General features: G+C 39.4%; 1 protein-coding gene and 1 non-coding gene across 5 annotated transcripts; both read right to left on the bottom strand.

Moving 5' to 3' along the window:
- Positions 1-17,570: 17,570 nt before the first annotated feature.
- On the bottom strand, positions 17,571-97,328 carry LOC115767143 (cyclin-dependent kinase 14). Of its 4 annotated transcripts, XR_004018353.1 has the most exons (12): positions 97,203-97,328; positions 86,490-86,567; positions 49,547-49,738; positions 35,595-35,633; positions 28,838-29,055; positions 27,486-27,577; positions 22,718-22,892; positions 22,381-22,642; positions 20,850-21,062; positions 20,567-20,746; positions 17,896-18,164; positions 17,571-17,838 (listed from the first exon to the last, which is right to left on the bottom strand). XR_004018353.1 is itself a non-coding variant. In XM_030711307.1 (11 exons), the coding sequence occupies exons 2-11, from the start codon at positions 86,557-86,559 to the stop codon at positions 18,100-18,102; spliced, it is 1,506 nt and encodes a 501-aa protein (XP_030567167.1). In that variant the 5' UTR covers positions 86,560-86,567; positions 97,203-97,328; the 3' UTR covers positions 17,571-18,099. The 4 variants fall into 4 exon arrangements, 3 of the variants coding, with proteins under 3 accessions (XP_030567167.1, XP_030567168.1, XP_030567169.1); XM_030711307.1 differs by having other exon boundaries at positions 17,571-18,164; XM_030711308.1 differs by lacking the exon at positions 97,203-97,328 and adding an exon at positions 87,033-87,048 and having other exon boundaries at positions 17,571-18,164.
- Positions 28,450-28,515, bottom strand: LOC115767178. The gene has a single exon (XR_004018358.1). It is a non-coding gene; the product is annotated as a U7 small nuclear RNA (small nuclear RNA).
- Positions 97,329-112,435: the final 15,107 nt, after the last annotated feature.

The raw sequence follows: 112,435 nt of genomic DNA, 5'->3' as shown, positions 1-112,435 counted from the left end.
CTGTTTACTCTCTTGTGACTTGAATTGCAATCAATTAATTGTGATTATTGATCTTGGTATATCATTCCCAAATAAGACATTATTTACCCAAATATTCAAAAATGTCACCAAAAGGTTTTGATTTTCGAACTGACCCCGATTTGGGTCATAATATTGATTTTAATATTTTTGATGCCAATCGATAGTACTGATTGTTACGAGTCGAAAATGGTACGTAACAACAAAATCGGACATTATTTGACCGAGATATTCGAAAAAGGTATAACATTCTAAAATCAGACGATATTTACCCGAGATATTCAAAGAAAAGGATCAAAAAAGTTTTGATTTTCGAACCGACCCCGATTTTGAGAAAAAACGTGATGTAACCCCTTGCTTTTTTTGGCCGATTTGGGTCAAAATTTTGATTTTAAAATTTTTGATGCCAGTCGATAGTACTGATTGTTACGAGTCGAAATTGGTATAAAACAACAAAATCGGACATTATTTGACCGAGATATTCGAAAAAATCATCAATAAATGTTGACTTTACAAACGAATCGTTTTTTGGTCAACAACTTTTTTTAGGCCATAGATTTTTAATTTCTTTGAATGCAAATTAAAAGTAGGGATTCGTACGAATCGAAAAAGGTATAACATTCTAAAATCAGACGATATTTACCCGAGATATTCAAAGAAAAGGATCAAAAAAGTTTTGATTTTCGAACCGACCCCGATTTTGAGAAAAAACGTGATGTAACCCCTTGCTTTTTTGGCTGATTTGGGTCAAAATTTTGATTTTAAAATTTTTGATGCCAGTCGATAGTACTGATTGTTACGAGTCGAAAATGGTATAAAACAACAAAATCGGACATTATTTGACCGAGATATTCAATAAAATCATCAATAAAGGTTGACTTTACAAACGAATCGTTTTTTGGTCAACAACTTTTTTTAGGCCATCGATTTTTAATTTCTTTGAATGCAAATTGAAAGTAGGGATTCGTACGAATTGAAAAAGGCATAACATTCTAAAATCTGACGATATTTACCCGAGATATTAAAAAAAAAACTATCAAAAAAGTTTTGATTTTCGAACCGACCTCGATTTTGACAAAAAACGTGATGTAACCCCTTGCTGTTTTGGTCGATTTGGGTCAAAATTCAAATTTTCAATTTTTGAATGCCAATCGATAGTATTGATTCTTACGAGTCAAAAATGGTATACCATTCCAAAATCGGACATTATTTGGCCGAGATATTCAATAAAATCATCAAAAAAGGTTGACTATACAAACATATCGATTTTTGTTCAACAACTTTTGTTAAGCCATCTATTTTTGATTTGTTTGAATGCAAATTGAAAGTAGGGATCCGTACGAATTGAAAAAGGCATAACATTCTAAAATCTGACGATATTTACCCGAGATATTAAAAAAAAACTATCAAAAAAGTTTTGATTTTCGAACCGACCTCGATTTTGACAAAAAACGTGATGTAACCCCTTGCTGTTTTGGTCGATTTGGGTCAAAATTTAAATTTTCAATTTTTGAATGCCAATCGATAGTATTGATTCTTACGAGTCAAAAATGGTATACCATTCCAAAATCGGACATTATTTGGCCGAGATATTCAATAAAATCATCAAAAAAGGTTGACTTGACAAACATATCGATTTTTGTTCAACAACTTTTGTTAAGCCATCTATTTTTGATTTGTTTGAATGCAAATTGAAAGTAGGGATCTGTACGAATTGAAAAAGGCATAACATTCTAAAATCTGACGATATTTACCCGAGATATTCAAAAAAAACTATCAAAAAAGTTTTGATTTTCGAACCGACCTCGATTTTGACAAAAAACGTGATGTAACCCCTTGCTGTTTTGGTCGATTTCGGTCAAAATTTAAATTTTCAATTTTTGAATGCCAATCGATAGTATTGATTCTTACGAGTCAAAAATGGTATACCATTCCAAAATCGGACATTATTTGGCCGAGATATTCAATAAAATCATCAAAAAAGGTTGACTTGACAAACATATCGATTTTTGTTCAACAACTTTTGTTAAGCCATCTATTTTTGATTTGTTTGAATGCAAATTGAAAGTAGGGATCCGTACGAATTGAAAAAGGCATAACATTCTAAAATCTGACGATATTTACCCGAGATATTCTACAAAAACTATCAAAAAAGTTTTGATTTTCGAACCGACCTCGATTTTGACAAAAAACGTGATGTAACCCCTTGCTGTTTTGGTCGATTTGGGTCAAAATTTAGATTTTCAATTGTTGAATGCCAATCGATAGTATTGATCCTTACGAGTCAGAAATAGTATACCATTCCAAAATCGGACATTATTTGGCCGAGATATTCAATAAAATCATCAAAAAAGGTTTACTTTACAAACGTATCTATTTTTGTTCAACAACTTTTTTTAAGCCATCGATTTTTGATTTGTTTGAATGCAAATTGAAAGTAGGGATCCGTACGAATTGAAAAAGGCATAACATTCTAAAATCTGACGATATTTACCCGAGATATTCAAAAAAAACTATCAAAAAAGTTTTGATTTTCGAACCGACCTCGATTTTGACAAAAAACGTGATGTAACCCCTTGCTGTTTTGGTCGATTTGGGTCAAAATTTAGATTTTCAATTTTTGAATGCCAATCGATAGTATTGATCCTTACGAGTCAGAAATGGTATACCATTCCAAAATCGGACATTATTTGGCCGAGATATTCAATAAAATCATCAAAAAAGGTTGACTTGACAAACATATCGATTTTTGTTCAACAACTTTTGTTAAGCCATCTATTTTTGATTTGTTTGAATGCAAATTAAAAGTAGGGATCTGTACGAATTGAAAAAGGTATAACATTTTAAAATCTGACGATATTTACCCGAGATATTCAAAAAAAACTATCAAAAAAGTTTTGATTTTCGAACCGACCTCGATTTTGACAAAAAACGTGATGTAACCCCTTGCTGTTTTGGTCGATTTGGGTCAAAATTTAGATTTTCAATTGTTGAATGCCAATCGATAGTATTGATCCTTACGAGTCAGAAATAGTATACCATTCCAAAATCGGACATTATTTGGCCGAGATATTCAATAAAATCATCAAAAAAGGTTTACTTTACAAACGTATCGGTTTTTGTTCAACAACTTTTTTTAAGCCATCGATTTTTGATTTGTTTAAATGCAAATTGAAAGTAGGGATCCGTACGAATTGAAAAAGGTATAACATTCTAAAATCTGACGATATTTACCCGAGATATTCAAAAATAACTATCAAAAAAGTTATGATTTTCGAACCGACCCCGATTTTGACAAAAAACGTGATGTAACCCCTTGCTGTTTTGGTCGATTTGGGTCAAAATTTAAATTTTCAATTTTTGAATGCCAATCGATAGTATTGATCCTTACGAGTCAGAAATGGTATGCCATTCCAAAATCGGACATTATTTGGCCGAGATATTCAATAAAATCATCAAAAAAGGTTGACTTTACAAACGTATCGATTTTTGTTCAACAACTTTTTTTAAGCCATCGATTTTTGATTTGTTTGAATGCAAATTGAAAGTAGGGATCCGTACGAATTGAAAAAGGTATAACATTCTACGAGTCAGAAATGGTATACCATTCCAAAATCGGACATTATTTGGCCTAGATATTCAATAAAATCATCAAAAAAGGTTGACTTTACAAACGTATCGATTTTTGTTCAACAACTTTTTTTAAGCCATCGATTTTTGATTTGTTTGAATGCAAATTGAAAGTAGGGATCCGTACGAATTGAAAAAGGTATAACATTCTACGAGTCAGAAATGGTATACCATTCCAAAATCGGACATTATTTGGCCTAGATATTCAATAAAATCATCAAAAAAGGTTGACTTTACAAACGTATCGATTTTTGTTCAACAACTTTTTTTAAGCCATCGATTTTTGATTTGTTTGAATGCAAATTGAAAGTAGGGATTCGTACGAATTGAAAAAGGTATAACATTCTAAAATCAGACGATATTTACCCGAGATATTCTACAAAAACTATCAAAAAAGTTTTGATTTTCGAACCGACCCCGATTTTGAGAAAAAACGTGATGTAACCCCTTGCTTTTTTGGCCGATTTGGGTCAAAATTTTGATTTTAAAATTTTTGATGCCAGTCGATAGTACTGATTGTTACGAGTCGAAAATGGTATAAAACAACAAAATCGGACATTATTTGACCGAGATATTCGAAAAAATCATCAATAAAGGTTGACTTTACAAACGATACGTTTTTTGGTCAACAACTTTTTTTAGGCCATCGATTTTTAATTTCTTGGAATGCAAATTGAAAGTAGGGATTCGTACGAATTGAAAAAGGTATAACATTCTAAAATCAGGCGATATTTACCCGAGATATTCTATTTTCACGTGATGTAACCCCTTGCTCTTTTGGCCGATTTGGGTCAAAATTTTGATTTTAAAATTTTTGATGCCAGTCGATAGTACTGATTGTTACGAGTCGAAAATGGTATAAAACAACAAAATCGGACATTATTTGACCGAGATATTCGAAAAAATCATCAATAAAGGTTGACTTTACAAACGATACGTTTTTTGGTAAACTTTTTTTAGGCCATCGATTTTTAATTTCTTTGAATGCAAATTGAAAGTAGGGATTCGTACGAATTGAAAAAGGTATAACATTCTAAAATCAGACGATATTTACCCGAGATATTCTATTTTCACGTGATGTAACCCCTTGCTCTTTTGGCCGATTTGGGTCAAAATTTTGATTTTAAATTTTTGATGCCAGTCGATAGTACTGATTGTTACGAGTCGAAAATGGTATAAAACAACTAAATCGGACATTATTTGACCGAGATATTCGAAAAAATCATCAATAAAGGTTGACTTTACAAACGATACGTTTTTTGGTTAGCAACTTTTTTTAGGCCATCGATTTTTAATTTCTTTGAATGCAAATTGAAAGTAGGGATTCGTACGAATTGAAAAAGGTATAACATTCTAAAATCAGACGATATTTACCCGAGATATTCTACAAAAACTATCAGAAAAGTTTTGATTTTCGAACCGACCCCGATTTTGAGAAAAAACGTGATGTAACCCCTTGCTTTTTTGGCCGATTTGGGTCAAAATTTTGATTTTAAAATTTTTGATGCCAGTCGATAGTACTGATTGTTACGAGTCGAAAATGGTATAAAACAACAAAATCGGACATTATTTGACCGAGATATTCGAAAAAATCATCAATAAAGGTTGACTTTACAAACGATACGTTTTTTGGTCAACAACTTTTTTTAGGCCATCGATTTTTAATTTCTTGGAATGCAAATTGAAAGTAGGGATTCGTACGAATTGAAAAAGGTATAACATTCTAAAATCAGACGATATTTACCCGAGATATTCTACAAAAACTATCAAAAAAGTTTTGATTTTCGAACCGACCCCGATTTTGAGAAAAAACGTGATGTAACCCCTTGCTTTTTTGGCCGATTTGGGTCAATATTTTGATTTTAAAATTTTTGATGCCAGTCGATAGTACTGATTGTTACGAGTCGAAAATGGTATAAAATAACAAAATCGGACATTATTTGACCGAGATATTCGAAAAAATCATCAATAAAGGTTGACTTTACAAACGAATCGTTTTTTGGTCAACAACTTTTTTTAGGCTATCGATTTTTAATTTCTTTGAATGCAAATTGAAAGTAGGGATTCGTACGAATTGAAAAAGGTATAACATTCTAAAATCAGACGATATTTACCCGAGATATTCTACAAAAACTATCAAACAAGTTTTGATTTTCGAACCGACCCCGATTTTGAGAAAAAACGTGATGTAACCCCTTGCTTTTTGGCCGATTTGGGTCAAAATTTTGATTTTAAAATTTTTGATGCCAGTCGATAGTACTGATTGTTACGAGTCGAAAATGGTATAAAACAACAAAATCGGACATTATTTGACCGAGATATTCGAAAAAATCATCAATAAAGGTTGACTTTACAAACGATACGTTTTTTGGTCAACAACTTTTTTTAGGCCATCGATTTTTAATTTCTTGGAATGCAAATTGAAAGTAGGGATTCGTACGAATTGAAAAAGGTATAACATTCTAAAATCAGACGATATTTACCCGAGATATTCTACAAAAACTAGTTTTGATTTTCGAACCGACCCCGATTTTGAGAAAAAACGTGATGTAACCCCTTGCTTTTTGGCCGATTTGGGTCAAAATTTTGATTTTAAAATTTTTGATGCCAGTCGATAGTACTGATTGTTACGAGTCGAAAATGGTATAAAACAACAAAATCGGACATTATTTGACCGAGATATTCGAAAAAATCATCAATAAAGGTTGACTTTACAAACGATACGTTTTTTGGTCAACAACTTTTTTTAGGCCATCGATTTTTAATTTCTTGGAATGCAAATTGAAAGTAGGGATTCGTACGAATTGAAAAAGGTATAACATTCTAAAATCAGGCGATATTTACCCGAGATATTCTATTTTCACGTGATGTAACCCCTTGCTCTTTTGGCCGATTTGGGTCAAAATTTTGATTTTAAAATTTTTGATGCCAGTCGATAGTACTGATTGTTACGAGTCGAAAATGGTATAAAACAACAAAATCGGACATTATTTGACCGAGATATTCGAAAAAATCATCAATAAAGGTTGACTTTACAAACGATACGTTTTTTGGTCAACAACTTTTTTTAGGCCATCGATTTTTAATTTCTTGGAATGCAAATTGAAAGTAGGGATTCGTACGAATTGAAAAAGGTATAACATTCTAAAATCAGACGATATTTACCCGAGATATTCTACAAAAACTAGTTTTGATTTTCGAACCGACCCCGATTTTGAGAAAAAACGTGATGTAACCCCTTGCTTTTTTGGCCGATTTGGGTCAAAATTTTGATTTTAAAATTTTTGATGCCAGTCGATAGTACTGATTGTTACGAGTCGAAAATGGTATAAAACAACAAAATCGAACATTATTTGACGAGATATTCGAAAAAATCATCGATTTTTAATTTCTTTGAATGCAAATTGAAAGTAGGGATTCGTACGAATCGAAAAAGGTATAACATTCTAAAATCAGACGATATTTACCCGAGATATTCTATTTTCACGTGATGTAACCCCTTGCTCTTTTGGCCGATTTGGGTCAAAATTTTGATTTTAAAATTTTTGATGCCAGTCGATAGTACTGATTGTTACGAGTCGAAAATGGTATAAAACAACAAAATCGGACATTATTTGACCGAGATATTCGAAAAAATCATCAATAAAGGTTGACTTTACAAACGATACGTTTTTTGGTCAACAACTTTTTTTAGGCCATCGATTTTTAATTTCTTGGAATGCAAATTGAAAGTAGGGATTCGTACGAATTGAAAAAGGTATAACATTCTAAAATCAGACGATATTTACCCGAGATATTCTACAAAAACTATCAAACAAGTTTTGATTTTCGAACCGACCCCGATTTTGAGAAAAAACGTGATGTAACCCCTTGCTTTTTTGGCCGATTTGGGTCAAAATTTTGATTTTAAAATTTTTGATGCCAGTCGATAGTACTGATTGTTACGAGTCGAAAATGGTATAAAATAACAAAATCGGACATCATTTGACCGAGATATTCGAAAAAATCATCAATAAAGGTTGACTTTACAAACGAATCGTTTTTTGGTCAACAACTTTTTTTAGGCTATCGATTTTTAATTTCTTTGAATGCAAATTGAAAGTAGGGATTCGTACGAATTGAAAAAGGTATAACATTCTAAAATCAGACGATATTTACCCGAGATATTCTACAAAAACTATCAAACAAGTTTTGATTTTCGAACCGACCCCGATTTTGAGAAAAAACGTGATGTAACCCCTTGCTTTTTTGGCCGATTTGGGTCAAAATTTTGATTTTAAAATTTTTGATGCCAGTCGATAGTACTGATTGTTACGAGTCGAAAATGGTATAAAATAACAAAATCGGACATTATTTGACCGAGATATTCGAAAAAATCATCAATAAAGGTTGACTTTACAAACGAATCGTTTTTTGGTCAACAACTTTTTTTAGGCTATCGATTTTTAATTTCTTTGAATGCAAATTGAAAGTAGGGATTCGTACGAATTGAAAAAGGTATAACATTCTAAAATCAGACGATATTTACCCGAGATATTCTACAAAAACTATCAAACAAGTTTTGATATTCGAACCGACCCCGATTTTGAGAAAAAACGTGATGTAACCCCTTGCTTTTTAGCCGATTTGGGTCAAAATTTTGATTTTAAAATTTTTGATGCCAGTCGATAGTACTGATTGTTACGAGTCGAAAATGGTATAAAACAACAAAATCGGACATTATTTGACCGAGATATTCGAAAAAATCATCAATAAACGTTGACTTTACAAACGATACGTTTTTTGGTCAACAACTTTTTTTAGGCTATCGATTTTTAATTTCTTTGAATGCAAATTGAAAGTAGGGATTCGTACGAATCGAAAAAGGTATAACATTCTAAAATCAGACGATATTTACCCGAGATATTCTATTTTCACGTGATGTAACCCCTTGCTCTTTTGGCCGATTTGGGTCAAAATTTTGATTGTTACGAGTCGAAAATGGTATAAAACAACAAAATCGGACATTATTTGACCGAGATATTCGAAAAAATCATCAATAAAGGTTGACTTTACAAACGATACGTTTTTTGGTCAACAACTTTTTTTAGGCCATCGATTTTTAATTTCTTGGAATGCAAATTGAAAGTAGGGATTCGTACGAATTGAAAAAGGTATAACATTCTAAAATCAGACGATATTTACCCGAGATATTCTACAAAAACTAGTTTTGATTTTCGAACCGACCCCGATTTTGAGAAAAAACGTGATGTAACCCCTTGCTTTTTGGCCGATTTGGGTCAAAATTTTGATTTTAAAATTTTTGATGCCAGTCGATAGTACTGATTGTTACGAGTCGAAAATGGTATAAAACAACAAAATCGGACATTATTTGACCGAGATATTCGAAAAAATCATCAATAAAGGTTGACTTTACAAACGATACGTTTTTTGGTCAACAACTTTTTTTAGGCCATCGATTTTTAATTTCTTGGAATGCAAATTGAAAGTAGGGATTCGTACGAATTGAAAAAGGTATAACATTCTAAAATCAGGCGATATTTACCCGAGATATTCTATTTTCACGTGATGTAACCCCTTGCTCTTTTGGCCGATTTGGGTCAAAATTTTGATTTTAAAATTTTTGATGCCAGTCGATAGTACTGATTGTTACGAGTCGAAAATGGTATAAAACAACAAAATCGGACATTATTTGACCGAGATATTCGAAAAAATCATCAATAAAGGTTGACTTTACAAACGATACGTTTTTTGGTCAACAACTTTTTTTAGGCCATCGATTTTTAATTTCTTGGAATGCAAATTGAAAGTAGGGATTCGTACGAATTGAAAAAGGTATAACATTCTAAAATCAGACGATATTTACCCGAGATATTCTACAAAAACTAGTTTTGATTTTCGAACCGACCCCGATTTTGAGAAAAAACGTGATGTAACCCCTTGCTTTTTGGCCGATTTGGGTCAAAATTTTGATTTTAAAATTTTTGATGCCAGTCGATAGTACTGATTGGACATTATTTGACCGAGATATTCGAAAAAATCATCAATAAAGGTTGACTTTACAAACGATACGTTTTTTGGTCAACAACTTTTTTTAGGCCATCGATTTTTAATTTCTTGGAATGCAAATTGAAAGTAGGGATTCGTACGAATTGAAAAAGGTATAACATTCTAAAATCAGACGATATTTACCCGAGATATTCTACAAAAACCATCAAAAAAGTTTTGATATTCGAACCGACCCCGATTTTGAGAAAAAACGTGATGTAACCCTTGCTTTTTTGGCCGATTTGGGTCAAAATTTTGATTTTAAAATTTTTGATGCCAGTCGATAGTACTGATTGTTACGAGTCGAAAATGGTATAAAACAACAAAATCGGACATTATTTGACCGAGATATTCGAAAAAATCATCAATAAACGTTGACTTTACAAACGATACGTTTTTTGGTCAACAACTTTTTTTAGGCTATCGATTTTTAATTTCTTTGAATGCAAATTGAAAGTAGGGATTCGTACGAATCGAAAAAGGTATAACATTCTAAAATCAGACGATATTTACCCGAGATATTCTATTTTCACGTGATGTAACCCCTTGCTCTTTTGGCCGATTTGGGTCAAAATTTTGATTTTAAAATTTTTGATGCCAGTCGATAGTACTGATTGTTACGAGTCGAAAATGGTATAAAACAACAAAATCGGACATTATTTGACCGAGATATTCGAAAAAATCATCAATAAAGGTTGACTTTACAAACGATACGTTTTTTGGTCAACAACTTTTTTTAGGCCATGTCGCTTCAAAACGACATAATCTCGCCATGATCAACGGCGGAGCTATGTCGAAAAAGGACATTTTTTAAATAGCCATAGCTCGGCCAAATCCTTAAGGATATTGAAAGGATATATCGTTTTGAACTCGTGGGGAGCAGGACTATCGATTGGCATTCAAGGATTTTCAGAATTCGACAAAAAATTTCATTGAAATTTATCCTAGGGGGTAAGTCGCAAAATTGGCGAAAATCGAAAAATTCCGGGCTAACTTGGCCATTGGAAGGGCTATCGGGATGTCCTTTGGCCAGTGAATAGTCCTTACCCTCCAATTGAAGAATTAACAACCCAAATGACGAAAGTCCTTTAGACAAAAAAGTTTTAAGGACGATTTTTGTTCAAGAAAATAAGCCATAACTCGACCATATCCTTGCGTATCCTGGCGAGTCATATGTCAAAATAATTGTGTTGGCCAGGACTACCATCTGGCCAAATTTCATTAAGATCGTCCTTGTAGTTTTGAAGATATTTAAGGATTTGTGTTTTCGGGCCATTTCCGTGCGCTCCGGGACTAAAATTTTACAAGTCCAATTTGGAGTCATATGATTCTTAGATGACCCCATATTTTTATGATGTAGATCGATGCAGGGGGTCTATAGGATCCTAACGCACCATGTCCTTTGAAAATCTGCAAGGACATGCCCGAGTTATGGCCTATTTTCCTGTTTTATTGAATTATTTATATGTTTAATTTGAATGTGTTTTTATCATTTCAGACTGCCAAATTAAGGACTAAAAGGACCTCTAAGGACCTACACGAGCGACAAAGCAGATTTTTCCAGGATCGGACCTAATTAAGGCCAGATTTAGTTAATTTAGGTTTAAATAAGCTAAAATTATAAATTATGCTCGTTTTGTATAATTTTAAGAGAAATAATGAAGAAAATTAGCATTAAAAACAGCAATTTTATAAATTGAAACATAAATAAATTTAAAATAAAAGCGAAATTCCCGTTTTTTTATTTAAAAATTCAAAAATCAACGGCTTTAGAAATCCTAGTGCTGGAGTTATGTCGTTTTGGAACGTCATATCTGCATTGCATACCGCTGGCGCTGGAGTTATGTCGTTTTGGAACGTCATATCTCCATTTGCAACTGCTGGCGCTGGAGTTATGTCGTTTTGGAACGTCATATCTCCATCGCACACCGCTGGCGCTGGAGTTATGTCGTTTTGGAACGTCATATCTCCGCGCGAAAAAGTTGCCGAGATTTTTCTTAAAATCTGCCAAAATACCAGGCGAACAGAAATGCCCAGAAGGTCGAAAAAAAATATCTTTAATTGCCGAAAAAATTTCATTGCATACCCAAAAGGGCGCCCTCGAGTCCCAAATTTTAACTAAAATTTCCCAGAAATACCAGGCGAACAGAAATGCACAGGAGGTCAACGTACAATATTTTTACGTCCGAAAAAAATCATTGCATACCCTCACGGGGCGCCCTGGTTGGCGGCTACGCCCCAAATTTGCCCAAGATTCCACTCAAATACCAGGCGAACATAAATGCCCAGAAGGTCGATGAGTGGTTTGAATAAAAATTTTCATTGCATAGCATAAAGGGGCAAAAATGTAACTCAATTAAAATGAGTGCTGTTAATTAGCAGTTAATGTAAAATAAGTGCTGTAAGCCGGCTGTTAAACAACAGCTGCAGCCGCAGCTAATGTAAAAGGGCTCCTGAAAGAAAAATCATACATGTTTTTGGACCATTTCAATGCAAATTTTGCAGGGATCTAATCCTTTAGGTTCCCAAGGATTATATCGATGGTATGGTGTAACCAAGGATAAACTAGTCAACTAGAAACCATGCAGGGGCGGGGCTGCTGCTGGGGCGGCTGTAAAAGAAAAGCATACATAATTTTGAACAATGTTCTTGCGAATTTTGCGAGAACGTTGTCTTTTAGGTTCGCTAGGACTATATCAATGATATGGAATAACCAAGGATATATAGGTCAACTAGGTACCATGAATAGAGATCAGTTACTGATTATATTATGTCCATGTCTTATTATCTCGGGTCAACAATGCCCGAATTAGGAATGTTATACATTTTTGAACTTTAAATAAAATGCCAAATAATATAAGTCTTTCGTACGAATTCAAAAAGTTATTGATTTTACAAATCAAATGTTATTTACCCGAGATATTCCAAAATAATCTTCAAGTAAAATCCAGATTTTGATTTTACTAACGAATCGTTTTTTGGCCACAACTATTTTTAGCCCATCGATTTTTAATTTGTTGAAAAGTTTATTATTAGTAGGGATCCGTACGAATTTAAAAAGGTAGACAATATTTAACCGAGAACAGAAAGAAATCGAAAAATTCTTATTTGCGGACCGACGCCATTTTAGACAAAAGAAGTAACACTAATGCTACTAATACAACTAATACTACTAATACAACTAGTACTTTTAATACAACTAATTCTTCTAATATGTGCAACTAATACGTTTTTTGGACATTAAAAGTTTTTGAAAAATGTGAAGATTCAAATATCTCAGTTAAAAGTAAGTTAGGAAATATTTGAGTACCAATTATATCTACTTGTGAGTTTAATTTTCCAAAACCTTGTCTTTCTTACAGTAAGTCGAATGGGCATTTAAAAATATTGATTTTATTTTAGGGTTTCTACATAATGTCTATCTTCTTTTTTTAATTCTATTTAAATAACTTAAATAAACGGATTTGTAAGAGACGGCACCAGCGAAGAACTGTTCTTCCCGTTTCAATTTGTACTTACCATTCATGCCTATTTATAAACAGAAAGATTTAATTTTATGCGTCATCACAAATATACTTCTATATATATAGTTTGTGCTCACAATAAGTTACCTTTTAGATAATAATGCTTTACAGCTTTCCGGATTATGTCATTTTGTTGTTGCTTGTAGTTGCTGCTAAATTACCAAGCAATTGTTGCTGTCTGTTATGGGTTTTTGAAGGTTTTTACCGGTCATCGTGCACTGTGGAAACCTTTTGCCTTTTGCAGCTGAAATCAAACAGCTGGCGGAGTCGTGCGCAGATGCACCAACTCTGATAGACCTTTAGCGGGCAGAGAAACGATAGACTTTGACTGCAGCCAGGCGGCTGATTGGCCAAGTCGATGACGCAAACTCATGGGCAAAAATAAATCAAACAAAAAATATGAACAATTTATAGTAAAAAAAAAACAAAAAATTTGCTTGATGCCATGCCTCGAGGCTATTTGCCCAAAAAAGAGTTGTGTCATTTGCATAATTACAGCTCAGCTCAGCTCTGAAAGCCTTAATTGTGGGAGATTTGTGAAATATAGCGCAAACTGAATCTCAATGAAGAGCAAAAGTACTTCAATTGTGTCAATTAGTTTGCGCATAAACTATTTTATTTGTCGTCATCAAGTGTTGTTAGTTTTCATTGTTATTTATGCGTTTGGAGACGCAACGACTGAAACATTCATCAATTCAGCGACCGACAGCCTCGCATTCCAAAGTGTGTCAAAGCAGCAGCTGCTTAAATACAGATATATACATATATATATATATACAATGCATATATATATATATATCTGTATATATGTCTATATCCATAGCTAGATATACTTGTTAGCAAGTCCAAGAGCAATTGAAACGTGTAGTTTTCATTTGAGTTTTGTTTGGTTTCTTGCGTTTTATTTAATATTAAATTATTGTACAGGTTGAACTTATTCAAATTGTATTTAGTTATCATTCATTATTCATTTGTATTAAATCATAAACATTCAATTTGGGTTCTTTGTCATTTTGGTTTTGGTTTCGTCTTGTTTTGTTTCGATTTTCTTTTTCGCTACTTAGAAATCAACTACAGATATTTACAAAAAAATTATTTATGTTAATCTCATTTTGTCGCTGCCCCTCGCTGCCGTATGTGGCCCGCGGGGGCTGTGGTGCGAGGCGAGTTTAACCCTTTGCCCTTTCAACTATACAAAAAATGCTTACAGTGTAAACATAAAAACTACACGCGTCTACATTCCGCCGAGAGAACAAAATAAATATATATATATACATACATATATGTATATATATTTATTTATTTGTAATTTCTATCGACTCTTGTTTGCGTCTTGTGGTAATAGATTTGTTATTATTTGTTTATATTTTAATATATTCAATTTTTGTTTTGTTTTGTTTTTAACAAAGGTACGTTAAATATTTACGACAAATTCAATGCATTAAAAATAATTTAGTTATACCTCATTCGACTTGTTTACTTCGAGTTTTGAGTTTCGAGATGCCATTTCATATAGATTTTTACCTTTCGTTCCTGCGGGCTCACTTGAGGCTCACCCTTACCGCTTAGCTACTATTGAATACATCTAGAGACACGTTCAGCTAAAAACATTCTTAGTTATTACCATTTTGTGATTACTTTAGTTAATATACTTTAGCTTAATGCTTCTCTCCAATTTGTGTTTTGTGTGCAATGAAAACAAGATTTACATACACAAAGGTTGCCTATATATATTTATATATATATTTATAACTGATGCCCTGTTGCAGAACTCAATAAGAATTTATCGTTTGATCAATGTGCGATCATCAAAAATAATTGCTAAATAAAAATCGCGCTCATCATTGCGTTTCGTTCGATTTGTTCATTGGCTCTTTGGCTTATAAACTATGGACGTAACCTCGGGATGGGAAAAGTGCGAAAAGTGCATTCCATTGCTCGATACAGTTTCGTGTTTTATAAAAATGTTGCCTGTTCGTGGTTTTTCTTTGTGAAAATGTTGCTTGCTTGCTTTTTTTTTTTTTTTGCTAAATGTTTACTCAATGTGAGCTCGTAATAATCAAAACAAATTACAAACAATACGAAATGTTTATACGATTAAGTGCTGAGAATTTTTTGCAATTTCAATTTCAATTTTCGTTTTCGTTTCGTTTGCGGTTTGCTTTGTAAATTTGTTCGTGCGTGCAATTGTTGTCTTCTATTCATTTTTGATATCAAATACTCTAAACAATTTCGTTTGGCTCAGCATCTAATTTGATTCGTTCTAAAGTGCTTATTTTTCATGTGGTTTACTGTTTACTCTTTTCTCTAGTTTATATTTAAATTGTTTGTTTTTTTTTCTTTTTTTTTTTTAATTTTCTGCATATTCTTGTTTTAGGTTTTGCATACTTTTTTCATAAATCACAGAAAAAGTTTTCTCATTAAATTGTTTTTGTTGTTTTTTTTTTTGCTATTTAGTTTAATGTATTCTTTATTATTTTAATAATCAAGTTTTTCATTTTCTACTACAAAATATAATTTTGTTGTTGTTGCGCTTATAAACGCTGCTAAAACGCGGGCGCTCTAAAACGTCGACCGCCTCGAACAGTTACTGCGCAAAGTTAATGCACAGTACCGGCCAGTGTTGAAAAGCGCGTGTCTGACTTTTAAAATGTTTTTAGAATATTCATTACTTTGACGCTGTCGTAATTTCATTCAAATTTACCCTAAACTCGATTAGTTTATGTTGTTGATATATTTTTTGGTTTTGTTTTTCATCATAAAAGTTGTTGGCCATTGGGCCACAGAGGGCGCCACTGGCAACTCCGTTTTGCTCAAGATTTTGCATTGATTTAAGTTAAGTTTAATTGTTAACATATTTTGCTCTACGTTTATTTTGTTGCTTACACTTCTACACGCCGATATTCATTTTGATTCATTTACCTTTCAAAACCATTTGAAGTGTCTTTGATTTAAGTTTGCACATTTAGTTATTTCTCTCCTGAACTCTAACCTTTGTCCTCTCATCTTTTTCGTGTGTTGCGTAACGTTTCATTAAACATGGAAATGGATTGATTGGATTTCATTTTAACTACGACACTATGTAAAATACTTGGTTAGGTTATTGGTTATTTTTTTTAATGTTAGCTTTAGTTGGTTGACTATTTTATTTAGAATTTATTTGCTGTTGCTGCTAAAAACGTTTTTACTACTACTTTTTCAATTCTAGTTTAATTTGAGTTTAACTATTCATTCGTTTCGATTTGCTTCAAAAATGTTTATTATTGTATGAACTATATGCTCTAGATCTCTTCCGGGTGGAGTTTCTACTCACCCCCTCTCCTGGTGGTGTTTCCATGATTTAGTTTTATATTTTAGGTAACTACTTCAACAGCTTTATCCGGATTTTATTATTATTTTTAGTTTTTAGTTGTATTATTATTTACTAGGAATTCGTTCGATTTCGTATGTTAAATTTTGGGTTCTGGGACAGCAGCGACACTGAAATCATAAAAATATTTTAAAATAGAAAAACATAAATGAAATAAATATGAAACAAGAGCAAACGATACGGTATAAATGATTTAAATTTATTTGTTTTTTGTTTTTTAATTGTTTGCTTTATACATAAATTCATTTATTATTTGTTTTTAATTAATAGTAATTAAAAATGTATCACTTAAACAGCGCGGCAAAATTTTCTTGTTTTTTCCTCTTCTTTAAATGACAAAAGAGCGTTAAAAATAATAATATAGTATATAAATGAAACCATCAAGAGCTGGCTATCGGCGCAAGCCGACAATTCAATACTCTCACAGACATTTGAAACAAATATACGCTATAGTTTATAGTTGTTCGAAGGAAGGAATATGCATACACATTCATATATATATGCTTAATAGGATCTGTTTATGCTTGCGACATCTGCAGACACATGAATCTATGATATTTATTGAATTGTGAGAGAACTATAGTTTGGCATGAGGATTTAGATGATTTCTTTATCGGAACTATAAACTTGTCTTAGGTGGCCCGGGGTCTTGACTCATACCCATAAGGAAATGGTTGTGCTAGTCAGTTGGAAACACAGAGATAAATTGAATGCAACTACTTAAACTGCAATTTATGATTTGCGTGCATACAAGAAATAGACAATTTTCGTCTTGATTTAATATTAATTTCAATTTTGTAACTTTACTTTTGAGAAATCCTATTTAACTTGTCCCTGTAGAAGCAAACACAGCACTATATACTTTTTTTTAGCAACGAAAAACAAACACAAGGAATAATTGGACTTTTTCTTTTTGTATACACAGACAGCAAAACAGAAAAATCCACAATATTTGCTTTTTGCTTAATCAAAAAACTAGAGAAATGAAAACACAAAAAATAGCTCTAGTATAAATTTCATATAAATTTAAAAAAACAAACTTTCGAAAAGTCCGTGCGGAAACAATATTTGACTAAACTGAGTAACCTTATTAATGAAGGCGCTAAGAAGACGACGTTGATAGCTTAAATAACTAAACTAACTAATGCCCAGGCACGAATTTGACTGAAATGCTGCCGCTGTTGCCGCCGCCCCCATTCCCCCTTTTCTGCTTCACACTCCACTCTCACGCCCACTGAAATTTACAATCTGAAATCGAAGTAAGAATTTCACAAATTATGGTACAAAACTTGTTATTTTTCGTACACTTTTCATTATGGCTGCCGATTGTTGTAGTTGTTGTTGTTGTTATTATTTGTTGCTGAGTTGTTTGCTGGGTTGTTTTGTGGGTTGTTTAGTTGCTGGGTGTAGCTGGGTTGTTGTTGTTGTTGGGCTGATATTTGTTGTAGATCGTATTTTGGTCTAACAATAGAAACGTACGCCATCCACTGAGAGGACCTGCTTTAATTTTCATTTATTCTGTCGATTCGGTTCCGTATGCAGCTGCACGCCTTCCACGGTGAAAATTGAGGTTTCTGCGAAGAGTAAATGATATGTGCAATTTATTATTATTATACATTTTTTTTACAATTTTTTTCTTAATTAAAAACTTTAACAGTATGACAACATTTGTTCACTGGATATTATTTAATATACTCGCAGACAGGCAATTTAAATGAAATGCAAATTTCATTTTGCCGAAAGGGTGTATGTGCCACGCCCACCCACTCGCACGTCCAGTGCTATGGAACCCCGGGAAAACCGCAATGCTCACACGCTCAACTGCTGCGGTTTTTGGCTGTGCATTGACCTTATCCGGCTGCTGGGCACCATGATAAATGCCGCACATTAGTTGCGTTTTAATTGATTTTATCTGAAAACTGTTAAAGCTGCAACCGCAACAGGGGCGAATGAGAGGGATAAGGCTAGGGAAGGAGCTTGTTTAATGAACAAACAGCAGTTGAGTCCACCTGTGAGCTCTGATTTCAATTTCGACCAAAATTAGCATATTTACAAGTTTTGTAAATAGCCAAGAGTGCGCCGGATGTTTAGACGGATGTGGGGCTATATACAAATCACAGTTAATCACATTTTAAGCGCACATTAAGCTACCCGGCCATTAAATGGACATTAGTCTAGGCCCCTCCCCGCATATTGGGCTGCATTCATTACCCAGCCAAGGCCTCGAGAGGCTCCTCCTTTGCGCCGGGCCAATGAATGCACTTGGCAAATTGCAACGTTCGATGCGTCGTTTGGTATATTCCGAATTCTGTTTTTCCCAAACAGAAGGCTCCATTGGGCCAAATTATTTCCATTTACAATTGCAAATCGCATGCCGGATTGAACCGAGCGTAATTAATGCAGAAGGCTGCTGAAACTTATTTTGCTTAAGCGATTTTTGCTGAATGCGTTTGCTATGAGGATTCAAGCACAAGATTTACGAGCGCATTGACTAATGGACATTGGAAATTCATAGAGTATCAGGATTAAGTCAATGTATAAACAATATTTTAGTCAAACAATGAATATTAAAAAGATTATATAAATTCCCAATAAACTGATCAGAATAAACAAAATAGTCAAATGGTTGCGATGGCTGGCAACTACTTGATATCCATAGTAAACACAGTTTAAAAGAGTTGGATTAGATGTGATTAGTTGATGTTCGGAAACGCGAAAGGTAAGGAATATTTCAATTATTATAGAGCAATAACACTGGCAACTATTATATACTACTACTATATTTCTAGTTTGCACCTCGTCCCCGGATATACACTTAATGTCTGCCTTTGGCGACTTTGACTTATCTGCCAAGGACTACTATACCCAATATCCTATCCTATACCCAATTAATATCTAATAAAAGCTTTAGTAGTGGAATATGTATATTTAATATATGATACTAAGCCTAACATAAATACTTTGTCGTTTTAAAAGGCTTGGCATCGTCTATTTTAGTTCAATCTTATTAAGGACAAATCTTTGAACTTGTAAGAAAAAATGTATAATTTTGAAATAATCATTTTTAAAATATAAAAAATGACCATTAATAAAAGAATATATATTATGGATCACAAGTGTTTTATTTAACAAAGGGCTTCTTGGACCTCCCTTTCAGGCCTCTACTCTTAAGTGTTATGCTCCAAATATTTTGACTATCTGCAGGCAAATTTGTGGTATGTATTATGGTTCAAATAAAGTCCAGTTTAAATTGAAAAACATATTGCTATAAAGAGCTTCTCTCATGGCTTCTCTCTATATATTATATTTTTAATATACTACAAGGAGCCAAAAGCAAAGTATGAGATTTAACTATGCACAGACTTTTCAGGAGCCTAGCTAAACTTATCTACAATCTCTTCTCTCTTTGCACGTGCCTGCTGCTGTTTTGTCTGCATTTTTTGGGCATATTTAACTGGCTTGGGGCAAATTAACTAGTTGCTCTGAGAGTGTTGCCAGTTGCCACACACAAATGGGTTTTACACTGTTGCGCTTGACAACTTGCGACTTGTTGCAAAAACTTCTTCTTTTTTCTTCGTCCGTCCAGTCGAGGCACACACAAATTAAAACGCAAAAAGTGTAATTAGTATTAACTGTAAACAGTAAAATTGGTAGCTGTGTTAGCCAGGCAAACATTATTTAAGCAGTCAACAGACAGGCAGACAGACAGACAAGAGGCAGTTGCCTGGCCAAGTTTGTCGCACAAACTTAAATGAGTTGTGTAGTTCAATTGGAAGGCGCCCGAGAGCTGGGACGCAAAGGGAGGCCCTGTTTATGGCAACTGCAAGAGTTGAGGACAAACAAAATTTGTTGTGTTGCATTTTAATTGGTTTTCTTTGCCACCGTCAGACAATGCGGTAGGTCCCAAAAATATTGGCTTGTAAATGTTTAATATATTCATTTAATTTGAAATTTAAATTCGATTTAAAATTCCTACCGTCTGGCAATTCGTAGAGTTTCTTTGGCAATTGCGCAAAGTAGGGATGCTGCAGTGCCTCCTCGGCGCCGATGCGCTGCTCGGGATTGAGCTGCAGGAAAGCGTTCGCTATCGTCTCGCCCTCGATAATGTCGTACAGCCGTGGAAAATTGTGACCCAGTTTCCGTGGTCGATAGAAACCTGCACCAATGCATGCCAAATGAAGCCAAATTAGTTTTGCAAAAATAGAAAAATGCAGAGCAGCTGCTTCGTCTGCTGCTGCTGCTGCTAGCCAATTACTCACCCAACTTGTGCGGTTTGTAGCCAGGGAAATGTGTGACGCCCTGCCACGTATCCTCGGTGGGCGTGCCCAGCAATTTGAATATCTTATCCAGCTGATCGTATGTATCACGTATGCCCGGGAATGTTGGCATACCAGTCACCATCTCCACAAATATACAGCCAACGCCCCACATGTCCAGCGAGGTGGAGTACTCTGTGCTGCCCAGCAGTACGTCTATATAAACAGGGACAAGAGAGTTCGTGGTTGCTTCGTTAGGTAAATGCACTTTTTGTTTGAAAATAAATTGCAATTCTAAATAAATAAACAGAGCTGTTACCCAGTCCAGTCCAGTCGCCCTGCTAGCCACATGGAATGACAGCGTGACACACTGACTGACAGCCATACAGAGGTCGCCTTAGCGCTTATCTCGGCTGACCCTTGAAGCAGCGGCTAAACAAAGTTTTGAGCACACACAAAAAACGTGGCACAGGTGGGGCACACAAGCCCAAACCAAAACCCAACCACATCCGCATCCGCACGTTTGCATGCATCCACTTGGCTCTCGGCTGCTGCTGCTGCTCGTCCTGCCACCCGCTGGTCAAGAGTCTGCTTGTCTGCTAAGAAGTGCAGATTAAATTTGTTTAACATGCTTTGACTTGCCCGTTGAGGTCAGTCTGGTGAGCAGCACAAGCAACAGCAGCAGGAGCAGCAGCAACAGCCACTGGCAGCAGGCAGCTGGCAGCCGCTTGAGTTCACACAAACTGTTTATGTCCAGGGAATTGCATATTAAAAAATTAACTTTATTCTCTATGCTACTCTTTTATTCTCTTCCTCTCTCTCAGCATATATCCCTCTAGTGCTTTTTTTCAATTTAGCGCTGCAAATTGATAGGAAATTTGTTCAAGACTAAAAAAGCAATGCAAAATGAATTGTTTACCCATTGGACGTTGTCTATTTAGTCGTATATTAAAATTAATCTGCTTTCAGCTCTGTGCTAAAATTGAAAATGCTTAATGGAAAAACCCCAAACCAATATTAATCTCTTTTTTTCGCATTTTTTTTCCATAAGTAATTATCTATGCGGAAGAAGTTTTTTGTTGAAATCGATTTAAAATTTTCAAGTGCTGTTAAGCAAGCAAATGAGCTAGTTCACATTCAGTGTTGTGTAAAGAAGATTATTGTGTGTTAAACTTACATGAAGTTTAGTTTATTAAGTTTTGTATTTTAGCAAGAGAATTAACCTTCACACTTTGTAATGTTCTTAATAGTTTCTAAAAATTCTTGTAGTGTTGCAAAACTAGCAAATAAATGAGTTCGCTGAGCGTTGCATTACCATGAATATCTAAATTAACATGGAAAATAAAATAAATAAAAAAAATCGATTCATTTACAGTTTTATGAACCGAAATGTTAATTAACTCCAGCAAGAAGATTATCATTCAAATTTCAGAAAGTTCTTAGCAGTATATGAAAGTTTTTACAGTGTTGTAAAACTAACAAATGCACCATTTATTTAACCTTCAACTGGTGTTTATTTAATATTTGGACTCACCTGGTGGACGGTACCATAACGTAACCACTTCATGTGAATACGTGTGGCTGGGCACGCTCTTGGCACGGGCCAGGCCAAAATCGGCAAGCTTCAGTTCGCCACAGTCGCTGATTAGCAGATTCTGTGGCTTAACATCGCGATGGAGGACGCGACGCTTGTGGCAGTAGGAGAGACCGCGCAGGAGCTGGAAAAGGAACAGACGCACATTGCGATGGTCCAGGCCACCCGGATGCTTCTCCATATATTGCGATAGATCGGTATTCTGTCCGGGCAAAACACACATCAGCTTAAGTAGGGCTATTCTCTTGTGGCATCGGCCTTTCAATGCGCTACTCACCACATATTCAAAGACAAAGGTCAGCGTCTCGCGGGTGTGCACGATATCGTGCAGGGTCACAATGTTGCTGTGTTTCAGTTCTTTTAGCAGCGACGCCTCCCGTATGGCCGTGAATGGGGCGCCCTCCTCCTCCTGCAGTCGGATCTCCTTCAGTGCAACACGCTGGTAGGTTAATCTGTGTGTGTGTAAGAACATGGATAAGATATTAATAAAATAAATACACAAGAGTCAAAGCCCACAGCCCAAATGCGACTTGTACAAGCGAACAGATGTCCAGAGACCCTCGCAGGACCCACATTGTCCTTGCCGCAAGTCATGTAGGAGCTGAAGCTGCCGCAGGGGGATTGCGGGTAGTCGGGAGCAGTTGTGCCTGGGCATACATTAAACAGACATAACGAGCCAACAAAAGTACGCACAGAAATGTGCGGCAAACACTTAAATTAGGATAAGGCCAGGCGCAGACACTGACATGGCAGGCACGCCCCCTCCTCCCACTCTCTCCCACTTCTCCCTAAGCCGCACATTTGAAGTGTCAAATTAGGTTAAATTATTTGACACCACCAAGAATTTATGAGACGTCCTTTGGCCCAGCAAATTCTAATTGGAATTGACTCCAACTCCCACTGCGACTCCAGTTGCCGCTCCGCATGGAACCTGGTAGGTTCCATAAAAGCGAGAGAACACGCCAAAATCCCAGCCATAAAGTAGCTGATTTACGCTTTGAGTTGCGTAGTTGAGCAAAGTGCTGGCAAAAATTGAGCAAAGTTTCTGCTTTTTTTTTTCTTTACGGCTCAAGAGCTGCAAAAAGGTCTTTGAATGAACGCCGTGGAGTGCTTGTCTGGTCCACTCGAATGTGTCAAAGCGCGGGCGTTGAGCTCAGACTGAGAGTTAATTCAGTTAGCGAAAGCGTCGCGATTTCAGCTAATTGGCATTTGGATGTTAGGCAACCAAAAACTGTTTCAGTTAAGAGCTGCTCTTAGTCGGTTAATGATGATGATGTCGTGCGTAATGAGCAGCTACTGAATGATAGATAATGTACCTTAAATTAACCCTGCAGCCGGTTGATAGCTAATCAAACTAAAGGCGCTTCGAAATAGACATTGGAAAGAATATAAGTAGGGCTCAGCTAGCTGATGGCACAAAGTTTTCCCTAATTTGTGTAATGGCATATTCAGAAAAATGACTAAAAAGGGAATTTTATTTAGTTCTGTTAGCTAGCTAAGAATTTTATTGTGAGAATACAAGCCAATTTATAGATTAAATATTATTGACTTGGTAAGAGACAGGTTTTAGTTAATACAAGTAGCTAAAAAAATGATATCCCATATTAATACTCAATTTGTGTAATGGCATACAAAGCAATACACTTAACAAGGGACATTCTCTTAGTTCAGATAACTGGCTGAGAATTTCATTAGGGGTATACTAGGAAAACTAATGAAAATACAATTTGATTGTTTAGATAATAGATTTTTATGAAAAGACAATTGCCCAAAACAATAAATTTAATAAAGTATTAGTCATATTCTTTTGAATTCGTAATTTTCAAGTACTTGAAAAATGGTTAGCTATAAGAAACCGTAAAATTTCCCTTAGTTTCTTATCTTCTAAAAAATCTTCCCCATTTGTAATCTAAGGTCTAGCACTTTATTCCAACATAAACCATTTTTATGTGGAATCAAGCATTTACAATACTTTTTGCTTATGTAAATTTAAGGCGCGTTTTTTATATCATCATCAAACTTTGGGCTCTAGTTTGATGCTTTTCGGGTAGATTTCGTTTCGAGATGAGATTGTAGGGCGTGGCACATGCTATACGCCTTCTGGCAGCCGCAACGTTATCAATTAAGCCCTTTATGCGATGGCAAGTGTTGTGAAGCACGCGCTCTTTTATAACCTCCAAAGCGAATGCCATAAAGAGCTTATGTCTTTGCACATCCTGCGACAACATCCTTTCCTGACTGCGATGCCCTGCTCCGTGCGACTTGCGAATTTTCCATGTAACCAGCAGCTGCTGTCGCCGTTGTCGACGAGTGTCTCAGGCAAATTACACGAGCACAACAACAAGGAATACACGAATACACGGCTGTGGTGCTGTGGGTGCAGCTCTGGCTGGGGGTGGGGAACGGGTTCGGGGTTCGAACCCAACCTCAAAGTCCATGAAAAATGTATGAGAAGCTGCTGCTGCTGTTGCTACAAATGCCGCCAGCGTTTGATAATTTCTAACTGGGTCAGCGTGTATGTGTATGGATGGGCGGCTGCTATAACGGGGGCGTGGCAGGCATTCGATAAGGGCACGCAGAGTGCTTGAAGCACTTATGACAGCCATGTGGAAGGATATGCGAAACTTAGTTCACGTTAATGTAAAAATAATACGATTTAGTTAAGCGCCGAAAGTCGTCGAAAGTTTTGCCGTCAAGCAGAAAAGTTTTCTTCATTGGCTGCAGGCAGCCGCCACCAGATGGCGCTTCAGCTGACAGTTGACCCACTAAATGCTAATCAGAATTTAGTTAAAGCCAAAAGTTCAAGCCCAAAGAGAAAAACGAGTACAGAAGTGAAATCATTCATGAAATCTTCAACAATTGACGCACAGCACAGCACAGCAGGCCAAAGCGTAAACTCTGAAGGATGGCCAAAAAGCAGGGCGCATAAATCTTGGCCAAAAGCAGCAGCAGCAGCGGCAGCAAAAACCAAGCCAAGCAAAAGCCAAAAGCGAAGCGCTGACCCAAATCTGCGTACTGCGTATGAAATGCTAATCAGCAGGCCAAGCAGAGCGCACGAATTCAGCTGAAAAGGCAGCTCGCAAGTTGTCAAATTTCCCATTTGCATTTTCCATTTGCCATTTGCCGTTTGCCATTTCCTATTTTCAGCACACTTTTCCTTTTGCCCAGATAAATTAGAGCGAATTAATTGCATTCCGAATAAACAAAGCTAATTGGAACTCATTTCGCATGTGACCCGCTCTGCATGCCTAATGAGAACCAGAAGAAAACCAACTTTTCTTGTTTTTCCCGTAAATGCCCATTGTTAAAGAAGTTCAACAGGATGGGGGAGAGGTTGAAGATGAAGGCGGGCTTGGGGCAGCGGTTGGGGCTGTGCAAATGATTGTCAAATAAATCAGCAAAACAGGCAGCAAACGTGAGTCGCACGAAGACTCGTGGCCAATGCAACTGACAGCACAGGGTATTCATCACCCAAGACACCTCCCCCCGAACCACGCTCCATTCCTCATCGCTCCCTTATATATATATACATATAAGTAGCCTCTGCTGTCAAAAAGGTGACGAAGCTTGTTCTTGTTGCTTTTTTTTTTTTGCTTGGGCTCATTTGTCAAATTATGAGAGACGCAGGCAGCTCAAAATCAGAGCAGGCGCAAATGAGGCGGCATTTGTTAAGGACAACGACAGGGGGAGGGGGCTGGCTCCCTGGGCGGGACTGGGACTGCCAACTCAATTGTGTCAAAGCAAGCAGCAAAGAAAAGGGTTACGCACAGACTTTGAAAAGTGCGTCAAGATCCCAAAAAGCCAGAGAACAATTGTGGACCCAACAAAACGGCATCAACAGCAGGAGCAGCAGCAGCAGCAGGAACTACAACAATTCCAATGAGCTTACAAACATCATTTTTATGCCCTTGGTGAGGGTATTATAATTATTTCATGAAAAGTGTAACAAATTAGATGTCTTTGACCCCATAAAGTACGGTTGAAACTCTCTTGAGTAGGCAGTGTCGCCTTATGGAAAGGTCCATCAACAGTTTTCACTCTTTATGCAGTGAAAACTTTACTCTAAGAGGGGTATCCATCTAATAGTATAGTTTTCACTGCATATATAAACTATCACTCAAACTATTCTAAACCATGCTAGTTGCTCCCTATTCTGTCCGCCCAAGATTTTCCACTGTATATTCTTAATCAGCCTCAACAACCGCGTCGATATTGCGATGCTTGTTAGTCCAACTGTCTGTTGCAAATTGAGCTCTCACTTCACTTCACTTTCACTTCTCTATAGTTCACACTTATCGGCAAGCCCTTAGGCCATTTGCCTACAAGTGTATTTAGTATTCGGCTTGCCGCACTGAGCCGTTCTGGCTTGTTGCTAAGCGTGTTGGCCCTATTGTTGTTTTGCATTGCTGCTGCTGCTGCTGCTGTCCATTGTTGTTGTTTACCCATTTTTTCTTTGAGCCCCGCACCGCTTGCCCAGCGCCTGATTGATAGCCGCATTTGCATGGCAACTGGGAAAGAGGCTGCGCGTCTGCAACTCGGTCTCGGGAACTCGGCCGGGCTCTGTAATGAGTCTGCCAGCAGCTCCATACAAATAGTATATATGTTAGCTAGTTTATAATGGAAGGGGCTGCCTGCAAAAGGCAGCAATGAAAAGGAGAAAAAAATAAATAAATAAGGCAACAAAATGTGCCGGGACAACATTTGTAAATAAATCAAGAGAAAAACTGGAAAGAGGCGACGGCATTGTCACACATTTTTGCCTTAAGAGGCATTTGATTTAGGCGCAGCAGCAAGTGCAGCTCCAACCCGCTTGCTCGGGCGACCATTCGTCAGTTTTGGAGCTCGTCAAAATTCATGGGAGGCTGACAGGGCCCGTAAGTCGACAGCAATAATTTTGCCTAACCCACTGACATGGCAACCCAATTTGAGGACCACAAGGCGGCCCGCTTCGTTGATTTATGGCGCACAGTTGGCTTCCGTCTCCCCACTCTATATATGTATGGGTGTGGGTGTGTGTGTGTGTGTGTGTGTGTGTCTGTACTCACTTGCTAAATCCTTTGTAGACTGTCGCATAGGAGCCTTCACCGAGCGGTTCCAGTTTGACATAGGCCTCCTGCTTGCCAAATGGTGAATCGCCCTGTGTGTGTGACAAAATGTTCTAATTAGCCAAAGGAGTTTTTAAGTTCTTGTTAATTTATAGCATAGTCAATTCGTATCAAGTGAAATTGTTTTAAAGCGATGCCAAAAAGTATGTGCTCAAATATTTTAAAAGCAGCTGCACAGAAGTATGCAGCAGCAAGAGAGAGGGAGAGAGAGAAAAAGCGAATGATTCCCTTTTCAATTAAATTTGATTATTTAATATCCGTTAACTGGCTGGAAAAACTGTCATATGCCTGGCAAGTTTACATGTTATTTTAAATGCAATTTACATTCATTAATTTATCAAATTAAAAATGAAGGTGAACCGACATATTACAAATTCATTTTTAATCAAAAATCAATAATTTTTTAAGTACTTTTATCTCATACTATTATTTTACTGAATAAAAACTCAGATGTAGAAAACTAAGTGAAGTATTTCATATATTAGCATAAAATTTGAACTGTATTTTCCCTAGAAAATAGTTGTATTGGCACCACTGGAATCTGTAAACCCTTGGTAGACCTAGATGTTTTATAGGTTGACTTGAGTTTAGGCAAGATATGGCTGAAACAGTTCATTCTACGGAACCTGCCACGTAACGTAATCAGAATGAAGCTCAGTCGGAAACTGAACAGGTATTACATTTATAGGAAAATACTTGGGCCAGAAAAAGCCGGGCAGCAATAACACATAAAACTAACATTGGAATCTCAGCCGTGCATTAATAAACGAAACAAAAAGTCCCTCTAAGTTTCCTTCCAAACTTCTCCCCCGACCAACATTCCCTACGCCCTGATCTGAGTACTATTTGCACAAATCACAAATATTAACTTAAACCAATTGCTCTTATTATATGTATTTATTTATTCGGAACACTCAATGCCTAAGCAAAGGGTCCCACCAGGACAAATTTCAAAGAGATAAAAATATTTTCAATTCAATTTATCCTTCACTAGAGCGCGGACTAGATGCAAACGCAGCTAAAACCATTTGAGAATTGCAAGCGCGCAACTGTGCGCAGACGGCGCACAGAAGTATGCAGCGATTTAAGCGCTTCAATAGGCAAGTAGCAAACGTACATAGAAACAAAGTTAGCTATAGATATATATTGAGAGCAGCTCTATATAAAGATATATATATATGTATGTATATGTATCTTTATCAAATGACCAGCCATAAAGTAGAGTTAGACAATGTGAGTCCGAAAATTGATTGAAATTGATGCGAGTGGAGAAAATGCTTTGAAGTACTTACACCAAATGCACTGAAACGTTTTCGTCGCGGAAGTGGATCCTGTTTGTTGAGAAACACCTCGGACTTGGGTCTGGGCGGCTTCTTGGGTCGCATGACGACATGCGAGTGGTACTTCATCTCCTCCCTGATATCCTCATCCAGCAGCTTGCTGTCCGACGAGACCGACAATTGCCGCTGTACGCGATCGTGATGGTCGGTGCTGTCCGTGCTGCGCCAGTCTGTAAAACCAAAGGGAGAGAGAGAAGCAAAGCAGAGAAGTGAGCTTAAGTTAAAACAAAAAATGTGCAGCTTAATGAGTTGTACAAGTGCTGAGGAAGACTAGTTAAAATCTAAATTAGTGTCCCGCGCCCACACAGCGCACTGTGAAGTGGCAGCAGCAGAAGGGCGCCAGAACAAAGCGAATGCCGACAAATGGCCAGCTGAAGGACCTTCAAGCAGCGTTGAGTGCTGTTAACTGCGGCCCAAAAAGGATATTCTGGCTGCACTGCATAATGAGCGCTGCCGGGTCGAGTTGCAAGTAGCAAGTTGCAAGTTGCGAATTGCGAGTTGTTAGCAAGTTTCCTCATTAACCTCAAGCGGGGGCGGTGGAAGGCGGGAACACTGCAGCATCATCAATAGCTAGCGCCGTGAGCCTTGAAACCGCTGAATGCAACAACACGGTGGCAACTCGACAAAAAATATGCCATGTTTACACGCACACACACAGACAGACAGACAGACAGGCAGTCGAAACCGAAGCTGAAACCGGAACGAATCGCATCCGGAGAGCTCTGAATAATACAGCAGCAAATATAATAAAAATGTTTCAAAAGAAAAATAGCAACGCCAGCAGGTGGCAAGTGGCAGCTGGCAGATGGCAGCTGGCAACTGGCAGTCAGTTGAAAGTTGGTCTAGGACAAAGTTTTCTTTTTTGTACTGCAATTGTAATTGAGGGCGTGGCTGTCGCTGCCTCCCGCTGGGATGTGTCCAGAGTGCAATACGGCGATCCGGCAGTGGGTCACCTAGTAACCCGGTGATATTCATTGACTTGGGCCGTTACCCAAGCGGCTTTCATTTGCTTTAGCAATTTGTTTGCATTGCCACTGCCACGCCCACGCGTCCCCACACACATACACATACATCAGGTAACACAGGTAGCTGTGCACTTCATTCCCCCCGCTGCCAACTGGGCTTTGCTCTGTTTGTTTGGCTTTCTATTTGAGCACTAATTACATTTTAAATTATGTTTGCTTTTGGCATCGTGTTGGCTTCTGCTGCTGCTGTGGATGCAGTTGCTCCCGTGACTGCTGCTCTGCCATGTGCCAGCTGCAGACACGTGTGAGTGTGCGTGTGTGCGGGCGTGTGTATCTGTGTGGCTTTATTGAAATATTTATATAATATAGTTGTGGCTGGCGGCAGTTGCCAGCGCAGTTTCAGTTGCGCTTCTCGTAAATTGGTTTTGTTACAGCTCAAAACCCACCTCGTGTGCTAGGGGCCACGCAAATGGGCGTGGCAGCAGGGGTATATGTATATTGTCAGTGCACGCGCGTGTGCAACGAGTTGGCAATAACCCAGTCGCAATTCCAATTCAAATGAACATGGCATCAAATACGCTGCGAATAATTTGTTCAATTTTTGTAAATCAATAACAAATACTTTAAAGCTTTAAGAATTGCCGCAATATTCAAAGTAACTATGGTATATATTGTCTGGGTATTTGAAACTTGAGGACATATTTTCCACTTCCTCTTGGCACGCTGTGAAAAACTCTCTTGGGCCACACTTGTTAAACCTCGCCTTTCAATTTCGCAGCCTAAGCTTTTGGGCAAAGCCAAGGAATTGCATTCCAGTTGGATATTTAACCCACATTTGCAGCTTACAGCCCACTTATATATTTATGTATGCACATACATAAATGCCACAGTCAATGGCCTGACCATAATAAAAACAAATATGAGAAGAAACTCCACTTACGAAACTGCGCATTCAAGAATGTCTGTTACCTCCGTCTGGTCCTGTCCAGGGTCCTATATTATTTTCACGCCTGCCCAACACAGAGATATGCGTATAAAAATAACTAACTATTTGGGTAGAGAGTTCTCGACTAGGTGTTACCCTGGAATGAAACTCTGTTGAGTCAAAACTGAATCGATTTTAATATTTGAGGCCATTTCTAAGGCCAAGCTATTTCGATGGAGATGCATAAACTCTAGGAATATGTAAAAACTTTGTCGGATTTGAAATGTCACCAGCTGCCTATTACATCCGTTTTAGCGATATACAGGGTATATAGAAAGGCAAGAAAAACTAAATAAAAGTAAATTTAATATGCGCGCACAAGATGTTCTCTCGAAAAGAGCTTCCTGTTGCCGCTGCCACGCCGCCAGACAGTCAAACAGAATGTTGAGAAATTACTAACATAAAAATTAAAAATTCAACAGCAGCTGATTGTGCGAGGCGGAACAGGAGCCGGAGCAGCAGCAGGAGCAGGAGTAGAAGCAGGAGCAGGAGCAGGAGCAGAAGCTGCAGGAAAAGCGACAGCGGCAGCAAAAACTTTGGGCAAACTTGCCGGCAGCAGGATATCAGGATATGAAACGTTGTCTGCGCGAAACGGACGCTCGTTGAAAGCTAATCCGACTGTGAATCGCATGTGGCACACACACTCGCACACACACACACACGGAGTCTACGGCATATGTACATATTAGAAGAAGCGCACATATTCCATGGCCGTTACATGGCAAATGTTGACGGCGATTAAATGCGCAATATGCGCCATAAATGAGCCAAATAAAAGAAAAGAACCAAGGAAAAGTTCAATAAAAAAAAGAATTGAGTCGAGCATCCTCCAGCTCCTTCAGCTCCTCCTCGTTTAGCGCCTCAAGCGTCGTCGTCCTGGCAGCCGTCTTGGCTACAGCTCAAAAGCAACAACAACAAAAACAATATTGAGTAGAAATAGAAGAAGAGCTGAGAACCATTTGATTTGCAAAAATTGACTGAGCATTGGCAAAGTGGCTGTAAAATTGGAAAAACGACTCACATTTGCCAACACGAGCGGGAGAGATTTTGTCTGTGTGGGCCCGGCCCGCATTTATTTCCTATATTAGAAAGTTCTAAAAATTCGAATACTCGTGATTATTCTGGCTGAGAGCTGCCAACAATGCCAATGGCAATTCGAGCTGGCGAATGTCAAAAGGCCAGCGATAATCATTCGCCAATGATAATAATGTCTGCAAATGTGCTTCGTAATGGAACAGTTGGCAACGCTTGTAGAATGAGCATAGATATTGATTGAGGGGTTTTGCTAAGTGTTTTAACTAGGGCAACGGCTATAACGTTCTAATAACACACTTAAAATCAGTTGAGCTTGCATAATTACATTTAGAAATCGATATTCTTCTGTTACTTAAGCGATCTGGCAACACTAAATTATGTTGCATGTGTGCGTTAAGTTGGCTGCGCCTAAATACTTTGTTAGACCTCTGAGAGTCACACGAGGCAACGAGCAGTTGCTCAGGCCAACTTAGATTGAGATTCTTAGATATCAGTTTTCTTCAACAATATACTTTAAATTTGCCTAGCTAATTTTGCTTATGAATATAGGCAAATATCATGCTTTCTACAGAATGTTTTTTAATACAATAATGGACTAATAAACAAACTTATATTGTATGCTGTACAGAATATGTATGGAAGTATGCGTACCCAAACAATTTCTGAATAACTACGAATAAGATTCTCATCGAGCTGGGAGCTTCTTGAATGAGTTGCACACACAACCTGCTCACTCTTGATGTTGGTCGCTCTAAACCAAACATTGACCTCTTGCCGGACAGCTTAAAATGTACTTTACTTTTAAACAAGTTAGTTATATTTATTTTCGTTATATTTTGTGTGCAACATTGTTAGTCTAAATAAATTTGCAATGAATATTAACAGGAATAGGACTATTAAAGCAAAAAGGTTTATTTCTCAAACAAAATGTTTGAACTTTCGTTGGTTCAGGAACTATCGAATTTCATGTCAGGAACGTAATTTACATTTTGATATTTACTCTCGTGTTTTTGCATAAAATTGGTTACTTTTTCCACTTTTACGGCATTCATAAAGTTATATGGCCAGTTTCGGGGATGCACTCAAACTGAAAGGAGCACACCGAAGGCACCAGCTCTCATAATGCTGCCTCCCGTCTCCCTCGCCCCAACCCCCTTCCGCTTTCTTTGCTGCAGAGTCGCGCTTCTTTTGGAACTCCTTTAACGCCTTTATGCTTAAGTTTTATTACTTTACACACTAAAATCTCTCAGGCGAATAACTTGAAATGCAAACAGAAATCAGAACAGGAAACGGTCCACAAAACAAGAAGTGAAATAAAATGATAAAAAAAAGCACAGAGTGCAGAAAATTCGCGAATAAAATGAAAACAATGAAAATTATGCAAGCGCGTTACAGAGGAAAACAAAAAAAAAATGAGAAAAATAAAAAAAAAGGAAAAATGTGTCATACAAAAAACGGAAATGATAAAAATAGCGGGCGCTAGAGCAGCAGACTGTGGAGGGTAGTTTGCGGCGACGAGGGAGGGGACGAGGGGGTTTGGCAGTGGGAACTGTCGCTGATGTGGCTGCCTCTTGGTGGTCATATAGTTATGCAAATGCTATGCAACGATGTCACGTCCTGCTGTGACTTAAAGCCAGCCAAACACTTGCACGCACACATGCGACCAGGAACAGGAACAGGAACGGGAAGAGGCACAGGAACGAGAACGGGAACGGGAGCAGGAGGACCCCCAAAGCGTGGGCGAGATGGTTGCGTGTATCTTTCCCCAGGGTCTTCACAAAGCACCTTTTTTTTGCGATATGCGACTGCATGCCATATCCCAGCTGTTGGCAGTTGCGGAATACCCGTACTGTTGGCCTTTTGCATTATTGCATATTATTCACAATTTCTGTTTACTACTCGTATTTGTTTTTGGCTTTGCAGCATTATTTATGGGTGTGTGTGTGGGGGTGTGTATACCCTCGGCAACACTATCATAAAAATCACAGCACATTGCTGCTGCTGCTGAGTGGGTCAGCCGCGCCCCCTTACGCCCCAGCCAAAAACCTCATCTATCAGCTGTGCGTCGCACATAAAAAATGATCTGCACATAAAAATTGTCCACTTTTCATTTACATAAATACGAAACGGTCCTCGAATGGGGCCACACCCGCGTAATGCTTGTGTATTTATTTATGTTTGTTGCATTGCCAAAGAGCACTATGAGACATTGTCGTCTTTTGTCCTTAATATACCCTGTACTTGACATGCAAACAAGGTAGGATGCGTAAGCTGACAGGGCAAACTCTTAAGCATAACCTAAAATTGAAATAATGGCGCAGGAAGGTGTGTAGGGGTATATACTAGGCGAGCGTGTACTTCCTGCTTTTTTGCCATCAACTGACATGTGTTTTGCGTGGTATCTGCCAGTCGTGCACTCTTGTTATATGACTGCCTGTTGTTATTATTCATATGCGCGTGTCGCACATTTGCGTAAAAATTTAATAAAGCAAACATTCGCTCAACTCGTTCAAGCAGCAAGCAACCCCTTTACCACCCCCTCCCTCCCCACCCACACTGTCAAAATAAATAAAATTTATACTATATAAGGAGCTGAGGGAGGAGAGGTTTTACCTCTGCAATTCCTTGGCCATATGACAGCGTGGCAGGAAATACAATTTTTGATAAATGCAACAGCACAACGCGTCGACGATGACCATCGACAACGCATTTCAAATTGGGCAACAAGCCCCGCTTTCACCCGTCCCGCGACCACCCCGCCCTGCCCTTGGTCAACAGAGCTGCCGCAAAGTGGGCGGATTTTATCTCTGGCGACATCAAGTGTCCTCCAGGCTGAAACATTTTACGCTGTTTTATTTGTTTGTGCCACGTTTCTTCGACCATTCGCTGTGTTATGTTTGTGATTTATTATTCAGGCCAGAAATTAAATTTTCCCTTTTTTACTGCAGCCGCCACCAGACCCGCCGCCCATTCCCCTCACTCCTCACCCCTCCCATCAACAATGTTGTGTGTTTTTTGGCAGCCCTTTTAGTGTCACAGCCACGCCCACTCCACTTGCTTAGTGCCACAAAATTTATTGTGTTGTTGCTGAATTCAATTACAAAGATGATAACAGACGGCGACCGAGCAAAAAGGCCAATACTGAGGACAAGGCCAAAGCCGAGGCGAAAGCTTCAGCTGAAGCTGGAGACTAGCAACCAGACGACAGACTCTAGACTTCAGACAAGTGCAGTCAATGCCAAAGGGATTTTCAATATTGCATCCTTGAATCTTGCCACATACCCTGCCTCCCCCTCCAACCTTCCTCACTTTAAGCTGTGGCTTAGGGCTGAGGCCGTTTCGGGTTCGCAAATGTCTCAATATGAAAATGATAACCCGCTGCGTTTTATCATTACTTTTGGCTGTCGGCTGCACTCGGCGAGCAAGGACAACGGCAGGGACTCTAACGATGACAATGACAAAGGCAACCTCTAATGCCAAGCTACACAAACAACAACAAGAACAACAGCTAGCAGGGGACACAGGCATGACATCTATTTCAATGACATCTTGAAAGCCATTCGCATAAAATATGATTATTTAAATTGCTGTCAAAGCAAGAGACAAAAATAAAGAAAACTATTAAAAAAGAAAATAGAAAACTCTAGACAATTTCCGCTTACCGCATGCAAAGTTAAATTTAAATCTACACATCTAAGACTAGAAATTTTTGAGTGCATATTACCTTGTGGTTTATTATTATCATTTTTCGCAGATTCTTGTGCTAAAAAAAAGGTAGAAAAAAATGTGCAAATTAAAATTAAAATTCGTTGTAAAAAAGCAAAGTTCAAGCTGAGCGTGATTTTCTGTTTTTGTAAGCAAATAAATGCAAATTTAAGACTAGGTGGCATAAGTAATAGCATATATCTATGTGTGTAAGCGAAAGCGTAGACCTTGAGTAGGCAAAGCAAGTTGAAAGTACGTTTGAGTAAAAATAACAGCAGATTTTAAATAGTTTCTTAAATTACAATAGATTTTAAGTCGATTCGTTAATAAAAATATATATTTTATATGTAACCTGTGAAAATGGATAATGCGTTCGTTTTTCTTTAAGATTTTCTTCAAGCTCTTTTCTTTACCTCATTCTCTTGCTACACTTTTAATCAAACTATCTTCACTTGTTGCTTTTAAAATTCATATTATTATTTTGTATTGTTCTCTATTACTCTTTTTTCTTTTCTTTCTTTCTATCTTCCTTTCGCTATCCGTCAACTTTCCCTACTCTTATTTATCTATGTTCCAGTTAATTATTCTTCTAATTAATTCATCCTTCTTAAGTTTCTGTATTAAATATGTACATGTCATAGCTGATGCATCTCTCACATTCCCCCTTTTTGCCTTTACCCGTATATTTACACCCACTTATGTCCTAACTTACCTCCCCAACATAACAAATTACACTTAATATAATAAGCATTACTTAACAGCATTACCTCAAATCAAGAGAATCGCATAGAGAGGCAATATTGAAAAATGTGATGATAGCATTTATCTCATACAGTTAAGCTTTCTTAAAATGAATTAAAGCTAAGTGTGAGCAGTAAAAATATATATAAATAGCAACAATTCATTAAAGTTGAAGCTTTTCATCAAGGCTATAAGCTGCTCAAAGTTCGCAGTGCATTTGAAGCAAATAAATAACTTTTTCTTGCTACAAGCATTTCCGAAAATACATCGAACAATTGATGTTGTTAAGTCTCCAACTAAATCCGGAGAAAATACATGAAAGCATTGCAAGAATTTAACTAAACACACACAAGTTTTTGTGTCTGTTTTTCGATCTGTAGCTAAAGTAAGTTTTATATGAAAAATAATCCACTCACAGCCAGCTGCATCGTCTATTACACGCTTGTTGACCCACCAGCGAGCAATACTTAAACTTCAACTGCGCCCCCCTTCTCTCACGATATCTAATAGTTTGCTTCGTTTGCTGTTAACTTTGTTGACAAATAAAAGCATAAATCGCGCGTAATAATTGGCCAAAAAGCACATTTAATGGCTTATACTACGTCAAGGACGTGCGAGCAAGGACAATGCCGGCTGCTGCTGTGCAGTGGAAGGCAGCGAATCGTTAAGAGATTTACTCCTTGGTTATATTTCTTTTCGCACGCCCGCACACTCGACTACACTGGAAAGAGGTAGGGTCCAAGACTTGGCTTGTATGTTGTTGTTATTGAATAAGAAATTGACATTTGATTAGAGATTTGAGCGCAGTGCAGTCTCCCTGGTCTCTGGTCCGTGGTCCAAGCCTCTGGCCGGACTGTGGCCTGCGGCTTGTTCTCGCCCCGGCAGCATATCCTTTCGTTCATCACTTCCAATTACCGCTTATTTATTGCTTCATTTTCACTGGCAGGACTCGAGCTCAGCCCTGGGGCAAATTGATTTGTGTGCGTGTGTGTTTGGATTAAGGCGCCGACCGTCTGAGGATTTGTTGCTGTCCCCCAACCGATCCTGAACTGAACTGAACTCTTTCCCAGCCATTACATGTCCTGTAGTGCGATTTATTAAGAGCAGCAAAAAAAAAACAACAACAAGGGAAAAAGGGAAAACTTGCCAGTTGATTGTGTTTAATTACTCAAACCAAAGGACAGCCATGTCGAACATTGATTTTCATTTGCGCTATAATGAAAAGCGTTTCCAATTAGAAAGCAGCAAAAGGGCTGAGCACAACGCTTGTTGTGGCATGCTTTATTGTTGTTGTTATTCTTGTTGTAGTTTTTGTTGTTATTACAGGGCGAAGAAAAAACACGTACAAACAATTTGTGCGACGTGAGCCAAAAAGGCTTTTGGCCCAAAGTGCAAATTTTTAATTGCATGGAGTCTGGGCCACGAGGCAAGGACTCTGGCTATGGCTTTCGCTTTGGTTTCGGCTTTGTTGACAGCAATTTGATTGGTCGCCAGCACATAATTACTCATGCCACATGTTGCACGCGACAAGGCGAGACAATCGAAAAAGCGTTTCAATTATGACTGTTAGCTCGAGTTATATGCGGTCTGGAGTGTGCGCAAATTTCTCGACTCGAGGCAACAAAAATATATAAGTAATTGGCATACCTTAGAATATTTATTATTAAGAGATTGGAGCGATATATCTTGCGCTTCTTTTCTTCTTGTTTATTTTAAAAACATTTAGTATTGACAGACTTTGGGTACAGGGCTTACTTACAATTTCTTGATAATAGTAAACTTTAAGAAATTTTTACAAAATAATAGAAAGACATATTTTAAGCAGACAAACTCGCTTGGGAATGTACAGATCTATGCATGCACATGTCAATTATTAAAGAAGAAACATTGGCAGTTGTTTTTCCCATTTAGAAGATTTACGGAACTGTTAATTTCGATTTCGCACAAAATAAATACGCAGAGTAAAAAAAGAAACAGCACAGATTTTCGAGTGCTGTGAAAATCAGTTGGCAACTGATGAGGCTCAAGCGGCTTTAAGCTGCGACAATGGCACTTTGATGTTTTCGTTTTCTAATTAACAGCCGAGTTACTGCAGAAAAGCCGAAGTAAGCAGCAGAGTAGCAGCAGAGCAGCAGTAAATCCATCAAGTTACTGGCACACAGGCCACATGGACACATACGTTCGCACAGCCACATCCTGTTGAGACATGCAGGCAAACAGAGCGAAGGATATTACTTAACAAATTACATAAAATTACTTTTCTTGTACGAGGCAGGCAAACAAAAGAGGCCACACTGGGCCGAGTGGCGAGCGGGAACTGCGGGGGCGGCGGCAGTACAAGAAATCGCTTAACGATTACAGAGTATACAAAAACAGAGTTGTTGGGCAAAAGACTGACAGGCAGCAGAGATACGTAAGGCTGCTGTCAAGTCGAAAATGTTTACTGCCAAAACGAATAGGCCGGGGCAGGCAGCTAAGGGTTGCGGGTGGTGTAGTTGACGGGCAGGGGGGTTGGGTGAGGGGGGTTGGTTTGCTAAGCTTTTTCCACTTTTCCAACATTCGGTGTTTGCAATGTGCAAACAAAAACAAAACAAAAACCAAACAATTGGCGGCATCATTCATCATGAGCCAAACATATGACAGCATATTCTATATAAAAAGCGTAGCAAAGCGTATGAGTGTGCGTGCAATGTGTGTGTCTGTGTGTAGCCATTTAAATTGGCACAACAAAACGATACAGGAGCAGACAGCCTGGAAGTTTGATGCTAATTAAAAGCGGTGTCTGCTGCCAAAATGTAGACACAGGCTTCGAGGGGTTGGCGCTGGGGGTTTGCATTAGGATCAAGTGACGCCACACAAAGTAATGGATACGCCAAAAAGTTGACGAGCGAACAGTAAGGTTTCCGGTTACATTTAATGAAATGCCAGTAATGAGCACAATATCCAACTAAATGCAGCTAGCAGGCGGGAGAGGGGTGAGCGGGTTTAAGGTGAGCTAAAGCGTGCTGCAAAGTGGCAAACAAAATGCAATTACTTACTAACGGAAAATTAGTGCTGTCATTGTGCATAAATGTTGCACACACACGCACACACACGCGCGCGCACGGGGCGTATGCTTAATTTCCGACTGCGCTTTTCTAACGGTGGCCCGTCCCCTCCCCTGTCACCCACTTGCCCACGCCTGGTGTGCCTGGGCGCGCAAATTATGCTCATCATTGTGACACAATTAGCGTGTGGGGCCAGGCCCAGCACAGAACGCATGAGGAACGCAACTTAACCCTAATGGATGGAGCATATGCCCGGCCACAGAGGGGCGACAACACTACCAGCTGCTGGCGGCAACTCTGCAATTTTCTCATTTTTACTCTACTATGAAAATCATTTCATGCATGCAAAATTAGTTTATGTGCGCAATTTCAAAAGAAAAGCTTAGTTAGGGGGGACAGGGGCAGGGGCAGGGGGCACAGTCAAAGGCGCACGAAAAAACCGCTACAAGAATTTCACACTAAACGTTGCCCCATTATGCAACATTGTTGCGGGTGTGGCTACTACCAAAGTACTAGACAGGTGACGAGGGGGGTGGCGGGGGCGGGCACATAATTGCTAACAGTAACGGTAACGGCAACAGGAAAGCGGAAACAGTAGCTAGGCGCCGCATCCGTTAGTTTGCACAAGCTTTGCGGTTGCCCTTCTTGCCTCCATTTTTTGGCCAACTGCATTTGTCTTGTGACATGGCCCAAGGCCCTGCCGTCAAGACTGCACAACATCTTGTGTCACATTCCGCTCGAGCGACTTCAGTTGCAACAAGAAACTTCTGCATAAGTGACGTCACAATTACGATAGAACAATATAGCTGTCGACTGGAATTGTTTGTAAAGTTGTACATACAACGTCTACTTATAAAAAGACAGGCATTTTAATTAGAAATTAAAAGAAACTTCTTTTAAAGCTCTGTCAGAGTTATGCTTAAGTATAGACTTAATTGTTGTAAGTATCAGTACAATAGACCCTACATACATTCATACATACATACATACATACATACATAAATATATACATACAGTGATACATACATGTACACGCAAAGCAAAAAACTATAAATACAACAACAAAAAACTAACAAACTACTAACTAAGCATGAAAAACCGCAGAGCCTACTTGAATTCTTGAGAATCGAGGAGAAGAGCACTTAGTAGGAATTCGTTGAATAAGCTTGGTCTGCGTTTCGTATTAAAAGGCAAACATGCGTGCATACATATATTCAAAAATACATGTATACACCAACACACACACACACACACACACACACACACACATATATATATATATATATATATATATATAACACTCATATGCCTTCGTAGAAAATACTTGTTTCTTTGTATATCAATTTGTACGTTTGACGAATCTTAAGTAGCCTAAGTTAGTGAATGAAAATCTAATGTTACAAATATTTTATCCTCTTCCTTTTTGAACAAATGAACATTACTTAGGCCATGGTTGATTACATTTTCGACTGCTTTTGGTACAGTTACAGTTATTTGGCATTTATTTATTATCGAAATGTTCTGGCAATTGCACATGTTTTGGCCAAATATTTATCAAAATCACAAACATCAATCTATCTGGCTGCAATTTGTCCGTTCATTATTTGCTTTATAGCCCAGCGGTTATTTGTTACGACGAATCGGAAATTGTACAATAGCCAACAAAATGAATTGATTTCTAATACGTATTGTCGAAGCCACAACACAACACGGATGGTAGGAGTGAGAGTGGGCTGAGCAGGACAAAGGAAAGTTACTTCGCCATGCCCAATCAGCAGGGGCAGAAGGAGCAGCAGAGGCTGGCAACGAAGCACTCGCAGCCAATTCAATTGCATTGCGGATAATACCCAGTGTTGGAAAAGGCAGCAGAAATTCAATTTAGTTGCAACTGATACGATTGCCGCAGCTACTTTCATCACACAATATAAAATAGTAATAAGAAAAGAAAGAGGGCGAGGAATATTAATAAGCAATAAAATAATCCATTCCCTGTTGTTGCAGCTGCCACATCTATCCGCAATATTTTTACAAGCTGCAGCAAAAAAACTCTGCGTTTAAGTAATTGCAAAAAAAAATACTGTACGGGCGCCCTGTGCTGCATTTTTTAATTAACTTCAAAAGGTTTGCTCTATAAACAGAGATGCTGCGCTGCGGATGCTGTCTACTGTCTGCGGCTTGGTTATTGGCCACTGATTTGTGGCAATGGCAAATAAAGCCGCGCTGCAGCCACTCTTCCACTCCTGCAATATATCATCGACTGGGAACAGCGGGAAAAAAAAGACTAGGAAACACGTTGCACGCTTCCGTCAAGCGTTCGTCATAAAAGCAATCGAATGGTCAGGGCGAACGCGAATTGTTTGCCTCCCGGCAACTGGGAACGCACTTTGCACTGGCTGGGTTTCGACTCAAAGAAACAAAAGACAAGTAGACAATTTCAGGACAACGGCGGCACCAGCAATGGCAATAGAATGCAGGCAAGTCCATCAATGAACACCAGGAGTGCGTGCTGGACTCGAAAGAGACATTCGGTTGATGATTGTAAATGAAGAGCGGAGCGCACAGTGGAACAAAATAGTTCATTTTCTTTCACAAATAATCTACATCAATAAGTTATAGAATAAGCTATCGGTACATCGATAGCTTGATCGAATGGTTATCGATTAATTGATCGTATGCATATATCAATTTGACTTGTTTAAGGTTTTGCTTTTTGAGTTGACTGCATTAAAAGGACAAAATGTTGCTATCGGTTCTTAGGTCAGGTATCGATTTTAGGGCCTCATATATGAATGAGCTACCGGTTTCTGCAGTAACTTCCGAAATTGGGGCAACTCTATATAGCCTAGTCAATTTCTAATTTGCTGTCGACTGCTATCGATAACATAGTCATCGATTGGTCTTTCTCAATTAAATGCTCTGCAATCCAACAATTTGAATGCATTCCCAGTATTCCAATAGTTACCCAATCGTTTGTGACTGATTAAGCCATTATTGAGCAGTCCATGAGCTCGTGTTCCATGTTCCGACCGCATACCGCACTCAACTCATGCATAAGCTTCTTCAATGTGCAATCAGGCGCCTAAGTAGAGGGGCCAGTCCATGGTGCTTTGTTCATATGTAAACGACAATCAACTTGAAAAGCAGCACCCAAAATCGTAATGGGAATAATTTGCAGCAATTTCATTCCAAAAGCCTCTTACACAGGCAGACAGGGAGACGCACAGCCACACAACCGCACACACACTCACACTCACACACACATGCGGCTCGTCACGTAAATGACAATCAAAATTTGAAGTAGTCTGCGTAGGCAAAACTGCAGGAAGGAAGCGGAAAGACTGGCCTATGTCCGTGTGTCGAGCTGACCAAATCAAATGCGTGCGCCGCTGCTGTGGCACATGCCCCAAGGCTGTCAGAATCAACACATATATCGAGCATGGGGGCTTATCTGCAGTGGCAGGCGGCATGCGGCAAGAGCAGAGTGAATTGCAATCTCCCTATAGACCAATACAAATACACAGAGTCAACCGCAGGCTGAAGCTGCTTATAATCTAAGCACACACGTGTGTGCGTGACTCTGTGTGTGCAAATATCCTTGTAACACATTCCATACACTTACACACACACACATGCACACACGCACACACGCGTTAGTTACATGGCCCAACCGTCACTTTGTCATATTATGAATCCTAATTCCGTTGGAGGCCGTGACCTGCAGGCCCAGGCTCCCTAGCTGGCATGCCATGCCACGACCACCCCAGGCCCATATTGTATGAGCTCCTGATGACGTTATGGATACTTCAGCTGTCACTCAAAATATGAGAGGAGCTGCGCGTTGATTGCAAGCGACAAGGACTTAAAGACATCAGGACATTGGCACACTTAAAGCTGTGGCAAGCATTTTATTATGTCTTGCGGTTGAATCAGGAGGGGGCAGGGGGCACGAGGGTGTCTGTCTGGAATTTATAATGACAAGCGTGAATTTTCATACTGCGCTACTAGGCAGCGTCGTCGGGGGCGTGGCACTGCCCAGGGGGCATTGTTAGCCCAGCCAGTTGCAATAAAATGCGCGTCAAATTGTCTTGTTGGCTATTAAGAAGGGAGGCGGGGGTTGCTTTACTATTAAAAAGTTTGCAACCCCCGCTGGCCAACAGGAAATACAATTTTTTTGTAGAAAAAAAGGACAACGAGTTGTGCGAGGAGTGAGGTGTTGGGGCTGGGCGGAGCCTTTGGCTTCATAATGAGCTTAGTATGCAAAATGCGACGAATTGTCAAAAAGATTCACTTTTTTTTTTTTCATTTCGGACAGTTTTAGAGTTTTCTTCTGGACTGATGGGGCGACACTTTGGACAATGCTGCGAATTGGCTGCTGCTTCTGGCGAAAAGTAACTTTAAAATTGCTGGGCGTGTGGGCGTGGCAGTTGCTTTCAACTTTGGTTAGTTGTGTGCGGGCAAAGTTTTCAAAGAGAATTGATTACATTAGCGCGGCAGCTAAGGAACTTCGGAGCTTATTATGCTGCAGCAGCTATGAAAATTTATGTATCATGAGCAGTGTTCGCACCACACAGCATTATTCATAATTTATCTATCTGTGCTGACGACAATTTTTGCCGAAATTCAGTTAACAGCGCCAAAAATCAATAGCGTGGAAATATTTTGAGTTTAATAATAAGATTCTTTCAGAGTTGTTTTTTTTTTTTTTATGTTTTCGTTGAGAGGATAATATAGTTATATATAGTTTTTATGGCGGCCTACAAAATGCTAAAGACTGCAAGGGCTTTATATTTTTACATCTATAGATAGATAGACTATTCGATCTCTAAGCGAGGGGAAAAAGTGATCAAGATTGTTACTACATTCATTCTGTTCGATTCCAGCGCACAATAAAATATGATTTCTTTTATTAAATAGCTCTGCGAATCTATAAAATTTAAATTCTTCATTGAATGAATACGCAAGTAGACTTAACTTAACACTAGCAGCTATTTTAATGCGTACTCTATTCTCATGTAGCATGTGATAAGGCATATAGGATTACGCTGAATACCCAACTTTATATACTTTTCACAATTCCAATTTTTTTCCTGTACTTCAAAATTCCCAAAAAAAAAGAAAAAAAACGCCTTTGGCTCTCACCTTTCCACAGTTTCCCTAGCCAATTAGCCAAGTTTTTACATCGATGTACATTGCAAATGCACGAACTCTGCCGCTTTTTGATCTGCTCCAACACAAAAAATAGCCCTTATGCAAATGCTGCGCGACAGCCGTAAAAACGCCCAAAAAAATAAAATGGAAGAAAAATAAACCGCAAATTTTCCATGTCGCTTCATTAGCCAACCGAAAAAGAAAACGAAAAGCCAAAAAAGTCTCACGCGAGATGACATCAAACAAAAATCAGCACAAAAGCAAAGTCCCAGTAAAAACACTTCCCCAACTAAATCATTAAAAACGCTGCCCCCACAACAACATCAAAAAACCGAAAAACAAAACAAAAGAAAAAAAAACCACAATTCAAACCGGAAAAGCGCAAATACGGGAAACACGGAAAAAGGCGACATGTTTTTGCTTCGTTAATAAACTGCAACGAATTTGACAGCGGGTACGCGCTGCGGCTGCAAACCGCAAAGAAGGGCTGTCTAACCGCAAGGCGACAGGACTTCTTTAGCTAGAAACGCCCGCCTAATGGTCGGAAGATACAATAAAAGCCAACATAACTGTCAAAGGGTTTCTCGCCCAGCTACGCAAATGCCGTCCTCCACAAAAGAATCCTCCCCAAACAATGCTGAAAAAAAAAACTGGAAAACAACAACAACAACAAAAAAATCACTTAAAGTATTTTGCCAATAAATTTAAATCACAGACAGGCGACTGGGGAGCAGCAAAGCGCTGCGAAAACAATAGACAAACGGCTCCTGACACGAGGGGTACTCAGGAAGCGCCCTGCGCGTAGGCAGGCAAAAAAATGTAAAGCAAACAATGCGCTGAGGCTGGAAGTCAGAAAAGGGCAATAAACGAACAAAGCGCCGAACAAAGAATACCCTTTGTAGGCTTATTAATTATGATAAGCTGGACTAAGTTTAAGGAAATCATTAAAACTTTTTGGATTATTAAGTGCCAATTTTGAACTTAAAAAGAAAATCCTTTCTACTAAGTTTTCTTTTTTAATAAATTAAAGAAGTCATAGGCTAATTGGTCTTAGAGACATATTATTCTGAGCATTTTTTCTGCAACTTTTTAAGGGCTGGTTTGATTGTATATTTATTTTAATTTAAGGTTTTCACAGAACAAATAAATAATAAAATAAAGCATAAATTTATTGCCGAGCTGTTCAGAATTCAGGCTGGCTTAATAGCGTATAAACAGAGACAGACTAAGATTAACTTATGTGCTATATATAACCATATATATACTATTTACTTAGCTTTACATAAATGAGTACTAAGCCTTTTCTTCAGAATGACTTTAAACAGAATGGATTTCACAGTAAATGTCTGAATCACAATACCTTTTTGTAAGCGTATTAAGAAGAGTAAAAATAAACAGAAGCTGAAGGACTAGCAACGGCGCATCAGAAGCGAAATAAAGCGCTAAAAGGATTTAGTCGCGCGTGCATAAACCTAGGGGGGGGGGGGGAGGGGGGATTGTGGGGTAGGGTTAGGAATTGGGAAATAACTGAGGCAGCTCACGAACTTGGTGTGCCTGGGGGAGGTAAGGGTGACAGGAAATGGAGTCGCAGGAAGTGGCATTTTAATGCGAGTTGCAACCAATTGATGCATGTGGCAAACACCACAATATTGCCACGCACACACGCACACACACACACACAAGAACTCACAGCATAATAATTAAATCGTCGTAATTTTCTGTGTCGCGCATAATTGTTAAACATGATTTACAATTTTGTGGCAACCGGAAGTGCCTCAGCTGTGGGAGTAAAAGCCGTTTGTCAAATGTTTCGCTTGCTTTTATGCGAATTTGGCAAATATGTTTTGTACGCAATTTACAACAATTTTTTTTCTTTAACAGCGCACAACTTTTGTAATGGCCCAACAAATGGCAAACGACTTGGGGCAGCAGCAGAGCGAATTTTAAAGGTCTCCTTTTTTTTGGCAGCGCATAATTTGCGCATATAAACCATAATCTTTGTTTAGGGGCAAAGTCTTTGAGAATAAATTGCGCATATCCTGGGAAATGCCTCAACGCCAGGCGCCGCCCCAACACGTTTCTAATGGCAAACAACAACGTTGTCGAGTTGAAGATAACTTATAAATCATGTAATCAGAACAACGGCAACAACAACAACAAGGGGAACAACAAACCCAGCAGCATGAAAAACTGAAATTGCTTTTGGCTGAAACAGCTAGGCAAGTCGTGGAGATTGGTAGGGGATGTAGGGTGCGGGAAATGGTCTAGTTGAGTGGGTGAATGTGCTTTCAAAGTGTGTAATTTATTGTGCGTTACATAACTTTATGATAAGAGAGAACTGCTTTTGAGGGGTAGATTGAGAAAGTTTATTGATCACAGAATAAAACGAATTGAATTGAAGAGTTGTAGGGAGCAAAAAATAAACTATTAATCATATGTGAATAGAAGAGAAAGTCAGCAAATACATGTTAAATTACATTAGGGAGCTGTAAAGACTTTAAGGTACATTATTGAAGGCGAATTTTATGAGCGAATGCATAGCTGAATTAAATTTAAATTCTATTTAAATCATAAAATAGACTTAAGAGTCTTAAAAGAACAACAGTTTTTTGCATAAATATCTTAATAACAAATAAATCAACTCAATCCTGAGCATTAAAAATATGTCAAAAACTGTACTAAGGGTAACTACAGCTGTCTCAGAAACAAAAAAGAAGCTTTTCCCCAGTTTGACTTGACACGCAACAGGACTTTATTTGCATGCAGCAAAAGTTTCCAGCCACAAGAACCTTTCACACTTTCGTTTCGGGCCAAAGTCGCAGTCAAAACAGGTGAAGCGGGTAATCCTTGCAGTGCACCTCGCAAATGCAATAAGCAAACACGCCACCTGGCGTCGCGAACAAGAGAAGAACAAGAAGAAGATAACAACAGGAGAGTAGCAGGGCGAAAAGGCAAACCGAAGAATTAATACTCTTTTTGCTTGGTTAATCAAGTATTATATAAAAATATCAAAGCTTTCCAAACAAAAACCCCCTTTGGCCATCGTTGCAGCTACATGATCCGATCAGAATTTCATATAAGAGTCTAACTTTCTATGCCAACCTATACATTTTATGGCAGCTATATGACATAGTCATCCGATCTAACCGATTTTGATATATATAATTATTGTCTGCAACAGAAACACAAAGAACCAAGACTGTCCTTTTCAAATAACCAACAGAGAGACGGATAGACTATATTGACTCGACTCCTCGTGTTGATTAGAAATAGAAATGTAATGTGTTGCACATTTCACGACAAGTTGATAACATCCTCTATAAGAGTATACCAAGAGTGATATAGAGGTGCATATATAACTTGGGGCGCCTGTCAAGACCTTGGCAATGCATACAGTTCACGTGCAGCTGCCGGCTGTGGCAGTGGATTGGGTTGAGGTGGGATGGTTTGGGGTGGTATGGGTTGGTCCAAGTGGCAAGTGCTTCAGTGGCAAAGAGAGACAATGGATTTTAAAAGCGAGCGCACAGATAGCTACTCTATGAGGCATGCACAGTTTCCATTTAACTATGAATAATTCCCATTGTTGTAGTTGTTGTTGCTGCTGTTGCTGTGGGGATCTGCTGCTGCTGTTGCTGTTGTGCATTTGCTTGTTAATATTTTCATTTCCGTTGCTTTATGAGCCGATTCCGTAATGCCTAGACGGAGGCAGGCAGGCTGGCACAGAGTCAAAGGAGAGGAGGCAGGCAAACGAGTTGTAGATAAAGTAAGAGATGGCCTGCGAGAGTTGAGTGCCCCGCTTTACAAGAACAATAACAAGAGCAACAGCTTCAAGCACAAGCGCCAGCAGCAGCAACAGCAACAATAACAAATGAGTCCTTTTGCTGCTGCTGCTGCTCATCATCATCATGTGCCTTATCGGTAATGTCAACCAGTCTTCAAGTTTACAAGAAGAAGTGCGAGGGAGTCGGGTCTTGAGACGGTCTGGGCCATGGCTCCATTTCGCCATTGTTTGCATAAAATTGCAATTTACAATTATGACAATAAAATGAAAGGGCAAGACAGAGAGGGTGGTCTTTATGGGCAGAATATGCATTGGCATTCAAGCGTATTAACAAGCACGAAACGATATGATAAGCAATTTAAGCACGCGTTTAAATGACAGAATTACAGATAAAATATGTGTATAAAAAAAAAAGGAAAAATAAAGCAAAAACAGAAACAGAAACGTTGTGAAACGTTGCTAAATGAGTCAAAAATTTGATAAATGACACGGAAGAAAAAATTAAGCAGCAGCAGAAACAGCGCAGCAATAAATTGAGCGCGTGAAATGTTGGCGAGCCGGGGTTATCTATGCCACTGGGGAAATGGCCAGGCCATAATTAGAGACGCGGCTCTGTTCGGCTCGGGCCGATATTAGTTAGAGCGCGGAGGCATAAATTACGCCAGTCAGTGGGGAGCAAAGCGCTCAAAATACTCGTATCATTAAATTAGTTTTGGCGGGGGTGTGTGGTTGAGTGGTAGGAGAGGGTGCAGGGGAGGCTGCTGCTTAAATGAGAGATTATTGCGAAAGCGAGGCAATAAATTGCGTAAATCTTTATGAATGAGTTTGCTTAAAGTTGAGCGCTCAAAAAGATTTCCAGCAAATCGCTTTCGCCAGCAATTCGCCAAAATTCAAAGTGACAGCCAGAAAGTATGCAACATTCTTTTTCGTGGCAAGCAATAAATCTGTTAGAAGCAGTTAGTACCGACAGTTGGGATTTGTTTTAATAATTGAATATTAAGCATGTATATTAGATCATAATTTGTATTATTATTAAAGCTAACTAAATCTTCTATCAATAGAGAAAAGGCCGCTATGAAATGTAAGTAAGGAAATTAATTTATATCCTGTGAATGCAGTTAAAAGTTTATAAGTTTAATACATTTTTATATTCATTTTGTTAATATTTCTCAGCTCAGTTGAGCTCTTAACTTTACTCTACATAACTCTCTATAATGGTTTATTTATCAATAAAATTGTTCAACTTGAACTTACCGCCATATCTGCAATTTGTTTTGTCAGCGGGTATATTGCCATTTGGTTCCAGTCGATCCAGATACTCTTCCGAATTGTAACCATTGAATGGAACTTTATTACCGTGATTATGATGGGCGCCACCGCCGCGATGATGATTATGATGATGGTGATGATGATGTGTGGAATCGTCGCCATCCTCGCGGGAAATAGCTGCAATCGAAATAAAATAAAATACAAATACAAAAATTTAATAAACATTATAAATTCTCGATTACCAATCGCCTTATAACTTTATGCTAATTGGCTTTTATGTAAAATCAATTTTCATAGAAGCACTTAAAACTTGCCCCCAATCAAATTATGATTTTCATATGAACACACTCAATACTAAAGTGGAAATTCCCTGAAGCACGCTTGGCCACATTTCACTTTTGAGAGCTTGGACAAATTCTGGTGCGGAAGTGTGAGCTGGCAGAATGATGGGTCGGTTAGTTGACTGTGGCATGAGTTTGGTTTCAGGCCAATCAACGCCTTTGTGTGTATTTCTAGGCCAAGAGTTCTGGTCCAGGCCATCGTCTGCGGGCAGCGGTCGGGTGCTGGGGCTGCGTTCACAAGTCAATTGACGGGGGTTCTTGTGGGTCCGGGCTTTGACTGCTAATGGCTTCATTTGGAGACCTTGAGGCTGTGCCGCGCCAAAGTTAATGTCAATTTTAAAATTATTTTACAAAATACCAGCCTAAAAGGCTTAAATTCCCAAAGGGTGACACGCAGCTGGGCCCCCGCCCCAGTCAAAAGTCATAGTCACAGCTCGTAAACGGACGCCACATTTGGGGCTCAATTTGAAATGTGTCGAATATGCAAATGAGTTGAGCGGAAAAAATGTAGCTAAGCTTTTATACAAATTTGTATGGAACTAACGCCGGCGCGCCTTCTAATTTCCAAAACGGAAATACAAAAGGCACGAATTGCGCCACAGAGCCAGGGACAACGAGAAAAAACAAGTTGGCCACGATACCTGCGCACAAAAAACCCGTAACAGAGCACCAGCCAACGGAAATTGGCTGGGTATTAGCTTACAGAAGGCAAACATATACATACATGCCGGGGCTCACCACGCTTTGGGCCCGCCTGGAGTTTAGCTCTGCCTCTCGCTGGCAAAGGGTATTACACTTTTGCCATGAAGTATGTGACACACAGAAGTAGACAGAAAAAAAATGTATTAATTTCTGATCAGCATCGACAGGCAAGTCTTTTTACTCGTTCATATAAAAACTGGAAACATTGCATAGATTCCTCCTCTTGTTGCAGCCAGTACATTAGGGTATTTAATCTGCTGCTTGCCGAAGAAAGCCCTGCGCTTTTTTTTTTTTGCCAGAACGGGTTAGCTTTTTGAGCCTGCAATTTGCTAACGATATGCATACAAGTGGATGGCCAGAAGGGTAGCAGAGACAGCAGCTCTGAGAGGGCTCTTACATGTGTGCTATATGCAAATGGCAAGCGCCGAAAGGATTACACGTTTAGAGTTTCGGCTTCCAAAATGGAGGCAGTCAATAAACTGTGATCACGAGTGGCAGGCAGTTGGGAGGTGAGGCAGTTGAGCAGCAGTTGCTGTCTCTTATGAATTATGGCAAGGACGTTGGGTGGGGTGGCACTGTGGGTTTGTACATATTGTACATGTTTAATTAATAGCCATAAGGACTTTAGTCAGGGACGGAGCGGAAACAACCCCCAACGCACACAGACACACGCCCACACACAGATGATGTCAGCACAACATTTGTAGATTGAAGCCGAAACACAAATCACAAAATTACCGCAAATTGTCGCTACAAATAAGCAATTTATTTGCTTATATAACTCATGTAGACACAGACACACACACACACACACATACACTCTTTCTCGCAGACATGTGTGTGCACATCTATTGAGACCACAGAAATGCAATTCCCCTAAATGTGGCACTGCTGGCTTCAACTCCGGCTACAGCGATTTGATTTTTGGGGTTGCCTCGCACGAAAATCTCATAAACTTGTGCAAAAACACGCAGCCAACCCATTGGAGGGGAGCCGGGACCGTGCCGGGTTGCGGTAGGAGGCTGTGAGAGACTTTGGGTGGCTGCAAATGTAATCAATAAAATATGTTCAGCATAAACTACTCGCATGGTTGGAGTAGGAAAAAAGCAATAGCAGACTCTGGGTTAATGGCATCAGACATCAGCTCATGTTCGTAATGTTCTTATGCAAGAGTCAATCCACAAAACTGCGGCACAAAATTACATAAATGTAGTGCTTGCAAAACTGTAGCATACTTTTGTGGGCAGAAGTTTTTAATCGAATTATGAGCTACAAAAGCGTGAGGCTCGCTCGTCGTAGGCTGTTATGAGTTTGTGGAGGTTAAGGGCTCAAATCTTAAGCCCTGGGCAGACAGTTTGATGATACTTTAGAAAAGTGAGTTAAGATTTTCGTTATTTTACACAAGGAAATAAAATTAGTATCGCCTTTTTAACTTAAAAGATGAGCATTTTGCGATATCGGTAAATTTATGTAATGAAATATTATTTTAATATTTATAATATTTTATGTACAGTTCAGTTAAGACGTTTTATATCGCCTATATATTTTCCAGGCGATACTTCAGTCAATACATTTAATAATAAGCCAGGTGAGAGGATTTTCATAGCCATTGCCTTCAATTTTCTCCTTGAGAGACATTAAAAAGGATATCCTAGCTGAAAAATATTTGCATAAATTAAGCAGTTAACAAATATTTAAGTCCACTTAAAAACAAAGCCAATCGAATGCCTAACTGAATTTGACGGCTTTAAATTTGTTGCCTGCTTTTGTTCACCAGCAAATTTAGCTTAGGCAAGCCTAAATTTTTAAAGTTCCCGCCCCTTGACTGATATATTTTGCTGACGAATGAGTGACAGTTGGAGAGAAGAGCAGCAGCAAAGCCAATTGAACAAAGCTCGCAAATTGGGTGCAGACAATGGCAGTTGGGAACACGCTCCGAACAATGACAACAACCGACAGTAAAAGCAAAATTAAATCAAAGTAAAACCGCACAAAGGCAAAAGCAAAAAAATAGAAAGAAAAATCGGCAAATAGAAAACACAAAATGGAAAAATCAAACGAGCAAATGCAATCTACGTAACTGGGCAGTAACTGGACAGTCCGCTTCCGAAGAGCTTCAGAGGCAGCCAGTCGGCAGTTTTAATGCGCTTTAGTCGCCGGCTAAAGCTTTTATTGTTCGCATTTCGGTTCGGGATTCCTTTGGACTTAACGGGTAGTTAACGCAAAGACGACAAAATGCGAGAGTTGAGAGCAATTGAGTGTTGAGCGCCAACATAAGCCAACAGCATTTACATAGATAATGCACAAATGCGCCATAAAAGTGAGTAAACAAGCAGATTGTGATGATATGGTTGGCATTGGCGAGCGTGGAGTACTTATGTGATTAGTTTATCGAATGTGGATTAAAATTGAAGAGTTGCGATTAAAGAGTCTGATATGGTATTAGGGGATAGTGTGCTGCGGGCATAAGCTTTTGCGCTCTCACTTTTACGCTTTTGAGAGCATTTACATTTTTTTTTCTGCTTTATTCTCCATTCGTAAATAATATACTGGCTCTGTTCTCTTGTCTTTACGCTCTTGAGAATCAATTGTAATTTTGCTTTGCACTCGCTCTTGATAGCATATAAATTATTAATTCTTCTTTGTTCTATTCGTAAACGTTCTACTAGTTCTGCTTTGAAAGTACGAAGCAAGCATTAGCTCGTGCTTTCTTATATTTACGCTCTTGAGAGCATACAATAAATTATTCTACTTTGTGCGCTATTCGTAAATGTTTTACTGGCTCTGCTTTAAAAGCCAAACCGTATAAGCGTCATAATATTATATTATACATGCGATAGTCTAGAGAAAGGCATCATATTATGGCTCATTTCTTATAAATACTCATTCTTAAAGTTTTATACATGTTCTTAAATTTTTTAATAAAGAAAAACCTTGCCAAGTCAGCGCTTGTTTCCAATAAAAACCAAATGACCAAATTAAAGTTTTCGCCCCTTCAGCATTCGGTACTTAGTATCTAATCCTAGATAAGAGCTCAGAAAGCGCACATGCCCACAGTAAACGGACGTGTTTCTCTCTCAACTGTAACTAAAAAAGACAATGGCAAAATCAGTTCATCCGCTGAACCCGCAGGCGGTCCGTCGAAATTGTCAATAGTCTGATTCGGGACGAACCGGCGAACCGCTGTCCAGACAAAGCAATTCAATCCCAACTGCGGATCACTGCAGGGCAGAGCCGATGATGATGTGAGCGACACTTGAAATGCTGACAAATAAGTCGCATTAACGAACAGTTGACCAGAACAGAACCGAATGGCGAACAAAGCAAATGCAATTTGCCAAAGGGAGGGAAGTGCAGGCAACGCAGAGACACCAAAAATTAAATGTTAAAACTCATTTGTTGCCGCTGCCGATGTCATGTGGTTGGCATTGTGACGAAAGACAAGGCGATTGCCATGCAATTAAGGCATGCAATTTAATCAATTTATCAATTAAGCAAACGACAAGGACTTTTGATGAAAACAACAGCCAGACTGTCAGACAGACACTCGCCGAATTTATTTTTATACATTTCCCAGCACTACATCAACTCCGACTCCGACTCCAACTACGACTCGACTCACGATTCGCTGGCTTTAAAAGCCAATTTCATTAGCATTTCAAAGTGGTTGCCTGGCTGGTTGCCTTGCCGGCCAGCGTCGGGAGTCAATAATGTTGTTAATTGGCAGCTGAGGTGTGGGGTGCTGGTGGGAGGGCGTACTTTTAGTAGGGGCGTGGCTGCTGGTTGGTCGCGTTGTAAATACGTGTACAACAATATTGCGCCCGGCGGCAATTAACATTTGTAAATATGCATAATTGTTGAGAGAGAAATGTGCAGACCATGAACAGCAAAAAAGAAAACAGAAGCGAACGCCACGCCGAAGCTTAAGTACCCTTTATATAAAGATATAGCATCTTTAGATGATAGCTTATGTATGAATCTGATCTCAGTCAGAGTATGTCATATTTTACATAACCAGAATCAGCGGCAAGAATCAAAGTGTTTTGTCAAACTTGCTTCTAGTACATTGTTTAGTTTTATTTGGAGAGTTAAGATATTCTATCTATTCTATCTTATTATAAATCTAAGCCAAGTTTTAAGAGAGCTCTAACGACAAGAGTATATATACACACTCATGAACATATGAAAATATCTCCGTCAATGCGTTACACCCCTCATGCCAAAAATTATACTACCCTATGCAAGGGCAACAACAAAATACAAAAGTATATAAAAAAGCGGATGAACGGGCTGCAGGCAACGTGCAATGAACCATTGAGAGAAGCAGGAACAGTCAGAAGGGGGCTGGGAAGAGGCGTGTCAATGTATTCAATTGAATCAGCGGTTCAGACAGTGTTTTAACATGGGCGCTTAATTGTTGTTAACCATTTGCATAATTGTAAAGAAAACTGATTACAAAATATAAAGAGAGAAAGGCTTTCAAACTGTAGAGGCTGCTTCAAACTGTCAGTCTGCGTCTCCATATAGATTAAACTAAGTCCGCAGTCACACTCAAACTGTAGCAAGCAGTCGCAGGAGCTGCGAAACTGTTACCAGTTGCCGCGCAACTGTAATTGCTGTCAAACTTTTATAAGCTGCCGCATCGCATGTTAATTTTGCATGTTTGCGCATAGTTTTAAGAACTCCTGAAGTTTTCAGGGCGAACTGACAACAAGTTTTTAATTTAATTAATAGACGCCAGCGAATAGCAAAACCGGAGACAGCAGCAAAAGCATTGAATTACACAAAGTTCGGGGCGGGGCGAGCGTGGGCGGCGGGGCGCCAAATGAAAATGAGCTGCACAAAGGTGTGTGTGTGTGTGTGTGTGTGTGTGTGGGTGTATGCTGTGTGTTTGTATGTGTCTGTGTGTCTGTCTGCAATGGCTTCATGGAACTTATGATTAATTAAAAATAAATTCTGGCTGTGCGGCATATTTGTATTGAAGCTGCCGTCTTTCAATATTTGCCAGACATTGTTCTTCTTCTTTGAGGATTTAAGGATAATGGTGCACATAATAGAACTGTGGAGCCACAAAGAATGCGGCACGTGGCAGCCCAGCAAATTGGTAAATTATAGTGCCTCACATTGTTGCCTCGCCCCTCCCCTCTTCAAAAAACACACAGAATGCGTCCGCAGAATGAGGCCACAACGAAGACAGAGGCTGCCTTGGGACAGGTGGGTAGGGGGCAGGGGGCAGGGGGCAGGGGCATGGTCATATGGTTGCCCTGTGCCACATTTTGAGCTCCAGACAATTTGAGCACTTGGCATAGCTGGGCGAGACAATTAACTTAAATGACTGTAAAAGAGCTGCGACAGTTGAAATTGCTGTGGTAAGTGGTTTTTCCACAGCCAAATGTTCTTGTCACCTTGTCGCACACACACACACACACACACACACACACACACCTTTTTGACTGAAATTGAAAAGTACAACAATTTAGTTGCCAAATGCCACTCGGAGAGCAGGACGCGCCGCAAGCTATGCTATGATTTCTTTCTTTGCTGTTGTCGTTGGGTTTGTTGCCCCGCCCGCAACACAGGGTAAATCACTTCAAAGGCAATGCCAAGTGTAAATCAGTTGAGTCACAGCCGATTTATGCCTTTGTCAGTCAACCAACAGCCAGCCAGGCAGCCAGCCAGCCAGCCCGCGGGTTTCGAGCATTTTCGAGATATTCGACAACTGTAAGTCTTGGCCAAAACAAGTTAACACCACTTTGCTGCCCAGGCGTGTGGGACGACAGGTTGACACCTAGCTGGATGGATATATAGCAACGGGACACTCAATCAGACAGACCTGGCAGGCATTTTGGCAACGGCGCAAGATTGAACGCCAGACAAGGGTTGCAATGCCGGCGACGACAATTGACAATGCAACTGAGCTCCAAATGTAAAGTTGAGGAAATTTAAATATTTTGTAGCTTGGTGAGTGCTCGAACCCTCAACTTCATGTCCATTGCGATGCTTAAGTGCAATGAGTAGCAAATTTTTAAGTTCTTATTCAAGAGAACTCAATTTTGAGCAGTACAATGTCAGAGAAGAAATCACACTTGAAACTGTAAGAAGAAAACCTATAAAAGATATTTTCGTTGTAAATGCAACAAAAAGAATCTTTAAGTAAACTTTACTTTTGCTTCCTTACATTTATATGAATATAAAGCAAATGTTCTGGGTTTTCATAATTCATAAATAACTTCTTATGGATAATAGAAGACTTTTCCAACTCTGTAAGATGTGTTTCTCTAAATTGAAGTTTTTCCTAAGCTAGCCTTAGGACACCACATATTTTTTGCTATATATTTACAGGAGCTACACAGTTTGATGCCCTTTCTTATACCCTGCACATATCGAATATTCATAAAATATGCTTAACTTTAACTAGTTGATAACATTTTATGCTGTGCTCTCCACTTTGATCCTGAGGCTCTGTCGCACACACACACATAAAGGACAAGGGCCCAGCACATGAAATATTCAAGGCAATATTGCGACAGGACAAGCCCGAATTGATGTTCAATTTGAGCGGCTGCCTAAACAGCCACTAAAACGTTTTGCAAAATGATCAAGGAACCCCAAAAAACTTACAATTTTTTATTTTATAAAGAATAAGAATACTTGAGTGGGGGCGAGGGGTCAGCCGGTCCAAAAGGCAAACCTTTTGGCAACAAATCGATAAATATTTGAAGAGGAAAACTGGCGGCCCTGGAGACAGTTGAGATTCGCCGGCAGCTGTCCGAGGTGCCCGAAATCGCATTTAATTTAAAACTCATAAATACGAAATGCGCCGACAGATAATCATAATAAAATTTCAGAGCACAATTTTTTGCTCTTCTTGTTTGGCAACATGAAGCAAATTGCAAATGAGATTTTCGCCCGGGCTATGAAAATGAAAATGGAATTGAAATTGCGATTGCTGGCCGGGGGAAAAAACAAAAAACTTTGCTACGTTTTTGGCTTTTCTCAACTGGGTTGAAAAACAATTTGTATAATTGCATAAAAAATATGATTTTTGCACTCTTTTTTCTCTCGCCTCTCTCGATTTCTGCTGCCAACTCGTTCTCAGTGTGTCAATGACAGTCGACGGCGCCTGTTTTTGACAAACTTCCAAAGCGGAATCAAACGGAAAATGCAAAAATTATTGAAAATTTCAAGTGCAATTGAGTGTCAAATGGGCTTCGCCAGCCGCAAAATCAAGTCCAAAAAGTTGTAAAGCCAACTGAAGCGTGTTAAAGTGTTGTTCCATGAACTCGAGTGAAATGAAGTGGATTTGCTTTTTGGGATGCAGGCCGCAGGGCGCAGGGCGGAGCGGGGCAGCGGTTGCCAAAATAATTAAGAAAATGTTTGCCATTTACTTAGCATTTATCTATACAATTACATATATTTTAGACATAATGACAAACCAAGCAGTTTTGCAAAAGATTTGAAGACTTTTCGCTGACTTTCACAAAACTTTGCAGCATTTTCTATTAATACCCTGTCAGCGTTAGCTGTGTAGGGTATGCTCAGCTTTTAAGAGTTGTATAAATATAAATGTTTACTTTTCCAGACTTAAATCAGTTTTCTAATTGTAAAATCTTATTAAGAATTCTAATAAATATATTCAAAGCTTCTATATTTGACAGGGTATTTCGTAGAGTGTGGACTTTGCACATTGCACGCGCTCTTTGTTGCCCGTTGACATTTACGAGACATTTTACTGAATAGCAAATTGAAAACTGCACAGAAATGAGCAACAGCACGTAGAGAAAGGGAGAGTGAGCGAGAGAGAGAGAGAGAGAGAGAGATAGAGAGAGAGGGGTAGAGACTTGGGGGTTATAGAGAGTGCGAGGTGCAGACAAGTGGATGAGAAATGACAAACTAATTGAGCCTCGGCAGCATTCAGAGGCAGTCGCAGACACGTGCCTGTTGCAGGCAAAACTACTTGAGACATTAGTTATACGTGGCGAGAAAATTCCATGGAGAATGGAGCGAGACGGCGTGAGAGCTGAGAAGGGGAGAAAGCCCCTCTCAAGGCGCATTAGAACGCGTGATTTGTGCTCAAAGAGCGGCCTTTAAAGATGCTTGGCAAACAGCTCGAGTGGAGGCCTTCAAACGAGGCAGGCTGGGAAAAACATTACACAAAGTTCTTCTAATTTATGCATATTTCAATGCAATTCAAGACTAAGTCTCACTCTCTCTCTGTCTCTGTCTGTCCCTCTCTCTTTCTCTCGAGTGCGCTGGCAAACATTTAGCGGCGTTTAATTTTGGCATGCATAATAATGAGCATTGTTGCTCATTATCATTAACCAGGAGACGGCGCGCCTTGAAGTGGCCTCCAGGGTCTGGGCTAATGGCCCGCGGCGCCGCAAGTTTTTCTACTCCTGCTTTTTCTTTTCGTTGTAGACCCGTGGAGTGCGCCCCGCAAATAAAAGCAGCTTCGTGCCCAGCTGAAGTTTGTAAATATGAAGTTTGATAAGTGGGCGGGCCCAAAAGCAAAGACTGCCAACCAGTTGAACTCTTGACTTGGGCGCCAAAGCAGACGTCGCCGAAAAAGTTGCCAGGCGCAGTTCTTCTTTATGAGGGCGCCTCCCAACTTTCGTATGATATGGGAGTTTTGAGTAGCACTCCTTAAAATATAAAAAACTAAATAAAAAGAAGCACTTGGAAATTACTGAGCACAGTGTGTTGGCAGTGCTTGCTGCTAGGAAGTTTTGATGGACTAGCAAAGAAAAGCTGCCCGAAAATCAAGGCAAATTGAGCAAAATGGCAACAGCAGGATTTGTTAAAAGAAATACAAATTCTGAAAAACAAGGAAATTCCATTAATTATATGCTAAGGCCCATATATATTTTGTCTAATACTTTTGCAAAAGTTTTGATAGAGTAAAAAAGATTTCAGGCAGTCAAAAGAGGATGATTTGTGAGCTAGAGAATGGCTTGATTAAGCTGATTAATTTAAATTGAAATTCTTGGCATATGAAAATCAACTTTGAAGACGCATAAAACTAATTTACAAGCAAGAATTGCAAAATACTACAATTTAAACTATGCTGTGCCCAAAAAGTATTATTTTTTCTATGCAAATATTTTTTGTAAGCCAATCAAATACTTATATTTATCCCATATTTATGATATTTGTGTATATATATACTGTAATAAAATATAATCAAATATATATATTTATTATAATTATATGAATATATAATGAAGTCAAGATTTAACAGCTTGGCCCCACTGTGCTGACTCAGGCACGCACAAATAGCCAAGTCGCGGGACGACAAACACTTGTACTCCGGACGGAATTTGGTGGTGCAAGTTGTGGTGGGTTTTTTTGTTTATGTGCACCAAAAGTGGCAATTGGTGCGCGACTGCGGCAAATGTCGTTACGTGCACAAGTTGCGCTTTTAAAATAATTACAAAACCAAAAAAAAAATAGACACTAAAAATGCGCACACACACACATTAAGTGTTTCTGCTGTTCTTTCCAGCAAACGGCAGCAAATAGAAGTGGGAAAAATTCGTTGCATGCTTTTGTGCGCATCGCTTAATGGGTTTGACAAGCACTGGCAGCTGTTACAGAGCAGCCAGCATATTGTCAATAAGTACTTATGCCGGGGCCAAGCGAGTGAGTGTGTGTGTGTTATTATGCGTGTATACACACATAATGACATCAGTTACCGGCTGATAAAAAGAAAAGCAAAAGAAATGCCAGACCCAAAAACGCAGGCAAGTGTATCTAATGCGACCTGCTACATCCGGCTGCAGGCTGCAGGACACTCTCCCGCTGCAGGACCCTCTCCCCTCGCTGTTGCGGCTGCGGCTGCTGCTCCTGTCAATAACTTTATACAAAAATTGCATATAAAGTGTCGCCGGGTCTGAAATCTTTTGGCCAAACAGCAACAAAAGCCAACGAAATTTATTATGCACAGACGATAAAACGTTTTGTGTGTGCGATTATGTGAGTGTGTGTGTGTGTATGTGTGCAAGGCACGCAAAAAATAAGTAGAAGTAAGAAAAAACAACTATCTAAAGCAAGCCGAGGACTAGATACACTTGTCGGTATGCTGCTTGCGGGCTGCCAGGTTTAGTCTAGATATTTTGATAAACAACAAAGTTGTACATACAAGAACCTACTTTTGACCTATTTTTCCTATGAGAGCTATATGATATAGTGTTCCGATCCGACATATATACCGCCTGCAACAGAAAGACGAACCTAAGCAAAGTTTCAAAGCGATAGCTCGAAGTCTAATAGACTAGTTTGCATAGAACCAGACGGATCGGACATGGCTATTACGACTTGCCTGGTCTGATCTGCTCAGAAATATGTATACTACTCATCGTTGACGTCACCTTCTATGCATTACGCACTTCACGTAAAAACTGGAATACCCGCTGCAAGCGTATTAAAGCAGCACAAGCAGCAGCAACAGGAAACAATAGACAAGCCTTGGGGGCAGTGAGGTGTTAAGCCTTTGCTGCTGCTGCTTTATGGGTGGGTGGGCGGCATTAAAATGCCGCAAACGCAAGTTGACACTATTTCTTCAACAACTTGCAGGAAACCAGCATCAGCAGCAGCAGCAGCAGAAGAAGAAGAGCAACAACAACAACAACAACTGCTGGTCGAGTTTTGAGCTGCGTCATCAGGAAGCAGAACTCGGCAGTTCTGCTGTTGTTGCCGTGCCGGGCGTTAATGGGTTAAAAGTGCGCTTAGAGCGTGTATAGATTTCGTAATGTGTTTGCCAGGCTCAACGCCTATCCACGACCCTACCCCACAACTCTGCATGAGTTGCAGTTCGGCTCTGGCCAAAAGAAAAGCGACACCTGAAACGCCATTTTCAAAACAACCGACGCTTTCACTTCCGCCTGCTGAGTTGGCAACTTTGAAGCTCACATTGCTGAGCGTGTGTGCCCGCTGTCCCTGTGTGTGTGTGTCTGTGAGTGTGTGTGGCTTGATTACAAAATACAGTTTAATGTTGATTACACATGCAGCAGGCAGCAGGCACAGGCACAGGCATAAGCACAGGCACAGGCTGTTGCCTTGGCGAGCTGGCTTATAGTATAACAAAGGCTGCCACTCCAGCATTCAACTCGGGTCTCATTACGCACACAATGTTGACACTAAAGCTCGCTAGTTGACTGCCTCCTCGCTCCAGCACTAAGCCACAACCAGCTCAAGTGTGTGTACTTCAAATTCTTTAAAGTTTACCAAACTTGTTTTGGCTAGCACAGCAGCAGCAGCAGCAGACGCCACATGTCCTCCCCATTGCTTAGTTTAAATGCTGAGCAAACAACTCTTTACTGCTGCCAGAAAGAAAAACATCTACCTTTTTTCTTAAAATTTAACTAAAAACAAACTAGTTAAGTGAAGCATCTCACTTAACTACTGAACACTGGCAAAAAGAAGCAGTGGAGCTTGCCCATCTATGAGTTACCCTCAACTCAGCCTCAAGCATTCTAAACTTTCTTCTGCACACACATAAACAAAAGCACACATACATAAACGCACCTCGCAGGCTGCGCCGGCGCTTCTTCTTCAATTAACCTTACTTTATAAGAAATGCATTCTTGCCTAACTTCGGTCTTTATAGTCCGATCTATATGAAACTTTTAGATCTTAAATATGGTACATAGAAATGTGTACATACCATAGCTCAAGGCTGTATATGTTTTTTAGTTCCATTTTGAGCAAAATGTGAAGATGTAGCATACTATAGGAGAGACTGCGTACCGAAAATCAAGTATCTCATCTCTTTTACTTTTCGAGTAAAGCTTAATAAAAAACATTTCAAAATCGATACTTATCGATATTATCAAAATGGGGCAATATAGCGAGGGAATTAATGAGTTTTTAGTATGTGTGGAACCTATTTAAATTATCTAGTTTTTGAGTTTTCTGAGATCGAAGCATTTACCCAGATGTACAGACTGACGCACAGTCGGATCGATTTAGCTGATCAAGAATGTATATACTCGAAGGGGTCAGCAATTCTGCCTGTTGCATACGTTTAAACAATACCAATATGCCTTTTCTACAGATTTCAATAGATTCAGGATCTCGAACCATCTGCTAATTGTAAATACAATTTTGGAGATGAAATTCTGTCTTGTATCTCGGTTTGTAACCCATTGAAATCTTTATAAAGAGAGCTTTAAATCAATTGGGGTTAATGTTCATTGGCAGCCACATTCTTTCCACACGATGACTAAGAGACGCGATTGCGTTAAGCGCTGCGCTGATTGTACAATCGGCCTTAATATGCAAATTTAATAATAAACAATTAGACTAACTGGTAAATATTACATGGAAATGGGGTGCTAATCACTTGCGCCGTAATGGCAAGCGCAATTTACAGTTGTGTGGCTTTTCTCTTTGTTTTTTGTTTTTTTTTGTCTTCCATTTGAACGGTTTTTTGGTTTTCATTTAATTTACGACAAAGTGTGGAAATTATTCGCAGAAATTTGATTTACATGGCGAACGGCAAGCGGCAATTGTCGTGACAATTTTCATCAACACAACAACAATGAACACTCGGAACGTGATGGAGCACTCAAAGCAGTCGCAATCACAATGTTGACGATGACGTTAAAGTTGACAACGACGTAGACGACGATGATGACGAACAATCAACTTTTGTGCATGTGCTAATAGCTAAATTGTATTAACTTGAACGCGCATTTAGCACATTTCTCTGTTGGAGGTGGGGAGGAAAAACAAATCACGCGATCGACTAAGAACTGGAAAAGCAAAAGCTGTTTGAAAAGTGAATGCAAATCGTGACCAAGAATGTGATCGTCGCGACGATTGTAATCCAAAGCCAAGTTAAGTATACGCCGCGTTTGCCGGCGCAAAAGGTGTCAAAACTGAAATTTGATCTGCGTTACGAAAAGCTGTGAATGGGCGCAGGTGAATATGAAACAACATCTGAAACGTATTTATTTACTGATTATATTATTATTTTTATAATTAATTATTAATTAATTTTCTTTATTATCGTGAGCAGCCATTCATTTTCAATTTCTTTGTTTATTTTTAGTTTGGACTTTTTTTTATTTATTTTTATTATTTTTTTATTGAATAAAGTCAGACTTTTTGCTGAATTTAAACCAGCGACTTCTCGTTTGCTAGTTCAACTTGTAGGCACCTAAACAACGTTGAATTGAGGAACGAACAAAGAGTATTAAGGAGCATGAGGGAAGGCATATAAAATATTATATTATACCATATTATTTCAGGTTTTTTGAAGAATTCTCAGATTAAGCAAACCGTATAAAAATGAAATGTATTTGTTGTACATTGTGAGATCTACGATTCATGCACAATATATTTAGTTACAACCTTTAAGCTCTGCGCAAACTGTGCAACTTTTTCCATTGATACTAATAGATAGATTAACATATCTAATAGCACACAGCTGCACATTAGCAGTATTATAGTCTAATGTTTGAAATGAAATTCAATTTGACTTTAAAAAAGGTAAATTCATCTATACAAATACTATTGCAGACAGAGAGTTTTTCTCACTTATCGCCCGAGATTAGCTGACAAATTCAGTTGAGAAAACTTTGGCCAATGTACATATATTCATGTTTAAACTGAACCAGGGTGCAGCCCATCAATCAGGCCACCCATGGGGCAGCAGAAAATTGAATTTCCAGTGCTTTTCCTTTTTCGAGTACAAGAAACACACACACACACACGCACGCAATGTAAACACAAGCAAATTTTGTGCAAATGAAATTGAAAACTTTGGCATCTTTAATGAAAATAAATATGTGCCGCTCCAAGTTCCGGGCTGGTTTGGCCCCGGATTAGCTCGTCAGTCAGAAAGTTGCAACTTTGACAACTTTAATTGGTTTAAAATTAGAAAATGCGCAGGGTGCGCGTCGTCGATAAACAAATGCCAAAAAAACAGAAACCTGAGCTGGGCCCCAGAAATAAAAATACAAGTGTCAAATCAAATACACCAGGCAAATATTGCGTTGGCGACAATTTTCCCGGGAACAACAGGAATAAAACAAAAGAGAGCAGAAGAAAAACGAAGAAAACACAACAGGCACAACTTCAATGGCTGTCATGGGCAACAAAAACGACAACGAGACCTACGAAAATCATAAAAATAAACTCGAGCGCGTTTATCGAGTGCTTAACTCAGGGGTAACTTAGGCGCTGCACTTGGAGCTGGCGGACTTTCTGGGGGGTCTGAGGTCCAGTTGGGGGCAGCTGGTCAAAGAATTTGTGCCTACCGCAAAACGTGTTGGGACTCAAAGCAAAGCGCGGGCTTTACTGTTTTCTCCTTTTTTTTTTTTGTTTTTGTTGGTTTTTTGTCAGACGCATATCGATTGCAGGCCAACCCCTAAAATGCTAAACAACCCCCAAAGGGGGCTGGCAACGTGCGCTGATAAGCAACAGCAGCAGCAGCAGCGGCAGCAGCAACAAAAACAACAGCAACAACAACAACCACAAGAGCTTACATAACATGACTGGAAAATGTTGCAATGCCAACGTGTGGCAGCTTGTGATAGCGTCCAGAGCCTCGCCTCGGCTCGGCTCAACTGGGTGGTTGTGCATATTTTGAATGATGTATGCGCCGCTTTGGGTGGCTTGCCCAGGGTAGTTGGGTAGTTGGGTGGTTGGGTGGTTTGGGTGGTTGTTGCTTGCCTGTGCAGCCATGCAAATTCGGCACGGTGCGTTGCCCCCTGCTCCCTCCCCCACTCACAGCAGCGACGACAACTTCAAGCCGCAACAGTATGCAATATTTTTGGCCAGCACTGTACCGTCCAGAGAGTCCAATGTGGCACGTGTCTGCACTTTGAACGCAAACGAAGCAGCAGCCCGGCTCCATTAGCGGCCAGCATCCCGGGGCTGGAGCTGGAGCTGGAGCAACCCTCGCTAAGCGCCACACGGCGGGTATAGACGGCGCGCAATACTCTTGCCCATTACACCTGAGGCCTTTAGCTAGTCGAGGGGGCGTAAAGTTTTGGCTGCTTTTATTTCTTTTGCATTTTTGGTTACCTACTGCACTTCAAATGCAGCCAACGATGCGTGAAAAGCAGCCAATGAGGCAGTGCTTCAAAAAAAAAAAAAAGAAATAAATATGGTTTGCGAGGGTTAAGGAATTTCCTTAATATGTCAACAGGCACAGAGAGGGAGAGAGAGAGAGAGAGAGAGACATAGAAAAGTGTATGTCAAGCTTGAATCCCTTCTCTTTAGCATATCATACTCTATATCCATACTAAATATCAAAATATATCTAGCATATGTATTTATTCCATTTGTGTGTGTCTATCTTCGATTAACAGATTTTCATTTTACTTATAGGTTTCGAAAAAAGAGGTTCTTGTATTTTAATGCTTCGCCCGATTATAAACAATTGGAATGGCATTTTAGTATTTTAATTCTCTGCCAAATTTAACTTTAACCTAATAAAAAGAACTGAAAACCCTTTATTTATATTTTAAGAACCTTCGTGGTTTTAACCTAACAGCTATTACTTTAGCTCCCTTTGGTTTAATACGCCCACAACTTTTCTTAAAGAGCCCAATTAGTAATCCCCATTTGCTCAAATTTCTGTTGTCTGCTTTAAGAACCTTTCTGTACTTAAATTTCTTTCAGTTTCAGCTTGAATCACTTAAATTCTTTTTTCAAATCGAATCATTAATTTGGTCTTTCGCTGATATCTAGGGGCAAAGTGCCGAAAAAATCGCTTTGTTATCAATGTTTCTGCTTTGATTTTCAGGGCAAGGCGCGTAGCCTCATCTTTCCCGTTGCGCCTCATTATTTTTTATGGTCGCGCCATTATGTTTTTTCTTCTTACATATGCCGCTGTGTTGCGCTGCTACGCCAGTTGCTCTCAAACTGTAAATTGCCATTTAACGCACATTCAAATTGGCATTCAGATCTGCGAAGCGTCGTCGTCATTCGCTAACATTTACCATCATTCTAAGCTGTATACTCAGCCGTGCCACTTCCCCTTCCCCTCCCCATCCCGCGCCCTTAACAAACACAACACCCCTCAGCGATGACAATTCTGCTTGCAACTTGAGTGCCACGCATTGCCTCCTGTCCCATGCCTTGCCCCGTGCTCGGAGTCTCAACAGATTTACATGAGATTTGCATAAATTGAGTGCTTCCTTTGAGGCGGGCATTGCTTTAGAGTTCGAGAGCTTGTCAGTTGCCGCGCGCCCTGTGCCCCGCGGGCCTCAAATGAATTTAAATCTTTTATGCAACAAAAATTGCTGCCGTTTTTCAACAGTTAATGTTTCAATTAGACGCGGCTCGAGCAGTGGCAGGAGTCGCCAGTGATGCGTCGCCTTGACAATTAGTTAAATCGCATGTCAGCCAAGAATTTCATTTAACACAACTCCGAGAAGACGATAGAAAAAACGGCTCAAATAGAACGAGAAAGCGTGTCCGACTAGCAAATACTCTGTGCTTCTTCTACCCTCTCTCATAAAATGTTTGGCAAATGCATTCTTAATCAACTTCGGACTTTGTTGTCCGATCTTTGTCAAATATGGCACACAAGAGTGTGTATATACAATAGGTTAGGCTTGAGTAGAGCCTGTTTTAGACTATAGTAGTTTTTTCCTATTTTGAGTAGAATGTGTAAAGGTATCCAAAAAAAAAAGAAATATATTCTAATCTGTATAAACTATACGAGAGGCTACACACCAAACTCTACCCATCATAATCTAAGGATCTTCGAGCTTAAAAACTTGAAAAACTACATCTTAAAATCGATATTTATCGGTATAAAGACAATAGAAGGATATATCGAAAATAAGAAGATAAACCTATAGTCTTCAGCTTTTCTAGATTGCAAATTTAAGGTCTCTAGCCTTTCTAAAATCTGAGCTAGAAGCGTACTTGTAATTTTAGGCTTAAAAACCAAACCAAACATCCTAAAATCGATTTTTTGCGCAATTATGAAAATGGAAACATTCAAATTTTGAAGTCTAACAAACCGACGGACGGACGAACATGGCTAGATCGACTTTAGCTCTTCGTTCTGATCAAAACTATATATACTGAATGAGTTCTCTTCTATATTCTGCCTGTTACATACATTTACTCAAAAACACGATACCCTTTCACGCACATTTTCAATGGGTTCGGGGTATTGAAATGCACAACAGCAATTGTCGTGGAAATTCGCAATTCTTGCTCCGCTGGGAAACGTCAACGGGTTTTTTGATTTCGATGCGTTGTGAATTTTGTTTGAAGGGTTAACATGATTGCCAGGGTTGTCATTGCATTTGATTTGTACTCCTGGCGGGCGGGCCGGCAGCAACAACAATTTTATTTGACATAATTGGCGCAAAATCAACCGGAAGCGATTACTTCCAGCAGCGGCGATTGCGTGTGTGAACTAGAGCGTGTGTGTGTGTGTTGGGAGGGTGTGCGTGAGTGTGTGTGGGTGCTCTCAAAAGCAATTCAATTTGCGTGGCGTGCTTTTTTTTCTAATTTATTTTTTTTTTTTTAGCAGTCAGTGGTCAAAAGGGCTTTCAACTAAAACTAAAACTAAAACTGTCGCATTGCGTCAGCTTAGCAGAGCACGCGGCACGCAACAGCAGCGCCTGCCACACACACACGCACACACACACACACACACACACACACACACTCACTGCCCCATTTACACCACACCTCACCTTCCGCTGCCCATCACGTCTTGAGTTGTTTGCTGCAAGTTTTTTATTTTTTTTATTTTTTTTTGCTGCCCTTTTGCATTAAAAATGCATGCGAAAAACGCCCCCAGCAAGTTTTTTCTTAGTATTTTGTCAAAGGTGCGTTCGGATTTTAGTGCAGAGAGTTCTTTGCCGCTTTGAAGGCCAAAGCTTTTAGAAAAGTTTTTGGTACCTCACGCCCATTCTTCCCCTCCACGCAGCCACGAACTACAGTTGACAGTTGACACATGCGGGCTTAGACAAGCTGGTCAAAACTGAAGGCGCTGCAAAAGGCACAGCTCAGGCAAGGCAGCTAATCGATATGTGGATGGCATATGCGTACTTATATATATATACACATATGTATATATATATGTGGCAAGATATGCAAAGTCAATTATAGAGCGCAGACGACCACGTGCCGCAGCAAATTGAAATTCCCACGCTGGCATTTCGTAAAATGCACTAAAAAAAGGTCGAAAAAACAGCAAACTATGCAAAATTTATTATTTTAGTAGAAGAACATAAGGAAATAGAAGGTATATTAAATTACCAAGGCCAAAACAACGACGCAGTAAAAATATCTAAGCGCAAAAAATTACACACAAAAATTCGCTGGAAAATGTCAAGATTTTTTTGCTAGGGCAAAAACAACATTTGACATTGTTTGGCTTAAGACATAACTCTAACTGGCAAAAGGCACACAAGGATGTAGAGTGTGTGTGTGTGTGTGTTATGGTGGGGAACGGTGCCGGGCCAGGGGAGGGGGGGGGGGGGTGGGTATTTGTATAAGCCCCAGACAAATCACTGCTGTTGCATAACTAGTGGCAAAAATGAGCTGCATACAAGTCCTGCTTGCATAACAGCAGCAGCAAAAAAAGGAAAACAGAAAGAATGAATAGAAAAACAAAACAAAAATGTGTATGAAATGGGAAATTCTAGTGAAAATCCGAAGACTTTATGCTCTTAGCACATTCAACTTGAATACATTTTAAGAATTTTTAAGGCAATTTTCATTTGAATAAAGTCTTGATTTATAACTTTTGACTAAGACAGAAATGCCCAAAGGCATATTTGTTATTTTATAAATTCTTAAAACTTAAAGAAAACTGTTAAATTAAAAAGAATTTCGTTTGTTGCGTTTCGCATAATATTACACATTAGCTATATGTAGATCTTTCTCAAGTTAAACCAAAATGAAAGGCCAAAGTATTCAAACGTCTTTCTCAAATGATTGACTGACTGATTGATTGACTAACTGATTGATCCACTGACTGACATACTTTTTAGCTGAATTATTTACCAACCGATTGACTGATGGGCTGATTGACAGCCTAATTAACGGACTGACTGATTGACTGACTCAATGATTGACTGGCTGCTTGATTGACTGATTGACCGACGACTGATGCTTGACTTATTGATTGACAGACTGACCGATTGACTAATTTATGGATACCAAAACTGATTGTCTGCTTAATTGATTGACTGACTGACTGAATGATCGATTGATCGACACAATGATTGAGATAGTCAGTCTGATGGATAATCGATTGAATGACTGACAATTGAATGGAAATGAGGTTTCTAGATGCAATTCAATTTGCGGGTCTAGTTAAGAGGAATGAATATTTGTTAAATTCTTTAAAGTTAAATTGAAGCATTGTTATTTCAGAGCCATCTCGAGCATTATACAGCCGTGCCAATTGCTTGGCATAGTGCATATGCCCCTTGGGTCAACAGCAAATACTTGCCGAATGTGCAGCAACAACGCATCAGACGACGCGCAACACTAATGTTGCGCAATCATTGGGGCGAGGCAACATCAGAGTCTGGGATTTATTATTTTTCTTTCCGACTCTAGAGTCTGGAGTGTGTGGCAGCATGCAGTTTGTGCAACATACGCTGACTGCATCCTTTTATACAAATTGTCAACTGCGTGTCCTCTGGGAATAGTTGCCCCAATTGGGTGGCATGCAGCGAGCTCTAAAGCTCAACTGAGCGTATGTGCAATATTTGCGAATGACAATTTACGTTATGTAAGCGAAAATAAAAAGGCGAGCCCTGCCTCGCACGGTAATTGGTAACAACACAAACTTTACAAGTGGCTCGACCAACCCTTCCCCAGCCCACCATTGCGACTTTTGTTTGCTTTTAGCTATTTTTAAGTGGTATTGCCATAGCGCCCAAAAGTCGACTACAACATTTTTGAGCGCGTGTTCTGTTTGCTTTTCATTATTAATGGCTAAGTAAACGGAGCAGCCAGCCAGGACGGACAGACACTCAAAGCCATGAGTCATATGCTTATTTGGCGACAACAACAACAGGAATTAGAAGCAGTAGGCGGCTTGTGGCACACACCTGACGTACTTCTCAGTCGTCTGCATTGAACACAACAATGCCTGCTAGGGACAGCCAACAGCTGTCTAAAGATGGGCTATATACGCTGCCACGCCCACTGGCTTGTCTCTGCCTGCCAGTCGCAGTCGCAGTTTGATTGATGGCCGCCCAGTTTTCTTTATTTTTAACATTATTTGTCTTTTTTTTGGACTGTTGCGGTTCCCCAGGCTCAAGGACGTCACGCGTTCAACTAGCCCGGTTCCATATATATATATATATATATAGATTTTCCTTTATTTTCCTTTTCTGCAAATTACTTGCAGACAAACAACGGAAAGCACTCAGGCAAATGAGTTGCGACTCTCGACCGTTTCGATGCCAAAAACATAGGTGAAATACTTGTCTTTGTGTCTTCAAGACACTCGACACTCGTTGTCAACCAAAGTGACAATCAGTGTTCTTTTTTTGTCGCGGTTCTCAATTTTAATGATAAATCGACCTATAAAAAATGTATAGATATATATCTTGGTGTGGTCTTCGACTAAGTGTGGGATGGGCAGAGCATTGGAGTTGGGTGGGCATGGAAATAGAAACAACAATGTTTACAGCAGAAGAAGCCTTTAGATTGGATATGTTGATAAGGGAAATATCTAAGAACAGGAGAGGATACTCTGTCTAAATATAAAACGTTCTTTCGACACAATAAAAACAATGAGAACGCGAAAACTTGTTTTCCCCTATCTAACTTTGCGTGGACAAAATCTAATCAACACATTTATTATTATTAATAGTTAACATTTAAGCTCGTCAGAGTTCTTGGCTTAATCTGACATGTAAACAAGCTCGCGGCAGCTGAATTTCATTTGTTTCTCATTTGTCAAAGTTTTTTTTCGCACTCACAGCTAGCTAGCTGAATTTTGAAGTGCGCTAAACTTCCTTATAAGCCTAATCCGCAGCAATTTGATTAACTCGCATAATTCACAGCAGTCGAGAGGCCTAAAGCCAAATACAAACGCACTCGTAATGAGCTCATTTGGCAGCCTCAACTTGAAACAAAAATGAAAACAAAAAACTGAGCGAGAAAAAAACAACAAACTTCCTGAAAACTTTTCAGTTTCGAGTAATTCAGAATTTATGACTTCATTGCGAAGAAAAACAAAAAGCCACAAATCATGCAAAACAAAAGCAAAAAACCTCTTAAAAGCCAAATAAAATAAAGATACAACCAAACAAAAAAAAAAATAAGAAGCTAGAGAAAAAAACGCAGCAATAAGCGAATGGGAAACGCAGGTAAAGTAAAAAGCAAAAACTTGTTTATGACTTGCAAATTTTGTGTAAATGCCGAAAAGCGCGCGAGGCTACCTACGAGATACACAGATACAGATACAGATACAGATACAAAGATGGAAAGATACAAAAGACAAAACCCGAGACAAACTAAAAAAGAACTTGTCGAAACAGTCAGTAGGAAAAATGAAGAAACAAATCAACTCTCGAGTGCGCTAAAGTAACTGAGAAAAGTGGAGAAAAGTGACACAGCCGAGAATCTAGCCAAGTGGGCGTGGCAGGTGGCAACTGTCTCCAGGAGCAGAAGCCGCCGCAGAGTAGTTGACAAACGAACTAGAAATCCCGCACTTGAGTAAATAACACGGCCGGAAGTGTAACCACTGGCGAGGATGTTGAAGGGAGGAGGAAGGGGAGGGGGCGGTTGTGTGTGTGTGTGTGTGTGTGAGTGTGGTAAGTAAATGAACTTTAAAATGGATACCCCGGCGGCAAGCAGACGACGCTGCCAACTAATGTAATCAAATCAAAATCACAACGACCCGACAGGCAGCCAAATGCAAGTCAAACTGAGACTCAAGCTCGAGAAGCAGAGCTTGAGAGAGAGAGAGAAAGAGAGAGCGAGGGGGCAGAGAGTGGGGGACAGTGCAATGGACTCGCCGACTCGGGAGAATATTGTCATTGAAATGCAATGCCCGTTGTGAAGCCATCCTGGGCACTCACCTGGCTATGCAAATTCGCGTTGCCGCACTCGTCATAACAATCATGATCATAATAATAATAATAACGATAATAATGATAATAATTTGCAACAAAAGTCAGTCAAGTGGTTTGCGGTCGCTGAATTGCATAGTTTGCGTCCTTGTTGTCTGTGTCAATATTTGCTAGCGCCATCAGCGGACCCTCATCAAAATAACCGACTGCCGCCTCGCCTCCAGCTCCAGCTCCAGCTCCGGCGGCCCATCAAGCTGATGAGTTGGCCTGAAGACAACGCCGACGACGAGAACAAAGCTCATCGATATGCAGCAGCAGCAGCAACAACAGCAGCAGCAGCGCAATCTCCGACCAAAAATTGTGTGTCTCGCTCTCCTTTGGGGCGGCTTGTTGTGGCCAGAAGGCGGCGTAGAGGGCTCTTGTTCACAATACGCGCTTCTCATTTGCATTTGCGCAACATTCAGTCAATCATTTGTTTATTCGCTCGCAAATAAACTGAACACAGCCGGGACCCCGGCCATGGACATAATAAGCGAGCCAACCGCAGAGCTGTGTATGAAGTGATAATTGACTATGGGCTGACCAAATCAGATACATAATCTGTGCTGAGAAGCGGGTAGAGAGGCGCCAATCATAGCAAACACTTCAATTGTGCTGAGAAGTGCTTAGAGAGGCGCTGATCAAATTAGATAGATAACTTATTCTAAGAAGCGCATAGAGAGGCGCTGGACAAAGCAGACACATCATTTGTGCTGAGAAGCGCGTAGAGAGGCGCCAAACATAGCAAACACTTCATTTGTGCTGAGAAGTGCCTAGAGAGGCGCTGACCAAAGTAAAAAGATAATTTATTCTGAGAACCGCATAGGGAGGCGCTGGACAAAGCAGATACATCATTTGTGCTGAGAATCGCGTGGACAGACGCTGAGTCATGAGCTAATTAAAGCTTAAAGAGTGCGCTGGCAGAACATATGGGGGAAGCTAGTTGCAAATGAAGCTGAATCATCAGCTTAGCAGCTTTTACACCGGATTATAAAACCATGCGCCACTTCCATCATTTTTTTTATCATATTTTAATTGGCCACAATGTGGCAGAAAAAACTGCCTGTTGCACTTGACTGTGCTGTTTTTTTTTAGTTCCTTATAAACATCTCCCCTTTGTTCATTTTGCCGGTTAATCCCTTTGGAAAGTTCAAGGACAACATTTTGAATGTCTAATATCATTAACAATTTCAATTTCTAGTGCAATACAAGCAAATGTTTAAGCAAACAAGTTAAATACCTTTTTACCTAGCTAATCGGCTTGAGTTCAATGTTGTTTGTCAAATAATAAATAGAGATTTACATAATGCCTGGCAAATGCAAATTTGTAGAGGTTACAGTTTACGGTTTAGTTAACACTCGTTATGTTTTGGCATTACAACTAAATACGTATATCGCATAGGCAGCAAAAGTTTATATTACTATTTTTCAAATTCCAGCCAGCCCCCCCCCCCCCCCCCCCCCCCCCCCCCCACGGGCAACGAGCCGTAAGGGAAAGGCATTCAAGATAATGGCCAATCTAAATTCTGATGACCATTATTTCCACTTGGATTCGCGCCGGGCATTTCCTCAAACATGTTGGCAAACATTTTCATAATTTTTCGGGCTGACCCTGTGCACTAAAAGCGGGTAGAAAGCATTTTGAATATTGCCCTGAAAACTAAATGGAAAATAATTTTCAATTTGCAGTTGGAGCTGCAGCCACAGTGCCCACTCTTTAACGTGACCTCGCGTTCGAAAGTAGCCGTTTCCGAGTACAAGAAAAACTGCACGAGTTTTTCGCTTTTCCTTCTCATATATTTTTTTTCTTGCTGCGGTTTTCGCAGTTTGTTTGTTGTTGGAGGCGAAGAAAAACTGAGATATACAACGGTAATTGTAGACGTTTGGTATGCGCGGCTCGTGGTTTATTATGGCCAACAGTCTGGCTGTTTGCCATACAAAATGTGGGCGTGGCAGTGCTCATCTTAAGCGCAGAGCAGCCAAGCAAACATTTGCAGCAGTGCAGGAAGCACAGCAAGACAGAACACACACACACACACACACACACACACACACACACACACACACACCAAACACAATAGAATAAAAGCGAGTAATACAAGTCGGAGGCTAATTGAGGAGACTGCTCGACTAGCAGATACCGCGTAACAAGTGTGAAAGTACCTGGACTTCATAGATATAGAGGATTTACCTATAAAATATTGATAAAATATTAAATAAAGCAAATTAGAGGCTATTTTTGAGGGACTGCTCGACTAGCAGATACCGCTTAGCATGTTTGTAAATGGTAAACTAATAAATAATACGAGCAATATGTACGCAGAACTAATAAATTAATTTGCAATCCATTTTTCTAGGATTATTATAAAATTGATCCAAATAAAGTCTCAGCGGGAAAGCGATCATTTGGACGGCAGAAAATTCCAGTCCACCTGCTTGACACAGCCATATTATACCCTGTATTACAGCCGTCTAGGATTACAGAGTAATGCAAAATGGTTGGGGCCTGCTTTAAGAAGCGAGACAATGGCCAACGGCTGTAAATTGTGGAAAAAGGCTAAATAAAAGTAGCCGGAGACAGAGGGCGACGTGAAATATGAGAGGCTGACAAAGCGGCTGTAACAATGGTTACCTGGCCATAACAATGCTTGCCAAACTGTAATTAAAACTGTGCAGCTCAAACTGCAGAGAGACTGCAAAAGGCGGCCCACCCAAGAGTGAAGAGTGTCAAGTGCAAAGACATGTGAAACGAATTGAAGCAAGGCCCAAGTGAAAATGCACGAAACCGTGCTGACTGCCCGGAATATGGGTGGGTGTCATGTCACACAGATAGATATAAAGCGGGGGCGCGGGGTGTGTGCTTTGAGTGCATGACGGAAATCATTTTACGGCATGACAGACAATGTGCCCGCTACAGGGAAAGGGCGGACGGAAGCCATTAACAGGACAGCAGCAGGTGCAGGTGTTGTAGGCACCTCAATACAAATACATATGCGTGCGTGTGTGTGTGTGTGTGTGTCCTCTCACTTAGTTTGTGCTACAAAGTCAACACCTTGAACCATTTAAGGAGGCTAACATAGCCCCAAAGAAGAATCCAACACGGCAGCAGCTCGAAATAATGAAGTGCCACAGGGAGTTGGGGGCGGCAGGTTGGGCAGGCAGGCAAGCAAAAGTCATTAGCGGAAGACGCCTCGCTTGGCACTCCACACACGCACACACACACACGCACACACACACACACGCACACACACATGCACTTACTTCTCGTGTTGTTGGCTGTCAGGAAATGCAGCTGAGTTTTTGCCTTGGGGTCTGCTTGCTACAAATTTTCGTCGTTGTTGTCGTCGTCGTCATGCCCATGTCAAATATTTAACACTTGGTTTGTTTTGCATTTGTTGGCAGCCCCCCTTCCCCTCTCCCTCTGGCCGAGTGCCACATGGAAATTAAATGTTTACGCCTGTTATGGCAGCAAGTGGGCGCACCAATGCGGCAACTGGGAGAGGCTAACCAAATGCCAGTCCAATTTGCCGCCCACACACACACGCACACACACCAGCACACACTCGACATCTATATTATGCCAAAATCCAGAAATCCCAAACTCAGCTTCAGAAAGTCAGAATGCAATCAGCATTCATTCAAGCGCCAAATGCTGTTGCAAATCACGTAGCATAATATTTTGTTGCGCGCATTGACAAGCCAAAGTCGGAAAAGCCTGGAAAATGCTGTGGTAAATGCAAGACCAAATTCGCCCTGTACTAGACAAATGTGTGTGTGTGTGTGTGTGTGTGTGTGTGTGTGTGTGTGTGTGTGTGTGTGTGTGTCTGTGTCTTTTCTATTTATGCATATGAACAGCGACTTTCAAAGTCACGCGCTCAAACACACGGAATGATAATAGACAATCGATGACAATGGGTGGGAGATCGAGAAAAGAAAAAAAACGTGTAGAAAATACTAGACAAGATAAAAAGTTTTGCAAATAAGATAACAAATATACTCTATAAACAATTTTACAATATATTGTTATGATAATTTCTTGTTTTCTTTGATAAATATCTTGCATATTGTCTTCAAACTAGGTTAGATAATTTTCTTTCAAATTGTATTCTATTTCGCTTCAATATCTTCTAGAAATTCTATAAATTGTATTCCACTTCAATATCCACTAGAAATCTAGGGTTATCTAAAGCTCGCAGTATTTTCTTATTGTATTTTAAATCATATTATAATATATGTATTAAATATGTATACTAGTTGTACTTGCTTTCCCCCATAATAGATCATCTTCTCACAAAATCGAATCTTCGGGCTTATTCACATTTATTTTTTGGCTTAAAGAAATGTTTCTTCTAGATCTTATTCACATAGAGTTCTATTAATTTGCATATAATATTATGTTATTATAACAGTATTTTCATTTAACTGTACTTTCAATATTCCAATTTCCATGCCAGCAGCCCAGCCCTATCATGGACACAAACCGAACAATAGTTTTGCAGTACTTCAACCGAAGCAAAGAGTATAACAATAAGACTTCAGTTCTGGTGTGCAGCTGGCGAGTTAGCAACAGAAAGAGATGCAGAGAGAGAGGGGGAGAGGGAGAGCGAGTGGAAGACAGCGAGGGGCACGGAGAGAAGCTGCGACAAGACGAATCACATTTCTATTAAAATGCGAAAAGCCTTTTGTGGTTGTCGCTGTTTACACTCTTTGTTGGCTGCTGCTGCTGTTGCTGTTGCCCCCCTCCCCGCACTCAACAACCGACCAGAACTCCTCCTTATTCGCCTCTGCAGTTGGCCTGTGCCTTGCGCCTTGTTTATGCGCTGTCCGTCTGTCTCTTCGTCTCTCTGTCTGCCTGTTTCGCTGTTTATCGCTCGCTGCTGCTGTTGGCAATGCACTTTGCATGCAAAAAACATAATAATCGGCAAGAGCGAGTGCGAGCGCGGGGGCAGCGGAAGAGCGCATGAGTCTGATCGACAACGCGGCATAAGCCACCGAAAATAAACAATGCAAATGGAAAGAGACATAGATAAACAATAAATAAACAGCAGAAAAGCAATTGAAAACTGCAACGCTGCAGTAAGAGAGTGTGGGGAGAGAGCGCAATGGAGCAAAGGCAGCATGGAAAGCAGCGAAGCCAAGTGAAGAGCAGCGGCAGCAGCAGCAGCTGAGGCAGCGGCAGCGGCAGCGTGTCATTGAACGGCATCAGCAGCAGCATCGCCAGAAGATGCTAGAACAAGTGAGAGCGAGGCGCTCAAGAGGTGAGAGCGAAAGGAGAAGATAGAGTGCGAAGGCTGGCAAAAACGCGAGACAGACTGGCGACGACGTTGACGTCGACGCGCAGACGATGACGCTGAAGAATTTGTTGAAATTGTCGGACGGTTCGCAGCTAATTGTTAAATTGCTCTCAAACTGTGCAGCGAGTGTGGGCAGCCAAAGGGGGTGGTGTGGGGGTAGGGAGATGGAAGGGGCTGACAGAGACGACAGACAAACTAATTCAATTCTGAACGCGTTCCGCTGCGGATTTGCGCTTAAATGTATTTGTAAGTAGTTTTGTTGCAATAAAACACAAGAAATATTGCCGCTAACAACACGAACAGCCCGACAAGACCAAAGCCAAACAGCAAATAGAGTAAAAGCCAACACAAGAAACAAACAAAAAAAAAACAACGGCCAAAACAATAAAAGCAAAAACATTGAAAACTGAATTTTACGATTTACGGTTGAGGCAGTGAATTTCACTTAAAACGCTTTTATTATGGTGAGCTGCCAGCCAGCAAATATAAAAAGCCAAACAGCGCGAGAGTGTGAGTGTGTGTGTCTCTCTCTCTCTCCCGCTCTGTGTGTGTGTGTGTGTGTGTGTGTGACGGTCTGTTAACTGCTCGCATTCAGGGCACGTTCCAGGCAACGTTGACGCTTCGCTTGCCAAATGGGCGCGAGGCAGAAGAAAACTTTGCTTTTTTCTCAAGCACACACACACGCACACACACACGTACTGATGTAATGTGTGTACCTGTAGTGCTGGCTCGTTTGACAACAGCTTAACAGCTACAACTACAACAACAACAAAAACAACAGTACAATGGGCAACACATGCCGTTTAAAAACAAATTATCGAACATGCAGCAGAAGCCTCCGCCTGTCATTCACAATGCCACACGCTAAAATAATAAGTACGTAAAAAGAAAGTAAACAGCAGAGAGCAAGAGAGAAGCAGGGCCAGCAGATAATAGACAATCAGCAAAATGTTTATAGACAGTCAATGATAGTGACAGGGCGAGAGGAGGGGGAGCACATATGTGCATATATATGTAGTTAAATTGACATGCGCCATGGGATATATTTACATGCGAGAACTGAGCGCAGATAACAACAATAAGAAAAGTTTGGGAGGAAGAAGAAGAGGAGAAGTAAATGCAGCTGAGTAAAAGATACTCAATGAAGGGAACTGTTTGGTAACTGTGAAGAGTTCAGATGGAGCGGAATAGACAAATAGCAGGGCAAGGGCTCAGGGGGGATACAGCGGAATTTAAGCGAAGAAACCCCTTATGAAATCTATGACAAAAAAAAAATGCATAAAAAATAAATCTAAAGAGAGTAACGACTGATTCAGTATAGGATAAGTTCAAAAACATATAGAAAGTGAGGAACGATTGATTCTGTACATACAATATATAATATATATAAAAAGTAAGGAACTTCTCATTCTTTACAGGATATATACAGTAGGGAACGATTCAGTCTGTAAAAGATGTATTTATAAGTAAAATATATATGTAGCAAGAAAACTTGATTCTGTACAGGGTATATTAACAGGTTAGGGCCCCCTAAACGTGACAAAAATAGGGCTCAGATTCCAGTCAGAAGATTCTTGTATATATCTGAATTAAATAGCTCAACTTAGTATCTTCTAATTAATAAGATAATTATATAAAAGAAATAATAAAATACATTATTATAACATAGTTCTTTTGAGCAGCTTCTATAACTATATCTCTTCTCGCATCTTAAGGCCATTTCGGATATTTCGTACCTCAAGTTCACTAAGTGCTAGTGCAACATTGCAACAACATCTAGCTGTTAACTAAATTAAATTTAATTACAATCTCGTGACCTTCCGTTTCCCAGATCTACATAGAGTTCAGCTTGTATACATCATGCCTGCATGCCAAGAGTATCTATGTATCTTGTATCTTTGTATCTATTACCTTTGTGAGCACTTATCTTTCGCATGGCTTTCTATCTACACATCTGCTTTAGAAAAAGAAACACACTTCAAAGTTCGCACAGACAACTTGCGTAAATTACTCAAATTTGTAATAAAAACATCGCTCGCACCTCTCGGCTGATATTTATTTCAGCGCTCGCAGCGGGAAGTTGCACAAAAAGCAAAAAACAACCTCCTTTGCTTAATGATTTTTTGGTGCTAAACATTTAAGTTTCATGATTTCCAGCCATGAATCTATACACAAGTACAAGGTTTTCATTTTATGCACTGCGAAAGGTCGTTTGCGTGCGATTACTCATACGCCGCGTGTTACGGATGAAATGAAGGCAGATAAAGGAGGAGCTGCTGCTGCTAAAGAAACTCATATCAATGGGCCGGGCATATTAAGCGGATTTCACTCCGTATATATATATATATATATATATATATATATATATATATATATATATATATATATAGATATGTATATATGTTGAGGGTGTAAAGGTTAAGAGGTGGGAGGGGGAAGCACAGCTGCCTTTTTCTCTATACAAATCAGAGAGCAAATACAATGAAGCCGACACATGATGCGATGCGCGATATCTCTGTGTGTGTGTGTGTGTAAGTGTGTGTATCTGTGTGAGTGTAAGTAAGTGTGTTTGTGTGTGAGTGTGTTGATAGTGGGCGACCTAAACGGAGGCAGTCAATTGAATGGACTCTCGGCTCTGGACACACACAAAAACACATATGCGGGCAGTTTGTGTGCAGAGAAAGAAACAGAGAATGCAGAGAGTAAAAAAGAGGGAGAGAGAAAAAGAGTAGGAAGTGTAAGAGGCCATTAGCTGCTTATCGCGCTTTGAGTAGCTACAGCAAATAGAGGCAACATCAGCAGCAGCAGCTTTCGAGCAGGAGGAGCTGGAGATGGAGCAGAAGCAGGAGCTGGGCCATCAAGTGTAAAGTTATCAAGTGCTGCCCGGGACAGGCGGCAGAGCCGTCGCTGTCAAGGGTTAAAGCCATAGACAACGTCGAGTGTTTGGCCATGGCTCGTGACATAAAATGTTATCAAAAAGGATTATGACAAGCGCACAGACCAAGTGTATCAGTTCCACAAAGAGGCGACTACTACACTGATATACACGTTGATATCGCTGACAGTTCACAAAAAGCAACAGAAACTGCAAAAACAACGCTCCATTAAATATTTACACAACAAAAGTGAAGAATCAACAATCGCATTGATAACTCAAGAGTTGCCTCCGGAGACGGCAGGGCAGGGCATAAGTGTCGCTCGGTTGTCGTCTTTCTGTTGAATAAATTGCACAAATCCGATTTGTTGCAAACTTAAATGTATGTGTCTTGATAGTTGACTGAGGCAATTAGTTTAATAGTTTTATGGAATTTAACAGCTTCATGTCAGCCATTTTTATGGAACTCGCAACTCAACACTTTTCCACACGGCAAGCTCTCAAAGAACCCGTCAACAACAAGCGGAAGAATGAGACTTCTGGAATGTGCCGGTATCATAAAGTTAAAAGTCGGAAAAAGAAAAATGAAAAACAAGACAAAAATAACCTATCTTGGCTGACCGAAGCTCAGATACCCTAACCTATGTAGCCTATAAAAAATATGTTTTGAATTTAAAAAGAAAATCCCATGATATGTAAAATTTCAGAAATTTTCAATTATTTTTTTAACTCTTTCTCTTTTAGCATGAGTTCCAAAATAAAATTTAAAAAAGAACCTTAGATATGTTTTCACTTCATATCTAAGTGTTATCTTTTCCAAGCAAAACATCATTTTTTAAATTTACTGAATTCGTTTTTTCTTTTAGAAATTTTCGAACAGTTTTGGGAAAATGTTGTGGACTGTTGAACATACCGTTTCTAACTAGAATATATGGAAGTTTGTCAAGCTTTGAGAAAGCTTTAATGAGATTGTATCTAAGCCAAATCTATGCCCAGCTGCAAGTAAAAGATTCTAGTTCTTATAGGTATATTGATCCGATTGCTGATGCTGATCAAAAATATATAAACTTTTGAATAGTAGCTTCGCATATTCCCTGACAAAATGAAGACAGCCTCTCTGCCCATTAAAACAGAGTCCAAAGTGAAGTGCAAGAACCCGACGCCCAGAGAGTAAAGAGTACCGAGTCCAGACAACACTTTTGATTCAGGTTCTGGTTATGTTGCGGGAATCGTGAGCGACACTTGATGCGCCCAGCAAATGAACAGCAGAGGAGACGGCGGGGCGGGGCGGGGCGCAGCTCAGCTTAATGCAATTTACTTAATGCCTGACAAACAGTGGCCCCCCATATCCCCGCCCCGCTTTGACGTGTCTGCTTATTAGTTCATAACTTTTATTATTGCCAGCGAATGAAGCAGTTGAGCTTGTCGAGCTTGTACATAATTGGAAAGAAAACCCGTTGAAATTGAAGCAACAGCAACAACAAATGCAACAAGAGCAACATCAACAACAACTAACAGCAATTAACGATAGTTAAACGCAGCACTGACAACAACAACAACAACAACAAAGTTGCAGCAACTCTTGCCAGTGGCTTCTGCAATAGCCTTGACAGAGCAAGAGAGAGAGAAGGAGAGAGCGAGAGCGAGAGTGTGCGCGAAAGAGACAGATGATAGTTGGCAAATGGAAGTTGCTTGCAACTTGTGTGACATTCTTTGCTTTGCAGCAAGTCGCATCCGCAGCTGTTGCTGCAACTGTTCAATAATGCAAAGAAAACATTTAAGTTGCAGCAACTTGGCGACTTGGCTGCAGCTGCCCCTACCCCCAGCCCCCAGCCCCGCCCCCAGCAGCCCCTTTCAGTGCTACAAAATAGTTTCTCAATTGCAAAATTTATGAGCTGCATTCACTGACAAAATCGTGTGGAAAATAACAATGAAATTGCCAAAAACGCAGCTCGGGGAAAAGAACTCGCCTGTTTTGCGCGGGAGCTGCGGCCAGAGTTGCCACGGCGGGAGTTGTCGTTGCATAAAAAGAAATTGCAATTTTCAAATAAATATGTATATACAGACAATTTGTTGGTTTTGTGAGTGACAGACGAACCAAGCTAAACGGCAGTTGGCCAACTTTGCTGCGAGCTAAACTTAAATATAGGTTACCAGGCACTTTGTCATGCAGTTTGCCAGGCACAAAGCGAAACATATTGAATGCTTCAAAAGTTAGCGAGTGAGAGAACTCAGTTTAATGCTTGATTGAGCAGGGAAAAACTTATATATAAAATTGTTGTGTGTAAAGTCGATTAGTTTCATATTTATTTACCAAGATATTTATTTGATATTTTTAACAGCCTTTGATCCCAATTGTAAGCTTGTGATTCCCCTTTAAATATAACCAGCGTATAAATTAAGGGTATATACTTCGGAGTATTTACTTACTGTGAGCTGAAAGATCAGCTTTATATGTCAGCCATATCCCATTAGAGTATTATTAAATCTAGGGCATGCATGAGTCGACTTGCCTGGGGAAAACTGGCCAGTTTTATTGCCCCATTCAAGCAAACTTGAATTTTATTCAAAGCTGGCCCTCCAGCGTATTAGGCAATCAATATCTATTCAGAAATATACGATTTTCGTGCCAAATATGGTCACACTGAACACTAATCTAATGCTGCCCATTATCGTGTCGAATAGCTGAGTAACCCAGTCTCTGTCTCTTTCGATTGCGACCGGGCAACAGCTGTTTGGCTCTTTGATCACATAATGCTCTGCACATAAAGCGGTTTTTTTTTTTTTTTTTTTTTGAAGACAAAGCTAAAACTTGTTTCTGAAACGCGAATATATCGAGAGGAGCAACAAAAACATCGGATTGTGGGCGTTGAGAGACAATTAGCCGCATGCCGCAACCCGAAACGGGTTTGGTGAGTCAACAACTATTCGCTAAACACGGTATCACAGTGGCGCCCCAACCAAGCATGACAGCAAAAAACCAAGCTAGTAAAGGTCGAGGCTGCTCGACTAGGCGATATCCTGCATACAGCTCGGAGCTAAGCCAAGTTCTGATGAAATATTGTATTTTATATTGAATTGATCTTCAAAGTTAAAACTGTTTAATTTGAATTTGCTATTGGGAAATTCTCTAGCTCCTATGTTTCCAGATATATCGATATTTATCGATTTAAAGGAAATGGAATAATTGGAAGAATAATCTATTGAATAAGATCTGTTCCACTTATATTCGCTAGATATGCTACATTTTGATTATGCAGCTTCTATGATCTATGATCTAAGAGAAATATTTCAGAATTCTTGGGTAAAATCGATATATATAGATTTCTAGAAAATGACAGAAGTGAGAGCACGCATTTATAAAGACAAACCTGTTTAATTTTGTCAAATTTGTATTCGTCAGCTTTCAGAGATGTGTTAAAGAAAAAACTTGGAAAAAATCAAAATATATCGATCTAAAAGAACTTGAAGAAATCAAAACGCTTTGCTTTGCGTACAAATTACGAAATGTGTCTGTTGCTAATCTCCGAGATCATACAGACATGCATAGCTTGATCAAAAATATACTACATATTTGGTGGGCGATATTTCCTGCCTGCCCGACATACATTATACCCAGTTCTAATCATTCTCAATGTACACAGGGTACTTAAACAAGAACTATGGAATTTGAAAAAGGCAAATGCACAATGTTCGCCCCACAAAGGCGCCCAAATAGCGCACCGCAGAGTGGATTGCATGGGGGCAACAGGCGTATTAGCGTGCACACTTTGGATTATATACCATTTATTTCATCTTCCGTTTCGGCTGTCTGTCTGGCTGACTGTCTGTCTGCCGCTGGGTCTGTCTCTCCAACTGTCAGTCACAGTCAGTTTCAGCTGCTGCATTCAATTAACATGGACAGCTGACTGGCTGGCCGTGAAGGGGGAGGCTGGGGCTGGGGCTGGGACTGTGGGAGCTGCTGCTCCAGAATGCAGTTCCCAAATGTTTGACCATTAAATGCTTTGGCAAATGACTCAACATTGACAGTTCTGTTGTTTCGCTGCAAACATTTGTTTTCCATTTTTTTTCGCCCTCTCTCTTTTTGCAAACCGAACGCAGTTTTCAGTTTTCAGTGTGACCAGCAGTGTGTTTTTTTTATTGTTTAGTTTGAACCCCTTTGGCATTTATGCCATTGCGTTTCGGTGTGTTTGAATTGTTTTTGACGCAGCGTTGGCAGCTTTGACAGCTCCCTGAATAACTGCGGGCAAATTTCAAAATATTCTCACCGTTTTTTTTCTTTTTGTTTGTGTGTTTTCTATTTTTCTTTTTTTTTAGCCGTAGTCGTAGTCGTCGGTTGTCTAATATTGTCTATTGGTTTTATAAACTTTTATTTTGCGAGTCTATCAAAGCGCTTCACGTGCAGCAAATGTGTTTAACGCAGAAAACTTTTGCAACTAGATTCAAATTTCCACAGTCGGCGAGAACTTTGTCATAACTTTTGCAGCCAGTTTATGGCTTGCTGTGAAGCTAATAAAGTTTTCAAATTGCGTTTGAGTTTTGGCAGTTTCTCATTTGCGTTTAATCTTTGGTGCTTAAAGCGAGCGAAAATTAAGCTAAAAATTCTACAAAAATCGGTAAAAGTAAAGATCAAGCGTAAATATGCTCCAAATAATAATAATACTATATTAAGAATATAAATTGGAATGTCTTATAGCGAAAGACAGTCAGCGCAAAGCTTACGAATGCCACACAAAGAGGAAACGAAAAAGGAATGGCGCTCTTCTGCTACGTTAACTAAGGAAATAACTTCATTGAAATATAAGATATTTATCATTAAAGCGTGCGAATATTGGGCTACAAATTCTACAAAAATCAGAAAAAGAGACGACTCTCTCTTCTTTTCAAACATATCCAAGTGCAGCCAGTGCAACGCTTACGAACGTCACACAAAGCGGAAAGACAAATGCGCTCTTCTAAGCCTAAGATCAGGCTTATTAGCTAAGAAAATAATTGCATTTCCAAGGAGGAAGTACTATTTATAAGGCCAGATGCCTTATAAGCACTATTCGCATCAAGCTAATGCACTTACTGCCAATGTCAAATGGCAAACGATTTGCATAGCTAAGAGCTAAGGCTTTTAATATTGTATCCAAGGTAATCTTTTCATCTGATTTATTAGCTATTCTTCGCTACGCTCAAGTGCTTGGCAAAGCGCAGTTTCTCAACTTTAGCTTGAGAATCATTATTGTGCATGATTCATGCGCGACATTTTCTCATTGCTCAATGCAACGCCCAACTTTATGTAGCCATTGTAAATTTCATATACATATATATATATATATATTTATATATATATATTTATATATATATATCCATTGTACGTCAACTGCACCCACACACTTAACTATATGGTCTGTTGTGCTTCTGTTGTCAGCTATTTTATATATATTTTTATTTTTTTTTCTGTGCTCTGTTTTCTCTTATTTTTCGTAGCCCATTTATGGTTAGCTTTTGTTGCTGATTTATTGTAGTTTAGCTTTTGTTTCCAGTTTTTACTCTCTTTTTTTTTTGGGGAAAAATTAATAAATATTTTGTGGTGGGTGGACAAAGTTGAAAGTGCACTTTTGGCGAAAGAAAAAAAAAAACGTTTACATTTATCGATAACTCGGTACTCACTTAATCTGCCAAAGCTGTGCGATAGCCTCTTTTTGAGCTTCTGCAGGGCGCCGCCTTTTTTCTCGCGCATTGTGACGCCTGAAATGAATCGAGAATGTAAAACATTAATATACATACATAAAAGATTGGTTTAATAAAATTTAAACAGATGTTTATTTATGGAAAGCTGACACAACAAATTAACATAAATCAGTGGAGCGTGGTGTGCCATAATAATAAATAGATAAGTGCGTAGCCCCACGGTTGACCCCAGTCGCGTTAGGCAGGGCTAGGCCTGGGGCGACAACAGCTTCAACGACACGCACAATTCCAAATGAAAAGCCAATTTACATCGTAAAATTCGAATGAAAAACTACTCCAAAATAGAAATGCACTCTCCGCTGATGCGTCTGTGGAGCGCTAAGGGCGGGCCCGGCCCGGGAAGGCGCCTTCTCTAACTTATTGTGGGACGGCAGTTCCTATATATATATGTATATATATGGTATATGGATATTGGGGCACTTATGTGCTCGTAATTGAGTTGTATAATTCCGTTGTTATTACATGCACTGCTTTTATTGTTTTAGTTGTTGTTGACCAGCGCATTTAACAAAGTTATTTCAGCGTCCAGTGAACCATGCAAATTGTGGCAAAGTTTTTACGCCACATATTTATAGGGCTTAGTTGTTGTATCAGCTGTTTTGGCAGTTATATTTGCTGTTCTTGTTGCTGTTTAGCTGCTTTGTTGATTGGCATAATGATTTGGTTAACAAACTGTGCTAGCTGCACAATCAAATTGTTGTTTAGCAAAGTTAACAAAGTTGGTTTTTTATCAACTGCTGCAAAACTATTGAACATATCGAATGTTCCTTTTTTTTCATATTGCATTCGCAACATTTGTTCTTTGTTTTAACTGTTGTGGTTTTTAATATATATTAAAGTTCCCGTCTGGAATTTGAACTCATATGCGTCTAATCTAAACCAAATTTCTATGTGGCTTGGCTTTTTGTGCATTAGCTTCATGTTTTTTTGGCGATATTTATTTATTAAGACTTATGGAATATCGGACTCAACTGATTTTTGTCAAAAGTCATGCAAAAGCTGTGGACTTTGAAGCTCACAGGTCTCTACCAAAGTCCATTGATTGTTCGATTGAGATGCTAATCTTCTTAACCTTCATATATCCAACTTCATTATAAACTTTGAAACAATTTTGTAAGCCTAAGCAATGCGAACTGGTTTTCAGCTTTTTATATATGCTACCTCTCAACTGCATTCCATACAAGTTTGGGCCAGGAAATTGGCACTTGAAAAGTCATTTATCAAACTCTGCCACTTTGAATATGACCACCAAAAACTGACATTGATGAGAATGATGCCACATGATGTTGCATGGCCCCGCGGCAGACTCGTTGACCCATCGACAGTCTGGCACCTTGGCTGGCCCCCACCCATTTAACTGGCGGCCAACAGCCGACACCAGCAATTAAATCTACAAATATTTTCTGTGGAAAATACATATTTTTTTCCAGTACTAAATCATTGGATAAGTATCTCTTCAGTGTCTCGCCATATCTATAGCCCACTGTTATTGTAGCGTCTACTGTTGTTGTTGTTGTTGTCAAAAGCAATTTGGTATAACAACAATGCGAACAAGTCGAGCAAAGCAATTTATGGCATAAATTCATATATATAAATGTATATAGATAGATGCACACGCACACACACACAAATGTATGTAAAACTCGGCACTTCAACTCAATTAAAGGCACACTCTCATAACCATAAGCTCATGTTGCTGTTGTTGTTGACTTTAAAACTACCATCCAAAATCATAAGCCAACCCAACAAATAAGAGTGTTCTCTAGTCGAGAGTGTTCGACTAGGCGATATGCTACTCGGAATTGACTCAATACAAAAAAAAGTACTCGAAATCATCTCGAATAACACAAAGGTTCACTTGTAAATTATATAAAGTTCAGCAAAAAAATCATTAAAATAGGCAAGTCCTACTTGAATTCATGAAAATCGCGTAGAGAGGCGATACAGGACGTACAGGCGGAGGGAGTGAGAGTAAGGCTTAAAGGAACAAAGAAGCCAAGAAAATAGGAGTGAAGAGAGAAAGAACGAGAATACGGGTGATGAGTAAGAGAGAGAAACGGCTTACAAAAAGAAATGGAAAGGGAAGAAGAGAGAACACTATCCGCTACATTCAATAATAATATCAAAATCATATGATCATATCTTGTGCTTATGAAAATCGCATAGAAGGGCGATCCAAATTTTTGAGCGGAAAAATGCACTTAAATAAATAAAGCTTGATTTATATTTAGAAAACACAATAAAACAAAATATAGAATACATTATCTAAATACCTACAGACAAAATGGGGTAACATCTATTCAACCAGCTTTTGTTATACCCGAAATGAGGCAGTTTTAAGGGGCAACGAGTATTGGTATTAACGAGCACAACTTACTAAAAACAACTGCAATTTGAAGCTTTGCTATGTAAGTGCTCGAAAACAGATTATGATCCTTGGGGCTGGGTAAATGCACGAATGTGAGCGCTGTCAACGCGCCCGGTTGCATACAAATTGCAGGCACTGTGCTTGTTGTTGTTGTTGTTGTTATTGTTGCTGGCATCGAATGCAATATGCAAATAGAGAAAACGGCGCCAGGCGAACAGTTTTGTGCATCTGACAAATTGTTTTAAAGCCGCCATTTAGAAGCCAGACGCCCAATTTCGAGTTTCAACAATTGCATTTGGCATTACATTAAATGGGGCTGGCAGTTGTAGTCGTTGTTTTTAAAAGCCCATTAAAGTTGTTTGAGATGCACAAAAGTTTGCTTTTTTCCCTCTGCTGTTGTTGTTGTTGTGCAAATAAAAGGCAAACAAGCGAAATGAGTCGCAACTCGCTCGCTGCAAGTGGAAGAAGAAGTTGCATCAACGAGAAACTTATTTAATTAAGACTGCAAAAGGCGCTGCAAACTTTGAGCAGATGCTTCAATTGCAGTTGTCGCTGCTGCTGCTGCCTCTGCTTGTTGCATTAATGAGTGAAGCACACACACACACACAGAGACACACACTCGCACACACACCCTTGCCTCGCATCAAAATCAAACTTTGCTATTGGCATCAATGTCAAAGGCAGACAAATTTCTGTTGACAGTTTGTCGAGTTCAATACCCACCCTTCCCCTACCCCACCCCACCCTTCACGACCTCCCACTTGTGCTTGTGGGCGTGGCATGCCGAAAATAACAGAGACACGCGAACACAACATAATTCGCACCACTTTTGTCAACCAATTAGCGCCAGACAAAAGCGCCAATTGACCATAATCAAATGCCTGGTCCGTTATATGCGAGTATTTACTGTTGGCCAACAAACAAAAAGAGCTGCACGCGAATTAATTACAAGTTTACGGAAATGAAAAGTGCTTCAAGTCATATGATTATTTGCGACTAGACATGACTTTTAGGCATTTCGAATGAATACAATTAAGTTTTTCCCAGTCGAAGTTCGGGGTACGAAGCGCAGGATGAATCATTGTCTTATTTTTCGAACAATTCTTCCCTTAGAGCTATAGAACATAGTACACTGCGATATTAATAAGACTTAGCTTCCTATCGCAGATATATGATATAGTGTTCCGATCCGGCAGATTCCGATATATTTACTGCCTGCAACAGAAAGACGGACCTATGCTAGGTTTCAAGACGATTTCTAACTGAGGAACTAGTTCGCATAGAAACAGACAGACAGATCAAACGCGGCTGTTGATGCTGATCTAGAATATATATATATTTTATGGGGTCGGAGATGTCTTCTTCTATGCGTCGCACATTTCATGACAAAATTATAATAGAGCCTACAAGGGTATACAAATTAATTTGAAGCAAATTTGCAGAAAGAAAGCAAAGAGCAAATACTCTATAGTATATGAAAAGAACTAGTCTATGAGAAAAGTTCATATGGCAAAGAATTGTTCTAGAAAGTGTAAAGTATTTGATATATGCTCGTATTATATATATCTCAATCTTTTCTTACACAATCCCTATATATATATGAAAGTGTCTCATCATGATATTCGCTTTGTTATCTAAAAAATGCGTTCGTTTATTGTTAATAAACGATTAAAATATTAACAACATTATAATCTGTAGTCCCTGAACTTATAACATATAAATGTATTTATTTTATATTTATCAGCTGTGAGTCAAGTTGATAAAAGTTGTGAAATGAATAATATTGTGAATAATATTGTGACTAAGTCAATGTGAGCTGAATGGGCTTAACAATTTTTGATTTAGTCTGTTCAATTAGGTATATTTAACGAAATGTCAAAAACCATATGAAAAGTCGAGCAGGCATTCTCGAAAAATTGAGGCAGGCAGCGAAATTTATTATACAGCAACAAAGTGACATGAAATGAAATTCTGAGCACTTTTCAAATATCTTGTTAATGACGTAATTACCTCACTAAGCAAGCAAAGGGGGGGGGGGGGGGGGGGGGGTAGGGGAAAGGGGCAGCTGGTGACATGTTGCCGTGTGGCGTGCCACACGACGTATACGTGACATTTTGGCCATGCCATGCAAGCGCACGCTCGTTGCTCATGCAGCAGCCGTTCCCCTACCCCTGCCCCCCTCCCCCTCCCGCCATCAACCGCATCCCACAAGCACACACCCCCTGCGTGCTGATGCGTCTGTCTGTCTGTATGTTTGTGGGCGCCTGGCCAAGTGAAAATCCGTTGCATGAGAAAATAGATTTTGTGTAGAAAATGTTCATGCGAAATATTTTGACACTTGGCGACAGCAGCTGACTAATTGCGAGAGTCTGGAGAGCGGCCTTTCTCTCTCTCTCTTTCTCTCACTCTCTCTCTCTCATTCTTGGCCAAAAATAGCGCATTGGCCAAAGGTTTAAAGTGCAGGCCGGCGGACAGCTGACGGAACCGATGCCCCGCCCGGAATGATTGAATGGCTTATAAATGACGTGAACAATTTGCCCGTTGGCGACAACTCTGGCAGCCGCACGAAAATAGCAGAGTTGACGCCCGGTCAGATACGCAACACGCTTTTGCAACACTGGCTGACGGCACGTGCATTTTTGAAGGCGCTGCCGAAAATCGATGCGTCTGCTGCCACGACCCTTGGCACCTGGCCGAACTGTCAGGTGAACTGTCAATGGACGCGAACAAAGGCTGGATGCTGGATGCAGGATACAGGATAATTGATAAGCCTGCGGCATGTAAGCAGCTGTCCAACGGGGATTGATAAATGTCAATGCACACATCCACACACACACACACACAGGCACACACACAACACACACACACACAGCCAAACACAATCGCATTAAAATTCAATAAAATGCAAAAATAATTAATGACAAATTTTGTACAATAATTTGCATAAGCCTTTCCAGGCGCATTAAATGGTTGTGCGTGTGTGTTTATTATGCAATATTAATTAAATCGCATTTACAAGCAATTCCATGAAAATAGAAAATATTAAATGCGCACAAATATAAAGCAAAGCCAAAGCTGCATTTTTGCGTATTAAACAAGCGAGTGAAAGGTTAAATCTGGCCAAGGTTAAAAAAATTTAGCAAATATATGAAATTAAATAAATTTGTAACAAAAACTCAGAATTCAATAAGAAATAAGAACAAAAGCATGTTAATCATAATAAAAATAAATGGAGCTGTACATTTAAAAATGTTATCAAATAAAATATTTTTATAATTGCCGCAAATATATTAAAAAAAAAACTCAAATTAATAAAAAATAAATATTTTACACGTTAATCATAATAACAAATCGAAAGAAAAATAAGTTTAAATCGAGGATTATGTCCAAGCAAAAAAATGTGTAAAAAACTCAGAATTGCTAAAAAAAAAAATGTATTAAAAATTATGTAATAAAAATGCAAAAAATGTGACTTGGCTGACAACAAATCAAATTAAAGTAATGTTAGTAATACTTTATGGTTTATTCATATTTTTAATTAAATCCGAGTTTATAATTATGTTACATTAAAAAATACATTTTTTAAATATATTTTTTATTTATTAAATACAATAATTTTATGCATTATCAGAAACAATAATTATTATGTTAAATGATAAAGCGGAAAATCCTTATTAATTTCAATCTTGTATAACTTTTCAAGAAAAATACAACATTCACCTCTTCCAATTAAAGCATCAATTATTATTCCTGCTAGTTCTGACTATCGAGGTTTTACTGTGCCATTAAAGAGTCCGCGCCAAGCACAATCTTATCAATCAACGCTGCCATTCGCACCCCTTCACAAGTCGTAAAATGAAGAGACCGTGAAGAGAAATATTTCAAAAATCTATCCAAAAGACATTAAGCCAAATAAACAGATTGAAGAGCTCAGCGGAACGGAAGCGGGGGGCTGAGCCAATGCCAAATCATTTAGCATCTAGATTTAGCAAAATGATTTTTGTTTTATGCAAAACACGTTTGTACAAAGTACAAGTTTTATTAGCATATAGAACTATTTTTTATCGCTGCAAAGAAATCGCATCAAATTATCGTCAGGCGATTGAGAAATGGCAGCCCGTGAAATTGGGGCGTGTGCGATAAGGCAGGACAAGGTCTCATTCCCGCAAGAATACAAGAAAGAAAAAAAACACACACATCAAATTAGTCAACCAGTTGCATGTGAGGCGGCCCGAGCCACGCCCCGTTTTCTGTTTTTGCTTTTTTATGGTATTGCCCACCTGTTTTAATAGTCGTCGCACACGACAGACAGCCAAGTTTTTGGCCAAATTGCGTGCCTGTTGGCCGTTAATCAAGTTGCCAAATCGCCAAATACGAGGCGAAACTTAATTAAAATTTACAAAAAATAAAACAATAACAATAACAATAATAATAATAGTAATATATGTAACAGCAACTGGCAAAATCCTAATTACTTTCAGCCATAGTTGACTTTCTAATTGATTTAGCCATCAATATATGGACAGCCTTACACAATCCGAAAAAAAACTAAAACAAAAGCTAAAGCCAAGCAAATAAATAAACAACAAAACGTCTCGGGTTCTGTATGCGTAATTTGCCGAAGGCGGCTTTAACTAATTACAGCCAGTCGACTTCTAATTAAACTGTATTCAGCCAGTTGTAGCAAAAGCAAAACTAAACTAAACAAGTTCCTGTGTCGCCCAATAAATCAAGCTCAAATCGCACAGGCGAGGGTCGAACAAAACGTTTACGAACGGGAGATTGAAAGAGAGCTAAAAAGTAAAGAAGTAAGAGATTCGAAAACAGTTAAACCTTTACGAATGCAACACAAAGAAGAATACGAACTAACGGTAAACTAGGAGTACGATTTTCTGAGAGTGCAGCCAGTAGAACGTTGACGAAGATCACAGTAAATATGCGAGAGAGTGGTAAGAACAAGCACAATAAAATGTTTACGAATGCGACACAAAAAAGAACTGAAGCATTAGACAGCGAACGATTTTTGTGAAAGTGCAGCCAGTAAAACGTTTACGAATGCAGCACAAAGAGGAATGCAAATATATGTTTATTTGCATATGTACAATCAGGCACGTGTGGAAAAGGAAAGATAATGAAAGAGGGAAAGAAAAGTTGTGTTGGAGACAACAAGCACGAAAGTCAACTGTTACGCTTGACGAATTTAACAACATCTCATTTGTACAAAAGAAACATAAATAACTGCGACAGTGAGAGAGAAAGTGTCAAGTGATGCCAGCTTATGTCACAATATACAATTACTGAAAGGAAAGAAATGTTTTAAGTGTCACGCATATTTCTTTACATCAACTGAAAGCAAATTGAATACATTTCAGAGCAACTTCTTGAACGCACCTCGCAGTCAGCTTCGCCAGTTCCTAGTCGGATAATTGTAATGAATTCTGATTACAATGTTTGCTGTCTGCTTTGATAACGGAAGTGTTTTTGGTATTATGTTCTCGCCAGACGTATTTACGTATATTATGTATTCTGCTTATCGTACGCATACATAAAGCTGATTAAACAACTGATTTAACAGCTGATTAGGGCAGCGCACTTTGCATGTGCTTTGCCCCGCAACAGAGTAGAGAAAAGACTGAGATGCCAGCTCAACTCTGACGAGGTGCTGGCTTTGGGTCAATGTTCTAATAAAAAGTTCAATTTAACTTGAATTAATTTCAATTGCACACAACAACAATAAAAACAACAACAACAAGGGGAAGAAGTGCCATTAAAATTGAGCGTTCGGTTCGAAGTCTTTAAGCCGGTTCCAGCACAGATGAGAGTTATGGCAACAAAGGGAGGGGCAGAGCGAGAGGGATAGTGTGTGAGAGAGAGAGAGAGGGAGAGATTGCTGCAGGCTTATTGCCAATTCGTGCATAAAATATTTATTCCAATTGCAGCATAATATTTGTATTTTTCTTATTTTTTTTTGTTTTCAATTAAATGCAGTTTCGTTTCCAGTTTGTTTCATTCCATTCCATTCCGTTGCGCTGAAATATTTCATCTGGTTTTTTTTCAACTGTCGACGTGTCAAAATATTTGCGCTTAATTTAAATAAAGTTTACTTTGATGCATGACGTTTGCCTGCGCCCTCTGCCCCTCTGGCCCTCCCCCTCTGTCTGCCATTTAATATTTGTTCAGCATTTTAAATAGGCTTTTACGCATATTTTACAATATTTATTTGGGCGCATGCATTTATGTTTTCTTTATGGAAAAATAAAACACACATTTCACGCTCTGGCAGAAACAAAATCTTTTGATGTTGGAATTTTCGGGCATTAAACTGTTAACAATTAAATAGTTCAAGAGATTTGTGTCCACTTTTCGAGAAACTAATGAGCCCTTGTCAGGCAATATAATTGAATATTATTGTGCATTGATTAAATTATTTTTAAAATATTTATGCTATAATTAAGGATTATAAAGATTTTGTGGCTTAGGGAAAATCTGTGAAAATTAGGCTTTTGCTATAAATTTAAGTATGGAAATTTGTACAAAAATTTCCTTTATTTATTTTAGATATTTTACTTAAAAAGTCTTTGGCTGTGTTTAATCAAAAATAGCTCAAAATCCATCAATATGAATAATATTTTAATAACATGTTCTCAATTCTTGATTTTTTATTCAAAAATTTACTCAAAAAGTGCGCTCGGCATAAAATATTATTACGGAAAAAACTTGCAATAAATATCTTTAAATACTTTCAATTATTTATGATTATTTTTGTTTTAAGTTTAATGAATACACTTTCATAATGCCGGGCTCAAAATAAAGAGAAATTCGCAAAATAATTTGCATTTTTTAATTTAAATCTCGCACGATTAAGCATATTCAACATTCAAGTTAATTACGCCGGAATAAATCGCAATTTAATAGGAAAAAGAAAAAAAGCTCGCATAAAGCAGAGTAAAGTTTACTTTAACAAAAAACAATAAATGTTCGCCAACTATTTATTTTATAACAATTAGAGGCAATGAAATTTTGAGAAAACTTTTCCATGCACAATAAACACACTTCTCGCACCCTTCGGAAAATAAACAAAATGTTTGTTTATTGTAAGCGAAAAGCAGAAAAAAAAAAGTGAAAAGAAATCAAAAGAGGAAAATTATTGCTAAAAATAAAACTTGAAGGGGATCGGAATCGGGAATTCTATAAACCGAAAATCTATAAATAAAAATATCAAATTATATTTAATACTTGTCTAAACAAATCGCTGCCTCGAGTCGGGCATCAAGTTTAATTATTGTTTACATAAAACATTCCACATTTCTCCAGCTTTTTTTTTTTTATTTATTTATTTTTTTTTATATTTTTGTTGCGGCTGTAAATCAAGCGTAAATATAATTAAGCAAAACAAACAGCCAAAGTGTTGTGAGTTGCGAGTTCATCTTGAGATGATTTTCATGCACTTTTCCAACACTCAAAGCGGGTCTTATAAACTTGACGTGGAATATGTAACGCGCAGAAGAAGAAGACACTGGATCGAAGCACCTCCATAGAATATATACTATAAATCGAAAAGTTAGTTTGAAAAAAAGCTCTTGTGTATGTCTTTTTATAGTAAGACTTTTCTTCAAAGAAGAACTTACTTTATTTATATATATATATATATACTAAAATTTATATATATCTTGATCCAATTTGAGATTGATTCATTATGCATTATCTTAATCCCATAAATATTCGAGAAAACAGTCGAAAAATAGCTTCTTTTTATTAAAGTTATTTTCAGGACACTCTGGTTAGGGTATTTAAACTTCGACATGCTCACATGAGAGCCTTTCTATATTGTCATACTTTTGTAAAGGGTTTCAAATAAAGGGTTTAATTTGTATGTCAAACTCTTTCCTCCTCTTCTCTCTATATATCTTCTTCCTCTTCTTATATATATGCATAATTCTAACCACATCGGACGAATCTATATCATATATCTGCCATAGAAAAGAACAGTCGAAAATTGGAAAAACCTTGCTGTTTATCAAGCTATATATATAAAGCAAATCTTATCAAGATCGCATGATCATGATCAAGATCATATAGCTCCATAGGAAGAATCGGTCTAATAAAGAGTTTTTGTATAAACTATTCCGTTTCAACATTTACTTCTCTTTCATTTCCATTTGCATTTTCTCAAGACAAATCTCTGCAAGGGTATTTAATCTTCGGCTAGCCGAAAAAAATAAAGATCTTAACTTAATTTTGAGTAAAAACTTGTGAATACGCACCACCGCCAAAATTGTTGTTGTTCAGCTTCGTGGGTTGATTTATTAATTCGGCAATTTTGAGGCCGTTTTTTTTCTCAAAGCTGTCGTTAAAAATTTAATCTTATTTTTTTAGCAGCTATTCAACTGCTTTTTGTTGATTGTTTTTTTTTTTTGTGCTTTTCTTTGTTTTTTCTCAAACACTTTTGTTTATGGCAAACATTTTGCTGCTGCGTTGATTATTATTTGCTAAAAGTTAATAATTCTGCACACTTTATGGCACTTTTTTTACTATACATATATATGTGTGTGTATATATATGTGTGTGTGTATATATGGCATATATATATTGGATTTATGCTGTGTTATCGGCCGATTTGTGAAGGCTCAAAGTCTCAAACGAGGTCAAACTTTTATCTGCGAGACGAAACAACAATAAATATTGCGACCACAGACAACAACAACAACAACAACAACAAAAGACAACAAAAGACAACCCCAAGTGGCAAGTTTGTGTTGTTTTTGTTTGGGGTGGTTGTTGTTGCTGTTAAGGGTGCTTTCTTTTAGCCGTTATAATCTCCCGATGTGCTTAGCAGCTCATCAAATCAAATAGCAACAAAAGCGTTAAAAAACGTAAGACATAAAAAAATCGGAACGCTGCACTAACAACACACGAGGTTAAGAGTTCAACTTGAAAGCAAACACTTTGACATTTAACTTGAAACGAAGACGAAGACGACGACGTCAACAGCGACGTTGACAGCGACGCGCGCGTTGTTAAAGGCAATTTCTGTTACGCTATTTTCATGGGATAAACCAAAGTCGTAGCCGAATGTCGTTGTCGTTGCCGTTGCCGGTGCGGGAGCTGCACAACCTGCCGCGTTGAGTTTCGCACACGAAATGAGGTCAACAAGATACTACGTTACGTTACGTTTTTACGTTTCGGCAAGCAAAGCCCAACATGAAAGTAGCGCAAGGGCGCCACCTGCTTTGGGGTGGCTGGCAATTGCAGCACAGGCAAAGAACGAACGAGAGAGACCGAGAGAGAGAGCGCGTGCCTTCGTGAGTGCTCTCTTACGTTCCACACACGCCACGCCGGCTTGGCGTGCGTGCGTGTCTGCCTGCGTAACACACTCGACGGCGGCGCTCTCTCACGCTCGCTCTTCGATGGAATTCCTTTTCTCTTTCTGTTGCGCCCGGGCAAGCGTAGCGTCTTTTTAGCGGCTTTGATTATTACGTCGTACAAACACAATGTTGATTACATATTGGTCGAGTAGGTCGTGTAACTAGCTTGTCGGCAAGGCGGAGAGAAAGAGAGAGGGAGCGGGGGGGGGGGGGGGTGTCTATAATGTTGTTATACTTCTGGGTCAAAGGCACGTCGTAAAAAGTAGAAACTCAATTGATAAGCCATAAAATGCGCCCGCTCGCCAAGCTGCGTTATGTTGCACACAGTTTGACAGGCACTACGCAAGTATTTGCGTCACAAGCCGCATGCAAATTGCATGCGAGCCAACTTTTCAGCCGCCAGATAAGAATCTAGATAACGCTTTTTACTAACTGGGTCAAATCTGGGCTGTTTTTTTTTTTGTACTAAAATCTAAAGATGAACTTTTTTTCTTTGAACTTGTTCTTCGCTAGCTTTGAACTAGTTCGCAGATTTTGTTCAATCTTTCCTCTGCGAACTTTTTAATTTATCTTTTGAGCAATTTGTTTAAACTATAAGCAACATTTTTTATAGGAATATTTATTATTTTGCTTAAAATGTTTTTTATTTTTTATATTTTCATTCACAGTCAACTTATTCTTTCACAATTTGAACTGGAACTAGTTCAAGTTTTATTCTTTCTTTAATCTCACAAAGAATTTCACTTTATTAAAGGAACTTTTTAAACTATTTGCGAAAACTTTTGATGTTCAGTTTATAAAATTATTTACAACAATTTCTGTTCATTTTTTTAATGTTTTATTATTAATCAATTTTTTTAATAATTTCTTCCTATTCGTTGAAATTGTTCTTGAATATTTAATTAAATATTAATGGATCACGCTTTATGAAAGAAACCTATGATAAGTTTTTAAAACCAGATTTATGAAAGAAACTTGCAAAATTTCTCAATTTATTCAAGAAGTTTCATTTAATAATTTATTAATTCTTTTTAAACATAATTAAATTGAATTTGTTTCAAAAACTTATGTTTCTTTTGTAAATCTTTTTTTAAGAACTTATCATAAGTTTCTTTCGTAAATATTCAATGCAACTATAACGCAAAATGTCTCAAAATATTCTGGATAAATCAAATTGAGATCTCTGCACGTAATACTTATTATATTATTTTCAAAATTTTTAAATAAAAAATATTAATTTAAGCTTCAATTAAGCTGGATTTTGGTTAAGAGAAGCATTTTTTTTTTTTAGGTTAATTCCGATCACATGTGTGATTAACCCATTCGCATAAATTGAAAAAAGCAAAAACAACGGTAAAGATATTGACAAAAAGTTTTTTTTTTAAAAAAAAAAGCGGCCTTCAATTTGAGTTTGTTTTTTTCGAACGCGTTTTCGAGTTGTGCAAAAAGTCGCGTTTATAATAAAACATTAGGCGAGGGTATGACAAGTGGAGGGGGAAGGGGAGGGGGGGGGGGGGCTAGGCTTTGGCGTAGTTTCTAATTGGAGCTGCCGCTTGGCCGGCTGCACAAATAAACAAACACAAGAAAATAAATACAAAATAAATAAAACACACACGCGCGAACACAAAAAGCAAATAAATTAAACAAATAAATAAATAAAAAAATTGTAGAGCGCACAAAATTATTAAAAACGATTGTTATTGTTGTTGCTGCTGTTGTTATTTAGTGTTGATTTATGATGCTGCGGCAAATGCGAACGGAAGCGCTTCGCCAAAGCACGTAACTAAATATTATGACGTACACTGTGGCACACAGCGGTTTTGGAGCCACTTGTCTACTCGAGAGCGAGCGAGAGAGAGCGAATCAGTGGCGATTGTGTGCGTGTGTGTGTTGGCTAACGTCACAGAGCTGCAGAGCGCGACGCGTCAGACACGGCAAGCGTTCAATTGTGAACTGAGCAACGGGCAGCGTCGGCGAACGGAACAACAGTTGCAGCGACGCGTTGCGACGTCAGCAACTGGCTTGCATTGGCCGGCGCTGTCGCTGCTGCTGTCGGTGCTGCTGCTGCTGTGGTGAGTTTTGAGCGTACTATGAAAGTATTTCATTCAGTAAGCGCAGCCGGCAAAGGTTTTTGTTGCTTTTTGTGTGCTATTTAAACAGCTGCGCAGCTTCGCTTACTTACGTCACTGCAGCGCTGGCAGTGCAGTCGCCAGTGGCAGCAGCAGCGGCAGCAAAAAGTAAACAAATAGCCAAATATAACAACAACAACAACAACAACAAAAACAAAACAAATGCTGACGTAGCGGTCGCTGTTGCGGCTGCTCTGAGAGGAGGTACCGGAATAATAAATTATTTAAGTATTACAACAACAACAACAACAACAGAAACATATAATTGCTGTACTGGCAGCATCCACAGCCAGAAAGCATGAATCATCAGTCGAGCGCAACGTGTGCGTGGGCGGGACGGGTTGCGTGGCGGGGTGGGCTGCGTGGTGGTTACGCGAAGCTGTCTGCGAAGGCATCCCAAAACAGAGCCAATGCACATGTGTGTGCGTGCGTTCGTCTTGGTGAAAGAATGCGCCGCAAATGCCAATGCAAAGAGCAAGAGCGAGAGAGCGTACGTTTTGGCTCTCTTCGGTTTGTGGGCGCTGTGCATTGGCATCCACACAACAGAAATTCACCACGAACACGCGCCACTGGGCCAACGCTGCCGCCGTTGGGACCAACAACAGCAACACGAACAACACGAACAACAAGAACAACAACAAAGAGCTGCCAAAAGAGAAGCGCGCATATTTTTGCTCTATTTTAAATTATTAATGAGCGGCTTGTTCAGTTATTAAAAGCTTGGGAATAACAAAAGCAACAAAAAGAGCAAAAGCAACAAGAATGTGTTGCGAAACGTGCACACATTTCCCTCAGGTGTGCGAGAGAGTGGGCATTAAAGAGCGAGCGAGAGAGCGAGCGAGAGAGCGAGCATATGAAGCAAAGTTGCAGCCGCAGGAAGCGAATTCCGCAAATTTGATTAGGCGACCTCCTGTTGGCTTCTATTTGGGACTTGGGCTTTGGCCAATGGATATTTGATTGTGGCTGGGCAATAAAAAGATATGACCCCAAGTACCGTAAACCTGCTAAACATGGGCCATAGGCCAGGTAAACGGGGCTCCAGTTTATGGCAATAATAAAAGTAAATTAAATGAAAGGTTCGAACGGCTGATTCGAAATGGAACCAGTTTCTAATTCGAACAAATTGGAGCTCGCATTAAGTGCACACAAGTGGAACTAGTTCCAATTGGTATATGCGATTTCACACAAGTGGAACTAGTTCCAATATGCGATTTATGCAGGCTTTAAGCTGAGCTTTTCGCTTTGTGACTAGTTCTTGAATAAGTTCCAGTTCAAAAAATAATTATCTTTTTAAGGATTCTAATAACAATGCAGTTTGTATGCAGAAAGTTAAAAGAACTATATGGAACTAGTTCAACTAACATAGCTTATGCTTTAAAGAACTTACGCTGGGATACAAAAGTGTGTACAATTTCCAAGTAACAATATCTATAACGAACTAGTTCGACAGTTATTTTATGCTCAAAAGAACTAGTTAAAAAGCTATTTTATAGTATAAAGAACTGATTGCAGAGCTACTTTATGCTAAAACGAACTAGTTCACGTTGCAAGTTGCCACTGTGAATGGCGCTTAAAAAGGTTCATGAACGAACAAATGAGCTAGATTTATATTATCAGCGAATGGTAGACACGAACTAGTTCCAATTTCTAGTTTGTTTTAAGCTAAGAATAATTCTTTTAACCGCTTTCAGCACAAAAGGCTTTTGCTTAAATGCCAATTTGCTGCTCATTAAATGATGCCTTGACTGATTTTGTATTCTTAGAGAACTAGTTCAACTATTGAGTCACTTAAATGACTGACGTAGTTAAAGGTAAGCAAAATCTATTCAGTTTCATTACAATATTATTTTTTCTATTCGACCAGCTAGCCAAACTTCGTCTTTTATAGTTTTGAACCTAGATCACATGCCAAATCCAATTTCTATTGCATTTTAATTTGAATCCGCAATGAACTGAAATGAACTAAGTGCCTGGGCACAAGTTCATTTTACAGTCTACACACGCACAAGTTTCGCTTAAAAGTCATTAATCTTTTCGTCAGCAGCAAACCCAATACCCTACCCCCCCCCACCCCCCCCCCCCCCCCCCCCCCCCACCTACCCACACCCCCCTCCGGCACCTACGTAATACCCAACTCTTATCGGCACCCTAATCACTGCCAGAGTTTCGGAAAGTTTTCTTTCAATTATGCAAACCTTTTTTTCGTCTTGTTATTTTTTTCGTGTTGTCCCTGGCTTGAGTCAGAGCCTATTTTGCATTTTGGCGCCCCGCGGGCCCAAACGCCGCAACGCACCTGTGCGGGGTTCCCCTTTTACAGTGACTGCCAAATAAATGTACGCACTCATATACACGTATATATATATATAGACGAGAAGCAGGCAAACAAATAAATTTGTAGTCATGGCTTTGGCTGTTAAAACAAAGTGTTGCATTTGTTTAGGCTCAGGTGGTGGCAGCAGCTCCCCAGGGGGAGGAGGAGGGGCAGCCACAACCAGGAACAATGCCAGACAGTGGGCGAGAATTGCGTGCGAATTGGTTTTAACTTTTGCTTTTTATCTTCAATGTGCAACAGCACGAAGAAAGGAAAATGTTGCGAGTCCTTTGGGTTTCAGCGCACGCCACATTACGCATACGCCACGCGGTCCAGACTCAGGACCCGGTCGCTGCTTGCGTGTATATATATATATATATATATATATATATGTTTGTATTTGGCTTTATTTAAATATGCATGCGTGTGGAAGTTGGCCCCTGCCACAACACACAACAACAAGTCGAAGCTCGGGGAGCAAATCTCACGTGAGTTTTTTTTCCTTGGGGCTGAAGGCAAAACTTTTGCTCGACATTTTTCGTTTATCTGCAGGCAAATTTAATGTAAAACGACGTGTGTCGAAATCCACACGCGCCACGCCTACCAAAAACACACACAAAACCCCACAAAAGTGTTGAGCTGAGTTGAGGGTAGACTACGAAATACCCTGGACATGGCTAGAAATCAAATGTGTGAGAGTTTGTTTATAGACGAGCAGGTTTTTTCGATTCTTCTTTGTGACACATTCGTAAACGTTTTAGAGGGAATTGTTGTAGAAATTGTACTATAAGTAATTGTAGAATTGGTAAAAGTAGCAGTAGACGTGCAAGTTAAAGTAAGAGTAAAAGAAATTGGAAGTAGAAGTAAGAAGCTAACATATTGAGGAAGTAGAAGAAGAAGTAGTAGCAGGAGTTGATGTATGAGAAGACGTAAAAGAAGTTCTTGTATAAGAAAAAAAAGAAGTGTAGTAAAAGTTGTAGTAGAGTATAGTTGTTGTTGTGGGACAAGTCCTAGGAAAAGTGTGCATGGAAATTGTAGTAGAATAAGTAGTAAGGGTAAAATTGGAGTAATACTAGTGAAAGCTGCAGTCAGAATAGCAACCATCATTACAAGTACGAATACTTTTAGCAGGGATTCGGGTTGATTTCGCTTTATTCCTTTTCGCTTAAAAGTCAGCTTTGGACTGTTGACAGGATTAAGCAAAACACAGATGCTCTTCACATACTAGAAATAATATTTGAAGGGCGTATAGAAAACGTCATATGTGTATTTTTCTTTACCAACCGCATGTTTGCCTACACAAATATCCCTTGAAGGTCCTGCCAGGCAGAATATTCCAACTTTTTGAGCCGAATATCGAGCATACGAAATGTGAATAAACAAAATGAATTTATTGCAAATCGAAATGGATTAAAGAAGCTGCCAAACTGAAGACGAGTCGTTGAAGCCAGCCAAAACCACATAGGTGGGGGCTGCTAGCAAAGGGGCGTGGCGCACACACACACACACACACTAACTGGATTTTGGGCGTTCTGCTGGCGTTGTGTCCGCACTTAATTGACTTTTGAAGTGACGCCCGCTCCAAAAATGTGCCCCAAATTTGGCTGCCCATTCGATGCACACACTCACTCACACGCACACACTCACACACACACACACATGTGAGCATTTAAATAATAAATGCGACAAAAGTTTATTAAACTGGAAGGCCGTAATCAAAGTTGCCTACGAGCGTAATGAAAACATTTACAAAATGTTTGCTCATAAAATCAATAGAGCCAAATAACTACAAATAACTGAAATTGGAGCATGTATACGTATATGTATATGAATATATATATATATATATAGACACACACGCACACACACACTCACACACAGACTTTAACTGAGCCAGCTGCTGCAATATCTGCGTAATTGACTCGCATTCCATACTGCTTCTTCAGTGCCCCCCCTCCCGCTCCACGCTCACCAACACTGGACTTTGTGACACTAATGAAACTGAACTGGTTCATTCTATGGAACCACTGCTACGCTCCCCTCCACACACACACACACACACACACCTGAGCTGACCGCAGCGTGTGCTCGCATTTTGCTAATGATGTGGATTAAAAGTTGCACGTTTGCGCGGGCTATGGGAGCGTGAAGGAGGGGGGAGGGGCAGGTTGAAAGCGTGGCAAATGTTGCCAAACAATTGCAAACAGCGACTGGCCGCAGCGTTGCCGGACTTGTGGGTTATTCGGTGGCAACGCCAAAAGCAAAACCACAATTCATAATTCAAGCGCCCAAAATATGGTAAAGGCTTGTTTAACGGTGCCTGAGTGTGTGCGAGTGTGTGCGAGTGTGTGTGTGTGTGTCTTTGTGTGTATATTTGCGGTTTAGTTGCAACTGATAAGCGGCGGTTGTTTGCCTTTAACAGTTTGGCAAGCATTGAATTGGTTTTGGTTAGTTTTGAATGCGTTGCGGCATTTAACAAGATTATCGACTTACAAATTAAAGCTAAAGTTAATTAAACAAATTTGTAAATTTGTAAATTTGTTTTGTAAAAAAGCTCGATTTGGAGCTAAAATTTCATTCAAAAAGCATATCTAATGCAATTTATTAAAATGAAAATACAAATTTAAGCAAACTTTTAATAAAAATTTGAATTTGAGCTTAAATGTTTTTAATTGAAATAAAACATTTATAATTAAATACGGCGGCTGTCGCAAACTTTAGACACATGTCTTAGCAAAGGACGAAGCTTTCGGAATCTCAAGAATATTTATCATTAAAATTCTCAATCAAGGATATTAGCGAAAAACCCTGGCAAGCATGGCTTGGAGGGAGTTAGAGTTGTCTAGATCTTCCTTAAATGTTTTATGCCCTCAGAGAAGGTAACGCATAGAATATGCCTGGGATTTGAAGCTCGAACCTTTTACTTAGAAACTCACCTAACAAGAACTGCATATTTCTATTATTTTAATTAATTGTTTGCTAATTGAAATGCTATGCAATTCCTTCGCACTCCAAGACCTATTCTAACTGTTGGGTTTCTCCATAAAAGCACATTTAAATTTATGTAGATTTCAAGTTTCTAATAAAATTCGCCACAATCATAATCAACTCGAATATCTGTGCAAATCCAATCAAATGATAACTAAGCAGCCTTTTAACGCTCCCTTTAGCTGCAGCAACAACAACAACAACAACAACGACGAGTCCAAGTTCATTAATCAAGCAAACGACCGAAGGCAACAAATTCTAAGAAATTCTTGTGTATACAATAAATTTTTAATGTGCAACACTTCCCGTTAAAACTGAGAAACCGAGCAGTGAGTGACCCAGCGCAGGCGGCCAGCCAGCAGGAGATAACTAACAACAACAACAACAAACAGAACAACAACAACAACAACAATCTGAACAACAACAACAACAACTGCGACAACAACAGCAACAACAACAAAACAACATTTGCAGCTAATAAATTTCATAACTCGAAACTCGCAGATATTTATTTTCTTGTACTCTACCTTCAAGCAACAAAACTGCATGTGCCCGACTAGCTGATACCCTGTAAATTTTATGAAAAAATGTGCAGCAGAAGAAACCTAAAGAACTAAATACATACATGTATGTATGTACGTATATCACATCACCCTGTAATTAATATTCCCATATACCATAGTGGGATCATATATAAATTTAATGTTAGATAAGGAGTATTATATTATTCAGTATTAAGTTTTTTAAGGGAGGCTGTATCTATAAATATCTACCAGATAAATGCTGATACCCTGTAATACAATTTTTTTGACTTACTCAAGTTCAATAGCAGGCCAGTATCTATTCTTGTTAGCGAACAAGCAGTCATATTGTATCTGCCAGATAAATTACAGATAAATATACCACCAATACCCGACTAACTGATACCCTGTAACTATTTTCATAACTCAACTCAAATTGAGCAGCACTAGAACTAAATCTTAATGGTCACTAACTCAGCCCACCCAAGCAAGCACAGTTCACAATTACAGGGTATTGCAACCAACTATAAGATGAACAACAAACAGGCACAAAAGCAAAGTTGCAACCTCAGTTCTAAAACAGTTTCGCCCCAAGATGCACAAAAAGATTTGCGGCCTGTTTTGGGCAATGGATGCTGCAGGCCGAGGCAAGTCGAGGCGGGGCAAGGGATTGGTTTTTTATGAGCTGCAAAGTTGCAGTCGGCAGTAAAATAAACACAAAATCAAGTAGACTCTAAGAGGGCGGAGCCCACACGAATGCCTTGGCCCAGTTGCTGGCAGGATCAAAGTTCAGTTTTATGAACGCAAGAGCTGAGAATTTCGGGGCCGAAGCTAATTGTCTAATTATGCAAAATGACTCGAGACGAGCACCGAACTCCTTACACTGTCCAACAAAACTTGGGGTTTATTCAATTTAAGTTTCAGACAAACAAGTTAAGAGCTGAAAATGAGTTTTAGACTGAAAAAAAAATGACATTTTGGCCACAGGCAAACGGCAAAACTATTCGCCTCGTGCATGGCAATTAAAATACTTGAGACGTCTTGACACTTCACACACAGCGGAAGCTGCGGCTGACCGGTTCCAGTTCCCCTTCCCGTTCCCGTTCCCGATCCAGTTCCAGTTCCCATTCCTGTTCCCGTTCCCATTCCCGGTTCCTGTTCAACATGCAAATGATTTCCGCTTTTCGCTTTTTATGCAAATTGAAATTGAAATACAGAGTTTACAGCTTCGCCCCCAACTCGAGTGAGTTTCACACACATGTTGTGGATATGTCTCGACCCCCTACACCCACACCCTTCCCCTCTCCATATCACTCTCTTGCTCTAGGGGCAACCCATTAGGCAGTTGTTTGTTTTCTGTTTCAGTTTCAGTTACAGTTCATTTCGCTTCGACTCTTCGCATTGAGCTCGCGTTCTCACGACGCGTTTGATGACTCAAAAAAAATATGTTTATAGAGTCTTTTTCGAGGGGCATTTGCCGTTTTATGTGCTGTTCGGCACCGCTTTTTAACGTTTTGCTTTTCAATTTCTAAAAAGTGCCAGCAAATTGAATGAAACCGAAACCAAAAACCGGAAGTGTGTTCTGCTGCTGCTGATTCTAAACGACCATTCGAATTCTGAGTGGGCGACGAGCTCTGCAGCGGTCGGGTTCGGGTTTGTTTTTTGCAATTGAATCTACTCAATGGCGCTTGGGTAATAGTTGGGTCTGGCGGTAGTTAACCAAATTAAAATAAGACAAACTGGCTGCGAAACGTGCTTAAGTGAAGTTCATAATGGAAAAGAGTGCAAGATTATTTCATGTACGGCAAAATATGAAGAGCATGCGATTACTGAGATATATACGTAAAAAAGATGGAACCGTCTTCTAGTGAAATTCATTCTAAAATAAGTTCTGTTCTATTGTCGGGTTTGAAATTTGTATTGCTTGAAGCTCCTCCTGCTGAATCCGCTTGGTAGATCCTCTTAGTATGGACTACATGCAGAGCGTCCTGGTTGTTCCTTCTGGAACTTGTTTTAGGATCAACTGTTTTAGGGTCAACTTGTTTTAGGGTCAACTATTAGACCCTTCAGGTGAGCCCACCTAGCAGACCCTGGTAGCTTCTCCTTATTGATTCGCCTAGAATACCCTCCTGGTAGGCTCTCCTGGTAAGCCTTAATAGTGGGCCCTCCTGGTAGATCTGCCTAATAAATCCTCCTGGTATAGCCTCCTAGTAAACTCTCCTGGAAGATGCGCACGGTAAGCCCTCCTTATAAATCCTCATTGTAGAACCAACTGCTACGGCATCCTGGTAAATTATCCTGGCAATCCTCCAAATAAATCTAGTAACTCCTACTGGTAAATCCTCCCGGTAGATTCGCCTGTTCAGCTCTCCCTGTAGGAGGCCAAACTGAGTCTGGCACGCATCTTCAATACCTATTCTACTTTTGGCATAGCTTTCTTTAAGCTTATGAATGTGTATCAACTTGTTTGATAGCAAATCCCTTTTCTAACTACCGAGTCAAGATTATGAACTTTTTAAGGCTATAAGCTTATAAGCCACAAGCCATCAACTTTCGACTTTAAGCAATAAAAAAGAAAAAGTTGGCAACGATTGTGGCACTTGTCTCACATTTGCCACTTCGGCTTAATTAAATAGAATGCAATTTAAAACCGTGCATTGTTCATTGTTGAGTTGTTGTTGTTGTTGTTGTCGATGTTGTTGTTGTTGTTCGTGTTGTTGTTCGTGTTGCTGCCTTTCAGCAGTCGAATTACATGTGAATGAATATCACGCCCGTGCTCCACCCCTCTCTCTCTTGCTGCTGCTGCTGCCCTCTGCACCCACACAAGAGGCTGAAAAACGACACCCATGACGTGTGTTGCATGGCAGGCAACCACCAGATATAACAGCAACAGCAACAACAACAACAACAACAACAGGAACAACACGCAGCTATAAGGATGCATGTGAAGTGGAAGTTAAGGGCCTGACGCTGCCATTTTCTTGGCTTTATAACAGCAATGCGAAAGACGACGACGACGACGACGACGCCGACGACGTCTTGAGGCTCACACATGAGCTGATTACGAGGGGCACGTCTCTCCTTGCCCCTTCCCCTGCCACACACACAAACACACACACACACACGGGCACATCATCAGCAACTTGCGCGGTCGTTTAACTTTTGAGTCGGCGATTAAATGCAGAAATTCTTGGACTCTCCATTTGCCATTTGCGCTTCGTTTTGCTCTGCTTCTTATCATGTGTTTACTACACTGTAAAAAATTGCGCTAAGCGCATTAATTGAATTGTAATTGCCGACAGCAGACGCCGCCAACGTAGTCTCAACTGGTTTCACACACACAAACACACGCACACACACGCACACACACGCACACACTCTCTCTCACATTGTTGATTCTTTGGTTTTGCACGGCATTTACTTGGAGTAGTTGCCAGTGTTGCCAACTGTCGTTACAGGAAAGTAGCTAGATCTAATGTTAAGAAAAGCTAGAAATAGCTAAATTAAGTTGGCAAAAGTGAATACAGTGAAAAAAGTAGCTAAATTATAGCCAAAATACATTTCACAGGTTAAAATAAAAGTAATTTATTAAAAAAGTCAGCCAAAAAAGGCTAAGACAGCTTTAAAGTAGCTAGAACTGCAGACAGCTGCTGATTTTAACAGTTCCCTACAAACATTCTCTGTAAATAGCTAGAAAATAGCTGAATAGACCGAACTGGCGCCGGCTTAAAGGACGTTGAAGGTGAACAACTCGCAGCTAGTAGACCAACGGGGGGAGGGTTTTCAGAGGGGGGTTATTGCGGTTATGTTGGCAACTGGTTCTCCTGCACACAATGCGGCCTCTAACCAGTTGCCCCTGCCACTTAACGTTGCATTCTCGCTGATTAGAACGTGTGGCAAGTTGCGCTCTCGGACAGCTAACATAAATTCGCGTCAGTCATACGCCACGTGGGCCGCATTGCAACTGAGATTCGTTTGGGGGCTGTGCCCATGCTTTTTTTCTTCTTCTTCTTCTGCTCTTTTTTGGTTGTTGCCTCGCTTCATTTTCAGCTTCGCAGTTTTCAATTATTTTTTGTTGTGCCCTTTGCATGTTGCATGTTGCACAATCAATTTATTGCTCTGCGCCCAGTCTCGCCATCCCACGCCGCATTACTTACGCTTTTTATTGGCCACTTGCCATGCCCAGTGTGCGCCAACCCCCGCCACCCCCGCCACCACCACCCTTCCCATCACTCCCCCCCTTACATCGTTTAAGCCATTTAACCCTTTGTGTATACTCGATCGCAATGGCTTTTAATTTTCTTGCCGACTGCCTGCTACAGAAGCCATCAGACCAGGCTATTTGCGCCTCCCCCCCCCCCCCCCCCCCTCCCCACTCTTCTTCTTCTTCTTGCAGCTACTGCATTCCTTTCGTGCAGTCTGTGCCATTTATGGGCTACAGCTCAGCCCAGTAAATTTCTGACATAATTGAGCTGTCGCAATTTACAGCCTCATGTGGCCAAGCTGCAGTGTACTTAATGAGCCTGGAATGGGATAAATTTCGGTACAAAAAACTTGATGTGTAAAAATTGTAAGTCACATTTATCAAGAGAACAAAGAACGCCAATATAATAATATGAAAGTCTGTTTAATTTTGGCAAAGCTATTTACATTTAAAGTCTATGAATTCATTTAAGTATATATATCTCTATATATTAAAGTGGTTTTCTAAATTCACGTGACAATGCTACCCTCAAATATGCTATATAGACATACATAGGTCAAAATTTTCCACCCCCATAACTCGATCAAATCTCATCTGATTTTCACGAGGTTTGACTTTTTGTTAATGTTTTGGCCTCTATATCAATTTGGCATCTAAATCTGACAACATTATTTTTGGTCCAAATTCATGTGGAAACAATATGCACAAATATCCTATATAGACATAGGTCGAAATTTCCCGCTTTCATAACTCGGTCAAATCTCATCAGATTCGGCCGAGGTTTGACTTTTTGTTCATGTTTTGGCCTCTATATCAATTTGGCATCTAAATCTGACAACATTATTTTTGGTCCAAATTCAAGTCAAAATGGAACCCTGAAAAATCTTATATAGACATAAATTTAAATTTACCAACCCCATAACTCGATCAAATATCATCTGATTTTCACGAGGTTTAATTTTTTGTTCATGTTTTGGCCTCTAGAACAATTTGGCATCAAAATCTGGCAACGTCATTTTTGGCCCAAATTCATGTCAAAATGGAACCCTGAAATATCTTATATAGACATAGGTCAAAACTTCCCACCCCCATAACTTGGTCAAATCTGATCAGATTTTCAAGAGGTTTGACTTTTTGTTAATGTTTTGGCCTCTATATCAATTTGGCATCTAAATCTGACAACATTATTTTTGGTCCAAATTCATGTCAAAATGGAACCCTGAAATATCTTATATAGACATAAATTTAAATTTACCAACCCCATAACTCGCTCAAATCTCATCAGATTTTCATAAAGTTTGGCTTTTTCTTCATGGTTTGGCCTCTAGAACAATTTGGCATCAAAATCTGGCAACGTCATTTTTGGCCCAAATTCATGTCAAAAATATCTGAAATATCTTATATAGACATAGGTCAAAACTTCCCACCCCCATAACTTGGTCAAATCTCATCAGATTTTCAAGAGGTTTGACTTTTCGTTAATGTTTTGGCCTCTATATCAATTTGGCATCTAAATCTGACAACATTATTTTTGGTCCAAATTCATGTGGAAATAATATGCCCAAATATCCTATATAGACATAGGTCGAAATTTCCCGCTTCCATAACTCGGTCAAATCTCATCAGATTCAGTCGAGTTTTGGCTCTTTGTTCATCTTTTGGCCTCCAAATCAATTTGGCATTTAAATCTGACAACATTATTTTTGGTCTAAATTTATGTGGAAATGGTGCCCTCAAATATGGAACTGTGAAATTTGGTAGGGGCATTTGGTCAACATTCTTCGCATTTTGGCATGATTTATGACCGAGTTGTATCCAAATTCGATTTAAAATAAGATTTACAAATCTAACAACAATTTTTTAAAGAATAAAAAAAGGACATTTTTTATTTGGCAATCTGCAGAGACGAACTATGGCCAAAATGCCAACATTCATCAAAATCGGTTAAGTTTTGGCAAAGTTGTCTTAGTTTCAAGTTT

The sequence above is a fragment of the Drosophila novamexicana genome, unplaced genomic scaffold (assembly GCF_003285875.2).
Source record: "Drosophila novamexicana strain 15010-1031.04,08,12 unplaced genomic scaffold, DnovRS2.1 tig00001340-arrow-arrow-pilon, whole genome shotgun sequence".
Classification (NCBI taxonomy): domain Eukaryota; kingdom Metazoa; phylum Arthropoda; class Insecta; order Diptera; family Drosophilidae; genus Drosophila; species Drosophila novamexicana.
This window is presented reverse-complemented; position numbering and strand designations above follow the sequence as displayed.

Excerpts from the sequence above, each read along its gene's own strand:
- LOC115767143 (XM_030711307.1), bottom strand. The coding sequence starts at position 86,559 with ATGCGCGAGAAAAAAGGCGGCGCCCTGCAGAAGCTCAAAAAGAGGCTA. Across the intron at positions 22,893-27,485 it reads GTCTACAAAGGATTTAGCAA|ATTAACCTACCAGCGTGTTG; the intron begins GTGAGTACAGAC and ends ACACACACACAG. Across the intron at positions 18,165-20,566 it reads ACTCTACGAATTGCCAGACG|AAACCTCAATTTTCACCGTG; the intron begins GTAGGAATTTTA and ends TACTCTTCGCAG.